At 40.6% G+C, this 144,179-nt stretch overlaps 6 protein-coding genes and 1 non-coding gene across 7 annotated transcripts in view; all 7 read right to left on the bottom strand.

The window, feature by feature from the left end:
* Positions 1–6,570: 6,570 nt before the first annotated feature.
* LOC146618894 (uncharacterized) lies at positions 6,571–23,431 on the bottom strand. Its single transcript, XM_085370131.1, has 9 exons — positions 23,419–23,431; positions 15,321–15,422; positions 14,945–15,145; positions 11,692–11,768; positions 10,967–11,193; positions 9,173–9,332; positions 7,112–7,274; positions 6,935–6,988; positions 6,571–6,824 (listed from the first exon to the last, which is right to left on the bottom strand). Exons 1-9 carry the CDS (start codon positions 23,429–23,431, stop codon positions 6,571–6,573), a joined length of 1,251 nt encoding a protein of 416 aa, XP_085226257.1.
* A 23,066-nt stretch (positions 23,432–46,497) lies between these two features.
* On the bottom strand, positions 46,498–51,884 carry mrpl28 (mitochondrial ribosomal protein L28). Its single transcript, XM_085370048.1, has 6 exons — positions 51,776–51,884; positions 51,029–51,334; positions 49,610–49,762; positions 49,394–49,528; positions 49,208–49,294; positions 46,498–46,881 (listed from the first exon to the last, which is right to left on the bottom strand). The coding sequence occupies exons 2-6, from the start codon at positions 51,311–51,313 to the stop codon at positions 46,786–46,788; spliced, it is 756 nt and encodes a 251-aa protein (XP_085226174.1). The 5' UTR covers positions 51,314–51,334; positions 51,776–51,884; the 3' UTR covers positions 46,498–46,785.
* A 912-nt stretch (positions 51,885–52,796) lies between these two features.
* trnastop-uca (transfer RNA opal suppressor (anticodon UCA)) lies at positions 52,797–52,883 on the bottom strand. The gene has a single exon. It is a non-coding gene; the product is annotated as a tRNA-Sec (tRNA).
* Positions 52,884–53,997: 1,114 nt separating this feature from the next.
* On the bottom strand, positions 53,998–58,644 carry LOC146618897 (uncharacterized). Its single transcript, XM_085370044.1, has 5 exons — positions 58,035–58,644; positions 56,883–57,164; positions 56,496–56,773; positions 54,638–54,825; positions 53,998–54,301 (listed from the first exon to the last, which is right to left on the bottom strand). The coding sequence occupies exons 1-5, from the start codon at positions 58,642–58,644 to the stop codon at positions 53,998–54,000; spliced, it is 1,662 nt and encodes a 553-aa protein (XP_085226170.1).
* A 5,033-nt stretch (positions 58,645–63,677) lies between these two features.
* ppp1r37 (protein phosphatase 1, regulatory subunit 37) lies at positions 63,678–112,825 on the bottom strand. The gene is made up of 13 exons (XM_085370043.1): positions 111,049–112,825; positions 90,953–91,050; positions 85,323–85,368; positions 85,042–85,142; positions 79,706–79,825; positions 76,116–76,266; positions 75,777–75,932; positions 74,166–74,278; positions 71,309–71,450; positions 71,038–71,204; positions 68,737–70,375; positions 68,535–68,612; positions 63,678–67,427 (listed from the first exon to the last, which is right to left on the bottom strand). Exons 1-12 carry the CDS (start codon positions 111,782–111,784, stop codon positions 68,536–68,538), a joined length of 3,546 nt encoding a protein of 1,181 aa, XP_085226169.1. The 5' UTR covers positions 111,785–112,825; the 3' UTR covers positions 63,678–67,427; position 68,535.
* Positions 112,826–113,729: 904 nt separating this feature from the next.
* On the bottom strand, positions 113,730–114,458 carry LOC146618899 (histone H2A-like). The gene is made up of 2 exons (XM_085370132.1): positions 114,029–114,458; positions 113,730–113,800 (listed from the first exon to the last, which is right to left on the bottom strand). The coding sequence occupies exons 1-2, from the start codon at positions 114,456–114,458 to the stop codon at positions 113,730–113,732; spliced, it is 501 nt and encodes a 166-aa protein (XP_085226258.1).
* A 27,330-nt stretch (positions 114,459–141,788) lies between these two features.
* Positions 141,789–144,179, bottom strand: part of bmp16 (bone morphogenetic protein 16) — a 7,686-nt gene continuing 5,295 nt past the window's right edge. Inside the window, exons 2-3 of the mRNA XM_085370047.1 lie at positions 143,914–144,179; positions 141,789–143,026 (exon numbers count right to left, since the gene is read on the bottom strand). The exon at positions 143,914–144,179 is cut by the window's right edge and continues 96 nt beyond it. Of these exons, the coding sequence (XP_085226173.1) occupies positions 141,963–143,026; positions 143,914–144,179 (1,330 nt within the window). The 3' untranslated portion in view covers positions 141,789–141,962. The remainder of the gene's footprint in view (positions 143,027–143,913) is intronic.

Here is a 144,179-nt window from a genome sequence, read left to right on the forward strand (position 1 = left end):
ATTACTGCTTCAGTCTTAAATATGATCAACCTGTCTCTAATAATTGGCTATGTACCACAGACCTTCAAGCTGGCAGTAGGTAAACTCTTGACCTAGCGGTCTTAGCTAATTATAGGCCAACCTTCCTTTCATCTCAAAAGTTTTTGAAAGAGTAGTTGTAAAACAGCTAACAGATCATCTACAGAGGAATGGCTTATATAATGTCACAGTTCTGGGTCAGTTTCCACCCAGTATTTTGAGTCTATTATGTTTTGGTTTAATTTTGCATCAGGGATTGTTTTCTTGTTCTCTTGTTGTGTTAATGATGATGATTATGATGGTTATTATTAGAGTTTCATGTTTCTGTTTGTGTTTAGGATTTGTTCTTCGGTTGTGTCTGCTTAGTATATGTCTAGTCCCATGTGTCATTTTCTGTCTGTCAATGTAGAGTCTGCATCTTAGTGTGATGGTTTCTTGTTCCTGTTTTATTGTGAAGGTCTGCGTCTCATGTGAGTGTGTTCAGTTTTACCTCTCGTCTCGTTAATGACTCCAAGCTGTGTCTCCCACCTGTGTGTAATCTCCCTGTGATTCTCTGAGTGTATTTAAGTCGTGTCTTCTGTGTTTGTAGTTGCTGGTCCGTCTGTGTATCCACCATGTCTCACCCGTGTGGTCTCCCTACTGTCCATCTCCTCTGCTCGTTCTCATTCTTGTCCAGGTTTGTGCTCTGTAGTTTAGTTGTTTCCAGTCTAGTTTAGTTCGTGCTCCATTTGCTGTTTGTCCATATTTATTTCGTGTTCAATAAACCACCTTCACTTCTCCACTACTGCCTGCGATTGGATCCTCATTTATTATTTTCACACGGCTCTCCTCACCCGCCGTGACATATAAGGAGTTTCTCTCAGGTTTTAGAGCTCATCACAGCACAGAAACAGCTTTAGTGAAGGTTGCACATTATCTTCTTATGGCCTCTGACAGTGGACTCATCTCTGTGCTTGTCCTGCCAGATCTCAGTACAGCATTCAATAGCCTACTGTTGACCGTAATATTAGCGCGATGAGCACATGCTGTAGGTATTACAGGTACTGGAGTCATTTTTTCTTACCAGGATATGTTCTTCTAGGCTGGACTACTGTAATTCATTATTATCAGGGTGTCTTTCTTTTTCATTCACATTTCTCACTCACTATGTGTTAATAGACCTCTATGCATTGATTCTTACTTGTTATTAATCTCTGTCTCTCTTCCACAGCATGTGGTCATGGCAGATGACTGCCCCTCCCTGAGCCTGTTTCTGCTGGAGGTTTCTTCCTGTTAAAATGGAGTTTTAAGGGTCTATCTTATGATATAAGGTTTGAACAAGTAATAAAAGGCTTTTATGTAAGTGGGTTAGCGCCATTAAAAATACATCAATGCATCTATGACTCCTGAATAGTCAATGCAACACTTTAAAAATCAAGGCTACAAGTCCACAATTTAATCATACCTTGATAGCTCAATTTAAAATACATTATGGTAGTGGAAGACTGTTTGATTTACTTTTCTGTGGTTTTAAAATCTCCAGTTATTTTTTAGTTATTATTTATCAGGAGTTTAACTTCATAAGACCAAGACCTCGTCCGCTATACATTAATTGGTGGTGTGCTAGCCAAACATTACTCGTTTCCCCAACAAATTATATATAGATTTGTACAAAATCTGTGCATTTGTGGTAAATATTATTAGGCACCCAGTCAATGTTTTAGTTGCGTATTATCACTCATTGTACTCATGCTTCCTTGAATTATAACTCGACCTTGATTAAGAAATGCCACAGCATAGGCAGGCCTTCCTCTGTCCTTCCTTTTGTTTGCCTTTAATGACTTAATGATGAGACTGCATTGGAATTTCTGTACTCCCATAGGGAAAGAATACATGTTGATGTTGGAGTCCTTTTAACCTTTTGTCCCACTGACTAACAGCTCTACAGCATCAATCAATTATACAGTTGGTACAATTTTTTTTTTTTTTAATGTAAGATGTGAAATGGATTTTGAACATATTGGTGCTGGTTTAACTCACTGGGCCTAAGGCTAATGTGTCCCTAAAAGCTGCCAATTTTTTCTGTAATATGTTTGGTATTTTCCCTCTTGTATAAAATCCATCTCATGTAAATACTGTAACATTTTCCATTGGAAAATCTGGGACTAACTGGAATGTAACAAAATGAGCATGAGTGCCAAAATTAAACATAAAAGGCGCCAGGGTAGAGTCATACCATTGGCTTGGAGCCTTCCTGAATTCTCTTCTACACAGTCACTTACTTGCACCAATAACAATAACCAGAAAAACACCCCCAAACAAACAGAATACAACAAGAGAGAGCAATTTTCATCTTATTCTTTTTAAAAAAAATTTATTTTAGTAATTACTTCATGTCTGTTTGTTCTTGCAAGGCATGCTTTTTTTAAACCCAGCAACAACTATCTTTATATTTTGAATTCTAATTTAAAAACCTTTCCATAAGTGACCCTGAATGCACAAAAATGAAAATATTTAAACCGTTATGCTGTTGTAGCTACTGCACATTTTGTACATCTACTGAGGACTGTTGGCTTCCTCCGACAGTTAAAACATGTGCATGTTAGGTAATTGGTGATGCACATTTTGTACCTCGAGTCTTAATTATTATTGATAATTAATACTGATAACAGTAAAGTTTAGTGATGAGGATTTTTTTTATGATATATTAGTGAATAATTATTGAATAAGCGGAAGAACATGAGTGGATGGCTGTTTGTTTTTGTCAAGGTCCTGGGTCGGTGACCCATTGTTTAATATTTTGAATTATTATATCTTTGAGTTCATTTATTATTTCTAGTCTCTCAGTTTGTTCCTGTGTTATGTGTTCCTGTTTATCCTGTTATCCTGTTTATCTTTGCCAACCTGTGTCCTACGTTAATCCATTTTGTTTTGCTTCCTCCCTGTCTCGTCAAGTCTATTATGTTCATCTGTGTCTCCCTCCTGTTGTGCATTTCCTTACCTTGTGTGTGTGTGTATATATAGTGTGTGCTTTCCTCTGTGCCTTGTCAGATTGTCCATTTGTCATCCCCGATGCTTCATCTGCGTACCTCTGCTCTTCATCACGTGCGTATCCTCTCTTGTTCATCATCCACTGCTGTACTTCTTGTGTTTCTCTGGGTTTCAGGTTTCTATAATGTGCTTTCTGTTTATCTCATATGCTTATGTTTAGCTGTCCCCAATTTAAGTTTTTGTTAGTTTTTTTTCTCAATTCCCTTCAACTACACATTCCAAACATTGCCTGTGACAGTTTTCATGTCTTAGGTGAAATGGGAGATGGTCTTATTTGATAATAGATGTATTTGTTCACAAACAAGTATTGTAAAACCTAAAAAAATCCCCTTCTTTGCTCTCTGAAACACTAATGAAGGATTAATCCTCCATTAATGTCATTTGTTGTTAAGAAGTCAACGTAAACAACATGGACAACATGCAACACCTTAAATGAGAGATTTAGGAACAAAGTTTTGATGAAACACGTCCTCCCCATGAACTAAAAAATACAATAAACTTTGACTTGTCAGTATTATAATGACTCTAACTTAAACAATCCACTGAGTCCACTCAAGTACCTGAAACAAGGGGAATACAGCATGTTCTGTCAGACAGCTGTTACCTGGGGACAAGAGGCCAAAGATTTACAAGAGCATTAATACAGTTATAGCGGGTGAGCACATCTCTGTCATTCAGAGAGGCGACAAATCCAGTGTTAGATTTTTAAGCTCACATACTTTGAAATCTATATTTCAGGGGATTTTTGGCACAAGAGTCACAACTTTGAAAAAGTAGCATATTTCTGTATTCATTTCATCTCCAGCTGGAACTATCTTTTGATCCATGAATAATCGCAAGACCAACCTTAAGACCATCAATTCAATAAGATAAAACACAACATGCTGTTATATTTATTTATTCAAAGCTTTATCCTTAAAAGAACAGTACCTCCTACAATTTCACTCAAACATGCAAAATGTAAAATTGTGTGCCTTCAACGTTTCCAGGGTTTCTCTGGGTTAAAGGTGTGTCTTATATATTGTGAAGAAACATACAGTGAAATACATGCCAAACATATTCCAAATAAAAGAAATGTAGCTTAAACCAAGGAGAACAAAAATTTGTAGTTACAAGTAAACAAACACAAGACATTTAAATGTGACCTCTGGGTGGTCTTTTGGGTCCTTAAAGCATATTTCATGATAAATGGCAAGTTGAGTACATCTAGTAGCTTAATCAATAAAAATAAAACAATGCCATTAATAGAACATGTATACATTCAGTTATATGGGTTAATGATGTGCAAACAGTCACCATTTATAATTTAGTTTAGTGCAAGAATCAGAAAATAAAAGCATAAAAATAATAATCCCCAATTTTTAAAAAGATAAACTATATTAGCTAATAGCTGCTTTGAGCACAGAGCTGCATGCTATTCTTGTGTGCTACCTGCTATAATGACTGCTAAGGTGTCAGCTACTGCTGATCACAGACTCGCACAAGCTTTGATATACTGTTTGCTTCTTTAGCTTCATGGGGTGGCTGTAGCTCAGGTGGCAGAGCAGGTCAGCCACTAATCAGAAGGTCGGTGGTTCGATCCCAGACTGCCTCCTGGCTGCATGCCAAATATCCTTGGGCAAGATACTAACCCCATGTTTGCCTACTGGTGGTGGTCAGAGGGACTAGAAAAGTGCTATACAAATACAGACCATTTACAGGCCATTTAGCTTTTTCTTTTTGTTTCAGACTTTGGCAGTTGGTGATCATATTTCATTATTGCATATATTACAGATTTAGATTTCAACAACACTGTGTACCAATTGGCTGTGTTACACTCAGTAATTACTTTAAGTTGTGTGACTGACTACAATATGAAGTTCAGTAAATATTACACTTTGAAGTACATTGTTCTTACTTAATGTACTCTAATACTGTAATGTTTTCGGAGATGCCTGTTACCAATTGGCTAATCCACCACCTTTTATTGTTTATACCGTTTTAAAAAAACAAACAAACATAAAAATGAAAAATCGCCATCGGCCCACCAGGCAAATGCCCGGTATGCCCAATGGCCAGTCCAGCTATGCGGTCAGCTGGTGGCTATCAGGAATCTCCAAAAACATTAGAGCACTTTTGTAAATATGTGATGTCTTGATGAATCGAGCAGATATTTGAAGTTTACACAGCACCATTCTCGCATGAAAATATCTTAAAAGTTTATTTTGTGACCCAGAAAGAGTAATATTTCAAACTCCGCCACTCTGTGTTCCTCCGCCACAGCCTCGTTTGAGTTTTGGACGAAATGGATTCTGGGATATTGCATTTCGACATTTCAAGCTGATTGGAGACCAAAACAGCCAATCAGATTTCGTTGCATCCAAGTCTGTGATTGGCTGGTTTTGTGGCACAAATATAACGGTGTACAGAAAGAGTTGAATGTGCACGGGCAGAAATGTTGAGAGCACAAGCAACACATTGAGAGCAAGCGCAAATGCAAAAACTGAGCGAGAGGGGCTGCTATAATAGCAAACACTGAAATGCATTTTTTGCATGCAGCAATTAAATTTTTTCACTCAAGTTTAGCTTTTCTCCACTCAAAATAAATTTCTCCTCAAAATGCAACACTTGCACCTGCATTTTTTTTTAACGTGCGCTCAGAATAGTGGCACAAAAATAACCCCATATTTTTGGGTCATCTTACACCAAAGAGGAACATGGTTTGGCTGAATACAGGCAGAGTAAAGTAAAAAGTGAAGCAATATTTGAAAAACAATGTATAATATATTGATAACAATGTATAACTAATATCACTAATAACTGATACTGCTGTTTTGGAAACACAATGTGATTTTCTTAATGAAATAAGTATGCAGTGTGGGTGTGATATAAAAAGTAATGCATTGTATACTTACATCACATTTGTCTGTATTGCAGTAATATTGTGCATCATAGTCTCTAAATAAGGTAAATGGTTGCCTGCTACTGGCAAATTAGCTTTGTTTTTCTTTTTACTCAAGTTACATAATCTGTATAATAGAAAATTTTAAAAGAAACAAACAAAAAACCTCCAACTGTTATTTGTGCAACAATAACTTATCTCACCTTGTAGAAAAAAAAGTGACTGGCCTAAAATTTTTGGCAGTGCAACACTGCTGCAAATGCAAACTCAAACCTATTCAAAAATCTGAAAAGGTAAAATAAAGATCAGTAAAGCTCATGAAGATCCGTGGGATCCAGAGCAATGTTCAAGGTGAGTGCATGCTAATCCAAGCAAACAGGTCATATTTTGAGCCTGAATGAGTAAGAAAAGCAATGATGAACTGAAAAGATCTCTTTGGGTTGGTTTTCACCAACTTTGCTGCTGGTATTGCTGGTAAAACGTCAGGTTTAATTTTTTTATGATGATGAGTACCTTTACGGTTGATTGTTTTAGAGGTAACAGACCGTTATGTGACAACGCATCTCTGTAATAGCTGTTGTGAAAAAATGTAAATCAGTGTGTGAGTAAGAAGTAATATGTATCCATCAGTGACTGGTGATCTAAGCTGAACACTTAGAAAAAATGAAGTGGAGTGACTGAAGAACAGTGTCATGGTTGGAATCGGTGAAAACATTAACTTTGTTAAAGAAGTAGGTCTTCCCAGGAATCAGTTTGGGTGAGCTGCAGTGATCATCTGTTTTCAAGATATAAGGGAAAGGCAACGCTTTCACTTTGGCCTTCTTTCCACGGATCTTCAGCACGCTCTTGAACACAATGCTATGCAGAGAGACACTTTCCACTGTCCCGATGCGCACTAAACAGAGACGCACACAAATACATTGCATTACAAACCCCCATAAATTCCTAAACAGCATTTGCTACAATGTTTTGTTTTTTAAATTTACATATAGACTGATGTCCTACTTTTTTTGCAAAGATCAGTTTTGTTCATATTATTCACTGATTGAAGTCTGGATTCTGTAAAAGAACATTATAGACACAGAACAGGTGAAATACATGATCTAAGCTGTGCTATTAAGTTCAAATGACACAAAATTTAGTTCTACTTTGTGAGAGGACTTTTAAGTAGAGATGACAGACCATTATTCATCTTTCTCCGATCCTGTCCTGGTTCATGGATTGATCTCAGCCGCTCAGCACAGCATGACCACAGGGTGGTGTTGAAGTAGAGGTGACCACAGCATCTGAATCCCGTCTTAGCAGAGTATAGCACTTCTCTGTCCTCACTTGAGCAGCAAATGTCCTGGATTTAAAAAGACAGTGTTCTTTATATACATAATTATACAATTATACATAAACATAATTGTTTGGAGTTTTTGAGGAATGTGTTAGTTAATGTCAAGTTCACCCAGTAATGTTGCTACATAAGCTAAAATCAGCTTTGTTTGTCTGTGTAGATTCACAATTCAGTCCATGTTAGTCTTAAGTGACTTCAATAACAGCAAATATGTGCAAATCTAGCAGTGTCATTATGGTAATTAAAGCCAAAGTGTGAATCTCTTATGAGACACTACCCCACCATGCAATCATGTGAGTTATTAAGATCACATGGTTCAAGGTGTGCTTCAAGTGTGGTTTGAAACACCAGGGAAGGGATTTCAAGACTGTCTGATAGTTGGTGTCATAGACCACCACCTCTATTCAGTGATCGTCATTGGACTGCTTTGCTCCTCTCTTAAACCAACTGTTTTTCTGGTGGGATTTTCAAATGAGTGTCTGTTCTCCTTTAGTTATAAATGTACAGCTGAGTCTTATCCTGATGACTTGGCTCTCCTGTGTTGTACCATGCATCTGGGGGATTTTTAGGTTTCTCCTATGTAACAATCTGAGCACTGTAATGCACAGCACATTTTTTAGCTTTTGTTTGGATGTTTTATCCCTAAACTATGGAGGAAATTCTTGTGAGGGAAGGAAGTCTGGTTGGCATAAAGACTATCACTGGTTTAAAGCCAACCAACGGCAGTGGAGTTGAAAGCAGTTTGGAGTGGGCCAATGAGCGAAGTCAATTTTTTTTTTTTACGTGTGACTCAATAACTCCTTTTCCATTAGTACCTATTCGGATCAACTCTCTACGAATCGAAACAACTTGACTCGGATTGACTGGTTTTCCATTACAACCCACTAGTTCCTTATTTGTGTGCTTGTTGTCATAGCAACATATCTGTGCATTGCACATTGCAATTGATATGCGACACGAATGCTCCAACAGGTGGACTTAGGTGAACTTCGAAGCAGACTATGGATTTTCGCAAACGAGATACTCTCATGACTCATTAAGTGTTGCTACCTACCACCCAATTCGTGGCAACCAGTCTGACGACGTCATATTTTAGTACCTGTTTGGATTGCTTGGAATCTGGGCTGAGCAGCTACTAAAAAAGCACCTGGACCCAATGGAAAATCCTGGAAACTGTGACAAACCATGCCAAGTCAATTAAAGTAGGTACTAATGGTAAAGGGGCTTATGGGTCCAGCTCACTGACACCATGAAACTTCTTGTTTGAAAGCTTTGGTTTATTATGGTCCATGTGTACTAGGAACATCTGCAGACAATGTACTGACTCATCATATACCCAGATGGGAGACATCAAGCGGACTTCAAAGATGTGTAAGAGGAATGACCACTATTAGGTCTCCAGGTATCCATGTCCATCTTTGTAACATATTATAATCAAGGCTTAAACCTGCAACAGCAACCACCCTTTCATCTCTCCCTCTCCTTCCTCACAGCAGCCAAGCCTCCTGTGAAAGTATTTTGCACATTTCCTCCCCCAAAGTGTCCTTGGATCATTGTCCACATGTCACAACATAGGAAAGACAGTACATCAGAACAAGACTCAGCGGTGCATTGGCACGCGCCTTCAAGGATGTTAATAGTTACATTTTTAGCTAAGAAGATAGATGGGTTGAGGACTGCATGGGAGCACATTTGCACTGGTTGGAAGCCCCTCTCCATATTTTGCATACCTCCTCCCACAGAGTGTGCTTGGATCATTGCATGTTGTAGGAGAGACAATAAAGTTGAATTCTATTCTATTCCATTCTCTTCTACTCTAAGATCTTATGACCTAATAAGGTGTAAGACATGATTACATAAACAAAGAGTAGATCTTGAGATAGCATCAGTAATATTAACTCTACCTGTTGCTTTTGCAGAAGGGATCCGCAACACTGTGCGTCCTGTCCATGCTCATCTAACAGTGTCAGATTGTACAGTGTTCCTGCACAGCACTTCATCTGTGGGTCTTTAATGTTGTAGGCTTTAATCCCACAGCAGTGAATATTTTCCAATCTGGAATGTCTGGGTGGAAAACAGAGGTAACCGTTATGATTCAATAAGGACAGTGATAAAGATGTATGCCAAAAAGATTCTGAATTAGATGACTCTTGTCTTATGTATTAACTGGATCTCACTCTGGAAGATACCTTCTTAACTTCTTCAACAGAGTGTTGGCAGGAAAAAAAAGATTTTCATCTATACTTAACTCAGATGAAAATACTGAAAATTTATAATGAATTATAATTTTATCTCCAACAATATTGATACCAAAAGTGCTGTCTGTGCCTCCTCCAGTGAACGTGCAACTTCAGACAGCACTGCTAAAGATAGGCTTACATAGATGCTCCCCTCATTAGCAGCTGAACATAAACTGTTGATAATGTTCACATCATGGAACATCAATTTATTTTGTGACATCAGTAATGCTTCCGTTTCATAAACATTAACATGCTATGGAGTTATCATATTAATGTCAGCCATTTAACTCTTAGCAGTTACCCTGCAGCTACATTAGCTGCTTGCTTAGTTATAATTAAGGTAGTGGCTGCTGGCTATGGCTATGTGTAATGCTGCCGCTGTTAGTAAGTAAAAGTAAAATGTACTTATTAAGCAATTTTACAGATGAAAATCAATTTATAATAAAACACAAAAAACAGACATAACAATGTAACAATCTAATGGATAATAGAATAAAACATAAAACCAGAAAATAACATAAAGGTGTTGTCACTTTGACAGCTACTCCAACTGGAAATAAGCTTGATTAGAGCAGCCAAGACTCAACCAGTTCATCTTGTAAAGAGCAAACTATAAAAAGAAAAAAACTGAAATCTTAATGCTATTTGCTGCTGAGTAGGGCGATAATTTAAATAATAACCTCTAAAAAGAAAGCCAAAGAACATAATTATGAAAAGACATGCACACATGAACATAGCCCTTAACAATAAACTTTAACTAAAACAGGGCCAAACCCAGTCAGAGACTACACAGACTGAGACAGAAATTCTCTGGCACAGTAGCTCAGTGCATTTTAAAGTCACCACACTGAAAACAAAGTGGGGATAGGGTTTGTGCACAGCTGGAGCATTTGCGTATCGCAGACACATATACATTCCATGAAAAGTAATTTTCCCATGCCACTCCTTTCTGAGTTTTCCTCCACCCTCTCTCAGAAAACATTAAATTAAGTGGTTCCCTTTAGCACAGCTGTCCTGAGAGACAAAATGCAATCCAGCGATACATACCAACTAAATTTAAAAAAAGAAAGAAGTTTGTTTCACCAGATTTCATCAGCAATACAATACAACTCGAAACAGATTTCTTCTTTCAGCTGATCCCTTTAGAAGTTCCCACACTGGATATTCCTTACCATCCTCTTTTTTTTTGCACCAAATCTTTGCATGTCCTCTTTAGTACATACATAAATCTTCATGTGAGAGTAATGTCTTTCTCTTGCCTGGCAGTTCCAGATTTAACATTCTTTGTCCAGTATATCGACAATCCCCCCTATGCACATGCCTAAACAGCCTCACCTCTCTAACTTTGTCTCAAAAATGCTTGACTTGAGCTGTCCCTCAGGACACACACACACACACACACACACACACACACACACACACACACACACACACACACACACACACACACACACTCACCTGTGTCCGTTACAGCAGATCTCAGCATCAGGCTGGTAAATTTCTGTCCCACAGCAGTGTTGTCCCGGGCTGCCATGAAACTGAGAGCAACATATGGTCCCTTTAGCTGGGTCATAAGGAATACCCGTCTCTGAACATTCCTCTCCATCATTTCTGTTCTCATACAAGGTGTTATTACAACAGAGAACTCCACGTTGTGCTGAGCCAAACGGTGTGTCCCCACAGCACTTGAAGAATCAGAAATAAAACAGTAATGTGTGCAGCAATGCAGAAACATCCTATATATCAGATAGAAAACACCCTGAGTAACCATGTAAAAGGAGCGGGGTGGAGCTCCGAGCTTTCTCATCAAAGTGGTACAAAAACAGCTCTTTTTTTTCACTGGGATCACTGGGTTCGACTGCCGTTAACTCTACATTGTATTGTTCTTTGCAGCAATTGAATCCTGCTCAAATTTACCTTTAATTCTGGACCTGTGCTATCCAGAATGCTTTCTAATCAATTATCTTATTAAAAATCTTGCCAGAATGGACTTATTATATTCTTCCTTTTTCTGTAAGCAAAAGAAAAAGAGCTGAAAGCTGAAAACAGTGCTTATAGCTCATAGCCTTCACTGGAAACAATTAGATTTTTCTAGAGATTAAGCATTTTGACTTGCATTAATAGAAAAAAGTCAGCCAGCTGGGCAGGCCTGGGAAAAGCAAACAATGTATTGAGTGCATTACTTGATTGATCCAAGGCTTCTGCACAGATGAACAGCCATCACAGCAGACTTGGTTTCCCACCTTGGAATTGCTTTGACCTAAGGAGGGGTGTGAGGGTGGAAAGGGTAGATGGGAACATTTGGGGATGAATTATCTATGGAAAAGATGACTCAGAGGATTTGCGGTCTTTTGTTCTGTTTTTAAATTTGTTTTTGCCAAAATAACATAATAAACACATCCATCTTTGCCATTCTTGTGCACTGCATGTAGGAATTCAGTATAAATGAATCTGAAACCAAACCCAGCAAGAAACCACTGTGACTTCCCATCCCTAGTTTACACTATACACCCTTTGGATGGGTACCAGAAATTTTGACTGGGCCTTGTAAGTTAATGTTGGAATGCTACTGCTTCTATTTAAGTGGCTACATGCACATTTATAAATTAAGAAAACAGTATATGCCATATTATTGTTTTTACTGTGGTTTGTGAGGCCCAGTAAAGCCTATAGTAATAAAGACTATAAAACAATCAAATAAATCACATAAATGCTGTTATTTGGATGATTACTGTCACATAGATGACAAGGAAAGAGAAAGACTCTTGGATGAGGAATAATGACTCTCATAAACAGAAAAAGAAAGAGGTGCACTACACAGTAAATTCATTAACTTATCTCGATATAAAAAAAAAACACCTGTGCTATCAAGAAGAAAACAAATAAAGCTGAATTTTTCAGCTCTAACTCCCATCTTGACTATTGATCTATAAGATTTTCTGAGATAATGTATTTGGACCATTAAGTGACTTCAGCCTTATTCACTCTGGTGGTAGGAATGTATTTTTTTTTTTTTTTAAACAGTTTTTTCAAACATTACATTTGCTACTAAAAAGTTGAGTAAGCACAATTTTTTGACAGAACTAATTTTTAAGTTTTTAAAATGCAAGACCCATTTAGCTTTAGGTCTAAAACAGATTTCAAAGATTTAACTTTGTAAAATGCCTTCTCATCTGGTTTGTAACATTTTTTTTTCTTTTCTCCTGAATGCAACTTTTGTTTTAAATGAAGTGAGGAATGTCTTTCATTGACATGACACCCACTCCATCCTGCCTAACATCTGTTTTCCAGGACATAACTCCAAGTCTCCAGCCTCTTTTCCTCACTCTCTCACTACAGAGCACATATTTCACAGCACTGCCTGAACTCAGGCTGACCTGTTGTCCTGTCTATAACCATGGCCAGCAAGAAGGAGCTAAGAGCGGATCCCTGCTTTTTTTGGCACGAAGCAATAACTGCAGCTCACTGATCATCACCTCTCCTCTTAACCTCTTTTCCACAGCTAGATGATATAGCTCATCAACTTTATCCTTCTGTAGTTGCTATTTAATGGTTGTGGTTTACCTTTGTTCTTGAAAATTAGTGCCTATCCACTTCTTATCCTTTCCTCAGGCCTCCAATCACTCTCTAGGATCATACTGTCAGTCTGTTTAAAAAAAAACGCTGCCCTCTACCCTAGACACCTCCATACAACTAAAGGAGTTATGGCTCTGGGATGGTGGCCCAGTGTTCTGTGTTTTGTATTATTCTTGTTAATCTTTGATTTCCTCATGATTTATCATTGCTAGTCTCTCAGTTTCTGTGTTTCTAGTTCCTTAAGTCTCCCTGTCTCACCACGTCTAATTAGGTTCAGCTGTGTCTCCTATCTGTTGTGCATTTCCCTCATTACCTTGTGTGTATATTTAGGGTGTGCTTCCTTCAGTTCCTTTTCAGACTATCTGCTTGTCATCCTTTGTTTTACCTGAGCTCCCCTTCTTCATCCTCTTCATAGCTATCTTCACTTCCTCCTTACCAGTCTGCATTCCCTGGTTCACTAACTGCCCTCCATTCATCTTTATCTCTCATTTTCCATTTTAATCCTTAATACACTACTACCATTTAATCATTAGTAATTATTAAACTCTGGCTTTCTCTCTTCTCTATCCCCTCACCCCAACCAGTTGTGGCGGATGGGTGCCTCCCATGAGTCTGGCTCTGCTACAGAGCTCTTCCTGGTAAAAGTACCACTGTTGCCAAGTGCTTGCTTATAGGATAATGTGTAATTGTTTGGGGTTCTTTCTAATATTATAGGTTCTTTACCTTGCAATATAGCAACCTGATAACCCCAACCGATTGGACAGGCAAACCGCGAGTGGACATGGTGGACCCAACGTCACATTTTGCCATGATGGTGGGTTAAACATAACATGCCTTGAAACAAAGGTTGATATGAATTGATGCTATATAGAACACTGAACTGAATTGATGACCAAACCATTTTTCTGGTCATTGTAGACTGGTGGCAGTGACCACATCAAGAACCTGGAAAGACTCATCCTTGATCAGCTCCATATATGAACCTCTTTCAATTCGCTTACCAGCCCCGTCTTGGAGCTGATAACGCCGTCATCTACCTGCTCAACCATGTCTATGCCCATCTGAATCAGCCAGCAAGGACTGTGAAGGTCATGTTTTTTTTTTACTTCCTCAGTGCATTCAGTACCATCAGGCTGACCATCCTGTGTGAGAAGCTGACAGCAATGCAGGTAGATGCCTCTCTTGTGTCCTGGATTGCTGATTACCTGGCTGAAGGTTCATGTGTGTCTTCAAAACTGTGTCTGACGAGATGATCAACAACACTGGGGCTATTCACCCTCTACACCACTGATGGGAGACACTGCACAGAGACCTTTAGAAGTTTTCTGATGAGTCTCCGGTGGTTGAATGCATCAGTGAAGGTGATACATTGACGTAGAGTACCAGGTACTCGACCACACATGGACTCCTTTGTTATGTGGTGCAAGCAGAATTATCTGGAGCTCAACATTACAAAGACCAATGAATTGATTGTGGACTTTAGGAGGATTATGAAACCTGTGACCCCTGTTTCAATCCAGGGACTCCATGTGGACATAGTATGTATAAATACGTTAGAGTACACATTGACAATAAACTAGACTGGGCTAAACACCACTGCACTCTTCAGGAAGAGACAGAGGTGGCTGAAGTCTGTTAATAATTGCTGAACAATGCTCAGGATTTTTTATTGTTCTGGTTACTAGTTAATGACTTGGATCAACTGTGACCACATCATTTCCTCGAGCCGTCATAAAGTATTGTGTAGCCTTTTTCCACCAACTAGAATTTTGCAAAGATACAAAATGCCAACTGAAATTCAGTTGAATATCAAATGTAATTTCTAAGATGTGCATGAAATTGTATTAGACAAGTTCTGACCTTCAAGCACAGCTGACTCCTCTGAACAGCAAGATGAATTCTTCAATTGTACTTCAGCACTTTCCTTTTTCCAACAGCAGCACTCGGTCTTTGTGTTGAACTGGTCATGATAACAGCACTGGTGATCTGTAGAGTTCCTTTCAAGGATCTTCTTATCATTAATTGGACCACAACACAGCTGCTTTTCCACATCATATGTCTCTGTGGAAAAAGAACCAGATACTAGAAAATGAAATGCATATAGTGTACTTTATGCATAATTAAGTTAATGTTAAACTTTTTTAAGGAAACGGGTTTTATATGTTCCTCATACAACAGATCATTTAAATACTTTTTTTTATAGTGAAATACTTGTATTTTGATTAGCTCTGCTTACCTTTATCACAACATCTGTGTTGTGGTGAAGATTTGGCAACAACAGTTGACTGACAACATAAATGCTTATGTATGTTGAAGGTTGTATTTCCACATAAAGGAGCTGTAGAGTCAAAGACCAGGTCAAAATACACACATCATTCATAGTAACCAGTATAAATTTCCTTTAGAAGAAGAACAATAGGAGGCAGAGCCTTCAGCTTTCAGGACCCTCATATGTGGGGGACAGATTTGGGAGACAGACACCCTCCCTGCTTTCAAAGATTAGGTTGAAAACTTCGTTTTTGATAAAGCATATAGTTAGGGCTGGATCAGTTGACCTTGAATCTTGCCTTGAGTAGTTCTTCTTCAGTCACATTTTCCACTACAGGGAGTGCAGAATTATTAGGCAAATGAGTATTTTGTCCACATCATCCTCTTCATGCATGTTGTCTTACTCCAAGCTGTATAGGCTCGAAAGCCTACTACCAATTAAGCATATTAGGTGATGTGCATCTCTGTAATGAGAAGGGGTGTGGTCTAATGACATCAACACCCTATATCAGGTGTGCATAATTATTAGGCAACGTCCTTTCCTTTGGCAAAATGGGTCAAAAGAAGGACTTGACAGGCTCAGAAAAGTCAAAAATAGTGAGATATCTTGGGGATGCAGCAGTCTCAAAATTGCAAAGCTTCTGAAGCGTGATCATCGAACAATCAAGCGTTTCATTCAAAATAGTCAACAGGGTCGCAAGAAGCGTGTGGAAAAACCAAGGCGCAAAATAACTGCCCATGAACTGAGAAAAGTCAAGCGTGCAGCTGCCAAGATGCCACTTGCCACCAGTTTGGCCATATTTCAGAGCTGCAACATCACTGGAGTGCCCAAAAGCACAAGGTGTGCAATACTCAGAGACATGGCCAAGGTAAGAAAGGCTGAAAGACGACCACCACTGAAGAAGACACACAAGCTGAAACGTCAAGACTGGGCCAAGAAATATCTCAAGACTGGTTTTTCTAAGGTTTTATGGACTGATGAAATGAGAGTGAGTCTTGATGGGCCAGATGGATGGGCCCGTGGCTGGATCGGTAAAGGGCAGAGAGCTCCAGTCCGACTCAGACGCCAGCAAGGTGGAGGTGGAGTACTGGTTTGGGCTGGTATCATCAAAGATGAGCTTGTGGGGCCTTTTCGGGTTCAGGATGGAGTCAAGCTCAACTCCCAGTCCTACTGCCAGTTTCTGGAAGACACCTTCTTCAAGCAGTGGTACAGGAAGAAGTCTGAATCCTTCAAGAAAAACATGATTTTCATGCAGGACAATGCTCCATCACACACGTCCAAGTACTCCACAGCGTGGCTGGCAAGAAAGGGTATAAAAGAAGAAAAACTAATGACATGGCCTCCTTGTTCACCTGATCTGAACCCCATTGAGAACCTGTGGTCCATCATCAAATGTGAGATTTACAAGGAAGGAAAACAGTACACCTCTCTGAACAGTGTCTGAGAGGCTGTGGTTGCTGCTGCACGCAATGTTGATGGTGAACAGATCAAAACACTGACAGAATCCATGGATGGCAGGCTTTTGAGTGTCCTTGCAAAGAAAGGTGGCTATATTGGTCGCTGATTTGTTTTTGTTTTGTTTTTGAATGTCAGAAATGTATTTGTGAATGTGGAGATGTTATATTGGTTTCACTAGTAAAAATAAATAATTGAAATGGGTATATATTTGTTTTTTGTTAAGTTGCCTAATAATTATGCACAGTAATAGTCACCTGCACACACAGATATCCCCCTAAAATAGCTAAAACTAAAAACAAACTAAAAACTACTTCCAAAAACATTCAGCTTTGATATTAATGAGTTTTTTGGGTTCACTGAGAACATGGTTGTTGTTCAATAATAAAATTATTCCTCAAAAATACAACTTGCCTAATAATTCTGCATTCCCTGTAATGTATTTATATTCTACTCTGCTTTCGTTATTATTAACGGCTCTTTTCCACATCATGTTGTTACGATTCGGTGTTGTCAGTGTTTTGTTTTAGACGTGACGGTTGTGTTTCCTGCTTTACTTTGAAAGTCTGTCTTATTTCAGTGTGTTCAATTTACGCTTCCTTGTCTCGTCAGTTCTGATTTGCCCCAGCTGTTTCCCCCTCCTGTTGTCCATTCCCTGATTGCTCCCTCTATGTATTTAAGCCCTGTGTTTCAGTTTGTCATGTTTGCGATCTCCCCCCCCCCCCCCGGTTGTAAATAGTTTGGTGGTTTGATGTAAATAAATGTCTTATTTTGCTTTGATGTAAGTAGTTGTTGATACTTTCGTTTTGGGACTTTTTTTGTGGAGACCCGTAGTAGTTTGTTTGTTTTGTTTTTTTTCCTTATTTTTATTTTTCGTGTGTTGCACGCCGGTTGCCTAGGCCGGGGTGTAACAATGTGTTTTGTCCTGTCTTCCTCTCCTCACCCCATATGGTCACGCCAGATGGCCACCCTTCCCTGAACCTGGCTCTTATGGACGTTTCTTCCTGTTAAAGCAAAGTTTTTAATTCCCAGTGTTGCCAAAGCACTTGCTCATAGGGGGTTATATGACTGTTAGGGTTCTCTCTGTTTTCTTTTAATTATTTTAGGGTTTCACCTAACAATTTAAGCACCTTGAGGAAACTGTTGTTGTGATTTAGTGCTAAATAAATAAAACCTAATTTAAAATTAAATCGAATGAGTCCGAATAGAATAAAACACAGACCCTCTAAAAATTTGGTTAAAAACTTTTCTTTTTAAATGAAGCATATAATTAGGGCTGGATCAGGTGACCTGAATTCTTTTGTTGTGCTGTTATCTGCCTCTTAAGTCTGATGTCATTAGCCATTTCCTTGTCCATCCATCCATCCATTTTCATCCGCTTTGTCCGGGGCCGGGTCGCGGGGGCAGCAGCCTAAGCAAAGAGGCCCAGACCTCCCTCTCCCCAGCCACCTCCTCCAGCTTATCCGGGGGAATACCAAGGCGTTCCCAGGCCAGCCGAGAGATATAATCTCTCCAGCGTGTCCTGGGTCTGCCCCGGGGCCTCCTCCCGGTGGGACATGCCTGGAACACCTCACCCAGGAGGCGCCCAGGGGGCATCCTTGTCAGATGCCCGAACCACCTCAGCTGGCTCCTTTCGATGTGGAGCAGCAGCGGCTCTACTCTGAGCCCCTCCCGGATGGCCGAACTTCTCACCCTATCTCTAAGGGAGAGGCCAGCCACCCTTCGGAGGAAGCTCATTTCTGCCGCTTGTATCCGCGATCTCGTTCTTTCGGTCACTACCCACAGCTCGTGGCCATAGGTGAGGGTAGGGACGTAGATCGACCGGTAAATTGAGAGCTTCGCTTTTACACTCAGCTCCCTCTTCACCACGACGGACCGGTGCAGCATCCGCATTACTGCAGCTGCAGCCCCAATCCGTCTGTCGATCTCCGGCTCCCTTCTCCCATCACTCGCGAACAAGACCCCGAGATACTTGAACTCCTCCACTTGGGGCAGGAACTCATCCCCGACCCGGAGTGGGCACTCCACCCTTTTCCGGCTGAGAACCATGGCCTCAGATTTGGAGGTGCTGATCCTCATTCCCGCTGCTTCACACTCGGCTGCGAACCGCTCCAGTGCGAGCTGGAGGCCCTCACCCGATGAAGCCAACAGAACCACATCATCAGCAAAAATCAGAGATGAGATTCTGAGGCCACCAAAGAGAAAGCCCTCCGCCACTTGGCTGTGCCTAGAAATCCTGTCCATAAAAATTATGAACAGAACCGGTGACAAAGGGCAGCCCTTGCGGAGCCCATCACCCACTGGGAACGAGTCCGACTTATTGCCGGCAATGCGAACCAAGCTCTTACAACGGTTGTATAGGGATCGAATGGCCCTTAGCAATGGGCCAGACACCCCATACTCCCGCAACACCTCCCACAAGACACCCCGAGGGACACGGTCGAATGCCTTCTCCAAGTCCACAAAACACATGTAGACTGGTTGAGCAAACTCCCATGCACCCTCAAGTATCCTCGAGAGGATAAAGAGCTGGTCCAGTGTTCCGCGACCAGGACGAAAACCGCATTGTTCCTCCCGTATCCGAGGTTCGACTACCGGACGAACTCTCCTTTCCAGCACCCTGGCATAGACTTTCCCAGGGAGGCTGAGGAGTGTGATCCCCCTGTAGTTGGAACACACCCTCCGGTCCCCCTTCTTAAAGATGGGGACCACCACCCCGGTCTGCCAGTCCACGGGTACTGCCCCTGATCTCCACGCAACATTGCAGAGGCGTGTCAACCAGGACAGCCCTACAACGTCCAGAGCCTTCAGGAACTCGGGGCGGACCTCATCAACACCAGGGGCTCTGCCACCAAGGAGTTGTTTAACTGCCTCAGTGACCTCGCCCCCGGAAATTGGCGGGTCATTCCCCTCATCCCCAGACTCTGCTTCCTCCTCGGAAGACGTGTCAGTGGGATTAAGGAGGTCCTCGAAGTATTCCTTCCACCGTCTGACAATTTTCTCAGTCGACGTCAGCAGCGCTCCGCCAGCACTATACACAGTGCAGGTAGAGCACCGCTTTCCCCTCCTGAGACGCCTGACGGTTTGCCAGAATCTCTTCGAGGCAGTCCGAAAGTCTTTTTCCATGGCCTCTCCGAACTCCTCCCACACCCGAGTTTTTGCTTCAGCCACTGCCCGAGCCGCATTCCGCTTGGCCTGTCGATATGTCGGCTGCCTCCGGAGTCCCACAGGCTAACCAAGCCCGATAGGACTCCTTCTTCAGCCTGGTGGCTCCCTTCACCTCTGGTGTCCACCATTTGGTTCGGGGATTACCACCACGGCAGGCACCAACCACCTTGCGGCCGCAGCTCAATGCAGCAGCTTCGGCAATGGAGACGCTGAACATGGTCCATTCGGACTCAATGTCCCCAGTCTCCCTCGGAATGCTGTTGAAGCTCTGCCGGAGGTGTGCGTTGAAGATCTCGCGGACTGGGGCCTCTGCTAGACGTTCCCAGCACACCCTCACTACGCGTTTAGGTGCACCAGGTCTGTCCAGCGTCCTCCCCCGCCACCTTGATCGATCAGTTGACAGCTCAGCCCCTCTCTTTACTTGAGTGTCCAGAACATATGGTCGCAGGTCTGGTGATACGATTACAAAATCGATCATCGACCTACGGCCTAGAGCGTCCTGGTGCCACGTGCACTTATGGACACTCTTATGTTCGAACAAGGTGTTTGTTATGGCCAAACTGTGATTAGCACAGAAGTCCAATAACAAAGCACCGCTCGGGTTCAGATCAGGGAGGCCGTTCCTCCCAATCACGCTCCTCCAGGTCTCGCTGTCGTTACCCACGTGAGCATTGAAGTTTCCCAGCAGGACAACAGAGCCTCCAGGTGGAGCACCCCCCCCCCCCCACCCCCCAGGGACTCTAAGAAGGCTGGGTACTCCAAACTGCCACTCGGCGCATAAGCGCAGATGACAGTCGGGGAACAAACCCTCTCATCCACCCGGAAAAACCCCAACGTACTGGCAGCAAGCCGAGGGGATATTAGAATACCCACCCCAGCCCGCCGCCTCTCACCAGGGGCAACTCCAGACTGAGACAGAGTCCAGCCCCTCTCCAGGAGACTGGTTCCAGAGCCCAAGCCATGCGTAGAGGTGAGCCCGACTATATCTAGCCGGTACCTGTCAACCTCACGCACTAACTCAGGCTCCTTCCCCACCAGAGAGGTGACATTCCATGTCCCTATTGCCAGTCTTGGCAGCCGGGGGTCAGTCCGCCAGGGCCTCCGCTCCTGGCCGCCACCCGGCACACAATGCACCCGACCCCTATGGCGCCTCCTGCGGGTGGTGGGCCTGCGGGAGGATGAGCCCATGTCTCCTCTTCGGACTGTGCCCGGCCGGGCCCCGTGGACTAAGGCCCGGCCACCAGACGCTCGCCCTCGGGCACCCTCCCCGGGCCTGGCTCCAGGGCGGGGCCCCGGTAACCCTATCCCGGGCAGGGTAAACTGTTCCCTCGATGTTCTTTTCATAAGGGTCTTCTGAATCGCTCTTTGTCTGGTCCCTCACCCAGGACCAATTTGCCATGGGAGACCCTACCAGGGGGCAAAAGCCCCCAGACAACATAGCCCCTGGGATCCCTGGGACACACAAACCCCTCCACCACGATAAGGTAGCGATTCAAGGAGGAGCTAAAGTCTTTCATCTTTAATAAAATGATCATAGAGCATAGAAATGTGCTATATAAATAAAATTTTACTTACTTACTTACTTACATTTGTAGGGTTACTGAAGTTTGGCTAACTGGTATGTAATGATGTACTACGTGACCGCTAGCGACACAGCTATGTTAGCATAATATAAACAAGCTAACTTTTTTTCCACTCGATAAAGGTTAACATGAGTTTTCTCGGTGGTCAGGAACAAATGTAATGTCGCATGGCAGGATGCTGTAAAAGGACCAAACTTCAGCCAGGAGAACAACTGACATAATCCATCCACAATACAAGGTTAGTCATTCATACACTGCTGCATGGGCTGGGCTGTAGTTACATCCTAAGGTTTTAAAAACTGAGCTTAAATAAATGATTAGCGGTAATAAAAGCCGAGGGAGGTCAACAGTGATCACTGACTGTTTTAGGAGCTTTTTGAGATTAAATAGAAGAAAATACAAAACATTAAACATGTTAACAACACAAAAGCCATATTAAACGCAGACTACTTTAGGCCCTGTTGAAATCTCCCAATTCTTTGAATCTTTGGGCTGAAGGAAGGACAATACTCGGTGTATAAATGCTCAATCAACAATCATTTATTTCCATACAATTCAACACAAAGAGCATTTGAACCATCATGATGGGGAGACATGCCTGAAGAGGGTCACAGCAAGTCTCAAAATGGTGACGGGTTTCTCAGCCTTTTATAGCTCCTAGCGGCCCCCACCTAGTCGTAAAAGACCAAACATTAACATTCTTTCTCTCTTACGGCGCCTAAGTTATGACCTCGGCAGTTGTTTCTCTGCTTTCTGTAAGGTGGGGGTGTGGAATGTGGTCTGTCTATCTCCCCTGTCTTAGACACAGAGTCTCCTGCTTGCAACCTTCTCTTCATGATTCAACAATTAAGCATGTAATACATTCCCAGCAGATCAAGGATACAGAGTGATGCACACTTATCTAATAAACTAATAAGTGAATATGTTCTTTTAACTCAAAAGTATAACGAGAACTAAACTACATACAGATCACACACTCTATATTAAAGGGTATAATATGATCTACAGCAGTATCATACTTCAACTACTTTGATTACATATATAAGGTAACATATGATAACAGAATAATATCACAGCCCGGAAGTAGGATTCCGACTGGATCACTTAACGACTGGATAGTTAGGACTGGATCTGTATCAGGTCACCCTGAATCCTCCCTTAATTATGCTGCAATAAGTTTAGGCTGCAGGGGGATTGCCACGATGCATTGAGTGTTTATTCTACACCTCTCTGCATTTAATCATTACTTATTCATCTCCGGCTCTCTCGCCCAACTAGTCACAGCAGATGGCCGCCCCTCCCTGAGCCTGGTTCTGCTAGAAGTTTCTTCCTGTTGAAAGGGAGTTTTTCCTTCCCACTCTCACCAAAGCGCTTGCTTATAGGGGTCATATGACTACTAGGGTTTTCTGTTTTCTTTGTATTAATGACTGAATGTAGTGTAAAGCGCTTTGGGGTCCTTAGGGACTAGTAAAGTGCTATACAAATGCAGGCCATTTACCATTTTACCATATTGAAGGAACTGAACTGAATTGAATAATTCAATATCAGCTTGGACTTGGGTGTACAACAGTCCTCAAATGCATTGCATTGGTGATGCCACGATCCTGAGCTCTGTTTTTGTCAGTCATATTTCTGAAGTTATTTGTCTTGTCTAAACAATTGGCCTTGTTCGTTCTTCTTACTTGTTTTTAGCTGCAATTACCATTTAGATGTGAACATTTCAAGCCAAAAACACAGAGTAAAATAATATTATATCTTTTCAGTTTGTACAGTTAAAAAAAAACCCAAACAACAAATGTTCTGTTTTGTGCTATTCTAGCTTTGCTTTAGTTCACCTTTGAGGTTTAATAATCTCCTACCTAATGCTTTCATGTCGCCTAGTTCTTATTATTTGTGATCTTTTTCTACTGGGAGAGTAACACAAGGGGTGGAGCCCAGGGCTTTAAACTTATCAGTTTGTTGGGAGCATTACTGATGCAGTGGCTTCATGTTCACTGCAGATATCATGGATAGTTAGGTACTCTGGTATCCGTCACAGTCCATGTACTGAAGATTTCACTTGGCGGTAAATTCCTTGTTGTTATGGTGCAGTTGTATAGAGCAGTATAGAGCAGTTGTCAGCCACCTCCTGTACATGGATGACATCAAGCTGTATGCCAAGAGTGAACGAGACATCGATTCACTGATCCACACTACCAGGCTATACAGCAATGACATTGGAATGTCGTTCGGACTGGAGAAGTGTAGTCGGATGGTATCAAAGAGAGGGAAGGTAGTCAGAACTGACGGGATTGAACTACCAGAAGGCAACATTGCAGACATAGAGGACAGTTACAAGTACCTGGGGATCCCGCAGGCAAATGGGAACCATGAAGAGGCCGCTAGAAAGGCTGCAACCACCAAGTACCTGCAGAGGGTCAGGCAAGTCCTGAGGAGTCAGCTGAATGGTAAGAACAAGATCCGGGCCATCAACACGTACGCCCTGCCCGTGATCAGGTACCCTGCTGGGGTAATAGGCTGGCCAAAGGAGGAGATAGAAGCCACTGACATAAAGACAAGAAAGCTCCTTACCATGCATGGAGGGTTTCACCCCAAGTCCAGCACCCTGAGGCTGTACGCTAAGCGGAAGGAAGGGGGCCGGGGACTGGTGAGTGTCAGCACCACAGTCCAGGATGAGACAAGGAACATCCAAGAATACATTGGGAAGATGGCCCCAACTGACCGAGTGCTCAGTGAATACCTCAGGCAGCAGAAACCCAAGAAAGAGGAGGGAGACGTGGAACCACCATGGAAGGACAGGCCCCTGCACGGTATGTACCACCGGCAGATAGAGGAGGTGGCTGATATCCAGAAATCCTACCAGTGGCTGGACAAAGCTGGACTGAAAGACAGCACAGAGGCACTAATCATGGCAGCACAAGAACAAGCTCTGAGTACAAGATCCATAGAGGCTGGGGTCTATCACACCAGGCAAGACCCCAGGTGCAGGCTGTGTAAAGATGCCCCAGAGACAATCCAGCACATAACAGCAGGGTGCAAGATGCTAGCAGGCAAGGCATACATGGAACGCCATAACCAAGTGGCCGGCATAGTGTACAGGAACATCTGTGCCGAGTATAACCTGGAAGTCCCGAGGTCAAAATGGGAGATGCCCCCAAGGGTGGTGGAGAATGACCGAGCTAAGATCCTGTGGGACTTCCAGATACAATCGGAGCACTAGGTGCGGTGACTCCCAAGCTAGGCGAGTGGCTCCAGCAGATCCCGGGAATAACATCGGAGATCTCTGTCCAGAAGAGCGCAGTCCTGGGAACAGCTAAGATACTGCGCAGGACCCTCAAGCTCCCAGGCCTCTGGTAGAGGACCCGAGCTTGAAGGATAAACCGCCCGCAGGGGCGTGCTGGGTGTTTTTATATATATATATTGTACATTTGTACCTTTCAAGGACTCTTCTGTTTTTGGAGTGTACTTTTTATGTATCTGTATTATATTATACTCTGGCCAAAAAATGCACTCAGTTTACTTTTTACTCACTATGAGCATCATTCATTATTCTCCGCCAGTAATCAAGGTTAGGATATGTATTTTTTTTATTCCAATCCATTCTTCTTTTGCAGCATTTAAATAACCTTTATCAGATTTGATGGTTTTGTTACAGACTTTTCAAAAAAGTGTTTTACTTTTCTTTCACAAATGTGGGGATTAAATTGTGTTAAAATGTACAAAACAGTGATGTCATGTTTTGTGATGAGAACCCAGGCACAGAGAGACTTGATGAATTTAAGAATCTTATGATTTAATAAAGAAATTTGCAGACTTGCACAGAGATGGTAAAATTATGATGACTGATAACGGAGACGAAGACAACAGACGACGAGGACAGGGAGGAACAGGGGTTTAAAGTCATGCCAAACTTTTACCAGCATGTCTCGTGTCCAACGAGAGGGGATCGGATTTTGGATCACTGCTACACGCCATACAAGCAGGGCTACAAAGCTGTCTCACACCCGGCTTTTGGGAAGTCTGACCACAACGCCATCTTCCTCATTCCCCAGTATAAACAAAGCATACGGAGGGAAGACGTGACCAAGAGGGAAGTAAAACGGTGGACTGCCCAATCAGAAGCTACGCTACAGGACGCACTCAACGACGTAGACTGGGACATGTCCAGAGCATGCGCAGTCGACATCAACGAGTTTACGGAAGTAGCAGTATGCTTCGTCAATATGCTAGCGGAGGAGATTATCCCCACTGCGAGAGTCACCACATTCCCAAACCAGAAACCGTGGATGGACAGATCGATCCGCACTGCAGTAAACGCCAGGACCGCCTCCTACAACGCGGGTCTCGCCACTGGCGATATGAGCGCCTACAAAGCGGCCTCATACGGCGTGCGGCGCGCGGTGAGAGATGCCAAACGCCGGTACCGGGAACGTGTGGAGTCCCGCTTCCACCAGGGCGACACACGGAGTATGTGGCACGGACTACGCACCATTACGGACTACAAAGCCAGGGACACTGCGCCGATCAACGCCGACTCTGCATTCACCAACGAGCTGAATCGGTTCTACGCCTGTTTCGAGGTTAGCCAGGTGGCTAATGCTATCTACCGCCTGACTACCGAGGACAGTGACGTCATCAGCGAGAGACCGGTGACCAGCATCGCGGAGCATGACGTCCGAGCGGCACTGAGGAGAGTGAACACAAGGAAAGCGGCGGGGCCAGACGGCATGACCGGCCGTCTGCTGCGCTGCTGTGCTGACCAGCTAGCAGGTGTGTTCACTTACATCTTCAACGAGTCCCTGGCGAAGTCTGTGGTCCCCACATGCTTCAAAAGATCCACCATCATCCCTGTGCCCAAGAACAGCAAACCCTCATCCCTGAACGATTACCGGCCAGTTGCACTGACCTCGGTAGTAATGAAGGTGTTTGAGAGGCTGCTGAAGAACATCATCTCCTCCTCCATCCCAGACACCACAGAGCCGCTGCAGTTCGCCTACAGATCCAACAGATCCACAGAGGATGCCATCGCCCACGTCCTACACACCACTCTCAGCCACGTGGACAAGAAACAGGGTAACTATGTGCGAATGCTGTTTGTTGATTACAGTTCAGCGTTTAACACAATAGTGCCCTGCAGACTGTTCACAAAGCTGAGGGATCTGGGACTTAACAGCCGTCTGTGTGCATGGGTGTTGGACTTCCTCACTGGCAGAACTCAGGTGGTGAGGGTGGGCAGGTGCTTCTCCAACAGCATCACCATCAACACAGGAGCACCTCAGGGATGTGTCCTCTCGCCACTGCTCTACTCCCTCTACACTTCAGACTGTGTGGCCACCCATGGCTCCAACACCATTGTGAAGTTTGCTGACGACACAGTGGTGTTGGGTGCCATCTCCAACAACGATGAGGCGGCCTACATGGATGAAGAATCTGGCATCGTGGTGCCAGGACAACCACCTCCAGCTGAACGTCAGCAAGACCAAGGAGCTGGTGGTGGACTTCAGAAGGGGTCAGCACAGAGACTACAAGCCCATTATCATCAATGGAGCTCCAGTGGAGAGGGTGCAGTCCTTCAAGTATCTTGGTGTCCACATCTCCTCAGACCTGACATGGGCTGCCCACATTCAGGTCCAGACCAAAAAGGCTAGGCAGCGCCTGTATCACCTACGACAACTGAGGAAGTTCAGGGTCTCTCCAAAGATCCTCAGGATTTTCTATACAGGCGCTGTGGAGAGCATCCTCACACAGAACATGACATCGTGGTTTGGGAACAGCTGTGTGAAGGACCAAAAAGCTCTCCAGAGAGTGATCCGTACAGCAGAACGCTGCTGCAGGATTGCTCTCCCCCCGCTTCAGGACACCTACACCAGGAGATGCCGGACTAGAGCAGCGCAGATACTGAAGGACCCGTCCCATCCTGGCAACAAACTGTTCCAACTTCTGCAATCTGGTAGAAGGTTCCGCATCTTCCGGGCAAGGACAGAGAGACTCAAGAGGAGCTTCTATCCCCAAGCCATCCGTGCCCTAAACACACACACCCGCCCTCTCACATCATCTATAATTGACTGAGACAGGACTCTCTTCCAGACACTCTAAACCAAGGCACAATGTACATTTCAATTCCTTTAATTTTAAATATGTTTATATTGTCTATCCTGTAAAATAGTCAGATGTCTATTCATATTAATGTACAGAATTCACCTGCTTGCTGCTACTACTGCACATTCACCCAGTGTATATACTATATGTATCTATATATATATATATAATGTTCTTATATATAGAAAGCGGAACCGGCTGTTCAAACCCCCACAAGGCTGCCCGCTGGATTCGAAGCGATGGGACGAGGTGCGACCTCTCACAACGAACGTAATATGGTCAACACCTTGGAGACGCTTACAGCTGCTGTGAAGGCTCAAAACAACACCATTGAGCGTATGAGGGGAAACATCAGAGAGAGGCCTGCTCAAAATGAGACCCTTGAGCGACAGTTGGAAAACATCGCGGAACGGATCACTGCAGTTGTGAGGTCTCAGAATCAAAAGACTGACAACACCACGGAACAGAAGTTTGATACCATCATGGGGAGGCTCGCAGCTCTTCAACGGGAGATCGAGAGACCAGCCTCGGAGTGCTAGAATTCGAGCTGCTCACAAAGGAGAAATCAACAATATTCAACATTTGGACACCACGGCCCCAGCTGCAGGCCCAAGGCTGGAGCCCACCAAAACAACTCCCTGATAACGACTGTGTGATGACTATTCTTCCCGCCCCATGAAGGACACCTGGATTGGCTGGAGGACTGTTTACTTAGCCTGATAGGCCGAAGGACACTGTCTCAGCTAAACTATGGACACGCACACACACACACTTACACTGATAAGCACTCACTCATCCCCCTCCCTTTCCAACGCCTTCGATGCTTGTGCCCTACCGGGGATGATAGCAGTCAACTGGACCAGCACAGATGCTGCAGGACCGGATGCGCTGTCTACGCCGGCTCTCTCTTACCCTTTACCCGCCCCTGTTGCTTGTCTCGTGTTTCTATGGTGTATTGATAGTCATGTGCTTTTGTGCTGAGGTGTTTTTTCTTTTATCAAACTGTTCTCCCACTAGGAGCTCAGTCTGAGTGGAGTTTTTTTTTCTCCTCCTCTTATCTCATGTAGTGTATTTTCGTTGTTTTTTTCCTATCAGCCTACCTTCTGACATGTCTGCCCAATGTGATGTTTGTGTAAAGTTGGTCAGAAGGTTCCTTTGTGAGTGCGCATGCGCCATTAGCGTGCTGCCTGCTGTAACCCCTAATTTCCCTCGGGATGAATAAAGTATTCTGATTCTGATTCTGATTCTTCCTCTACACCCCCCCCCCCCCCCATTTTTGCACATGTCGAGGAGCGTGTCAGGCTACATTTCACTGTGTGTTACACTTGTATAACTATGCATGTGACAAATAAAGATCCTTGAACCTTGAACCTTAAATGTACCAAGGAGACAGTCAGAGGGAACTCGGGACAACTGGAGGCATTTAGGAATGCAGGGAGTGACAGAGACAGGGAAGAAGTCTCATCTTGACGAGTAAAGTTTCTTGCCTGGCTGGTCAGCTTTCTCGGTGGTCAGCACCCCCAAAGCTCTGATCCTAGAATCGCCCCTGATAACAGATATGATTCAATGCAGAGAGGTCTATTAACACATAGTGAGTCAGAAAGTTGACTGGAATGGAAAATATCAATGCATCATCGGAATCCCCAGCAACCTACGTCTACTGTAGCATAACTAAGAGAGGATTCGGGGTCACCTGGTCCAGTCCTAACTATATGCTTTAGCAAAAAGGAAAGTTTTAAGCTTAATCTTAAAAGTAGAGATAGTGTCTGTTTCCCGAATCCAAACTGGAAGCTGGTTCCACAGAAGAGGGGCCTGAAAACTGAAGGCTCTCCCTCCCATTCTACTTTTAAATACTCTAGGAACAACAAGTAAGCCTGCAGAGCGAGAGCAAAGTGCTCTAATAGGGTGATATGGTACTACAAGGTCATTAAGATAAGATGGGACCTGATTATTTAAGACCTTGTATGTGAGGAGCAGGATTTTGAATTCAATTCTGGATTTAACAGGAAGCCAGTGAAGGGAAGCCAAAACAGGAGAAATATGCTCTCTCTTTCTAGTCCCTGTCAGTCTTGCTGCAGCATTTTGGATTAACTGAAGGATTTTCAGGGGGTTGTTAGGACATCCTGATAATAATGAATTGCAGTTGTCCAGCCTGGAAGTAATAAATGCATGAACTAGTTTTTCAGCGTCACTCTGAGACAGGATATTTCTAATTTTAGAGATGTTGCGTAAATGGAAACAAAATCTATTCGGACCAGCATCTACCACCATCAAGTTGACAGGCTGGTGGAGGGGCTGAATAACACAAGTTCATTCAGGAATGGAATTGGGATCTTCGGTTAGACTGTCTGGGTTTCGCAGTGCAGGAGATGCCCCAGGCCTCCACTTGATTTTCTTCTCTTTGAGTTACTGTTCAACAGCCTTCAGTTTATCCAAAATGCTGCAGCAAGAGTACTGACAGGGACTAGAATGAGCATAACTCTCTTTTATTTTGTTCTCTTCATTAGCTTCCTATTAAATCCAGAATCAAATTTAAAATCCTTCTCATCACATTTTCTCATCAGATTTAAATAATAAGGCCCTATCTTATCTTGCTGACCTTATAGTATCTTATCATCCCATTAGAGCACTTTACTCTTAGACTGTGAGCTTACTTGTGGTTCCTACAGTATTTAAAAGTAGAATGTGAGGCAGAGCCTCACAGTGGTGTTATACAGTGCTATTGTCCCATCAGCCAGCCACCAAGAAGACCAAAATTACAACATTCAGGAGAAATTACGTAAAAAAAAAACCCCCAAAAAACATGTGTTAAAACAGCGAAGTGTTGAGTCACTGCAGCCCCTATCTGTACTTGAAATACTTTCTTTTTTAATCAGTTATGGTTTTGTTCCTTGTTTTTGTTTTTTTAATGTCCTATTTATGGTAAGTCCTGTTACCATAGGGATGAGAATGCTTTTGTTTGTTTGTTTTTCATTTCAATCATTGCAGTGATTGTGGAAATGTGTCTGTTGTCAGTTCTTTGGGTCTTGGGTTCAGCTTGTGTGAAATTTGTAGGAAGTTGTCAGACCAGTTCCTTTCCTATTATTTAAGCTGCTCAGTGAACTGACTGGATATTGCCATACTTCTGCTTTTTGTTTGTTTGTTTGTTTTTTCTATGGTTACATTTTTTTAAATTTCTATTTCCACTACTGGATGGAGCCACAGAATTCATGGGACAAAAATTGTTCCAGTCAAGACCCGACTTACTGTGAGTAGTCAAAACACGTACATGAACTATTACGTTGGTATTAGTGCTTGTAGAGTAGGTGCGCAATAACCATAACCATTTCGACCAAGAAATTATATTGATCTCTCAGTCCACAAGTGTGTCAGCCCACTGAACTTGTCCAGCCCCTGAATGTAACATTGTCCAACAGAGCTCAAGACACCACCGTGTCTAATTGCTTTGTATTCTTATAAAGATATACTTTTTAGCTTACAAAATACATTAGTCTTATTAATGCCGGACCCTATAATCTGAAAAAAAAGTTTTTCTAGATGATTAGTGATCATTTTGGAGAAATGGACCGACTTTCTCATTTTATTTGCAGCACCACTGCTGTGTTATGCTGTTTTTTTTGTATTAATTACATATATTTTATCCTCTGATAATGTCTTTAATACTGTCTCTTAGTGTAGGTGATGCTCAACTGATCCATTTTCTGCAAAAGAAGAGTCATTTGATGAATCAAGTAATCATTTTGAACATACAAGGAGCCTATAGCAGAATTAACATTAACAAGGCAAGGCAAGTTTATTTATATAGCACAATTCAACAACAAGATGATTCAAAGTGCTTTACAGAGACATTAAAAAACAAAAACAAATAAAAAGCATGATTTAAAATTGATTAAAAAAAACAAAAAACAAAAAAACAGTAGATAAAATCAGAACAGTAGATAAAATCAGTAGTTAAAATATAAGTTTTGAAATTTAAGCTTAAAAGTGGATTTGGTGCTTTATTCAAATGCAGCTGAGAACAGGTGAGTCTTCAACCTGGATTTAAATAAACTGACTGTTTCAGCTGATCTGAGGCTTTCTGGGAGTTTGTTCCAGATATATGGACCATAAAAGCTGAATGCAGCTTCTCTGTGTCTGGTTCTGACTCTGGGAACTGATAAAAGACCGGATCCAGATGACCTGAGGGATCTGGAAGGTTCATACCGGGTCAGGAGGTCATTGATGTATTTTGGTCCTAAACCATTCAGAGCTTTATAGACCAGCATCAAAACTTTAAAGTCTATCCTCTGGCGGACAGGCAACCAGTGTAAAGACCTCAGAGCTGGACTGATGTGATCCACTTTTTTGGTCTTAGTGAGGACTCGAGCAGCAGAGTTCTGAATGAGCTGTAGTTGTCTGACTGACTTTTTAGGTAGACCTGCAAAGATGCTGTTACAGTAATCAAGCCTACTAAAGATGAATGCATGGACTAGTTTTTCCAGGTCCTGTTGAGACATCAGATCTTTTATCCTTGATATATTCTTGAGGTGATAGTAAGCTGCACTGTTCCAAAAAATAGTAATGTCAAATTATTTTACTGTGTATTTTACAGTTGTGTACTCTTTTTCTAGAATATCATTACATTTACATAAGTAACACTGTGATCTGACACGTCAAATGTAAAATAACATAACATCACTGTAAATGTAATAAAACACAATTTACTTGTTTTTTTAAATATATTTTTTGTACATATGCATATTTAGATTGTAAAAATACATCCAGAAATGTCTCCCATCATGCCTTAGGACATGTGCTGCTGTTTAGATGTTCTTGTTCTATTGTTTATGGTTACGTTACTTTTAACTGTTATCTTGAATGTTGTGTTTACGCCGTGGTGCAGAGTCACTGACAGTTGTTGTTTTGTAGAGAGAGTGCTGTACCATGAGTGACTTCTATTGTGCTGTTGTTGAACCTTGAGGCACATTGTAGCACCCGCAAGTGTTTTAATAAAGTGCTCCCCCTACCAGCTTGGGGTTAAATAACAAGCTCAATCTCTCTCTGTGAGCTTCTTTGTTAAGATTTCTCTGCATGCCACAATGTAAGACATTGCACGGACACGCTGTGCTAATTATATATTTTGAAAAAGAAATGAAGAGGTAGGAATTGCAATTAATATAAATAACATGATGCTAAGCATCGGCCAATGAATGTGAACTAACAACAACAAGCTTGCGGGTATGGCTGCGACAGTAGGAAAAACCCTAATATGAAGGTATTTTACTGTGCATTTTACAGTAATGTTCTGTTCTTCTAGAATATCATTAAAGTTACGTAAATAGACTTTGACTTCACATTTTGAATGTAAATTAACGTTAAATCACTGTAATGTAATACAACATAATTTTCATGATTATTAAATGTATCTGTCTGTACATATGCATATTTAGATTGTTAAAATACATTCACAAATATATCATGATTTCACAAATATCTGTCCGTTATTTGAAAGATTGAACTGTTGAATTCAAATGTAATGCTATGGAAAAGTATATAACATGATCCCATTTAAGCTTGTGTTACATCACATAAGTATTATTATCATTGCTATTTAGGGCAATCGTGGCTCAAGAGTTGGCAGTTTGCCTTGTGATCAGAAGATTGCCGGTTTGCGCCCCGGCTCGGACACTCTCCGTCGTTGTGTCCGTGGTCAAGACTCTTCACCTACCGCCTACTAGTGATGGTGCGATATGGAAGCCTTGCCTCTGTCAGTCTGTCCCAGGGCATGCAATCAATTATTATTTAAACCAACTGTTAACTGTATATTTCTGTACATTTACGTATTATGATTCATATTTCCACATTCAGTGACCTTGTTTATAGGTAATTTCATTGTTTGATCACGTAAAAATGTTCCTAATTTAATGTCTAAAAGCACTTGGAAAAGGCAGAATCCCATGTCAAATTAGCGCAACAAACTCTATTTTCATTACTGAAAATAACCGTATTTTTATGGGACAGTTATTTTCTGTTATTTTACGGTCGTATTTTGGCGCCCCAGCTGCCGGAATATTACCGTTTTTGTAAGATGTTTTTTTTTCCTATTTATAGATGATTTCATTGTTTAATCACATTAACATGTTCCTAATTTAATGTTTAGCGGCACTTGAAAAAGGCGAGATCCCATGTCAAATTAGCCCAACTAATTGTATTTTCATTACTGGAAATAACCATATTTTTATGGGGAGTTATTTTCTGTTATTTTACAGTCGTATTTTGGCGCCCCAGCTGCCGGAATATTACCGTTGTTTTAGGATGTTTTTTTTAACAGTGTGATTTTGTTATTGTCTTAATGTGTTTTTCTAAGTTTAGGTCTGCATCCATCACTACACCCAAATTTCTCGCCTGGTTTGTGGTTTTTAGGTGTATAGATGGAAGTTCTCTGGTGACCTGTAATCGTTTTTCTTTGGCACCAAAGACTATTACTTCAGTTTTGTTTTTGTTTAGCTGGAGAAAATTGTGGCACAACCAGTCATTAATTTCCTCAATGCATTTACCCAGAGCCTGTACAGGGCCTCGGTCTCCTGGTGACATTGTGATATATATTGACGAGCTCATTGACTGAACCTCTGGACAGGTCAGGTGTTAATGGGAAGACCTGGTTAAAGCCTTAGATCATAGGAAACCCCCAGGGCCAGACTTAATAGAGCCCTATTTTCTGAAAATAGCAGCATTACATTGCACAACCTCTTACGATCCTTTTTAATCTTTCAATCCAAAATAAAGAAATACTTGTTTGGAAGTCTGCTTTTGTTACGCCAATATTAAAAGGAGGCGACCCGGCCATTCTGACTAATTACAGGCCAATATCAAACTTGTGTGTCTTGGCAAAAGTCCTTGAGTCTCTCGTCAGTGAGCAATTAAAAGAGTTCTTGTACTCTAATGAAGTTCTCTCAAAAATGCAATCTGGGTTTAGAAAACAGCATAGTGCTGTTACGGCTGCCACAAAAGTGATAAATGACATACTTGTCAAAAGCTTTCAACACTGTGGATCACGCCATTGTGAAGCATAGGCTTCTTTCTTTGGGACTGTCTAGACATGCTATCTCCTGGTTCACTAACTATTTGAGTGACAGGACTCAATGCATTAAATGTGAAAAGCTGTGCTCAGAACTTTTGAATATTCACACTGGGGTGCCACAGGGTTCAATTTTAGGACCTCTGTTGTTCATCATGTATATAAATGATTTGGGACAAAATGTGTCAAATGCTAGTATGCATTTTTATGCTGATGACACAGTTATTTATTCCTTTGGCTCAAACCTTGAAAAGGCAATAGAATCTTTGCAGAAAGCTTTTGATGTGGTTCAGCACACACTTCTGGAGCTGAAATTGGTTCTTAATGCTGAAAAGACAAAGCTAATGTTGTTTTCAAACATGAAGAGATTTCCTCAAACTGTCCCTTTGGTGTCCACTCTTGAGGGAAACCTCATAGAAGTGGTGCATACGTATAAATATCTTGGCTTTTTAATTGATGATTCTCTGACCTTTAAATCTCACATAGACAATCTTGTGACAAAACTCAAACTAAAATTAGGATTTTTCTTTCGAAACAAATTTTTCTTTTCTTTTGAGACAAAAAAGCGTCTTGTAAATGCCACATTTTTATCTGTTTTAGATTATGGTGATCTGCTGTACATGAATGCTTCCGCCCAGTGTCTTCATAAGATTGACTCAGTATATCATGCCTCTTTACGGTTTATTACAAACTGTAGGGCTTTGACCCATTGTTGTGATCTGTATGCTCGAGTGGGATGGCCTTCGTTGTCCTCCAGGAGGTCTGATCACTGGTGCATCTTTATTTACAAGGCCCTGCTTGGACAAATGCCCACCTATATTTGCGATCTGCTCACATGGAGGAGTACTGTTTCTTATAGCCTGCGTTCAAGCGATCTTCTTCTGCTCAATGTTCCATTTGCCAGAACTGAACTGGGAAAGAGGGCTTTTACTTATGCTGCCCCTTTTACATGGAACATGATGCAAAAAGACTGGAAGATAGCAGATCTTATTTCATTAAATGCTTTTAAGTCCAAATTGAGAGAGCCAGAGAAAAATGTTTATAAAATGTAATTGTTACTTATAACATGTATGTAACATTGTAATTTTAACATGTTGTCGCCTCTTGGCCAGGACTCCCTTGAAAAAGAGGTTTTTAATCTCAATGGGACTTTTCCTGGTAAAATAAAGGTTAATAATAATAAATTTGTTAATTATGTACTTTTATAACAATATGAATTGACTGAAATTACTGACATGACAGAAGCCTGTGTATAAATGACGCCTGCGCTGAAAATGTTAAGCAAGAGGTGCATGGCTGAGAATATACTACATAGAAATAATTTGGAGCATAAAAATAACATAACAGGAGGGAATGTTAGAGTTAAATTGTTAAATGTTTGTCATTTTTATGTTTACCATTTGTACAGTGTTTTAACTCTGATGAAAGAAATTCCACTGTCCTTCCCCCCAGATTCTCGAGGTTCTGGTGGGGGGCTGTAATGTTTTATTGCAGATACATCCTATCTGGAAGATCTGCTTCTTTTGATGTAAGCTTCCTGCGTTTACGACCCTTTGGTCAACAGGAGGTCTGACAAAATGTTACTAAAATGTGGGTCTATACTCTTAAGTCAACAAGTGCTTACTTGCTCTCGAAGGCATAAACAAGAAAGAGGATTGCAGCGGATAACTACAGGAACACTTCAGCACATGTGAATCTGCTTATCCCAACTAACATGACTGACTTCCTGTTCTGGGTCAAAGTGCATGTCATATTAACAACAATTTACAAGGCCCAGTAGGGGGCACTAAATTCAAGGCAGAACAATAGTTGTATGAAATTTGAAAACCCTGATGTTTAGTACTTATATAAGATTATAAATGGTGACCTTCAGAACATGACTGAGATGTTTTGATTGGTAATATGCCATTTTTGTCGCAGCAGAACTGAACTCCGTGGGAAAAGTAATAAAGACACTCGCTCTTAAATTTCAAAGAATGCAATTCATTGGGATTATTAAGTTAGAGACTTTAGAGCACTCATTTTTGATTCTGTGCTCTTTAAAATTCCTTTTTATCTTAATTTAAAGTGACTTTGCACATCTGAGACTTATTGATACAAAAAGAAATACATCTGTCAAACAGTTTTTCATATTGTCCGAGTATAAAACTTGATAATTCTGTTAGCTGGGTAACTTTATGTCCCTGCTTGATTTTGCCTGCTGTAATGCATTTGTTAGTAGATTTCAAGAATAACAGCCATTTCTTGTAATGTGTAATGGTTGTTTTACAGGAAATGCCTTTTATCTGTTTATTGAATATTGTTTATTATGTATACTTCTATACATGTATAAAGTGTATTCATTTTCATCAAAACGGTTCCTTTTTCCTATCAGCTTTTTTAAATGTCCAGCTCCACCTACTTATGCCACAACCCTTGGTCTTGCTGATAACAGGTTTAACTTTAACATGTGAGTCACAGCATATTTCACTGAGTCGACTGTAGGCCTCCTTTCCACAGCAAGCCAGCACATGTTGTTATTGAGTAACCAAAGCAAAGGGACCCTTGAACACCTTGATATGAATGCTATTGCTTGTTACCTCAGAAACACAACACTGACAGAGACTGTATAAACACTGAAACACTGAGTAAAGAAATTTTAAGCAAGCCACATGACTCTCATTTGTAGTTTTAATATCTTAAGGAATTAGCAAACGATAGAGAAGCAACATGGAATATGGAAGCCTGTTTCAGCCACTAAAAAATAAATAGATAAATAAATAAATTATTAAACAAATAAATTATATATATACATACAGTACACAAATACATATATATATATATATATATATATATATATATATATATATATATATATATATATATATATATATATATATATATATATATATATATATATTGTTGTGTAAAGTTATTTTTACTTCCAGTAGTGTTAACATACTACACAGGTCATGAACAAGATAAATGTAAATGCTGTAATTTGATTATTTTAATTAACCATGTAACTTGGATGGATTCAGTGCTGGCGTGACCACAGTGCACACGTCTACTGTTGCTCACAGTGCTCCAAGGGTCCGCTCAGGGAGTTTGCGTGTTCGCTCAGACACATGAAACATTACAGGGAACATTGATTGTACCATGCATAGGTGAATTGCAAGTTGTCAGAATTTGTGGACTGAACCTTGTCTGACAGATCCAATCATTGTGAACTCTGCAAGCTGTCAGATGGTTTTAAGTGCAAAATCAGTGGTCCAGTGGCTCTCGTTTCGCAGTGTATCATTTTAGTGCATTTTAATGGGACTCAGACTTAGTGGTTCTTTTACTACACGTTGGAGCCCTAATCTGAAAAAAAGAGTCAGTTCTCAGGTATTCTGAATACTACTGAATCGTAATATTTTGCTTTACAACAGTAAACAGTTGCACAAGCATATGAACTTGTCCTTCGAGCTGTAGTATCTCTACATACACCTGAGGCCCTTTGGAAACACCTCAGCACTTCTCACCTGCCTTGAGGGATTGTTACCCTGGCAACTACAACTGCTCCAAGCTGCATTACAACATCTCTTCCAGCGTTGTAACACTATGGACCAACTGTGAGAGTTCTTTAAGTTGTTAGATTTTAATCTGTTGGTTAATGTTTCTCCTATTCTCTCCCTCTTCCTCCCCCTCAGGGTGCCTCAGCTCTCTTTGACATGATAGAGTACTATGAGTCGGCCACACATCTCAACATCTCCTTCAACAAGCACATTGGCACACGAGGATGGCAGGCCGCAGCTCACATGATGCGAAAGGTGAGAGATCATCCTCCCATACACCAACAACTACAGTGTGCAAAGGTCATGGTGTTGAGCAGAGTTGAACTCTTAACCCTTGAAAGACCAGGAGGGTTGTTTCTGCCCATACAGCTACCCTTCAGGAAAAAGTGGTCATCAGGCTCTTAGTAATGCAAACTGCAATAGTAGGAGCTAACCTGGCACCAAGGCTGGACTGGGACAAAAAATCGGCCCGGGCATTTTGACTAGAGACCGGCCCACCAGGATAAAGATTGAAAATGTGACGTCATTCAGGGGTAAAACCGCAAAGGATTCTGGGAACTTGTGGCAAGAGGTACTAGCGCACGCAGGCTTTCAATTGAACTCAGTTACACAGCGATAAAAAGAAACACAAAAAATGGCAAGAAGCTGTTGTATTATTAACTGCAATGGCCGGTCGCATGACAGCCACGATAAGCCGGTAAAGAGATCGTTTTTTTTTTTTTTTATCGGATTACGTTGTTGAAGAGAAATTTTTTAAGCCATGTTTCCGAAGTAAGAGCCGACGGATGGTCTGGATATACCAAATATAACGTCTCAGAACACTCCAGCTCACAGGTTAGTCTGCTCCAAGCATTCCCACAAAGGTCAGAGTTTTGTAGTAGTTAATACGTCATTTTTCATAACATAATTGATGATATAGGTTACAAGCAAGTCTGGCGCTGAACAGAAATTGTCGTGCTATGCTCCTTTATTTATTGTGCATAAATAGTAAATTGTCCTGACACAATATTGCGTTTCGCTTCTGTTATTACCATGGTACATTGACAAAAACATATACTTTTATTCACAGGATAAAACAGTTGTTTTGTATCACTAATTGTCCAGTGCGATTACAGCATACAGTGTTATTGTCACTGCTACATTTCTGTAATGCTACCAGAAATTATTTCCACTACTAATTAATTACCGTTGAGCTCAAAGGTTATATTAATAAACTGTTAAAGAATGTGTATTTATGACGACGATTTGTGAGACTGGTAAACTTACCTTTGTTCGTACGATGGTCTTTCGTTCTACACGGTGCGTTTCAAGGTCCTGTACCCATCCGTCAACTGTACCTGGGCTTGTTGCAGTGACCTGAAGTTACTAAACTTCATGAGTGTATGCACTCACTCCAAGAACCATATAATTATAAATATGAGCGTGGTGAAAGTTGGGCAGCACGCTAACGTCTTTTGTCTACTCTGTGTGCTCGTAAGGGTCTGACCCTTTCACTCCTTTGATTTTTTCCTCGTATCTTTTCTTTGTCTTTTCGTCGAGTCTGTCTTTGTACGGACCGGCATTGTTTTTCCTTTTGTTTTGTACATTCCTTTTTTGTGCGGCAAAGAAAAAACAAGAAGGTATTGGAACCGGAGAATGAACGTTTTGCGGTGCTGCAAATGCTTGCATTTGATGCGGTACTTGGATTGTTTTGCCACTAATTCCCGGCATGCAATGCGCGAAAATCACGTGATTGCTAAACAAGGGAGCGGGTGCATTCGGCCTCCTCGGCTGTAATTGGTCCAGCCCAGAGTCGATCATGACCAATTGGCCAATCCAACACCTTTCATTATATATACCCTTCCTAAAAAAAAATAAAAAAAATAAAAAATCCATCGGCCCATAAAAACAAAAAATCGCCAGCGGCCCACCGGGCAAATGCCCGGTATGCCCGATGGCCAGTCCAGCTATGCCTGGCACAATAACAACTAGTAAACAAATTAATTAAATAAATGAAAACGACTGTCACTAAATAAAAAAAAAATAAAGTCAGTTAAACATTCATCATTCTAAACTAACACATGATTTAAAAAAGAGAGATTATAAAAGTAAGCACACTAAATGAAGTGCATTGGGACATAGTGTCAAAGCAGTGTGTGAAAAATGAAGGACATTCTTGGTATTTAGTAAAAGAAATTGGGGTAAGTATCAGTTAGGGTCTGCAAAGCGAGGCTTGTTTTGCGGCCACATGACCTGGGAATCTTGCAGTTATTGAGTTGTTTGTCAACTCGTCTTTATACCAAAGTACCAAGGAGTCAAATGTGAGGCCATCTGTCTGACAGCTGAAGCGTGTCTGATATTGTGTCATGCAACAGGATCTCAAGCACAGCAGCAGGTCTACAACAGAAATGCTGAAAAAGAAAAGAATCAAGGTGAATGTCAACCCTGAATGAAACGCTGTCACTGGTCCTTAAAAGAGCTGTACATGAATAAATCCTTGCAAATCTCAATGAACTGAATAGAACAGAGTGTGCCAGAATTTCTTCAAAATGATGTGAGCAACTCCTTAGCGTGATGCTAACGAGGCTTTTGCAAGCTATTGAATCATTGTTTCTCTCCTTCTATATTTTTTTGGGGGTTTTTTCTTAAATAAATAATGACATTGTATATGTCATCTTTTGTTATTCATCTGAGTATGTGTGTGTATATATATATATATATACACGCTGTACGCTAAGCGGAAGGAAGGGGGCCGGGGACTGGTGAGTGTCAGCACCACAGTCCAGGATGAGACAACGAACATCCAAGAATACATTAGGAAGATGGCCCCAACTGACCGAGTGCTCAGTGAATACCTCAGGCAGCAGAAACCCAAGAAAGAGGAGGGAGACGAGGAACCATCATGGAAGGACAGGCCCCTGCACGGTATGTACCACCGGCAGATAGAGGAGGTGGCTGATATCCAGAAATCCTACCAGTGGCTGGACAAAGCTGGACTGAAAGACAGCACAGAGGCACTAATCATGGCAGCACAAGAACAAGCTCTGAGCACAAGATCCATAGAGGCTGGGGTCTATCACACCAGGCAAGACCCCAGGTGCAGGCTGTGTAAAGATGCCCCAGAGACAATCCAGCACATAACAGCAGGGTGCAAGATGCTAGCAGGCAAGGCATACATGGAACGCCATAACCAAGTGGCCGGCATAGTGTACAGGAACATCTGTGCCGAGTATAACCTGGAAGTCCCGAGGTCAAAATGGGAGATGCCCCCAAGGGTGGTGGAGAATGACCGAGCTAAGATCCTGTGGGACTTCCAGATACAGACGGACAAAATGGTGGTGGCTAACCAACCGGACATAGTGGTGGTAGACAAACAGAAGAAGACGGCCGTAGTGATCGATGTAGCGGTTCCGAATGACAGCAATATCAGGAAGAAGGAACACGAGAAGCTGGAGAAATACCAAGGGCTCAGAGAAGAGCTCGAGAGGATGTGGAGGGTGAAGGTAACGGTGGTCCCCGTGGTAATCGGAGCACTAGGTGCGGTGACTCCCAAGCTAGGCGAGTGGCTCCAGCAGATCCCGGGAACAACATCGGAGATCTCTGTCCAGAAGAGCGCAGTCCTGGGAACAGCTAAGATACTGCGCAGGACCCTCAAGCTCCGAGGCCTCTGGTAGAGGACCCGAGCTTGAAGGATAAACCGCCCGCAGGGGCGTGCTGGGTGTAAAAAAAGTATTTATTTATTTATTTTTTTTAATAGTCCCACTAGGACCAGTTTTCTGTTATGTGCTGATTTAGAAAACCTTAAAATCAAGAGGATGTGCTTTTGTTTTGCACATGAAAAAAAACAAGTAGTAAAACAATAGTTGAACTGTGACAGAAGATGATGGAATGACTGAAAGAAAGAAGATCACTGAGGACAATATACACAAGTGATTGAAAAATGTAAAAAGGCTTTGTTTTTAGTGAGAAAGTTCTTCAGGCTGAAGCTCAAACTGTTGCTTACTTGTGTTGTGTTAGTCATTGCTTTGTGTCTAGGGGGAAAAGACCAAGATTCTGTATTGTTTCTTATCTCTGACCTTTCATCGTCAGTGCTGCTGCAAACACATTTTTCTGCTCTTGCTCTTGACGAAGGCGGTCGCACTTTTCTCCTCTCCTCCTCCTCCTCTCCCTTAGCTTCCCTGCTTAGCCTCTTATGTCCCTGTCTAGTCTCGTGTTTTTTGTATTACTTTTCCCTGGAACATTCTCTCACAGTCTGTTCTCTAAAACCTAAAAGAGGAATTATGGATTGGATCAACTGGTCCCTAAATGCAATTGACACCCCTTTCTCAACGAGAAGTTTGGGCTTGGGTGAGCCTGAGTGCTGAAGATATCTACCTATTCGGAACCATGGTAACAGGGTTCTGGCTGATCGGAGCTGGCTTGGCCCTGACTTATCAGAGAATTAAGAAAGCGGAACCGGCTGTTCAAACCCCCACAAGGCTGCCCGCTGGGATTGGAACGATGGGAGAGGCGTGAGTTTCTCAAAATGGGCTCATTGAAAGCAGCATGGTTAAGACCTTGGAGACGCTTACAGCTGCCGTGAATACTCAGAATAACACCTCTGTACGTATATTGGTTTACATCAAGGAGAGGCCTGCTCAAAATAACACCTTTGAGTGAAAGTTGGATTACATCGTAGAACAGCTCACTGCAGTCGTGAGTTCTCAGAATCGGCTATCTGAGCAAAAGAATGACAACACCACAGAACGGAAGTTTGATACCATCATGGGGAAGCTCGTGGTTCTCCAAGGGGAGATTGAGAGACCAGTGTCGGAGTGTTAAAGAACAGCTTTGAAATTCTCATGAGTTGTTGCAAAAGAAAAATTACCATGGCACAACACAGAAGTGCTACCTCGTCAGGCCAGGACTCTGCAGTCTATTTACACCTACAGGCCAGTGGACACTCTCTCAATGATGAGGATGTACACATCCTGGACAGGGAAGAACGCTGGTTTGAACGCGGAGTCAAGGAGGCCATTTACATAAAAAGCGAAAGACCATCTCTGAATCGAGGAGGGGGCCTAAGGGTACATCTTTTGCCATCTTACAATGCTGTGATTGCAGCCATTCCCCAACTCTCTGTGAATGGTACTCATGGCCATTGATCAGTGGTTGTTGATCCATAGTCATGAGAATCTGCATAATTAAGATTAAGGAACTGACCTCCCAGCCCATTGTTCCTTCAGTGTGCTGGTTTCAGTCATTATGCAAATGTACTTTTTATAAGATCGGGGAAACCTGCAGTCAGCTGAGGCTGAAGAAGTCACTTGGATGAGTGACGAAACGTTTCTCCTACTGAAAACGCTACAACCAGATGAACAGAATCAACTTTTGGAGTTAGTAACATAAATACAAATTACAGCATGTTTTTTTTCTCCATTTGTGGGAGCATTACCTTAATTTGTGTTATGCTTATATAATAACAACAGTCTTGAATTTTGAAATCAACACACAAACTGATTTTTTTTGTCAGCTGGAAGAGTTGGGATTAAATCATTTTCAGTGCCTCAATTATGCTTTGCTTTTTATTAATAACAACAACAATCTTTATTTATAGAGCACATTAAAAGCCAGGGGCATGCCAAAGTGCTTTACATGAAACAATAAAACAATAAAATGATTTACACTAAAACATCAGAATCATATAGGTGTGGGATTATGTTCACAGGTAAAAACCACTAATAGGAACAGTCAATAGCACACAGCTGTAGCAAAGAGAACTGTACCATCATACACAGTGATAGAGGACATAGGCAACGCAACAATAAAATAATAAAATAATTAAGACTATAACGTCAGAGTCATATAAGTGTGAGATTATGTTCACAGGTAAAAAAAAACCACTAATAAGAATAAACTATAGCACAGAGCTATAGCAGAGTAAAGCTGTAAAGCTGAACCATCAAACACAGTGATGGAAAACATTGACAGCACAGAACAACGCAAAACAACCAGACACATTAGAACATTAGAACAACACACTAGAAGCAAGGCGAGAATTTAACTGGTAGAAAAAGCAAGTTCAAACAGATATGTTTTAAGCCGTGATTTAAAAGATTGAATAGAATCAGACGCCCGGATGCCAATCGGGAGACTGTTCCACAGCTCAGGTGCAGCTAGAGCGAACGCTCGATCACCTCTAGACTTCAAGCGAGATCTGGGCTGAACCAACAATGACTGTGAGGAAGATCTTAAGGCCCTCGTAGGAAGATATGAATTTAAGAGTTCCTTAAGATAACTTGGCCCTGTGTTATTAGTAATTTTAAAAGTAAACAACAGAATTTTAAATTGAATACGAAATTTCACAGGCAACCAGTGCAGATCAGCAAGGACGGGAGTGATGTGAGCAAACTTCCTAGTTTTAGTTAGAATGCGTGCAGCGGCATTCTGGACTGTCTGTAATCTATGTAAAAGGGTAGAGTGGAGACCATAATAAAGTGAATTACAGTAATCTAGTCGTGACGTAACAAAGGCATGGATAAGCTTTTCCAAGTCATTGTGCGGGATGTAATGTTTGGCCCTGGAAATAAGGCGAAGTTGGTAGAAACTAGATCTGACGACAGCAGATACTTGTTTGTCAAGTTTAAATGAGCTGTCAAGTAGCACACCCAGATTCCTAACAGTGTCAGGGAAGGAACTAGTGAGAAAACCAAAAGCATCATGAAGTTTGGCACGAAGAGCGTCACTGCCAAAGATCATAATTTCAGTTTTCTTATCGTTAAGGATAAGAAAATTTGCCAGAAGCCATTGCTTGACCTCACACATGCACTCTCGAAAGTTACTCACGGACATAGCTAGATCATCATTCAGCTCAAAATAGATCTGGATGTCATCGGCATAATAGTGAAAGGCAATGTGGTATTTCTCCAAAATGACACTTAAAGGAAGCATATACAGTGAGAACAGGGTAGGGCCTAGCACAGATCCCTGGGGAACACCACAGCAAACAGGTACAGCGGAGGAGGAGGAGGTAGCCAAGTGAACCGAAGAGAGCCGATCGGAGAGGTAAGATTTAAACCAATCCAAGGCAGTGCCCTTGATGCCTACAGTGTGCTCTAGTCTCGCCAATAGTATGTTATGGTCAACCATGTCAAATGCCGATGAAAGATCCAATAGCACTAGGACAGAGGGGCGTCCATTGTCAGCCATTAGTAAAAGGTCGTTAAAAACTCGAAGCAGTGCTGATTCAGTGCTATGGTGTTGTTTAAAGGCCGATTGATATTTATCATTAATGTTATTCTCATCCAGGTAGGTCTGAAGTTGAAGCAGAACTACCTTCTCAAGAATTTTAGCCACAAAGGGAAGTTTGGAAATCGGCCTATAATTGGCATAATCATGCCAATTAAGTGCTATAAAGTTATATAGTGTAGCATTAAGTGGACACAGCCCTGAAAATAAAGACATGAGACTATGCTTGCCTGGGAAAATATAGATAAGAGGGAACCAATTTCTGTGGAGTTACTGGAATGCTGTTGTTTAGACTATAATGAGAGATCTTCTGTAATAAAACTGTCAGGGGTTCGTCACCATTTTGAGATCCGCGGCAACGTGTCTTGCAGGACGCATCTCCCTTCTAGAAGTATTGTAAAAGAGAAATAAAGTGTTAAATGGTCTACTGAGCAGTGTTTTGTCTTCCATCGGATGCTTCTGAGGAATCAAAAGAACTCAGTAAAGTGATGATATTAACTCATTCACTGCCATTGACGTCTATAGCCGTCAATTGCAGTGAATGAGTCAATGGGTTTAACTCATTCACTGCCAATGGCTGGCAGTGAATGAGTTAACAAACGGGGAAAAAAATCGGTAAATTTCTCGATATCTTTGCATGCACGGTAATATTAATTAGCAGATAATTTTTTCACTCTGGGTTTTGCTACCAGTCTATGTGCTTCACTGCTGTAACACCTCTGCTGCGACACTGGTGGATATTGTTCTTTCGATAATATTCCGACTTACTCAAGACCCACTGTCACAGCCATGTCGATATCAGCACAGGTGGATGTATTTCAGTGTGGACAATGTACAGTGACATCTGTGGATAAGTAACACCTTAACACCATGTTAACTGAAGGAAAAGGTACATTTAAACATATATTATATGGTTTGATAATTGTGTTTTCAAATTGAAGTTATTTAAAAAATAAACTCATTAAATATTCTTTACAAAACAAACAAACAGAATCAAGTTTTAAGAGAAAAGGAATCTTTTATTTTCTATACATGTGCCTCATGTCAGAGCTGCTCAGGGAATATTTACACCATTGGAGGTTTTTCCCTTAATTCCTGAACTTCCTTATGCAAGGCTGTTAAATGCAAAGAGGAATAATCCATAAGTGAAATAGGATAAATAAGTATTAAACCAACATGGCTTAGTTTCTTCTGTCACTTTCACCTTTGCGCTCTTCTCGGTTGCATTCAGAAACAAGGATGTGGGGATTCAAACTCTCCACCAGATCCAGAGAAGCTTCACAGTTCAACCTAATAATTTTTTCCAGTTACACAAATGGTTCAAGATATCACTTCTTCTCTATGACGTGTGGCTCCAACAGTTTCTTCATGTGCAGCTCCTCCACCAGCTTATCCACACAGACCTTAAACAGAGGTTCAGGTTCCTGAAGGACAAGAATATAAAGACAACTAAACATGTTGGTCTCATGTGTAGGCCTTTCTTTTAATTTATTACTGCAACATAGATGAATAACTTAAAAATGTCAAAAAATGCTTCAAATGTAGCTTAAGAGAGATTTATCAAAAGATGTATCTCATGACCTTTAAATGTTACAGCTCATTTTAATATAAAACAAAGAATAACATTGTCAGCTTTCATCTCACATGGTCCTGGAAGCAACACTGTGGTTTTAATAGGAAAAACTAAGGGTTCAAATCCATCAGTAAAGAGGCCTGTGGATAAATAGGAAACAGTCTTCCTCCTGCAGGGTTTCCCTTTTCTCACAACCTTTTTCTGTAAAAGGTTCCCCCCCTTCGCTTCCCCCCCTTCCTGACACCATGACACCCCCCTCCTCCAATCCCTCTCTCAGCAGCAAGACATCTCCCCCCCTCCCCTCCTCCCAAACATCTCCCAGTGTCACAGTGGATCAGGTCAGGAGGCAACTGAGGAAGCTTCGCCCCAGAAAGGCAGCAGGCCCAGACAAGGTGTGTCCTAGGATGCTAAAGGCGTGTGCTGCTGAACTTGGGGAGCCGCTACAACGAGTCTTCAACCTCAGTCTGCGACTGGGGAGAGTGCCCACCCTATGGAAGACATCCTGCATCGTCCCGGTCCCCAAAAAGAACCGGCCCAATGAGCTGAATGACTTCCGACCGGTGGCACTGACGTCACATCTTATGAAGACTCTAGAGCGGCTCTTCCTCAACTTCCTCCGACCACAGGTACAACATGCCCAGGACCCACTACAGTTTGCATACAAGGCGGGTGTCGGAGTGGAGGATGCCATCCTGTACCTCCTACACAGAGCCCACTCACACCTGGATGGGGGAAAAGGCACGGTCAGGATCCTGTTTCTTGACTTTTCCAGTGCCTTTAATACCATCCGGCCCTGTATGCTTCAGGAAAAACTGAACAGGATGGAGGTGGACCCCTGCCTGGTGGCTTGGATCTCCGACTACCTCACCGACAGACCACAGTACGTCAGGCTGAAGGACATCACGTCTGACACTGTGGTCAGCAGCACAGGAGCACCACAGGGAACTGTGCTGTCCCCTCTTCTCTTCACCCTGTACACCTCTGACTTCTGCTACAACTCTGAATTATGCCACATTCAGAAGTTTGCAGATGACACGGCCATCATGGGGTGTATCTGGGATGATCAGGAAGAGGAGTACAGAAGTCTGGTGAGGAACTTTGTCGCATGGAGTCACACAAACCACCTGCAACTCAACACCTCAAAGACTAAGGAACTGGTTGTGGACTTCGGGAGGTCCAGAGAAGGTCCACTGCCGGTTCAGATAGAGGGGGAGGAGGTGGAGGTGGTCAACAAGTACAAGTACCTCGGGCTGTGGGTGGACAATAAACTGGACTGGTCATGCAACACAGAGCACCTGTATAAAAAAGCCCAAAGCCGACTGTACTTCCTCAGGAGGCTGAGGTCTTTTAACATCTGCAGGAAGCTCCTGAGGATGTTTTACCAGTCGGTGGTTGCTGGAGTACTTTTCTATGCTGTGGTGTGCTGGGGGAGCAGCACAGCAAAGAGGGACTCATCCAGGCTGGAGAAACTGATCAGGAGGGCTAGCTCTGTGGTCGGCATGAAGCTGGACACTCTGGTGACAGTGGCAGAGAAAAGGACATTAAAGAAACTGATGGACATTATGAACAATGCTGGGCATCCTCTGCACACGGCCATAAACAATCAGAAGAGTCTGTTCAGTGACAGGTTGCTTCTCCCCAAGACAAGAACTAACAGACTTAAAAACTCCTTTGTCCCACACGCCATCAAACTGTTTAACTCCTCTCTGGAGGGGAGAGGGAGGGGAAACAGGAGGACAAAGGAGGGGGGAACAACTAAGCTGTAGTGCCTCTTCACCTCACTGTACAATACCTTGTGCAATACTTTTTGTAAATAGTCAACAGTGCAATAGACTCAATACTTGAAATGTGCAATTCACTTGTATTTTTATTTTTTATTCCTATTTATTCTATTTATCCCCTTTGTATATTTTATTTATATTTGTCTCTGTATTTATATATGTGTGTGTGTGTGTGTGTGTGTGTGTATATATATATATATATATATATATATATATATAACAATTCTGTAACTGTAACTTCGGTCGTTGCTGTGCTTTTTGGAAGTCGAATTTCCCAGAGGAACCCACCCGAGGGATTAATAAAGTTCTATCTTATCTTATCTTATCTCTTAATGTCACATACCGACACATAACTCACTCTAGACACACCAACTTAAAACTTAAATGACTCATTACTTTGTGCTCCAGCTGCCGCTGTTTCTCCACAGCCTCCTCCAGACTTAGACCAGCCCACTCTACCACTTCTTCTGGGATCTCAAACTGCTGCTCACAGAGAAAAAAGTGGGAGTATTATTTATTTATTTTTTCCTTTGATGACTTTACTCACCGGGTCCTATGTTGACTCAGACATATTGGACATACCTTGTATTTCTCGTAAACTTTTTCTCGTTTAATGGGGTCATTAGGGTAAAGCTCTGTGTTTTTGCGTGCTAAACGAAGCAGCATTGCCCTCTTCAGGTCCATCCCCAGTTTGGAGTTGAGGTCCTCCTTTGGTGTCTACAACCAGTCATTAGTTAGAGACACATGGAAAACACAATAAGAAAAAGTTCGTGTTGAACCGGAGTAGTTTTCTCTTACTTTGAGGATATAATAGTCGAAGCCGTAAGCAGCATCGATGAGGTCCAGAGTGCGAGCTGTGACTGGGATGGTGAACATGTGGTCAAGGATCTCGCTGTAAAGTTCTCTCTTGAACACTTGTGGTTTCCAAGTTTTCCTCAGACGAGTGGACATCTAAACAAAGACAGTTTAGACAACTTTTAAACTATTTCAAAACACACACACGAAAAAATACATTTGAGTAAGTAAAACGAGCACTTTTTAAATTTTCTCAGGTTAAATAATAAATATATCACATAATATCACATGAGGTGGTTCACCACAAGTATTCTCATTGGCAATAGTCAAATATATCACTGAAAATAATCAGCTGCTTCTCCAATGAGTCTGTCATTATCAAATGACCTGTAGCTCCACTCTATTAAACTACTACTGCAAGACAGCAGCAGTCAGAGTTCATCCCACAGCTCGTGGAGAAAAACAAACTCCTCACAGACTTGCTCTTAAAGAAGAAATAGTGGTTCTGATCAAGACAAAAGCCTCGTGTGACCTGAAAGAGGAGCTGGCACATAAATCTGTCTCGGTATGATTCAAATAAGGAATTATTATCGTCATTATTATTATCATTATTTGTAAGGAGATGTTTCCTCTTTTGGTTCAGGTGGCGTTCTACTACAGAACTATGGTGAAGAGGCGCCTCACCTATTTTTCACATCATCTCTCACCTGTCAAACAGAGATATATGTGCAGGTGGAGGAGGTGGTTTGTAGGCTCACACGGGCCTGTGAGCGATTTAGTGATTTCCTTTTGAGGCAGAATTTTGAACTTTTTTCAGTTGTTTACACTTTCCCCAACCTTGCTTGGATCTGCTGGTTGTTGTATTTGTGGTGCTCCAAACCCATGTTGCCAACAAGGAAGCTGCAGAGTGTCCTCTATTGGACAAACTACAAAACATCAGCACTCATAATATAGCTGAAGGACATTTCTCCCATCATCTTTACTTTTCTGACTTTCATTTATCAGCTGTTATAAATCCTGATACTGATCATGTAGAATTTTTCTCTCAGATTAATAGATATAAACGCTGAACTTTCACAGCCAATAATACAGCAGGTGATGTTCTTCTTTAGCAATACAGCGCTTTGCCATTTTTACTAAGCAGCAGTAAAGCTTTTCATTTTCACCCAATTCATATTTTCAAGATCACTTTACTTTTGTGAATGGTTCTCTGTAAAGACACAATGGCTTGATGCAAATCAAATGGAGCAAACTCAGGAATACAACTTCTAATGCTCTGTTCTTCAGAAGCTGCCCCCTGCTTTCATACAAGCATTTTATATAATATAATATTCTTATAGGAAATTATCAAAAGAGGAAATCAAAAGAACACAACAGCAGCACGAAAAAGACAAAAAAAAACCTATTCTTCTACAGACTAACTTTGTCATTGTTGGCATATCTGTAGCCCGATATCCAGCCCTCTCCTCCCCACAGGCCGTCCTGGGACTCTGGAGGGTAGTAGATTGGGACTGGGACATCCTGCACCCGTTCCTTCAGCCCCGTGTTGGGGTTGGCTCGGTACTGGACTCCTAGAGGCCTCCAGTGGACAGGTGTGGGTTCCTTCTGTTCAAGTGACTTGAGGTAGTGCTTCGGGAGACGAGCATAGATGCCCTGTTTCATTTTAAGGGCCTCCCACACTTTAGGGGAGTACTTCAGAAGAGGCATTTTTGCTTTTGACAGTCAAATCTGCAACACAGAGGGATGAAAGAACAAAACTTAGTGTTGCTTGTATTGACCAATCAAAAAAATCAGTGTTCCAGTGTTTGCAGGTGTTACAGCTTTAATACATACAGAAAATATTCTGGTGCAGAAATAAAAGAGGAAAAACTTCCTGATTTTTCTGTGACAGGTTGCATTCTTAAAACAATGAAGCGAGAACTGCGATGAAGACTCAGAAAGTATTTTTTTTCAGTTCCCAGAAATGCCTTATGTAATTACAAGCTGAACATTTTTCTGAATCGTTTATTTCTTTTGATAAATAACTACTGGGATACAGAAACAGAATAAGTTTGATGATATTAGCTGATCGTTAACCAATGCAGGCCAACAACACAGGTACACACCGGCTTATTTAATGAAACAAGCCCTCCATAAAGTGTCTGTACCAGCACCATTAAAAGGTCTCACCGCGTAATTAGAAAAAGCAACGTCGTCAAACAACAATGGAGATTTTAATCCACGTTTTCTCAACATCAAGCCAGCAAGGGCACCGTGAATCCTCCGCTACTGGCCGCAACTTCCGCGAAGAGCAAACAGCGTCACATATGATTGGCCGAGAGAAGACGTCACTCTGTCGCTTTTTCCGGGCAAACCGGATGTGCACCCACGGGCAGAAAATAAAAATGTACTTTAGACCAGAACAAACGAAAGACGCGTTCTTGTAAAATACTCAACATATATATAAACGTGTTATGTTTGTGTTTCTTTCATCTTTTTGCATCAAAAGCTTCCTTTAAGAATCTAAGCGCTGTGTTTTGTTCATTATTCGGTAGAAGTATTCTTAAAATCCTTCATTACTTATAAGCAGCATTACACTTAATAAATGTACAAGAAATCTGTTTTTTAAACCCTAACGTCAAGGTGTTTTTGTCTTTTAGTCAGTTAATCAGACTTCATTGCACACTTAGCGTGCAGATAAATAGAATGAATTACTGGAGGGAGAAGCTTAAAGAAGAAAAGAAATCCTTAAAGAGAACCTAAATCAGTAGTAGAAGAGATTCAACAAGAGACGATAATCTCTCCATAGCAGGGATTGTAGTTCATTGAACTCTGCAGGAAGTTTACTTAAAAAGAAATAAAAATATATAAACAATCTTTTTCTTTTTTTTTACATATATGTGTTTTAACAGTTGCAGATGTGTCTATCTGTCACAAGACGGAGTGGAGACGGTGTACAGGTAGGGCTTTGTTTGTGAAACCCTTCTGTTTAAAGTGCTCATGGTTTGGAGGACCATTACCATCTCCTGCATTGAAGAGTTCAGATATTATTTTGATACTGATATATAAGAGTCCGTAAACGTGAACTTTTATTTTGGAGAGCAATGACGAAGGTTGACAGGAAGTGGCACAATGCGTTTTTAAGTGTTTATACAACACAAATCATTAATCGCTCAATTAATCATCATTTCAAAACTGTTCTTCGCCGTTACGCCCGAAAGGTGGAATTGAACCACTCTGCCGCTAAGCAGCTACAGGTTTGAAGCCTGCACCCCGGACCACCGAGGCTCATCCGGGCACTTACTGACATCCTCTTCACGCGTATAAATACCCCATACCTTTAATACTCATCTGACTCACGGTGCTACATACAGTGACTGTTTTAAGCGTGCTTTAATCAAAGATAGGTCACAAAAACGACCGTCTACTGTAAGACAGATAATCTAATCTTTCTTGTGCGAATAAATCACTGAAGAAAAGACATGTAATCAAGTCTGCGCTGTTATGCAAAGCAGACGTGCTTTGATTGGCTGTCTGAAAATATAAAGGAGGAGACACACGGATTTCTCAAAGGTAAGCTGCATCATCACCGCTACAACAGAATCCAAACAGCCGACCGCTGATTATGGCTGTATTGCCTTTGGGTGTGTTGTGCTGAATAGAAATATTATTATATAGCATTCAAATTATAAATAAAAGACTAAAAATGAGAAATGCATAAAGCCTATTGATCAGATGATGTAAAGCGGTTTTAACAGCTGTAAACGGTTTCTAGAGGCATCTCAGGCACATCTCACACATAGCTGAACTCACCTCCTGCTCTTCTCTTCTTGCTTCATGGGACTTTGACTTAAACACAAGATATTTTTCAAGATCACAAAGATGTTTAGCAGGGATAAGAAGGACTCACATGGTTTACACTTACAGGAAATTTACCCATAAATGTTTGTTATTGTATTTTAGATTAACTCCAACTTTTCCACACAGTATCAAACTCGTGTAATGTTGCAAATATAGCATTTCACGATGAGTTATAGCTGTAGCCAAATTTTAATCGTAGAATGATATTTGGAGTGAACAATCTGGAGCAGTGAATCATTTTTATTACTTCTTACTCCTGTTTTTAAAAAAAACAGAACATATTAGAATGAAGATTTGTTTTATTGTACAACTTGGAAACACTAACAGAGTTTTCAGGCACAAGTATGGCGACATAGGGGATTACAAAAAAAATCGAAACCATTTTACTACACACTGCATAAAATTTCTTGGAGTAGCACCACAAAACTCGAGACTGATATTGAGCTTATTCGGGTCATTTTATTTCCTCACATTTCACCATCTTCCCCTCTCCGTCATGAAATGAATGTGATGATTAATTTCTTTCCTCCGTGGTTATTCTTTGGTTATTGTCAGAGAAAAGTGTTCTCAATGATCAAAGTCTGAGGCTCTTCCTTTGTTTCTCCACTCGGTGGCGCCAGGAGGCTCTGGATCGCCTCCTCTGGAGGAGAACAGCACATACTCCTGGCACAGGCCTTTCCGCAGGAAAGACTGCACGCCAGGGGAGGTGGTGGTGAGGGGTCCTCTCTGTGGATAACAGGAGAAGCTCCGTCCTCGCTGCCTAACGAGGTGGAATCAAACTCTGGTTGAACAGTGCAGCAGCTCACACCTGCACTTCGCAGCACTTTAGTGACTCCAGACATCATTTCAGCACACCTGCATACATGTGAAATGAACCTGCATCAATAAAATGTCGCATTTTGAATTTAGACAGATCATATTTATGATAGCCACTCAGCAGTGACAGTTAAAGTGAGACTGGTGGTCACATTTTGACCACCATGTTATTATTCTTTGACTCTATTAGAGTAACCTTGCATTATGCAAAGTTAGAAAAGGATCCTTATTTAACATAGAATGGAAATTGAATGCTAGAATAAAAACGTTTAGTTAGATATGTGCACAACAGCTCCTCTTTAAGTACATTCCCAACTAAATACTCAGTGCTGACTGTCAGAACACCACCGAAGAACAGAAACCTATTCGTCTCACCTGTGTGCTGGAAATCCCGTGTAGCAGTGCAGATGAACAGAGGCCACAATGAGGGATTCAGTTAACTGCCAGACGTGGAGGTCGTGCACAGCCTGCACTCCAGGCAAGCATGCAATCCTCCGCCCAAGATCAGTAACGCAAATATGTGGTGGTGTGGCCTGTTGTAGCAGCAGCCCATACCTGTACAACTACAGAGGGAAGCAAGAGTGAAAACAGAGGCCTGTACTACGAAACACACTTTGGAAGTGCCAGAAAGTGATTGGCAGCATTTGAAGTGTTGTCAGAGAATATGGAAAAGGGAAATAGCTGCAAACCTATAATATTATTATATATATCATATATAACCTTATTGTAAATCCTGTGGACTGCCCTCTATCAAAATATATATACATACATGTATATATATTCATACATATACATGGATATGGCACATAAAGAAAATGGATACAAATGTCAATAATAGACATTCAGTCAGACTTTTGCACAGAGAACCAGGATGGTCTAAAGTTTGTTTTTGTTTATTTGTGTTTGTTTTTTCACAAAAAAAGCACCTAAAGTGGAGTTTTTTCTGATGAAAAGCAGTAAAGAAAAATCAGTAAAAATGAAAATCAATAAAGACTCTTAGATACAAATGTAGTTTTTTTCCCCTGTTGGCTGCAACCAATTTTATTGTTCTATAAACCAGAATATCTGACTCTCAAACAGAGCAACTATTTGCGTCTGCTGACCTTATATCGAATTTATTAAGCCTACATTTGAATTATGTTTTTATATCTATTCCTGACTTGCTTGCAGACATTTAAACCACCAATTTAATGTGAAAAACTGTATTTTACACATTAATTTATTCAAATACTTGATTTTAATCCACCAGAATCTCTTGTCCATAACTGCATTATTTCCTTCCTGACTTCAAATTGGCTAAAACTTACTAATGCACTAAGTCTATACCTGTCTTACTTACCAAAGTGCTTAAAGCACAAGCATATTCTAACTGTACTTTTAATAATAAACTACTGTACACTGCTTTTCCTCTCACACACTCTCATAGTGTGGATTTACAGTTGTGTTGTTTTCAGTCCGCATTACGTGTTTAACCTCTTCATAGTTTTCCTGCAATATAATTTTATTTGTAAAATCAGTTGCTCTGCTGCCAGTTAACTAAGTAGATTATAGAAAGATACTCTGCTTGAGATGAACTCATCTGTCATGCCAGCTCTGTTCTAGGATGCCCTCTGGACCCAGTGGAGGTGGTGAGTGACAGGAGAATGGCGGCTAAGCTGTCATCCCTGTTGGACAACGTCTCCCACCCCATGCAGCAGACTGTGACAGCACTGAGCAGCTCCTTCAGTGGGAGACTGCGGCACCCACGGTGTGGGACGGAGAGATTTCGCAGGTCTTTCCTCCCCACTGCTGTCAGACTCCACAACAAAGACTTTAACTGAACAAACACACACATCCACACATGTGCAATAACACTAAGTGCAATAATCTTTTCTGGCATCGTTGTATTTTTACTCAGTTGTATATAGCATTCGTATTCTATTTTTATCTTATTGTATATTTTTATTCTGTTTTATTCTACTGTATATAGTATATTATTGTATTCTATTCTGTACAGCTGTGTACTGTATTTATTCTTATTGTATTCTAATTTTTGCGTCATAACTTTTGCACTGTCCACTTCCTGCTGTGACAAAACAAATTTCCCACGTGTGGGACTAATAAAGGTTATCTTATCTTATCTTATCTTATCTTATCTATTCTGGATGCAGACTAGAGGCCTGTCTCCAGACCTTTCAAATGATTACAACTTTAAGTGTGTAGTTTAGCATGACATAAACACACAGAGCGTGACCTGCGGTGCAGAGGTGGCAATCAGCGTAATGACAGCCAGCAGAGAGAGGCCAGGATCCAGGTAAACCAGGAGGCAGCAGGCACCAGAGCTGTCGATGACCTCCGGGAGGATCAGTAGCATCACCAGACTGTTGATCAGGCCCAGAAGAGACGTAAAAACTCCCTGAGTGACAAAGATCAATGACAGGAGTCTGATGGGCCAGCGGTTGGTTGGAACCGGATTCTCAGTATGAGGTAATGACTTGCAGACGTCAGAGGTTTTAGACGCATTTTGACTCTCTGAAATAAGAGAAAAGAGCAAAACACATGCTTTGAAACTGTTGTTTGGGCTAAAACACAGGAACCTGAACAGAAAAAAAGTGGACAGTCTACAGAGCTGAAGTGTTACCATGATGTCCCGTGCAGGTGTTGTGTTCAGGATTCTCTGTGAAATCACTCTGACCCTTACAAGCCTTCGAATCTTCAGCACTGCTCGCTACTTTAAATCCAGGCGGGTGAACTTCTGGCTGTTGTTGCTGACTTTGGGCGTCAGTGTCAGGGATGCTGGAGGTTACCGGATTGCAGAGGACGAGCGCCTTGCTGTGGAGCATATCGTGCATAGCAGACTCAACTTTTGATACACTCGTGTCTTCGAATTCCTCTTGGCCCATGGATTGCTCCTCAGCCAGGACTGTGGGAGTGGAACACAGGAATGAAAAGCAAACATGGACACCATTTGATCTTCCTTACAGCTGAATATACACTGCATAGCTACATTAGAGTACATAGCTAATAATCCATTCCCAACGTCTACATGCACTTGGCCTAATCTAGCCATTAAAAAAAAGCTTTCTACTCTTCTATAAATTGATAATTATTTTTGAAAATCAACTATTGTGGCAGCCTTACCAAGATGTTACAAATACAACTAATTCTAGCAACCAAGGGTGCACCAATATATCTCTTTATCTGCTGAAGTAAAGTGAAATGTGTTGTAATCTACTGTGTCATTTGTAAGCAGCCACATTTAGTGTGAATGGGAACTTAGCCATGTCCAACCCCTTATTTCTTCATCATTTTAAGCCAATACATGCTGGCTGTAGCTTTATGTTTATTATACCGTCTAATCATTTCATTCCTCTTGTGTGATTCTCATTCTAGAAGTCTACTGAAGTATCTTTGCATGATTCACAGATCAAAATAATCTTTATTCCTCTTATATTGAAACTTGGCAGCAGCTCAGTTCATCTTCTGCATGAAACAAGCTGTTTTAGCTCTTTAATGCTTTAATACCTTTAAATCAGCAGCAAGTGGGCAGGGCGTCTGTGCTTGCAGCAGAGTACAGATATTAATATGTATGTGAGTGTAAAATATATAAGAAAAGAATATAAGAAAAAACAAGAGTGACTAAAAAAACAGATCTCAGGTCTGCGGTTTGAAGCTGTAAATCTGCAGGATTGGATCAATGCTTACCATCCCTGATGGTACAATGAGCCGAAGAGTTGTGTGCAGGTAAATAAATTAGCCCTTTACCTTCTTTCATTATTTTTTTGTGTGTTACCTTTTTGGTTAACTAGTAGGTGAGATCCAGTCTCTTCCTCGCCCACCCCGGTCTTCTTATGTCGCAGAAGATCACAGCTCAGCCCGAACACAAGCATCTTATAGAGCGTGCTGACTACTCCAACCACCACAAGCAGCTGGGGTTGATGCACTGGGTGTGGCTTCAGGAAAAAGTGGATAATTTCCATGGAGTATGAAATACATAAGGAGACCAGTAGGAGGGTAGAAATGAAAACCCTCACAACCTGAACCCTGCTGTTGTGGTAAGACAGACCGCAGTTTAGAGCTGCAGGGGAAATCTTTGGGGAGAAGGGCTGATGAGGGTTGACCACTGATGGTGTCTCATGGTTAGGCTGAGCAGTGACTGTCTGGCTACCAGCTGGAGGTTCAATGGAGGAAGCATGTGGAGAAGTAGAGGGCTCCAAAGCGGAGAGCGATGTTTTAATTGTGCTTGCAGTCTGAGGAAGAGGAAGAGCCAGGTGCATGAGGATGAAGAGCGTGTGGAAACCATCCACCAGGGTGATGAGAGACTTACACAGCTGACTGATGGCGATCTCGCACATCAGCAGCAGAATGGTCACTCCCAGCATGGACCAGTGTAACACCCGCATTCCTGCAATTAAGAGTACAGAAACATTCAAAACACTCAGAATCTGAGACCCCACTGTTTGCACTGAGGTCTAACATGAAGGGCGACAGTCACATAACACATGAACAGGTGACTATAACCACATGTTCTGGCATAATAATAAATAATAAGTGATGACCATTTATAGCTCAATCTAAGTGGAGATGTTTGTTGAAAAAACAGCATGTTAGCACTAACACCTGATACCAGCTACCAAGCACGGTGGTGGGAGTGTAAGGATTTGGATTTGTTTTGCAGCCACAGGGCCTGTGCACCTTGCAGCCATGCAACATGAACTCTTCTGTATGCAAAAATATCTTACAGTCAAATCTGAGGCCATCTGTCCGACAGCTAAAGCTCGGCTGAAATGGGATCATGCAACGGGACAGTGATCCTAAGCTAAGCAGGAAATCTACAACAGAATGCCAAAAGAGCCAAGGTGTTGTAATGACCAGGTCAAAGTCAGAACCTCATCTGACTGAAAGGCTGTGGTAAGACTTTCAAGGGAGCCCACAAATCTCAGCGAACTGAAGCAAATAATGTGAGAGGATAAAGTCACAGGGATGAGATGTATGTACTTTCTCACAGGCCTAGATAGTCTTTTGAAAAACTTATTTCTTAACAACATGTATGCAAACCATTTATGCATCCAATGGTTGAATGTGTTATTATTTTAAAGTCAAGAAAAAAAGGAGTGAGAGAGTGAAATTCATAAAAAAAATAATAACTTCAATAACTATTGAAATCCATCCATTCACTGATTTTCTCAGCTGCTGATCCAGTTGAGGGCCATGGGAGAGCTGGAGCATATTTTTCAGCTATCATAGAGCAACAGGCAGGTTACACCCTGGAGAGTTCATCATCCACCGCAGGAGCTACAAACGGGTCAAATGTTTCACAAAAATGAACATTTCAGAGTTAAGAGCTGAATTCTATCCCTGAAGTCAGATTAAGTTTTGTCCTTGCCTGAAGAAACAAACTCAAAGAGCTACACTTTGTGTTGTGATGTTGCAAAAGCATCTGTTACACTCAAGGTCAGGATGTCAGCTGCATGAGCCCATACAATTCACACAATTCACCACATGCCTCTGTGCCGTCTGGTGCACTCATGACTTCTCAGCATACGCGCACTGATGATTGAATAAGTAGAACTCTTATACATGAAATGAAGCATTGCACCTTTTGAGGGCTTTTTGTTTGGTACTTTAAAAGTCATTTAAAGCCTTTTATTACTCTCGCGATTAAAATCTTGAGCTAAAGACGACTTTTTTTTTTTTATAATTGCAGCAGTCTTGGTTTCAGAGAAACAACTTTTCAAACAAGAACACGTTTCAATCATGAAACCTACGACCAACTTTCCACAGCATGTCATATATTCTTAAGTTCATTTACCCCAGAAAAGTGGATGTCCCTCAGCCGGCACTAAAAGGTAAGTTGGACTCCTGGATGTGATCCGTGCAGCTGAAGCTGAAAAGTGTCATTCATGGTGCTCACCATCTCTCACTCTCTCTGTCCCACCACACTCCTCCTCTGCTGTAATCACAGTCATGTGAGCAGGGGAGGGTGTGGGTGGGATCATCCCTCGTTGGTGGGAGAAAATACGTTGAAAATACGTTCACACGGCCCACCCACTCTTCAGATACCCTCCAAGCAGATCAAGTGAAGCTTATTTGCACTAATTAAACCCTGATTGTGTTGTCAGGATTATATAATGCCATCATGAGGTGAGACCTTCTCAGCTCTGCCTTAAACTATTTAGGATACTGGCATCCAGTCAATATTATAGCTCCATTACCAATGGACTTGCTGCCTTCAGCTGGCCTGTCTAATTATAGTGGGAATCAGGGTATAACACTCTATTATAATTTGGAATAAACTAAATACTAAACACTCTCTAAGCCCCCTACTGGTAATAAAATGTTCATTCAGATATTCATTCAAGTATTTGCAGTATATGTACTGATTATTTCATCGTCTATTTCTTGAAATATTTATCAAAGGAGGCAGAAATATCATATTTACTGGGATTCGCATATTCTTATATTTATTCTATATATTCATACATACGATCTACAGCACATTTGTGGGGAGAAACGTTCATGCTTCGATGTCAAATCTAAGCTCATGTGAGGCTGTATGTTTGCCAGCTCAGTTTGTCAATGGGCCAAAATTTGATGAGTGAATTCCTAATGCTTTGTTCCACAGGCAGAAGGGTCAACAAAAAGTCAATGTTCAGATCACACATAAGAGTTTTCTCCATAAGAAGGCGAGTACTTTAGTGTATTTGCAGTAATTTAAGTTTAATCAAGAATCGTTTTAAAATCTTTCCTTTTTAAAAAAAAAAATTCCTTAGCCCCTGTGAGCTCGGTGGATGTGCTGCACCCTCTCTGTCCCCCTCTCATGATCCTACTATGACGCTGCAGTCCCATCGGCCCCTGCTCCTTAGTGTCAGCGTGAGGGGGGTTGTTTCAGTCCACTGGACTGTGGATCAACAGGCCAGATAGGGGCTGACACCACAGATAAATCCCTACTGTTTCACCAGCATGCCAGCACATTCCTGAGGCACAGCTAAACCCAAGGAAAGACCCAGCGAGGAAGCATTTGATCACTTGTCGCTGTCCCGAAACAGAAAGAGGGAGCCATAAAGTTTGAAATATGGCCTGTTATACCAATTTCCCCCACCTCTGTTTTTTTTTTATTCTGGGACTGTGAATCAGTGAATCAAAGCTTAAAATCTTTACACTGACCCTGCAGCCCCTCTAGAGGTTTTATCTCTTCCAGCAATCTAAAAATAAAACTCTGACACATATTTGTATATAATTGCTTAAACATCAAAGAGTCATCAAGCAACCCCAAAGGACATGCCGTTCTTTAAAACACCTGTGCCTGTCTGGGTCTAAATGATTAATTATTCATTTCTGGTTGAGTTCATGTTAGTGGTGGGGAAACATGGTTAGGTTGTATTTTTTCTTCTTCACAGAGGGTTGGCATCCTACTTAAGAAAGGATAAGGCACCCTTGTTAACTATCTCACATTAACAGTTAATCGAGATCACATTAGTCATTTTAAATATGCTCAATAGCATTTCTGCACTCTGTGACTTTCTTTTGGCCCTCCTTCTCGGGCCTGTTGCCTGAGAAAATCCAAGGCTGTCCCATAAGTCTTTTGATTTTTCGAGATAGTTGTACATAACTAAATGTGATGGCTAAAAAGACAACAACAAAAAAAGCCACCTTTAGCCTATGTGCAGCAATTACATGCTCACTAAATAAAATAGTCTGGATGGCAACTAAAATGCTTCAGTTGGGAATGTTAAAGGAAATGTTTTAGTATTAGATCCAGTTCAGCTAGTTTTGGTTTAGCTTTAGCTCAAAGCTCACAACAAACTCCATAGATGCCAGCTAAAACAATAAGCTTGTTCAAACATACAGATTCAAGAATTAATACATTTCAGTGGTGAACTTGGTATAATTATCAGATCAAACTGCATCTTATTTATTGATGAAAAATAAATATTTAGGTATCATTGGTATCATAGCCAGTACAATATGTTGTTTTTAGAGGTGTTTAGGTGATATCTGAGAGTTCATTGGATATAATACAAATACTGTGCTAGTATAAACATATATCCATGAAAACTACATCCAGCTTTTTCTGAGGTGGTCTTGACCAAAGAAATTCCTCTCATCTGCCAACTTAGACTAAATAAACAAATCAAATCCTGGATGGATGCCAACAGGAGGAAACCAAAAACGGAGATGCACTCTTGAAATCACACTTCATTTTAATATTGATTAAGAGAACACTGAAAGAAAGGGGAGGCTCACTGATCTGGCCCACTTAATATTAAAGTGAGCCATATGAGGCCCTCGATGTAAAAAGAATTTGACAACAAGACTAAGCACAGTAAGAATCCAAATAACACAGATGAGCTCTGTGTGATAGACAAATTTTGATCAAAGAATTACATAAAGAATTTTAACATCACGACCCTACGATATATAGCTGACACTCAGAAAATTATTCATGCTTTTATTTCCTCTTAGTTCGATTTCGGTAAAGGCCTTGTATGTCAGAAAAAAAGTCATAGCTTCCAAGTGAGCAGCTGCTGTCTCAAGAATTTAGCTCTGTTTAATCCAGCGTCCCTGTGTGCACATGAAAAGCAATTTCCTTTGAATCGTTCTTCACTAGAAGAAAATCTGTGTCCAGTTAATATTTATTAAACCACATACCTGGTCCTGCTCCTTGCTGTGGGCAGTTATCAGCTTTTTCTACTTGAGGAAATTAAACGTCGGTGGAGAGATTCAAGAAAACTTCACACTGATGAACTTTTCAGCCATCTGCCCCGAGGTCCACAATCACATGCCTCGTACCAGCGTGGAGATAAACAAGCCTCAGGTGCTTTTCGAGCCATATGATAAGTCACAAAAGAAGAAAACGCAGGAGGCCAACAGAACATTAGGAATGTTTTATTTCAACGAGAATTTCCCCACGGATGCAACAAAACCAAAACTCTGTGCAGCAACAGTGTCACACAGTTTGTGTCCCGAGATGTAAGAGTCCAGACTGAGAAGAAAATCCTCCAAATCTACACCGAACGTGATTACACTACACTGACTGCAGGGCAGGTTTGGGTGGGTGATTACAGGCACTGATGACAGGAAGGACGTTTTGTGGCATCACAGATAACTGTTGCAATCGGTGAACACAGAAGAAAACTGAAGATTGAATGAATGTAGGCCTGTGGTTCCAAACTTGAGGGCTAACATTAAAATATATTTCTTTTCTTCTTAAATAATCGAGTAGTTTGGTGTCTGGCCTCTGGAAAATGACATAATTAAAAATGAATTAATAATAACAAACCAGCTGAGTGGTCAGAGCATCGCCCCTTACAGCAGTTGAAGTAAAGGAAAGATCACAGTTTCTGTTTACAACTGTAAAAGTTTACAAACATGAAAAACAAAAAAATAGTGATTCAAAATGCAAAGATGAGCCATTTCTGGTACTTTCTTCAGCATTTCAGGATTCATAATGTAACTTTGAAAACAAAAAACAAAGAAACTCTGTGACATTTACTTGAAACTTGCACCACTTTGGGGCCTCTTCTCAATTTTCTCTCATTCTTATATAATTGGGCGGGGTGGATTTGTGTGGTCAAGAATTTGTATAGTAAAACATACAGAGCAGAGCTCCCATCGTTCTCCACACCTTCACTCCAGGACTCCTACTACACCCTAGAGGGATGAGTCGGTTCACACTGGGGAATAGTTTCAGGAGAGGGAAGTGTTTCTCCTGGAATCTCTGTGGTGTTCTAATAATAACGCCATGACTTCTTTTTGTTTTATACTTAATTTCAAAGGCATGAAATAGAAATGACCATAGGACAGGAGGGAGAGAGAAACAAGGATCTTAAGGAACAAAAGAAGGTAGCTAAAACATGCTTTTCTCCTTTTTCTGAAGCCAACTTTAAATTTAAAGGCTGTGAAACCCTGGTGCAGAGAAATGGGACACTTGTTTATTTTCCATCAGCCTGCTATGAAATTTGACTGACGATAAATCCAAACGAGTCCCCTGGTGCCAGTTGGTAAATGCTAGGAAACAGCCTCATTATTCACAAAATGAAACATGCAAATATTTAGCAAAGAATAAAAATAAATGAATAAATGTTGAACAGGTGGACAGAGTATAAAGATTTTCACACTTATTGATGTCTTCATGGAGTTTTTGTAATGCTACTTTTAGCAACTTCCTTATTGACAATCGGTCACCACAGCAGGCAGCACGTTTGATTTGATAGATTTATTTATGTAGGTGCCAGGTGCACTTCTTGACATCACCACAGAGGGATTTGTATCTCCTCCCCAGGATCCTTCTCCATTGTGAAGCGAATGAATAAACCACTGCAGTATTGAGCCACCAGAAATACAACGATAAAGTCAGCTTTCAAAAAACACCTTAATTTCAAATCTTTTCTTACGATTGAGATAATATGTGAAGACCTGAAACTAACAGTATACTCTCATTACATCAGCCAAACATGTCCTATAAAGAGTAAAATGCATGGATGTGTCAGTGCGTTTGGTCACACAGTATTTTAGTCCTGGTCAAGTTCTTAACATGGGGATCTTTGCTCAATAAGTTGCTATGGTCTACTGTAAAATTGTCTTATCTGAAAACAAATAAATTAAGCATCCAAAGCAAAAAGCAGAGGACTGTCTTAAGATCTTTCATTTTTGGAGCGTCTTCAGGTTGGGTATCATTGGTCTAAAGTGACTCAAATGTAGAGATGTCTCATGTATAAGTCCGGTTTCTGTTAGTTGGAGCAAAAGAGGTGTGTGTGTGTGTGTGTGTGTGTGTGTGTGTGTGTGTGTGTGTGTGTGTGTGTGTGTGTTAGTGTTAATCAGAATTTGAGAACAGCCTGACAAGCTTGAAAAGTGTGCATGCAACTTGAAACTATGTGTAAAAAACAAAAACAAAAACCACATTAATGACACAGCATCCGACGTTCAAGTAACATCGTTATCAGTGACAGGCTTTGGTTTAACGTGCCTGCGAGGAGCCGCTCAGCAGTGCAGAAAACAAGCCAAAAAGAACAAAAGAGCAACAGCACATTTCTTTCCTTTCAGAGGAGCCGTAATCATGTCAGTGCTGCTTGCTGCACTTCTTAACACCATTTTAATTGCCGTTACTGCAACATATTGAGCCTGGTCTGTTATTACATTATTTGTAACCCAAAACTTCATCAAATCATTCTTGCTGTCATTCATGCATTCGTGTGCAGCTCCAAGTGGAGTATTTTCCATTGAAACATACATTCAGTCATATTATTAGTTATTACATGCATTTATTTGAGGAACAAATTTTGCCATACATAACTTTGTGATTACCAGCACAGTTTAATTAAGTTAACAAATTATTCTTTAAAAAAAAGAAAAATCTAAAATTAAAGCATTACAAACAGTGGGAGCAAACTATCGTTTGGGTGTAGAAGAGCAGGAAGGTTGAATGCTGCTCCGTCGGCAGGAAAAGAAATCCAACCTGCCGGTATCTGCTTCAGGGAGGAATTATCAAAGTAGAGATACCGTCTAACTGCCCTGCTCTGAAAAACTATGGTCAGGAGTTGGATTTTTACAGACATCAGCACGTGATTCTGCTCAGACTGTGATCTCCTTTGGGCCTGTGGGGAAACAGCCATCACTGCCCCCTTGTGGCCACAGATTCACACAGCAGCGCAGCTTTAAAATATGTTGCCTCTTATGCCCACCGCTTCTTTGTTTTGCTGTTACCGTTTCTAATCATTCAATCTTATTTACCCTTCCTCTCATTTTTATTAGAGCCCCTCCCCCCTCAAAAAACAAAAGAAAAACTAAATATTTCCCCTAGTGTGATATGATATATACATCAAAAACTTTAAAGCAAACCCCTAATCAGAAGAAAGGAAAGGAAAATGGGGGGGGGGTGGGGGTCAAATAAATCAGAGGGCTCATAAAATAAATATAAAGTAATTGATTTCTCAAAACAGCCAAACAAAAAACCTGGACACCTGCCCCCTTAGGAAAAAAATCAAAACAACACTGAATCTGAAGTGGTGAGACTGAAGGCAACATGATGAGGAGCGAGAACATAGGGGAGAGATGGCACGAAGTGCCAGTGGAAGACTGAGGGACCGGAGGAAAAGAGCGGGGAGATGACGACTGAGACCAGGCTGTTTTTCCTTACACTTTCACACAACAAAGATCAATCGAATAAAGCAATCACTGAGCTGCAGAGAATCAAAGGAAAAACTGATTTTTGCCCCGTATCGCCCAGAAATAAATCAACCAAAATCAGACGTATACATTTCTGATATTCACTAAAGTTTTCTTTTCTTTTCAGCGGGGAACAAATCACCGACTCGGTGAACTCTAAAAAGCATTTTTATTGTAGCAGAAGCGAGCGGGAGACGGTTGCAGCTCCTCCGCGTCAGATCTGAAAGGTCTGAGCGGTGGTGGGAACGCCGATTCCTGAGGGGCCAAAGTGAGTACAGGAGGAGAAAACAAACAGGAGAGGTCACTTTGGCAGAAGTCCCTTAGAGTTTAAAGGAGGGAGTGGGAGACACGCACACAGAAAATGTTGACACTTAAACAGACACGTTAACAACTTCAGCTTCTGTGGATATAAAAGCCTTAAAGAGCGACCTACTCCAACCTCAAGTGTTTAAGCCAGCAGGTCTGATGGGCAGGGTCTACCACTGTTCTTTTGTCTTCTGTCACTTCACATCATCTGTTATTGTCTTTGTGTATGTATGTTACAAAAAATCCTTTTAATTACTTTTTTTTTTTTTTAATCATTGTGGAGACCTACAGAAGAGCGCAAGGAGCTGTGAGGAAGGTCCGTCTTTGGTTAGTGTTTCATCCTCTCTCTTTTGTCCCCACACTTCTCTTCATGTAAAGATTGCGGCTGACAAAATGTAGTGACAACAGGTTGAACTTTATTTCTCTCCCCCTCATTTCGCATATTCAATGTGCATGTGTGTTTCAGTGGTTGGGTGTAGTGTGGATGTGGAGGGTCTCCTTATGTCACAACTGAGCTCCACAGGCAAATCTTGCCCTTCAAGTCTTTTCCATTATTTGTTTGTATCTTCCTGTACAGAGCTGCGAGTTTAACACTGGGTCTTCTGTCCTTTATGAGAATGCTGTGTTGGAGGTTATGACAAAAACTTGAAGGGCAACCAGTCACGTAGCAAAGCCAGACAACTTATGCTGTTTTCACCTGTCCCGACAGTCCCTGTGGAAGCAGGAGAGAGGAGATAAACGTTTTAGAAACTGAACTTTGATCCGAACCACGTTTAAATATTTCATTAACCACACCATGAAGCTGTATTCATGTACACACCAGAAAATGGTCCATTTCACAATCATTTGCACTACAGAATATACTCTTTGTGGTTCAGTGGAGGAAATGTGAGCAAGATATACTTGTATATAAATCCACTTGGCCTTCACATATCAGCACAATCCAGCACCCCACACACACACACACTCTTATTACCAGTGAGCTGGCAGGCTAATGTCCGACTACAGAGCTGCCCCTCTGTTACACAAGTGTTTGAAAAGCTGCAGAGCATGTATGAAAACATCTTAACACTTCTCTTTGATACAAGCATTGCAACTAGTATGTATCATTTGTTTCTAGGCTACATGGATGATGACATTTAACACCTATTGTTTGCCCTATATAAGATCTGATTTATGACTGGATGTTATTGGTCATATGAGATTTAAGATTGTGCTGTTTCATTGTCTGATGAAGAGCAGACACTTGTGTTTTGCATCATTAATGTCATTATCTGCACATTTGGTCATTTTATTGCGTTTTAAGTTGTGAGAAATAAACTGTAAACTGAAATATTAAAAGAGCAGAAGCAGAAAACACAAAGTGCCTTTTCTGTCATTTTCGTGCTGTTTTTCTACCAGAAGGAGAATGTGCATAGAACGTGCTACATATTAGCACCAGCTTAACACTTTCCAGAAGCAGGTTCTGTAGCATTTTCTGCAAAGGGTTCTCACGTTATGGTTGGTCTTCATCAGTTGCATACTTTAGAGAATAAGGCTCGAACAAGTACACAAATATTTGTTTTCTAGCCACTAGAGCCGGATGAAGTCTCATGAAGGGCAGCTTTGAAATCCGGCCAATCAGAACTGACTGGGCTCTTTAGGTTTAAAGTAACTGAGGCTGACATGAGGGGCTGTTAGAGGGCAGGCAGAGACTCGTGTTTATTTGCTGATTAGCACAAACAGGAATTATGTTTTTTTTATAAGTTATAATGCAACAAAGTAGTATTGCTTCAAGCACACTCTGCAGCAGATTAATAGTGTGATAAATGCTCTATACCTCACGGTGCATCTCTCCCAGTCTCCAAACTGGCTTCCAGCAGCAGTTCCTCCAGGTCCTGTCCACAGCTGACACTCACTACACGAGTGACACATAAGAGACTTTAAAACAACCTTTCCACAACAACAACAACAACAAAAAAAAAATCTACTGAATGCGACCTGATTTAAAAAACATGACATCAGTGTTCACACATTCTCACCGTGCTCCATCACACAGCTGCCAGGCTTGGGGCTTTCAGTGTCGAGAAGATGGAGGGAGAACTCAGGTTTCAGGCCATTGGGCAGAGCAGCACCGAGCACCTCCCCTTCTAGAGCCTCAGCAAAACTCTCTCCCTCGTCTGCAGAGCTCTCGTCAGCCGATTCCTCCCTTTCAACCGGTGGATTTATTTGAGTGATGGCTTCAGGCCAAGATGAGGTGGGGTTAGGACTTTGTGTTGCATCTCCTGTTTGAGGATTTGACTCCTGTGCTCCACCCTGAGTGAGAGCTGGTGCCTGCAGATCAGTGTGGACAGAGGGGAAAGACTCTGCTTCCTGTTCATGTGCCTCTGGTTGTTGCTTTGGCCTTGGCTCCTCTTGGTTTGGCTGTTCTGTCTCTGCTAAACTGAGTTTTTCATTTTCTGGTAAGCTGACTAATATTTCCTGCTTCTCTTTCTGTAGAAGCGTCTCCTGTGTTTGGTGTGGTAAGCAGGCCTCCTCTGCCGCAGTTACTACATCATTTGGTAGCTGTTGCAGTCCAGATGTTAACAGTTCCTGCTGTGTAGGTAAACTAGTCTGGGGTGGATTCAGTTCCTCTGACTGTTCACGCTCTCGGGGTATCACCTGCCAATCATTTCCTACAGGACCTTTCGCCTCCTCTTCCTTTTTGTTTCCTTCTACACAAAGAGGCTCAGGTTGGGGGCTTTTAGGGCTCTCTGTTACCTGGTCTGATGAGGAATTTAAAGGCGGAGCTGGTGACTGTAGACTTGGATCTGTGTTTTCAGTTGTAGACTGTGGCTCTAGTTTGCAGGTCTGTGGAGTATTTAGTGCTAAAGGACTCTGCTCTGTCATTTTAGAGTCTGTCAAAAGAGCAGGTGAGTTCTCCTTCATTTCCTCCTGTGTCAGTTGGGTTTGTGTAGGTGTCTGAATTGTACACAGGGGTTGTGTCTGCTGTGTTGTGTCTGCAGGAGTCTTTGAGGGCTCTTTAGACTGGCTGGGAACAGCAGGCACACTTAACTGGAGCTGATGCTGTTCAGGGGGGCTCTCCACCCGGGTCACCATGAAAATCTTATGACCCCTCCCAGGGCTTGAGACGGATATGCAACGTCCAGGAGATGGAGGTGTGCCCGGAGGAGCTGTAGATTCTGTGACGGTGACAGAAATTACGCTTGACCCTTTGGACGGTGAGGCTGAGGATGTATGTGAGGCACTGAGTTGAGACTGTGCAACCCCTGGATGGGTATGAGTAGCAGTCTGGTTTGAGAGAGTGGAGGAGTTTGAAGTGGAAGATTTTGTTACCACCTCGCTTTCCTCCTCGTCCTCAGTGTCAGAGTCAGACTCCAGATGAGTCTGGGGAACATCTGAGTCAGAGCTCGCTCCTGACTGCCTGCTTGTCTGCGTTTCATTTCCTGCCGTTTCATCGTCTTTATCCTCTACGTCACCTCTCTCCTCTGATGCTGATTCGTGCTCCTCCTCTTCCTCCTCCTCTTCTTGCTCTTGCTCTGTGGCAATTTCAGCCATAGAGGCAGACTGCTTCATCTTCTGCTCATTATCCTCTTTTTCTTTAGCAAGGATGAAATTCCTCTTACAACCATTCTGGATCTCAGCCAGCAGGGCACGCTGTGTCTCAATAAAGCTCTTTACCTAAGAGACAAAAAAATCAAAAAATACAAAAAACACATTTCTAATATGCAAAACAGTCACTGTAACAGGGCCTTACTTCTTTCATTTGTTTTAGCAAGAAGTATGTTCTTTCACAACACAATCTTTTTTCTTTTTTTTTTAAAGGATGGCATCGTGCTGGCATAACAGATGGAGAAGATCATAAGTACCTCTCCCCAGAAAAAAGACGATTGTACTTTTGTTGGGGATTAACTAACAACTGAGATCTGTTGCCTATTGGGTATTTATCAGAGCAGTGCACATATCATATCATAATATCAGCATGGCTCATCAATTTCTTTTACAGTTTTTGGACAGGAGAAGTATTTGGCACCGTCCAACAAGCCACACTAAGCTATACCTAAACTGTAAATACCTGTATTAGGTTTTGGTCTTCTCACTGGAATTGCTGAAAATGAGTCATTTTATATACACTGAAAACATCACCTCCTCTCCTTATGAAGTTAAGGGGGCTTCGAAATCCAGGGAAAATATTGGCAAAGTACAAAGGCACCTAATTTCAACCCAACAAACACATTTGTACACAGCTGAAATGGGATAATGCTGCAGAAATATTTGGACTATGTTCAACCATCTCCTTCCTGTCCTCTCTACCCTTTACCATTTCTTATTCACATACTCACAGTTTCTTTCTTGGGCTCCCGGTCAAGGTCGAGACGCAGCAGAGAGGTGTTAACCTTCAGGGCAAGAGACAGGGCCATGAGGCCACCTGTTTTAATCTCATTCTCTCGAAGGTCCAGGCGCAGCAGTCTGGGGCTCTCAGCAATGAATTCAGCCACAGCCACAGCTCCTAGAGCACACAACAACAGGAGGCCAGTCAAAAATGCCAAAATCCAACACACACGCACACACCAGAAAAAACTACAGCTGAGGAACAAATACATCATTTCCTACCTTCACAGGACAGCTTGGTGGAAGCAAGGCCCAGCCTGAGCACAGAGCGGTTGGCGATCAGCCCGTCTTTCAGCTTGTGGACTCCTTCGTTACCCACCGAATTATGGCCGAGGTTCAGAGTCTCCAGACTCTGTGTGCATGGCTGAGAGGAACAATATTTAAATTACAAGTGGAAATAATAATGAATAACATAATCACAGTGTTTTGCTGTGTTTTTTAACAGTACAGGAATAAGTACAGAAGTACAGTACAGAATGTCTATTCTTATTTAATACACTTAATGTACAGAATTCACCTGCTTGCTGCATACATGCTACATACATGCACATTCACATAATGTACATAATATATAATGTTCTTCCTCTCTCCCCCCTTTTGCACAAGTTTAGGAGCGTGTCAGGTTACATTTCACAGTGTGTTATACTTGTATAACTACGCATGTGATGAATAAAGAACCTTGAACTTGAATAAGCTTTGTACATCTAGTGTAATTTTAGAAATGTCAAAAAATAAGCAACGTTGTACTTTATGCAGGATTCAATGCCTACATGAAGTGTTTACAGAAAGTCATTCTCTTTAAGTATCATTGAGATTTGTTTTAAAGGTCTCATCCCCAAGTAGGCAGTTTTGATATTACTTACTATTTACTCATCCATTAAGAGTATTTATTAAGATCATTCCTGTTAGCTAGTGCTAAAACGTCAAATGCCCATTTAAATGAGTGAGCACCAAGCCGTGCTGCTTTTACATTTTTGGGCAACATTATCATTTCATAACATTTTAGCAGCCAAGTAAACTGTGGTCAAATCCAGGGCTGTGAATGATTAGCCAAAACAATCAAAGGTTCTTTTTTATCTGTGAGAATTGAAATTTTAGGACATTTTGTTTGAACAAAACAAACAAACAAAAACAAAAACCAACAGACACATTTATTGGAAAAATCTCAGAAATACTGGTTTAAGTAATCGAAAGGCAAAGACCACCACAGGTTATAAAAATAAGTGAATCCCTCTTATAATTATTAACATGTGTGGTTTAAGCATAGTTATCTGCCACATTAGGTTTGATGATAAATTTTTAACCCATTTTACATTATTGCATTTCCTTTTCATGTAGCTTAAAGTAAATCCTGTTTTTATCTAAAAAAGTTTGCTTACAATAACAATTTGTTGAAAAGTTGTATCACAATGCAATCACACTGAACCTAAGAATCAAATAAAACCGATGGCTTTATGTACAAGATACAGGTATGGCTCTATGTAACAAATACAGTAACTGTGATATATACAAATCAGGGCCATTGCACCTCCTGTGGGCCCAAGTTCCAAAATTCCAGGCTTCAGAAAATGTAGCCAGTTGGCCAATGACACCACTGGTGCAAGAAGCTTTAAACAGAGCTGCACACTCTACTGTATGCAATGGAAAACAGCACTTGTCTCCAATAAGATATCCTTATTTTGGACTTATCAAACAGTGTCATGTAATGCAAGTTGCCTTTTTGTCCACATAACAAACACGTCCACTTTAAAGACCATTAACATTGAACCTCAGTTTGATAAAGCATGAAACCTGGATGTTGTCATTCTGATGCTGCCAGTTACGTGGGTCCAGAAGGAAGCGTCTCTATGGCTACGGTAGCTTTTATGTATCACATGATGGGAGCTGGCTATTAAAATGAAATTCAAAAACTACATCATAGGTTAAAAATGACAAACAGTGAAGCGTAACTGCAGCCCTGCCCATAATGAACATAACTACACCAAGTCAACAAAATTAACCAAATCTCATTAATCACCATCAATAAACTGGAAGTAATGAGATCAACAAATGTACTGCAGTGGATTCATGCAGTCATTTATGTTATGTTAGTTTTTTCTTTTTTAATATACCCAATGGTTTGCAACAAGACCTCTGACCACTACATACAAACAGAAAAAAGGCAGTTATCTGTCCTTGACAAGGCTGAAGATGGAATGACTCATCAGAGTCTGTAGTACTAACACAATAAAAAGATGGAAGGAAAGGACACTGAGAGGAACAGATAATGACATTCAATCCCTCAATGACAGATGTGCGACTTCAGCAATGGATTATCTGTAACTAACCACTATGAATTTATTCCAGGTTGAACTGGAAATGGCACGACCAGGACATGAGATCACATTATTCACTTAGTGAAATACGTCAACACAAAATGTCAGGTGTATTAATGACAAGTTTATGCGGAAATGTCCAGTCAAATCAGACGTCATAGCACCTGTTTGCACAGCACACTAACACACCAGCTACACACCTGTCTAAAGTAATTGAACAGCAGTTTCCAAAAGGATATGCAAGTATGAATGCCCATGAGGAAAATAAACAGAGTTCTAAGTCTTATTTGTCCAGACATTAAGGAGTGTGAAACATAGCCTGTGCAACCTGAGGAGAAACTGGAAACCCCCAACCTTGCTACGTCTGCTTCAAGCAGGGTCCTGGATGTGACTCACCATTATTCCAGTAAAGATGACATGCTTTATGGGTAAAATGTATTACAATAATTAAATTACAGTCATAAACATTGACTGAGGTAGAATTAAAATGTGCACATGTGCAGGAAAGTGAGCCCTAGCTGGGGGTGGAATATCCTAGCAGGATATTAAGAAACGAAGAAATAAATAGCAGACTTCTATTCGGATCACTTATCTGACAGAGTTTATAAAAAAATAAATAAATAAATAAAAAAAAAAAATTGCCTTCCAGGTGCTTTTTTCTTTTCTTCTTTTTCTAAGTTTACACACATGGGCTGTTAAAACCTTCAATCAATGTGCCTGACTTCACTGTGACCAAGTGTGTGTATCTGTTTGTGTGTGTATACCAGTGCAGCAGCAAGGTAGCCCATGCCATTATGCGTGAGCTGGTTGTTCCATAGCACCAACGTGACGAGGCCTTTCCTCTGTTCTTTTAGTCCCTCACACACATAGGCCAGACCTGCACAGAAACACACACAGACCGAGTTCTGATGAGCATCTAGAAGATTACTGTAATGTTGATGAAGTGCAGTGGAAAAAACTTTAGCAACTGTAAACTGTAAAGCCCATATTAATATCCCTATGCATTGTCACAACTTCTATTGATATAAAGAAGACACATTTGAGGATTTTTAGGACCCCTTTAATGTCACTTTAAATGAAATCTAAAAGTGAACATGCAACAGAAATACAAAATATATTTCTTCTGCATAAATACATTTGCTTTAGCTTAAAACGAACAGTAAGGAAAATGGTTAAGTAAAAAACAAGCCAAAAAAAAAAACCCCACACCATTTAGCCAGAAAATGAAATCGGCAGCATCAACATGGTATGATTTTTAATTTGAGAAGTAGATAAAAATGAAATGGTTATGAAAAATAATATTCCAGTGTTTCCTCAATCTGTGGGCCAGTGCCAGGACAAAGTAACAGGAATTATTATTAACAGTAAACAGTAATAACAACATATTATTATTATTATCACTACTACTACTATTGTTGTTCCTATCGTTAATATTATAATTCCTTTTTTTTTCTAAAGACAGAAGTGACAACATATCTAATTAGCCTATTGTTACCATTAACCACTAAGATACATGTAATTATTGCCTTGAAGGCCTGAAGTGTTAGTCAGACTACAAGGGAAAAATAGAGTTCATTATGTTATGACTAACGAGTGGTTCAGCTAATATCTGCCCCCTTAAGTTATTATTATAGTAGACTTAATCATCAATCGCTGTATGTACACCAACTGCAACAACAGTGATTCAGTGCTCCCCAAAATACTGCAGTCTTAAAGTATGCAGTAGCATTATGGTGCCTAAATGTGTAGCAGGAGTAAAAATAACATTTTTGCACAGTGCTGTAACTAAAACATTTCAATTAACTGAAGATCCTTAGGCCACCCTGTGTGTGAGACCATGTACTTCTTATAGCTTTCATGGCAAGGTTTTTCCTTAATAAAATCAATCTCGCCAGCCACTAAAGCCATTTTGTCTTATCCGAAAGGACACTCACCAGGATTGTTTCTTTAAGTGGAGTTTCATTTAATTTTCATTTAATCAGGCTAAAATCAGTATATGTATGTTAAAGCTCGCAGCTGCCTTAATATGAAGATACTTCTGTTCAATACCTAATGTTATTTTACTGGTTTGTGTATTAGCTTTCACTTGTTTGCACTGCTTTAATTTTGTATTATTTAGCATTTTGTGTTTGCCTGCTTTTGGTTTTACTGCTCGTTATACAAATTTTTAATATCTGAATATGATCTACTTCTTTTATGTTGCCCCTTTGCTGAGACTGAAGGATTTTTAAAAAAGTTTCAGTGAAACAATATTATGGTACATAGAGCAAACAAATCTAACAACAAATACCACCCCGATGAAACAAAACTGTAAATAAATAAATAAATAATGATGGTACTTGTTACTGTGTCAGAGCACTATTACTGCTTCTTACCAGAGTCCAGGATGTGATTATTACGTAGGTCCAGGATCTGAATGTTGTAGTTAAACTTGAGCAAATTGCCAAGTTGGGCTGAGTCCTGCAGGCCATTGAGCTTGTTGTCAGCAAGGTACAACTCCCGGAGGTTCATATTCATCTTCAGAGCTGTAGCTGTATCAGTGAGATGAAAAACAAAAGAAAAGTGAGGGAAGAAAAGGTGAAGAGGTTAAAGAAAACGGTAAAAGGAATAATAATTTTATGTTTAATCAGATAAAAAGCTTCTCTGAAGGTGAAATAAAGCTCCACTTGCTATTGTACATCCTCTGTCACGCCCTAGTACTTTGGCTGACTTACCCAATAACATGAGTGGTCTGCCAGAGAGGCCAGCGTTCTCCAGATGGAGGACTGCCAGGCTGCCACTGATCCTGAGCGCTCGTGCTACAAAGGGAGCCGAGTGGTCCAGTAGGGGAGTGTTACGGGCATCAAGATACTGCAGAGAGCTCGTCTGAGGGGGAAACACCAACAGAGGTGCAAATTATTGGCTATACAACATAAACATCCCCAAGCCCAAAACAATCCACATTACTGTGATGAAAACAATCACAGCATGCCTCTTGGAATGAAATAAAATCCTAGTGCAAAGGCCAAGCAGGATAAATATGTAAGTGACTGAGTAAAATAGCCAAAACACACAGAAACATGCAAACTTTTAGTGGAACTGCTTTGATTTTAATTGAAGCCAACATAAAGGCAATGAGAAGTAGTGTTGTTATTTATGTAACCCGAGGCAGATCTCAGGGATTGAAGGACATGCACTTGCCGAAGCATTTGTTAATTCGATTCCATTTACTTCATTGAAATGAGTTATGAGTTTTCATTGATAATGTTCAAGCTGTGCAGCATTGCTTCATAAATCAGACGGTCATTGCTCGGAGACAGGGAATGCCTTTTGGTCCAAGCACTGATCAAATGCCAAAGAAGTTTCCCACACATAGTTTTGATTACAGTAAGACCGTTGTACACAGTTACCACATAATCACTGACTGTGATTAAGAATGTGGTGTTTTTCCCTCTAGGATTAAATTAATGACCCAAATGGAAAATAAAAACAAATGAGTAGGCCACAATAATAATAAAGAGTGCAAAGTAATTTGTTACTCTGCAGACAGTTTGCATACAGAACAGATCCACAGAAGATAGCCCTCCACTCTGTGATGAGCCACCTGGAGCAGCAGCAACGCTACATCCGAATGCTCTTAGTGGATTACAGCTCAGCTTTTAATACAATCATTCTGGATATTCTCATCACAAAACTGGTCACTCTTGGCCTCCTCCCTCTCACGTGTGCCTGGATAAAGAACTTTCTCACTAACTGGCCCCAGACTGTAAGACTCGGCCCTCATCTCTCCTCCACTCGCATGCTGGGCACTGGCTCCCACAGGGCTGTGTGCTGAGCCCCCTCCTGTATTGCCTCTGGACCCAGGACTGCAGTTCGACCCACAACAGAAACCTCATCATCAAGTTTGTTGATGACACCACGGCAGTTGGACTCATCTCAAAGGGAGACGAGGCAGCCTACAGAGAGGAAGTCCTGAAGTTGGCAGCATGGTGTTCAGAGAACAACCTGGCAGTGATCACCAAGAAAACCAAAGAGGTCACTGTCGACTTCAGGAGGCACAGCACTGACTTAGCTCCCCTATACATCAAAGGTGAGTGTGGGGGGGGTCCACACCTTATGGTTTTCAGAGTCCTCATCTCCACTGACATCTCCTGAACAGACAACATCACAGCGGCTGTCAAGAAGGCATCAGCTGCACTTCCTGATGGTCCTCGGGAAGTACAAACTGGACTGCAAACTGCTGCTGACCTACCGCTCGTCCATTGAGAGTCTGCTGACATACTGCATCACAGTATGATACGGTAGCTGCACTAAGGTGAATAGAGTGAGGTTTCAGAGTGTAGTCAAGGCAGCACAGAAGATCACAGGATGCCCTCTCCCCTCCCTGATGGACATTTATTTCTCACGCTTCCTCAGCAGAGCAACAAACATCATCAAGGGCAGTTCCCACCCTGGTTTTGACCTGTTCAACCTGGTTCCCTCAGGGAAGCGCTACAGGTGCATAAGCACAAAGACTATCAGACTCAAGAATACTTTCTTCCCAAAACTCCTTCAACTCACACATGCACTGACAACACAGTTCCACCACCCAATCCAAGGACTTCCCTCTATACACAGACTACATAACTACCATTACCAATACTTAATTTTTGTGCAATACCCCAGACTGTAAATATATCACACTATTTTCCCCCCCGATTCGTATATTTTATATTTTTGAATACTGCTCATATGTATACAGTGCTGCAGAACCCCCCTTTCTTTTCCCACATGTCTGCACTGAGTGGGAGATGCTCAGTATCTTATTGTACATGTGCACAGTGACAATAAATTGCATTCTATTCTATCCTATTAGTGCTGTTCACCGCAGTACACCGAGCCAACCTAACACACAAAAATCTCTGCTTTTTCATAAAAGTTTGAATAGTTTGGGAGGTTTTTTTGGGTTATGAGTCACACTTACGACAAAAAACAAACCAACAAACAAACGAAAGAACAGTAACCAGTAACTCCACATAGTTTGCTTTGATTAAACAACAGCTGTTCACATCAATGTGTTTTCTCTCATGTGCTGCTGTCGTCCTTATATATCAGTGTGTTTAGCCGTTAGTGATTTGAATTCTTAATAGTAATAAGTGATGACTGACGTCAAAGGGTGACTTATGTTTGCAGCAGCACTGACGATGAAAGGTCAGAGATAAGAAACAATACAGAATCTTGGTCTTTTCCCCCTAGACACAAAGCAATGACTAACACAACACAAGTAAGCAACAGTTTGAGCTTCAGCCTGAAGAGCTTTCTCACTAAAAACAAAGCCTTTTTACATTTTTCAATCACTTGTGTAAATTGTCTTCAGTGACTTTTCTGAGGACAGATCTTATTTCTTTCAGTCATTCCATCATCTTCTGTCACAGTTCAACTATTGTTTTACTACTTGTTTTTTTCATGTGCAAAACAAAAGCACATCCTCTTGATTTTAAGGTTTTCTAAATCAGCACATAACAGAAAACTGGTCCTAGTGGGACTATTAGAAGGAAAAAAAAAACGCTAAGGAGTTGCTCACATCATTGTAAAGAAATTCTGGCACACTCTGTTCTATTCAGTTCATTGAGATTTGCAAGGATTTATTCATGTACAGCTCTTTTAAGGACCAGTGACAGCGTTTCATTCAGGGTTGACATTCACCTTGATTCTTTTCTTTTTCAGCATTTCTGTTGTAGACCTGCTGCTGTGCTTGAGATCCTGTTGCATGACACAATATCAGACACGCTTCAGCTGTCAGACAGATGGCCTCACATTCGACTCCTTGGTACTTTGGTATAAAGACGAGTTGACAAACAACTCAATAACTGCAAGATTCCCAGGTCATGTGGCCGCAAAACAAGCCTCGCTTTGCAGACCCTAACTGATACTTACCCCAATTTCTTTTACTAAATACCAAGAATGTCCTTCATTTTTCACACACTGCTTTGACACTATGTCCCAATGCACTTCATTTAGTGTGCTTACTTTTATAATCTCTCTTTTTTAAATCATGTGTTATTTTAGAATGATGAATGTTTAACTGACTTTCTTTTTTTAAATTTAGTGACAGTCGTTTTCATTTATTTAACTTTAAATTTGTTTACTAGTTGTTATTGTGCCAGGTTAGCTCCTACTATTGCAGTTTGCATTACTAAGAGCCTGATGACCACTTTTTCCTGAAGGGTAGCTGTATGGGCAGAAACAACCCTCCTGGTCTTTCAAGGGTTAAGAGTTCAACTCTGCTCAACACCATGACCTTTGCACACTGTAGTTGTTGGTGTATGGGAGGATGATCTCTCACCTTTCGCATCATGTGAGCTGCGGCCTGCCATCCTCGTGTGCCAATGTGCTTGTTGAAGGAGATGTTGAGATGTGTGGCCGACTCATAGTACTCTATCATGTCAAAGAGAGCTGAGGCACCCTGAGGGGGAGGAAGAGGGAGAGAATAGGAGAAACATTAACCAACAGATTAAAATCTAACAACTTAAAGAACTCTCACAGTTGGTCCATAGTGTTACAACGCTGGAAGAGATGTTGTAATGCAGCTTGGAGCAGTTGTAGTTGCCAGGGTAACAATCCCTCAAGGCAGGTGAGAAGTGCTGAGGTTCAGACAAGGTTCAGTCCACAAATTCTGACAACTTGCAATTCACCTATGCATGGTACAATCAATGTTCCCTCTAATGTTTCATGTGTCTGAGCGAACACGCAAACTCCCTGAGCGGACCCTTGGAGCACTGTGAGCAACAGTAGACGTGTGCACTGTGGTCACGCCAGCACTGAATCCATCCAAGTTACATGGTTTATTGAAATAATCAAATTACAGCATTTACATTTATGTTAGACTACTTACAATGAAAATTTAAAAAAAGAAATCTTGTTCATGACCTGTGTAGTATGTTAACACTACTGGAAGTAAAAATAACTTAAACTCCAATTTTGAAAACACAAGAATATATATATAAAGCTCTGACTTGCATTATGAGTATGAGCCTGTGGTCTGGGAGAGAGTCCTGTAACTCTGTCTGCAAAATACAGTATATAATGATTGTTGGGCAATTAAATATATAGTTACTTCTTCAAAAAAGTAACTGAGTTATGCAAACAACAAAGTTTTTTGCAGCTGTTTACCTAAAAATGCAGCCAAGGCATTTTTTTTAAATAAACAGTTAAAACTATTTTAAGAATAATCAGCTGTTCTGCATCAAATCTGATGCCACACAAATCATTTGTGCCACTCCAAAAAATAATTTCTGTCCACTATGAGATAAAGGAGAACAACAGCCTGATACCTGCAGGCCTGACGACAGGAGATGTATCACTCCTGTAACACCTGTAACATTCAGTAGTCGCATCATTGTTCTGGCAGACGCAACAAAACTATTGACAACACTACACACTAACTACGCAAGATTTGCGCTAAATGTGGCAAATCTCTCACATCTCAAAACACCGCCACAACTCCTAAAACTTCCCCCCTTCCTAAACAACTAAATGCCATGTTACCATATAATTTTTTGATTGGTCGACATGGTACATTTTTCCACCAATAGGAAAGGGCAGGCTTTTTTGGTCTTGTCTTTGCTCACAGGCAGAGAGTGTTTTCGAGCGCTTTCCTTATAAAACGCCGTTTTTACTGTTTCTTCCCGCAGTAAATATAAACAACGATAGCATTCAGGAAGAAAACCAAACATTGCATATATTTTATCATAACTCCGGTTTTACGTGGCCTATCAACACAATTTAAAAACAGGTATAAAGTCCACACTTTTCCCGTCAATTGTTCCGTCTGTCCTGCTCACATCTCCAATGGTTGTACACGTTGTCCTTAACGTGGCTTCACTCCACATCAGCCACGCCGCTTTGCTAGCTAAAACAATTTAATTTCAATTCAGGTTAGATTTTTTTTTTTGTGCGCAACGCAGATTTTCTGTGCACAGAGACCGTGCCAGCAGTGCGCAATTGCGCACGCGAGCAGCTTAGAGAGAACATTGGGTACAATCATCACCTTCACAGGCTTCCTAAATAAAACCAGCCTCACCAACAGCTGTCATCACTGGTGACATGGTCATGCACTGTGAAATCATCCCTAACAGTGAGACTGTGAATAATGAGCTCGATTTTAACTCCCTGAGCTGTCAGAGTTTGTGTTTGGGGTGAGTACCTGAACTGTGGTTAAACTACTGTTCTTCTACACCCAGCACACTTAAACACTGAGGATTTTGGCACTGACCTCTCATTCTACTTAGCGGATTTGGCTTCCTGCAACTTTATCCTTTTAAACAACACGAAGTTCATGTAGAAGAGTCACTGTTTTGACACATTGGAGGAGGTCTGGTGCACTTTGTGATCACACATGAAACTGTGAAAAAGAAGCTGAAAAGGTTCACGCTTTGAATGGAACTGTGTAAAGGCTCTTTTGGTTGAAAAGTAAAGTACAAAATGCTTGATTAACTTGACGTCCATCAAGCAACATCATCATGTTGTTTCTGAAATATTCCAGAGTACTGCAAAAACCAAAGTGCTGTGTGATTGTAAGACTCCAAATGTGCGTGGTAAGAATCAGAGGCAGGACTAAAATTAAATATCAGGTGATCAAGGATGACATAAGTGCACTCATGATCAGTGTTTTAATCTGGCTTTAATAATGATGTCAGAGGGGCAACTCAGTATATCAGTAATTCCTGAAAAACTACATAAAGATGATGGCACCGTAGTGAGGATGGATGTCTGGTTCTTTTGCTTTTCCTATTTTCCAAATATAACTCATAGCTGAGCATATCAGCTTGCTGCTGCAACACTAGATCTCATGACTGGATTCTGTGTTTCTCATCTGTTTCAATGGAAAAAATAAATAAATAAACATACAATAATATCGAAATAAATAAATAAACTGACCCCACAACTGATCAACCAACTGCAGGAGGTGATCCAGATTAAATGTGAGATTATCCTTTTCTGATGCTGATAAAAACTAACAAAGTCAGACAGGCTATGCTACTGCATAGTATCTCCTAACCTTTCCACTTTGCATTCGTTTATACTGGAAGACATTACCGAGTATACAGCAATGTGTGTTTATCTACAGGGTGGAGGAAGATGAGTCATTCAGTCCAATAAAAGCCATCCTGTAACTCTGCTTCCCGTGCTTGCGCCTTCACAGGCTTCTTAAAACATCTCTTTCTAACCATTTTTCTCCTTTCATCTTCCCATTTCATTCCCAACAAGACGCCACTGCTGCACAGTCGAGTCAAGTACGAGCCAAATCAAGCCATCTACTGTATACCTCTCACACCCACTCAAAAATGAACCCATCCTCTTCCCGAGTCGATTTATTTTCTATGCCAGCTTCCTCTAATCCCAGCTCATCCGGCAACACTACTTCAGTATTTTCTCCTTTCAGAGCTTCATTTCATCTCAGCCCAAGGCGAGACACTTGCCTGAGACTGAAAAACTGCTCTCTGGTGACTCAGTCGATGACTCATTCTGCCACTTTATTCACATTTCTGGGGTAATGTTGCATGTTGGGTGAAATTAAAAAAAAGAAACAAAAAACAACAACAACAAAAACCATCACTCTACACTGTTACTTAATTATATATATTTTTTAGATTGTATGGTTTTTTGGACTGAAATAAAATGACACATAATGTCTCTCCAATTTAATTAGTAGAAGAACTTGTGAGATGGAATGCGGTGATACAATTTTTGCGGTATCGGTGCTCCGGAGCTGATAATGCACTCTTTAAGCCCTACACAAAACATCTGCCAATATTTGCGCAGAAGCCCTTCAGCACTGGTAGAAAAATGTTATCCATTTGGTTGTCTGGATATGTTTATCTAGTGCATGAAAACTGATCCATGGCTCACTGCATTTACACCTGGTATTAAAATGTATTTTTTCCATCTGGACTGTGCGAACATTGTGACTGGATCACAATAGGCAAATTAGTTAGAGCCGGCAGACTTGTTACTGGTTAACTGAAGCAGGTCCGTAAATGGATGTATAAACTTTTGTTAGGTTTGAAACTGTGACACAAGACCCACTGGTGGGGTCAGTGCCATTACAGGTAGGGCATGGATGACCAGGGGAAACTATGAAGTGAAACTACTTTGAATGAATGGGATTTTTGTTGGGGACTTCCCCAACAAAAATCCCATTCATTCAAACAAGAATTTGCTGGTGCTTTTATGGTGACCTCTATTTATCTAAAAATAACTTTTGTTATCTGTGGTCTATAAATATTCTGGCATGTATGTTTTTTTACTCTGAAGAGGTACTTTTACAAACACCAGGAAAGAACCACTGTTTACATCTGCTGAGATCACTACTCATCTGTCCTTCACATGCATAGTCTCTAAATCAGGGGTCAACGGCAACGAAATGCAGTTTTTATCCATCCAGAAGTGCTTTAGCAATTATATTAATATTATGTTAATTGTATACTGATTGAAGAAATATAATGCAATTTGGTCCTCGAAATTACTTTTTTTTCTTAGAGAGATTTTGTTTGTTGTTGAGTGCAATGTTAAAATAAGTTCTTTAAAACCAAAAAATTATTTAATATGAAGGTAATATGAGCAGAGAGTACAAATATGTTGAGCTATTGGCTGTGTTAGTTCAGTGAGAGAGTTCTTCATAAAGAAAACATTTTTCACTAGAAGTCAAAAACTAATGGGTACACTTATGTCTGCATTTTTATTTTGTGCACAAAATTATAGCAGAAGTCCTGCCACGTGTCTGGCCAGAAATAAAGTTTGTTTGTTTATTTGGTAGTTCAATGAAAGGCTTCAGTTAGTTAAGAGTGAGAAAAAAATGCATTCACATTTGCAGTTTGGTTTTCACATACAATATTTGAAATAAAAACAAACAAACAAACAAACAAACAAAACACTACATTTTAGGAAATACTGGTAGGTTTTTTTCTTGTTTGTTTGTACTACTTGAACACTGAAGTCGCCTTCCAATCAGATAACAGTGCCTGCAGGGGCTCACAGCTCACTTAGGTTTGAGACCCTTGCTCTAAATAATAACATAAAACACTGATGCATATTTTAATATTTAAAGACATCGAGTTACTTTGTCTTTAAGGTCACTGAAGAAAATATTTCGGCATTATTAACTAACCATGATTAAATAAAGTGAAAGCTGCCCAGAACCATCAGGTTTCCAAGACCTCAAGGACTGCAAGTTAACAGACTCTGCAAACGTGCCGTTAACAGCAGGTGACAGGGAGCTAAATTAATTCTGCAGTTAAAGAGTGAAAGTACTGACACAGTTTTGACAGACAGGAATTACGTAATGAGCAGTAATTAAACTTTCTGGTCCAAAGCAAACTTCTTCCTGTATGACTCTGGCAACAGAGTATGTGTGTTCTGGAGGGTGTGTGACAGGAAGTGGTCAGTGTCCATGTGTTCCACACTACGACACTGTCTATCTGTGCATGTCTGCAGCCCAAACATTTTAATGGTGTTTACACAAGTAGACATCTGGGGTAATCAGAAAACTCGTGACCACATACTTCATGTCCTGCTAGTCCTGTAATCGTGGAAAAGTTAATGAGAGTGTAACTGAAAGCATGAATCAAACATGAAAGAAGATGAGAAAAGGGGGAGAAGCAGATATTTAAAGCATCTTACATCTTCATCCAGGTTGGTTTGCTCCAGGTCCACCAATTTAAACTGGACCCTCTTCAAAATCTCTTCCAGAGACTCGCATGCCTTGTAGTCCAGCTTTTCACCTAAAATATATCCACATACACTTGATCAATTAACCATTCAGCCATGCAGTATTAGATGCTGTTTATAAATTAAAGTTAGAAAAACTGCAATTACTATTTTCCACATGTTACACTGTTAATTGTACTGTATCGTTTGTGACTGTTGTAGTGGGGGTTTTGTTTTTTTGGTCTGGTACTTACCTTTTAAATCTAAGCACTCATTTCGTTGTGTCAGGTCTTTCAGTTCCTACAGAAACAAAAACAAGTAGTGTCAGGAAGGGTTTCCCCATTGAAGCAATCTTTTCTTTTCACATGTTCAAGCCTTCACGTGATTCAGCAGGCAGTTCACGAAATGGTAGATATCACATAAATCAAGACAAACAATTGCTGCTAAAAAAAAAAAAAAAAAAAAAAGCATCTGCAGCATACATTAGCTCCAGGCTCCAGGCTCCCTTAGAGTATTTATCTTCTGGTTTTGTTTTAGGATGCACTGAAAGGGAATGCTCAGTCACCCCCAATGATGACAATTTTGGCTGTATGGGATAGTGTGTTACAGAAAGTGTTACAGTTAATACAAAGTCTTGCAACATGGATGGGAACTGAGTCCCAAAGTAAAAACCTAAAGGCATGTAAAAGTGAAACTAAACTCTAAACCCAAATGCTTCATTTGGAAACTACAAATCACTGAGAAACTGACACATACACCCACAAAATGTAGAAACAAGCAATATTTCCTGTATCAGTGCCAGTTAGCGGCCTGTTTGAGGGCACAAGACGATCATGAGTTTGTCTGTGTGAGTTGGTAGAAACGTTTGTATTCACAGTTAACCGGCCCCAGCATCAAATGATCTTTTAAAACCAAACATGCTAGTGACTTAACGGTGAAAACTTTTACCTCTTGTGCCAGTAGAAGACCTAACCACCCACAGAAACATTAAAAACATACAGGGTGCTGCCCTCAACACTATGTACAGGTAAATCCCCCCTCTCCGGTTGACTGCCCAACCAATTCAGCATGAACTTCATAACCCCGGCCCTCCTGTCTCACTGTCATTACTAATGTGTATTGCTGAAGGTGATCACACTGGTTTATTTGTATACGGAATTCATTGCCTAACATATAAATTATGAGTTCCCTAACACACACACACAAATATCACATGACAATTGCTCAAAATATTGCACTATTAATACAAGCAGCAGGAAATGCAGTGAAATTAAATAATGCTGGAGAGCTGAGAGTCACTGAGCTGTGACATAAAAGTAAATGTACTGATAAACGTCACATTATCATTAGTTTTAATATCTTTTAGCACCCATAAGATGTTGACTATATAAACACAGACAGGCAAACATTTCTGGCAGTTTAACAGCAAGCACATTTTCACTAACAATTAACATGAGAACCTGTCAGAGAGTGTGATTTCAGCAGTGCAAATTCCTTTCAGGCAGAATTGCCAGAACCAAAAATAGTGCATGACGCAGAGTGTGCCTCTGCACGAGTGGTTGCATGGGTGTGCATCTTTGTGTCGTGGGAAGACTATATCACGCCATGTTTCAGTTTAACATCTTGTTCGTTAAATGCTTTTACTCTTGCTTTACAGTCCCCACAAGTAATCTATTCCGTAGTTCACACAGTCATCTAGTATAAGGATTTTCTGCCCAATATCAAGACAGATATATAGCATCCAAGTACTCATAGCCAAAAGACCGAGGTGATGTATGACAAAATCCTCCACTTTTTTCTATTAAATGTGACTGTTACAAGGTCCTTTTTTGTGTAGTACACACTGGCAACATCATTCCACAAAAACAATCAAATAAACAGTAATACGTGTCAGTCAAGTTTTGCCAATTAAAGTAAGGACAAACAATTAAACTGAACATTTAGCATGTAGTCTAACAGTGAAGAATTTATTTTAATGACTAATCTTAACACAATTTCTCTTCACTGAGGTTAAATGTATGTTTAAAGATATACTAACATTTTATTAGTTTATGTAAGGTGTCCATTATTTGCACCTTGCAACTATTTTAATTAACCACAGAGAGTAGTCTATAAACTTATTAAATTATAAAAGAAATTACCCATATATGCCCCATCATGTGATATTTTCAGAGTTTATATCACTCCAGTTTACAGTTATATGGTCAGAAAGATGATGTGATACCAAAGTGGCCGGATCCATTCCCTGATTTGGGATAAAGCTGCTTCCACAGCGCATGCAGATGTACAAGCGGTGCAGAACATTTTGCAAAGAATTTCCTGGAGTTCTTGTGGATTGTGAGATCCTCATTTCAGACACCTATGCATACATAAGAAGCAAGCGTGCATGCTGGCTACATGTAAGACACTGTGCTCTTCAAGGAACTGCAGCAGCAGAAATGTGACACAAGGCTACCAAGTATCCAGGTTTCAACACTGTGGTCAGAGTTAATGCAGTAACAGGCATTCAGCATATAGCTGCTTAATGGTAAACCCCCCCCCCCCAAAAAAAAAAAGAAACCCCTCAAATCTACACAAACAACTAGCCAGAAAAGTGCCACGTGTACTTAAACTTAATAAAGAAAGCCTTAAGAGTGAATGAGGAAAAACAGTAAACGGTTATTCATCTCTTGCTAACTCCCTCCTCTTACTGGCCAAACATCTGGTATGTTTATGGGCGGCTAAGGGTGACTAAGCAGAAATGAGAAGGGTAGAAGTGGACTAACAGCAGTGGAGAAGTACAGTGGGAGGGCAGACATGAGCAATCAAAATACGAGTGAGGGAAGGAGGGAGATGAGGCACTTCTGTGATGACGAGACATCCCCGTACTGTCAACCAGTCAGCCAGTGGAAATGTACCCAGACTAAAAGACTAAGTGGAGCTCACAGAGGCAGCTTAGCACATTGACGTGCAGTTCTACAAGTAACTGTAATGTTAGCCTGGCCTCTTTCAGCTGACCAGACATGTGATGAGCCCCTTGAATCACAAATGTGTTTCCATCTTGAGACCAACTTTCCTTCAACTTCATCACTCTCACAAACCAGCAGGTACAAATGTGCAAATAGTTGAGAGGCCCACTGAAGGGTTTACAGTTTATGTTCTACAGTAACTGAACAAACAGAAGTAAGTGCTAATTCACTGCTGCTGCCAACTCCCATCTCCTGTTAGCCTGATAATAAAGGAGTTGGCTTGGTGATGAGATGCTCCTACAGAAATAAAAACCGGGAGACAGCTACTCACATGTTAATAATATAAACACAGTTCTAAAGTATTACAATTATCAGACCAACTATTAAACTATTCCACTGATGACTGGGGCATTTATCTAAACAGAAGAAAGTCAATATAAGAGACAGGCCATTACTTGTACAAACAATTATCCCTTCTGACGCATTTGCATGAGAAATACTGAACTGTCACTTATTGGTAGAAAACATTTTAGAACAGTAGTATAAGTTTTCCTCCTGTAATACAATAGAAACAATTAAATGCACGGCTTTCTCTCTTGATGCAGGACAATTCAACCTCACCTCATTACTCATTAAATTACACCAAAATAATATATACTTAAAGTGTAAAGATCCTTAAGTATAACAAATATGTGTCCTTTTTTCAATATCAGGTTTCCAGCATAATCATCATTAATACTGATTTACCAACGTAAAGCTATGAGTTTCTTCTTAACAAAGAGGTTTGTAAAAAATGTATTTTCTTTTTGATTTTCTCTGCATGCGTGTGTACTAACTCACATACAAAGGCACAAGGTTGGCAAACTATAAAAACTAACAGCCTCGAGGCTTCCCCACTGGATCTGAAGAACTGCTTATATTAGAGGGATTATGAGACACATGACTGAGCAGGCTAACCCACAGGAGAAGGCCAAAAAACACCCGCGTGCCTGACGGGAGTAACAACCACTCTTACGGAAAAACCCTGTATCTACAGGATACCATCACAGCGCTTGTCCAAAGTCATGCAATGAAGGATCACACCATGCCCTCAAACCACATTAACAGGCCTTTGAAGTGTTTTCATGACAAAAACAAAAACCTTCAGGATGTAATTTTTGGAAAAAAAATTTGTTTGACCTCACAAAAGGATTTTTGGGTGCCGTCCAAATGTTTAACTGTTGGATGTTTGTCCACCTCTTGGTTGTTGAGTGGAGCCCAGAGCTGCCATAATTTGAACAGTTTCAGTTGTTGTATAGTATACATGTCCTGTATCCGTATTGAACAATCATTTGGCTAATGGTTTCACAGTGTTTCTCAAAGAATTAGTTCCAAGGGAAACCTGAGCTGGGTCAGCAACTGACCTTTCAAAATAAGAGTACTGGGATTGTTCATTATATCTGGATGGTTTGGTTCTCTTTCATAAACAATGAAAAGAAAAATCAACACTGCAGCTTGACAAGGCAAAATGCATAAAAAAATTAATATTGTATACCAAGGCAATAGCTAAAAATAATAGTGATTAAAAGTTTCATAAATCTGTGAATAAAAATATCATACATTAAACTAAAGTTCTCGACATCTAAGCTTTAAATAAGACAAAATACCTGAGCAGCTTGAATTAAAGATGATATGAAAAACAAGGATAACAGAAGTAAGGAAAAAATGTATACAAACCCCCCAAAATTCACATTATCAGTATTAAAAATAAACAAACAATAAAAACAACAATTCTGATTGAATCTATGCTTTGTTGTACATGACACCAACAGGATTTTGTATTTTTGGGTGGGTTTCTTTTAGGTGGCAACAACTTTTTTTTCTCCACATATTTATGCAGAGACCTTTCATGGTTAGCACTAACATTGAACCATTGGTCATAAAGCAATTACCATCTAAAAGCAGCAATATCTACAGTAACAGTGAGAGGGAGGATTGGCCACATTAAACTGAGCTTAAAAAGGACGGAGAAAGCAGCGGGTCTGTGGTTGCAATGGTTTTGTTGCGTGCCAAGACATTTAGGACCAAGGTCCACAGGAGGCCAATATGGTTGTTATTAACAATAAATAAATAAATAAATGAATATAACAAAATAAAACATTCATTATGTTATTATGTGCAGTTGAAAACCGGAAGAATTATTAAGTGTTTTTCCTCCTCTAGGTAAATTAACATTTGTGGGAAGCTCATCCTGTTTTTTGCCCACAACACATTATATGGATCAAAATAATGAGCCAAGACAATTTGTTGCTGCTTAAAATGAGACACCAGTTCATACCCACAGTGTTTGTATTTAACGTTTCAGTTAAAAATATTGCTCTTGTTTCTTCATACTAAACTGGATTGTTAGCTAGTAATATTAAGTATTAAAACCACCTCTATGAAAAATGAATAGATACACAGCTAAATAAGCAGAGAGCTTGAAAGTTCCTAATGTTGCATAGACAGTAGACCGCATCTGGTTAGCTGATACACTGCAACTATATCTTTATGTAGAGACACCATAGTAAACAAAGGACCTGCGTCACACACAGGTTAGTCACATTGCCGTTATCCCTATGGGCATAGGCTCAGTCGGTTACAACACTCTCAGTCGATCTACTGAAATCGACTGAGACTGAAATGGGGATGTTCAACCTCTAAGCCCTAAAAGTCTCAAGGTGGACAGGGCTTTGTAATTTATCACCCTTCCTGTGGCATTATTTTTATAACTTTGTCACTAAAAAATAACTTTTTTTCCCCCAACAACAGACAAAAATCCAAAGCTTGTGCAATACAGTCTTTAAAACAAACAAAAAAAAAAAAAAAAAGACTTTATCACTAGTGGGCTGGCAACATCACTGACTTAATCTGTCAGTTGTGTGTCAACTGTGTGTTTGTATTATGTTGAGCCTTACCTGTATCTGTTTCAGCACTTTGGGTATAGGTTTACAGTTGAGTTTTTGACAGGCTTGTTTATAGGATGAGAGGATCTCCTCCACCGTCACATTCTGAGCTGCAAAACAGAATACAGTCAAAAAGGTTAGGGTCGCTTTTATTGGTATGTTTCTTCATACATAGTTCTTGAAAATGAAAACTCACTGCACTGAATGTGGCTCATGTTTGTGGGGCGAAAAAAAAAAAAAAAAAAGATTCTCCAGACATAGTGTCAGCATTTATATTAGAAGGCTTAAAAAAAAGTCCAACATTGAATTTCATGCACACAGCTTTCTGGGCAAAAATGCCATTTTGATGTCATAGGAGATTGGCCAGACTGCTTTGTTGAGTTGAGAGGAATGTCACAGTGACTCAAATAACAACTTGTTACAAGCACGGTATGCAGAAAAGTATCTCTGAATGCACAACATATCAAAGAAAAACTGCGCTACAGCTGCAGAAGACCTCACTGGCGACCTAGTTAAGATTCTGCTTTGTATTAATTAACAATTCAGGCTGCTGCTGGTGGCAGTAGCAAAGGAACATTGTTTAAATTCAACAGTCTGAGTTAGAGCAGGGCGATATGGCCAAAAATATTTATCACGATATATATTTGAAAATTTGCGATAACGATATAACTGACAATATAATTGATGCGAGACAAAATACAACTCCACAACATTACTAGCGCAAAAAGACAACCTTCCATTTATTTTCACTTAAACAAGAAGCTGGTTTTTATGTACATTAAAGCTTTATAAAAATTTAACAGTGCAAATGCAAATTCCTTGCTAAAAGTTTAACCAAAAGGCATTTCCAGTAGAAATGGGCTGACATATCCTGAGCATAACCATGTATAATATCCACTGAAGTTAAAAAGAGGTGCTTTGCAACATTAAACTGCAGTGTGCAGTACGTATTTTTCAGACCATAAGGTGCACAGGATTATAAGGCACATTAAGCGAAACAAAGCAGTCAGATAAATCAAACTTTATTAAACTCATTCTTCTTGCTTCCTCCACTTTTGTACCATTGATTCATTAATGTTGAATTCTCTGGCAGCTGCTCTATTCCCATGTTGTTGCAGTATATTAATGACTAACCTCGTATTGTGGATGGATTATCTCAGTTGTTCTCCTGACTGAAGTTTGGTCCGTTTACAGCATCCTGCCATGCAATTGCATTTGTCTCTAACCATGAGGAACCTTCACGTTAACTTTTATAAGTGGAAAAGTGTTAGTGTTCGTCCTCCAGCTTCACTGTTTATGTTATGCTAACATAGCTGTGTAGCTAGCGATCACGTAGCACATCATTATATACCAGCTAGCCCAACTTCAGTAACCCTACAAACGTCACTGCTGTTTAGTTTCCTGTCTTCATTTATGTTGGAAGTGATAGCAGAGCTGTACATTTGAATTTTTTCAGAAATCTCTCAGTCAGAACATGCAATATCATGCTTAAGTAACTAGTGAAACTAGCGAGCTAACTTCCGCTAGCTTCTTGCTAACTTCTAACTCCGTTAAATGTAATACATTTTGTTTTCATGGATGCCTGGAAGTTAAACTTCATAGTTACACCTGGTAAGGCAGCAATGCTGATCGTTTTATTAAAGATGAAAGAATTTAGACAGTTTTTAACTCTCAGTGATGCTGCAGTGTTCGTTTGACCTGAAGTATACGGAGTTTAGGACCCAGATTACTCCCAGATTTAAGAGCATCTTAGTCCGACAAATACGACAATAACGACGGCCGCTTGCATGTTCTGCAAAAAAATGTGCTTTGTCGTGTATCTGACGGACAAACACCAAACCAGTTCCACATCACTGAAGTTGCACCATTTTTACAAACCAATTCTGGTTCATTTGTTTCACTCAACAATCGGCCATGTGCGTATGAAAACAAAGGCACTGCGCATGCGCGTTTTACTCATATTCTATCGCGATATTTCATTTTCCTATCGTTGCCTAACATTATACCGGTATTACCGTGAACGGTATAATATGGCCCAGCCTAGGGCTGGGCCATATTATACCTAAACTCCGTATATACCTGAAGTATACCTAAACTCCGTATACTTCAGGTCAAACGAACACTGCAGCATCACTGAGAGTTAAAAACTGTCTAAATTCTTTCATCTTTAATAAAACGATCAGCATTGCTGCCTTACCAGGTGTAACTATGAAGTTTAACTTCCAGGCATCCATGAAAACAAAATGTATTACATTTAACGGAGTTAGAAGTTAGCAAGAAGCTAGCGGAAGTTAGCTCGCTAGTTTCGCTAGTTACCTAAGCATGATATTGCATGTTCTGACTGAGAGATTTCTGAAAAAAATCAAACGTACAGCTCTGCTATCACTTCCAACATAAATGAAGACAGGAAACTAAACAGCAGTGACGTTTGTAGGGTTACTGAAGTTGGGCTAGCTGGTATATAATGATGTGCTACGTGATCGCTAGCGACACAGCTATGTTAGCATAACATAAACAGTGAAGCTGGAGGACGAACACTAACACTTTTCCACTTATAAAAGTTAACGTGAAGGTTCTTCATGGTTAGAGACAAATGCAATCGCATGACAGGATGCTGTAAATGGACCAAACTTCAGTCAGGAGAACAACTGAGATAATCCATCCACAATACGAGGTTAGTCATTAATATACTGCAACAACATGGGAATAGAGCAGCTGCCAGAGAATTCAACATTAATGAATCAATGGTACAGAAGTGGAGGAAGCAAGAAGAATGAGTTTAATAAAGTTTGATTTATCTGACTGCTTTGTTTCGCTTAATGTGCCTTATAATCCTGTGCACCTTATGGTCCGAAAAATACGTACTGCACACTGCAGTTTAATGTTGCAAAGCACCTCTTTTTAACTTCAGTGGATATTATACATGGTTATGCTCAGGATGTGTCAGCCCATTTCTACTGGAAATGCCTTTTGGTTAAACTTTCAGCAAGGAATTTGCATTTGCACTGTTACATTTTTATAAAGCTTTAATGTACATAAAAACCAGCTTCTTGTTTAAGTGAAAATAAATGGAAGGTTGTCTTTTTGCGCTAGTAATGTTGTGGAGTTGTATTTTGTCTCGCATCAATTATATCGTCGGTTATATCGTTATCGCAAATTTTCAAATATATATCGTGATAAATATTTTTGGCCATATCGCCCTGCTCTAGCCCAGCCCTAGTCTTTTTTTTTTTTTTTCTCTCTTTTTTTTTTTTCTCACCTTGAGCCAAAAAGGGTGTAGTTTGTGGGTGTGATCACCCGTGTGTACACCTGTGAGCATGGACGCGTTTGTTTTTTGTTTTTTAAAAGGTTCCTTCATGTAATGATCTGCTAGAGGGTGTGGGGGGGCCACAGCCCCGTCCTCCAGGGCATGAAGCAGGTATGGAGGGCCCAGCCCTAGTCTGAGTTTTGTTGCTGACCATGTCATTCATTTCTAATCATAGTGTACCCATCTTCTAATATTTGCTTTCACCAGGATAATGCACCATGTTACAAAGTTCAAACCATCTCAAACTCTTGTCTTGAAAATGGCAACGTTGTGCTCAAATGACCTCTGCAGACCCCATTTCTCAGTCCAATAGAGCACCTTTGAAATGTGGTTGAATGGGAGATTCACATCATGGATTTGCAGATGACAAATTTGCAGCAAGTGTAATGCTTTCATGTCAATCTGGAACAAAATCTTTGTGGAATGTTTTTAGCCTCCTTTTGATCTATGCCACAAGAATTAACCCAGTACTAGCAAGCTGTAACTACTGGTCAGTAAGTGCAAAACACTAACAAATGGCTGAATCTGCTTTGATCCATCAGAACAACTCAAGACTTTCCATGACTCAAAAAAAAATGAACATAATAAAGTCTAAGACACGGAGACTTAGAAAATATTCTTTTTTCATGTGAGCTGTTAGTGTTTCTGCCTTAGGGAGCACTCTCTTGAAAGAGAGAATCAGAGATTGCAACCCCTTTAAGTACTCCCCTACTTAAGTCAGCAAAAAGGAGGTATTGTTCTTGGTCTGCGTGTGGGTCAGCCACCGTTGCCATCCTAGACGGTTGTGGGGGCTAACTCCAGTCAGATGACTGGGCAGCATTCAAACCCGCTGTTCCGCCTGAGAGACTCAGCAGAGAAATGAAGTGAAGCACTTATGCGCCAAAAAAAAAAAAAAAAAAAAAAGACAGAAGAATACAGAAAATTACTAATAGAACGTGAGATGAAAAACAGAGTGTATAGAAGGAGGTTTGAAAGATCACAACAGTAAATTACATTGGCAGAAAAACAATGACATCCATTCTCTTTCCAACCAGTGTATCTACCCTGCAGAAAGCAAAGCTGTAACACACTGGCTGTTCTGTCTGTCTCTGTGTGTGTTATTGACTTTTGCTGCCGTCAGCATTTTGATTTGTCTTGCCAAGGTGAGAACTTGTCCACTTCACTGTTGGCTCCATTTCTAATCTCCTTCATCTCACACAATGTCCCCCATCACTTTAACTTACACCCTCTCAAATGTATTAATCACACCTGACGGAAAGGCTTCAAGCACCAGGAGTATTTAACAATAGAAACCACACGTCCCACACGCCAACACAAATCCCTAGCCTAATGAGGACACACACATGATCTTTCTCTTCATATTTAGCTAAAACACAAAGCCAAAAACACAAAGATGAAATCCAGCACAAAGAGTCTTCAGCCATCGCCACAGTGATTTGACTTTAGAAACATGAAGCAGTAGAAACGAACTGCTCATCACTCTCTTTGTTACCTGTTAAAGATCAGAGTCCGGATGCTGCGCTGAGGTTGGCATTCATTCAGCTTTAACATCACTCTGGGTTCTTGGCTAGCTTAGTGTTAACATGCTGTCTATGTAGGTGTAAGTATAAACTGGTTGTTTCTGTCCTCAATATAGTTTGCACTTTATCACTGTGCCCTTTTGTGTAAAAAAAATAAAACTAATGTCCATATGGACGATGTGGGCTGTGCCACTATTTACCTTCTCCAACACATACAGAAATCAGCTGATTGTCATGTAAGTGGAACCGATAAACAGGTTTGATAGGCAAGCAGACTAACAATTCCAAGGAATTGAACTACTGGGAACTGTGAAAGGCCAGTGACAGGTGACGTGAGATTTGTGTAATTTTAATGCAGAATTACTTGCACAACATTTCCAATAGGACACATTAATCAGTTTGTTTGTCATCCAAGAGCTATTATAATTTTCAGACTACTTAGTATTTATATTTTTAGATATTATTTTACACATCTCATAATTATATTTACTGGGTATATGAACTGTCTTTTCAGCAGTATTTCAGCATCCATTCTATATACTTTTAGCACCTGCAACTTGAATGCAAAAGCAGACATACAATCCAATCCAAATGACAGAAGTTGAATTGTCAGTGCGTTATTATTTTTAGTAATTCCTAAGTAAATCAAATGGCGTAATTATAAATAATTTGCGTCAAAGATGCAATGAAAGCAGTGTAAGTAGTTAAATGATTCTTGGTCCACTAAAGCACAAATCTGCTCAAGTACTCTGTGTCAGACGATAAAAAAACAAAACAAAAAAACAACCAAACAAAAAAAACATAAATCACGTAAATTGTTAACATTATTTTGTTTTATAATCATTGGCCACTGGCAAACGGTTGAACGGTTAACCATAAAGGTCAAAAACTAGCAATTTCTTTGACTATGTAGTCTCTTCAGTCACGTTAAAAGAAAACAAACACAAAAAAAAAAAAGAAGTAAACAACAAAAAGCTGAACTGCCAGTGTTCACCAGCATTATCACAAGTCATGTAGCTATGGATGCACATGATTCGCCGACTAAACAATTGAAGCTTATTAAGTTATCCTGGTTATCCTAGCTGGTTACAATAAACATTATTTTACTCCGATTTACAACAGCTGTTAACTCTGGAGTTATGTGGGAACCTTCATTAGCTTTGGTTCCAGCCTGGACAGCTCATGAAGAACTGCAGCCCCAACAGACAATAGCCCCTTCTCTGCTCTCAGGGGTCCAACAAATATGAATCACTGTTGAAGCAGCAAGGAAAAGAGCCCTCATCTGGCTTCAGAAGTGCAAGTTTGTTGACAAGTTGGCCATCTTAAATGTCGGCCTTTAAGATGGGGGTGGGAGCTTCAGTCCTGCTGAAGTCATGTGCCCTCAAAAAAAGAATTAATTCTAATTACTGCTGTAAAATATAGCCACCAACCACACTCTCCACTAGACTGCTGTTAAAAACTGACTAGAGCCCATGACTGGATGAGGATGCCCTTTCATTACAGTCCTGTCTTCACTTCAGTCATAATAGTACTCCATCTAAATTTTGATACTTCTGTAAAGCTGTATCTGGATATTCGACGAATCTATTTTTCATCTCATTCAACATTTTTTACTTAAATTTAGCAATTATTTTATTTCAGCTCAAAACATTCAGTTATCAGCATTCACACTGCAGTTTCTTCAGAAAATGCATTTTCTAGTTTACATTTGTGCTTCACCTACGGAAAGTATCTGGATCTGAATTTGTTAAGTCCTCCTGGATGTCACTTCCACCACTGTGTAAGAAAGCAGTCTTGTAAAGTTCTACAGTACATTATGTGCACTCCAATGAACACTGTGTCCTTGGAAAAGAGTTATTGTGCAGAGTCGCAGTGGAGCAAGTGTGTGTAAACATTTCCTGAGGGAAGGTGGGGTCTGAGGGTAGAGAGGGTCTCATGCTCACTACATAGTATTTTTACACATTTATTAGAGACAGAGAAGGGATGAGAGAGATTGAGATATTTTAGCACTAGTGTACAAAATAAAAAAGAAAGTTGTGCAAGGAGATTTACATCAAACACCTCAAAAACAAGCAAACAGACAAGAAAAGTACACAAAAACTTAAAAGGAAATACATAAGCAATAACACAAAGAGACAAATGCAGAAGAGACATCAGTATCAGAGCTACAGCTGTTGCCTGTGTTTCTGCATGCCTTGGTCTTTTCTTCTATTTTATAGCACTCCCTCCAGTGCTGCTGGTACTTGTATGGAGGGAGTGGTGATGAGGAGGTGCACAGGAATAAGAAGTAGGGAGGGGAAGGACTGCTCCAAACAACATAGTCAGAAACCAAATTAAAAGTTACTGGTATGCAGAAGTTAATGGTGGGCAAAGAACAAAACACACACACGAGAGGAAAAGCACACAAACAATAAGAGAAATGCTCTCCGTGTCTAGAAACACAGCAAAAACAAAAATGCAGACAAATAAGGAAAAACATGTGAAAACAAGTGCTCCCCGATACTGTGTGGGAGCAATGGACTTCATTAGATAAGCAAGAACATTACAGATAGACAAGCACAAACTTGTTTTGACCCTTAAAAAAAACATTTTGTTAAATGTGCATACTGTATCAAGTATGCGCAGTCGTGTGTTGATTTCCCAGTTCAACGCCCGACTGGCTGGACCTTTGCTGCATGTCATTGCTCCGTTTCCTAATATTTCCAATCCATTTCCACCTTGAATACAAATTAAAAAATTACTATGCAGCATTTATCTAGATCCTGGGAATTCTAATATTCTGTTTAAACCCTTGCTGAAATGGTGGTTATCTCAGCAGCTAACAGCTCCAAAGATGATAGATGAGGGGCAAAGACATTTAGCTACCTTGATATTTCAGGTTTCAAGACAAGACAGAGAAATGATCTCTGCTCTGACTTAGCAAATCTGCTCAACCAAGCAATCAAGCAGCACGTCCCTCACACTTAATCACTGATTGCTGCCATAGATAAGGTTGTGAGCAAAATCAAAGGGAAAAAAAGCACCCAGGTTACTAACTAATATCAACAGAGGTGAATTAAAAGCTGCAGGATTTATGATTAAAAAGATGTTGTGCTATAAAAGACAAGACTGTGGGTAGAGATTTACTCCTTATTAAACATGGTGAACACCATCATCAACATCAAGTGGGAGCAAAGAAAAGCCAAATATATCCTCTACAGAATTTGGTCACTTATGTTTACAAGATGACATGTAAGCCATCACTCTCAAATTATTTTCTTTATTTCTAATCGTCACACGGATGCTTATCCCAAGACCTTTTTTGTTAAATAAGTTCATGATAATGTGGCTTCTTAAGGCATACCACTGTTAAAGCCAAGTGCAACACCAGTACGCCAAAAATATACAGGGAATTCAGCTTTATCTTTACCAAGTCTTTCAATAAACTGTCTGTTTTGACAAAGCAATACAGCTGAATGCTTAAGCTAGTGTGGAAGAGCAGAGTACAACATCCCTATCCCCCCACTCGCCTAACCAATAAGTCATTATAGTCTCAATCACTAAATTCAGGCCCTCTGTTAAGTGTCATGGTTGGCATTTTGGAGATTAGGACACTGTCAACAAGACCTGAAGGCTTAAAAAAAAGCTTTTTGCTGCTAATTGACAGCTGAGGTTGACAGTTTAGTCTGCTCCTGCTTTCTCTTGGTGCTAGACTTGCCCTGTCTCAGGCTTCCAACACATTTGTTTGAGTAAACAGGGATTTCTGTGATCCAGACAAGCCGTTCTACTGTGCTTGTCAGTAATTAAAAAAAAAAAAAACTGACAGGAAAATGTCACAGTATTTAGGTAAGGTTAATGTTTGCATTTGATTACAACAACTGCCTTTTTTTTAGTACAAAGTAACCAGAATAAGTTCTGCTCTGTTACTTCTATTCTACAGTGCACAGCCAGCAGGGTATCTTGGAATAAGAAAAACTGCAGGAAATTATAAATCAATTGCTTAACCTGAACAACTGGAAGAATTGCAACAGGTACAGGCACAGAACTCTCTAGAGGGAGAGTTCACCACTTAGAAGAATTCAAAGCCTTCTTCACTCAGGCACTGAATGTGAGGACTATTCAATAACAAAAACCTGCTACTTCACTTCCACACCTCAACTGTCTTGGAGCTACAAAGAACAAAGGAAGAGCAGACAATTTCCAGAGCCGGCACTTCAAATAACATACTTGAGGCACAAGGAATTATTTTGCCCTCAGTATACTGCAATTTAATGCAACTACAAAAAATCCATTACTTTTAAACTCAGTTTAAAAAAAATCTAGCAACTTTCGTTTCAAGCTTCAGGCAACGGAAACCTCAACCAGCATGTGATTGGAAGGGTTTCCTTGGTACAGGTTATCAGTCAATATGCTAGTACATTCAAAGCACAAAGTTTAGCTGCCTTTGAACTGATGAGAGAGACTCACAAGCCCTTTTCACAAGTCTTGGCAATATCTTTTTTGTATTTTTTTTTAAACTACATGTGCAACACCATGAAAGTCTCCCAGAAATAAAGAGAATTTTATTGATACTACCCCAGTACTCTTTTTGTGATTGCTTATAAAGGTTTTTAGCATGAAGTCAAACATTTTCCTAATTTCTAAGTCTGAAAACATTTCTTTACAATCTAGACTTGCACAACTCCAAAACTTGCAAAACTTATTAATTACTTTAACTGATTTCCATGAGAGTTATGAAGTGGAAAATATGAGTGTCTCGACAAAATGTTTACATAATCTGCCTTTTTCTCTGCTGGCTTCAATCTAAACTATAATTTATTCTTTTGTATATTTACCCAAGTTTCAAAGTAGCAAAGCATTAAACTACTTTGATATTGTCTGGGTAGGTATTCAGCTTTTAATTTTAGCTTTCTGATATGTCTGCTTTTCTTCTTTATTTTTAATGTGGAAATGTGTAGTAACTGTTAATGTCACTCACTATACTAATCAGCTCATTTCAGCTCATGTTATTGTTGCTAACTTAGTGTATTTTTGTGGCCCTTAAGCAACTTTTTTTCTGAAAACAAAGAACCTACTGACTACTGTTTTTGAGACGTGTGTACAAGATGGCCTTCGGTGTCTGAAAAGTTAAGTCAAGGCAAAAGTGCCTTAAGCTTGAATTTTTGTCTAATGGCCAGCAAGGCATGACTGAACTGGTTGCAAAAGGAAGTCCAGTTGTATGTAGGCCTACCGGAAAATGACCTCCCTTCTTCTGGAAACTTAAAACTCAGGAATCAAGGACAACCCAGGTTAATCTTTAAGGCAGGCCTACATATGAATGGTTTTACTATATTTAAACTCAAATGAGGGCCTGAAGAACAGGTACACATAACAGACCCTGTATAAAAGAGCACGACCAAAAAAAAAAAAAAAAAGAGCTGTTTGCACAAGCGCAGTTTGGTGGTTTGTTACCGACCACACTGTGCAACATGTGAAACAAAAAATAAAGGCATCCTGCTGCTTCGGTTTCCCGCCAGTCTCCTTAACTTGTACAACTCAAACCAGACACATTTTTCTTCACCAAGTCACATCTAGTGCACATCCAATTTCTGTTACTTGTCAGTTTCCTGCAACTTAAGTATGAAAACAGAAATTACATCATTATTAATAAATGCAGCATCTAAAAATACAGGAGATCTATTCTCATTTGTAGCTGCACAACATAACATTGCTGCAGTCAAAGCCTCTACCACCACCCACAAAAGGTCAGAACGGATCGACCCACAGAGAGCCCACAATATGAGCGTGGGCTTTAGTACCAGACTTAGTTTGAGCTACTCTTACTGGGACAAATGAACAACCTGAATAACTATCATGAACATGGCATGCTATTATATAAGACGTAAAGCAAGAATTTTTAATTTAGCTGTGTTTCTAAGGCAAGGTGAGAAGCTATTTGTTACACCAGATAAAGGAATAGTTCACTTATTTAAGGAACATCCAATACAATAAATGATGTTATCAATTACAGCTACCTCTGGTCGAGAGAGAAATCAGCCAGATTTAAGAACTCTCATTTTTTTGCAGTTTATTTTCTGTCTGATCAACAAATCTCTGATAAATTGTTCATGTTTCTTACTGGCCATCTCGCAATTACAAGAAGAGTCTACTTCACTCTTACAGCTGTATGCATCTCGTCTGCTGCATAGGACTGTGATGAGTGTGAGACTTAGAGCTCTGATAATTTCTTTCCCATGTATTCACACCTGGACAGCCACTGTACAAGCCCTACAGACATTTGGTGTTGTAAAATGAGCTGGGTAATTAATGGCCGTCCCATTCTTCAAGCTTTTGGACAGACCTTACTAATTTCATGCGAAGCTGTGTAAAATCACTTGATGTTGAAGCCAAGCCTCGAGTGCCTGCACACACATGTAATTATCATCTTTTAATACAATTAAAAGGCTTTCTCACCTACTTAGAAGCAGCTGTCGTATGAAAGTCCTGACTAACATAATGCAACAATCATACAAAGTAATCCAATTATTGACTTTACTGCACATTCTTTAACAAAATGTTGGTTCAGAGCCAATGCAACATGCACATAATCTGTAACTTTTGAGTAGGCCTGCAAATTTTTTAGAAGATACTTAAGTCCAGCCCAATATCATACACATCAAAATCCATCAATTCTCAGCCTTCCCAACAATCTGACGTAAAACAAAGTACAAACAAATTGGCTACAGACACTGTGCTTTCTCGCCTAACTCCAGCAGCAAAGAGGAAACAGGAAAAGACAATTGTTTGCGTGTGTGCAGAAGAAGAAACAACACTGTTTGCAGAGACAGAGACACAGCAGATTTGGCACACAGAGAGGATTCCACTGAAACTCCTTTGACCCACATAGTGTGTTGAATTTCACCTGTCTAACTTGTTTACACATACTGGCTTTGCTTGCAAAGACTGACACAGCAACTTCAGCACAACAGCAGCATAAAGAAATGCTTTAGGTTTGATATGGAAAAAAGCAAAAACTGTATAAGACAAGCTACTGAAGATAAACCTACCACCTATATGCATATCTGGTTTCTACAGAGAATGTTTGTAACAAAGAAAATATGACTAATCAAAAAACAAAGGTTATTCTGTTTTTTGCTGACTTGTTGTTATATTGTGGACATTGCTACCCTACAACAACCTAGAACTACCTCTCTTGGTGGAAGGCTAAATAAAAAATCTTTGGAAAAGATCTAGAGTTGATTACTTAGCCAGCATTTATTAAGCTAAATTCGAAAGGTAAAAACCGGGAAACCAGTGTTGACAGGTTACATGCGTTAGAGGAAATTATTCCCAGCTAGCAGCTAAAAATAAAGCTGTGCCAGTAAAGAAGATTGGACAGAGAGTGGAACACATGGAAGCCAGATGTCCAACAGGCGGTGCAGAGAATTAAATCCATATTATTTCAGGTGTAAGCCCAACACCTTCACTAGTCTTTGGATAATTTATTTTCTGATTGGCCAAATCAATTCAAGCCTGAGAGTTCTTTATAGTTAGTCAGTTATGTTGCTGTTTGCATATTTCTGCACCACATAAAAATGGATAGGTGCAAATGTTAAGGAACACAGACATACTGCCAGTTCCTACTTAACGTCCAAGTGCCAATGTTCAAAATAGCACCCCCAAATTCTCCAGGTCCATTGGTTGCAATTTCACAGTGCTGTGTTGTAGACAGTGGTAGTAGCGTCATTCACACATGACAACTGGCTGCCTTGTACGTCAGAGGTGCGGCAAAAAGGCACGGCCTGAGGCACTCCTCCAGTTTGCTTGCACAAGTCTGCATGACGAGACCGTGATCATGCATGCACAAAAGAGATACAAGTCTGACACTCACACCTGAGCCTGTGTCTTAAATTACAAAAAAAACCACAAAAAAAACAAAAAACAGACAAGCCCAAAGGTTTAAAATTCCACCCAAACCCTTTTTAGGCAAACTAAAGGTCCAGTACAAGATCAGATAGAAAAAGTGAGTGAGTTATAATCTGTGTACTCACTTTGGAACTGAGATTAGTATGCAATACAAGCATACCTGGTCTTAGCCCACAACTGATGTGCCATCATATACATACGGTGCAATGAAAGTGGACATAGTTGAAAGTGGCCACTGCAACAAGGCCTGAGCAAGTAATCCAAGATAACCAAAACCAATCAGGACCTATAATCTGTCGATTATTCTTTTTTTGTCGTTGTTGGTTTGCTTTTTCTGTTAATACTTCCTTTAGTCTGTGTTCATGTACTATCCCCATTAAAAAAAAAAAAACAAAAAAAAAACATAGTAAGTGTGTAATGCGACTGCCCTGTCCAGCCTGCAACATAGAAGCATTACAGAAGACAACCCAGACACCAAGAAGACTGCACAAATGCTGTACCAAAGAAAAATACTGTGCTGTTTGTCACAATCATCACAATCTGATACCCTACAACTTCTTCTTCTTGCCCAAATAAATGTTTATTTCATAGGCTGCTGTTTTGACATAGTCAAGGAGACTCACCATGCATTGCAAATGTGCATCAGCAGGAATGGTCAGAACAGCCCTTTAGGGAGTGACCTAAAAACTGCAGGAATGTTGTGCACGGTTTGTTTTTTAAGTAAGTATGTGTTCTTACTTTTTGATTGTGCCACATACTTGAATCTCTAGAGGCCTGATATACATGTTCACCTATTCTGGAAATTATCACATTATATAACCGTTTCTTTACCAGCTCTCTCTGTGAACTTGTCATTTGGAGTTCTGCTCTGTCCCAGGTTCTAACTTCACCTGGCCAAAGACTTTTCTGTGGAAAATCTGCAATGGATTCCTAAAAAGAAAAACACAAATAACCCACACAATACCTGAGCTCACATTTCACATCACTGCAGAACAAAGACATTGAGTGTGTTAGGATTTCTTGAACATTACTACAGACTATGCAACTCTGTAACTGCTGCTAGAATACAGCAGAATATAAAAAAATCTTATAGAATTATATTGTTCAACACTGAGATCCAAATGGAAAAATTAAAAAATTAAAAAAACGTATATTAAACTAAATCTGCCAGACTTTTTTGGAGAGAGCAGCATGTGCTGAAAGGCAAAACAAAGGGATTAGAATGAAACACAATGATCATTTTATGTTTGTTATCCTCTTTTAATACTAGACAACAAATTTGGAATTCATTTTTGACCTTTCACTACATGCAGATTCCATGCCTTTAGCAATACATGCCCATCAACAGCCCTTCTCTTAATCTTTTCGGTATGACACCAGAAAAACAAAACAACAACAAAACAGTGAAGCCATTCTAAACTCACACCCAGATGACAAAGGATTGAGCCTGCCAGAGAGAAAGCTGCTGAACCAGATGGACAGTTATGAGGGAATGACAGTTGTATGATCCAGTTTTCTATGAGGCAGCATTTTGTGCATTTGCGTACAGACAGAGAAAGCAATACTTCAATTCCAGCCTCCTCGTGTGTTAAGAGAAACGACATTAGGGAGGGAAGGGCAAGGAATTCCTGTTTGATGAGGACGGAAAGTGAGGATCAGAAAACAACAGCATTCGAACCAGTATGCCATTTCTGCCATTTATAAGCATTCATCTGTTGTTTTTTTCTTTAAGACACAGTGCAGATTGGCAGAGTGTCAAAGGCCAGGATTTAGCACAAAACAAACACAGACAAGCACACTTACATAGCATAGACAGAGTAAATGCATAATAGATGAATGTACAAACTAAAGACAGCCTAAAGGGCTGACTTTATCAGGTGTTGTCTTATCACATCACACATAAAGATCTGTGTAATGGGAGCTGAAAAAAAAAACCACTGCAGAAAAAAAGCATTAATTTTGAACCAATGTGGTTGTTACATAGATTTATTAAGGTGTCCGTTCTGCTGATATGTAAACGTACCAAATTCTTATGTGAATAGCAAATTCTGCATCCATGTTGTCATTCTAACATCGCAAATGTCCAAGATGTGCATTCACATGCACAAGCTTCAAGGATAGAATTGGTAGAATTTGATAGAATTTAAATGGTTTCAAACAATTTATGCAATGATGCTGTTCATTTTTCATTTATTGAATTTGCATCTTAAAATAACTGCAATGACTTTTCATGCATGCTAAAAAGCTAAACCAGTATTTTCAGCTTTAAATCTGTTCCTTGTTGTTTTTTTAATTAATATTTATTCTTTCTCCAAATAATAGTCCTGAATTCACTATGTATCTTACGATTTTATGAGAAACTGGATGTTAATGACACCTAATAAACCAGATTTAATGATGTCAACTCGACTGATTTAACACCTAAATTTTCACAGCTATTTGCTTCCAACAGAATGAAAAAGTACATCTGCACACCTAACTAAACAAATTTGGCACATCACAAGATATAAAAACACTGTTATCACACAGTCCAATTATTACAAAGTGTTACGTTTGGATCAGAAAAAGAATTTAGTTGTTAAAACTTCAGCTCTGCTGCTCATGTAAACTGAACTAACTTGCAGGTTTCCAGAGCCTTTGTTCATGCTCTACACTGAAAGCTCTGCTTATTAGTTTGTAACTTGGTCTAGAGCCACAACAAATAACATTTCATGGGTCACAGAGCCTCTAATAATATGGTGCCAAGTGGGCCTTAGGTCTGACACCGAACAACACGTAGGCTAAAGAGTTTAATTGCTTCCAGGATAATCAATTGTACATTACCTGCATTGTTTATTGACTGTATTGCAATTAGCAAACTTTAACTTAATTTCACAGCTGAATTATAATAAGGCTGTTACAAATTTCCCTTGTGGTAGCCAGTCTAGAACTGTACCTCTACAGTTGTGCTGTAATAGTAAGAGTTAAAATTTAGAACTTGTTTAGTAATATCGCAAGTCACAGCGACTGAACCATCTTAGACCATATGCTTCCAATGTGACCTAGTGCTTTGTGTTCACAATGCATTGCTGAAAAGGCCGCCTGCACTTAAGCTAATCTAGCTAGTCAAAAAAGAGAATAGAGAATAGACAGGCAGAAATGGAGGAAGGTGGGGAAGCTATGCATCATGCTGGGAAGTTCAGAAATCTCAAGATATGATGTAGTATTTGCTCAGGCCTTAATGGAGAGTACAAACATCCCTCGGGTCTTAACTGAGCAAGACAAAAAGGGGGGGGGAAAAAAACAGTTCTAGGAATATTACTCAACTCAGAACAAAATGATAATTATATATTTTACAACTTCCTTTATTTTGTTTCAGACACTGTCAACAAAATGAAGTTTCTGAGTAGACATGTTTACATTAAAACTCATAATGACTATATTTTACTTTTAAAACATCACGGCTTTGCTGTCCCTCAGCAAACTCCTTGAAATCAAAGTGTTTCCAAGAAGCTCATTTAGTTTTATTCTCCTGTCTTGGCTTGAAATAGACCAGTCACAGCCTGGCGGGAAGTGACTTTGGGCTTTGAGGGAAGGATGGAGGTGTGTCGCCATAATGGAAAGAGGTGGCAAAATAAGAGAATCATCGCACACACAAAAATAAAAAATAAAATAAAAAAATACTGAAGACATGGAAGCCTTCATTGAAAATATGAGTCACACACAGCCCTATTTTAGCACTCTATCACAGCATTAGCTCTAAATGGTGAATGTCGATACTTTTGGGTTAATTCTTTTTTTTTTCCTTATTTTTCTCCTTTTGGGTTAATTCTAAAAGCTGAAGTGCCACAAGAAAGTGAAAAGTGACATCAGCCCCTGAGAACCCCAAGAGCACATTTCACATTGACTGCATGATGTTCACTCCTTTCACAAGTTTACTTTCTGGCAGTAGTAAACCAGATATCAGTTCCTTTTGTAATATTCAACACCAACCTCAAATGTCCTTCCCTCTGCTTTTACAGCTGTAACTCTCACTGCTTACAGATGAAGCTCCAGGCTCTGTGAGCTCATTTCACTTTTATCTTTATGACAGATGAAATAAGACAGGAACCCAGTGAACCTGACACTAGATCTGTAGAAGGGTCCGGGCGGACAGTGGCTCTATTGTGACACTGTGCACGCTACTAACAGTGCCTGAGGAGCCTTTGTTGACATTCAGATAAGATACCTCAGGAAGATATGAGAAGCAGGACTAACGCTTAAAAAAATATTAATTAAACTGAATACTGGCAGGCTTTTTGGCAATAACGAAGAAAAATAGTGTGAAAATATTTAAAGAGGGTGCCTTTCTGGTAATTTACTTGTATTTGCTCCCAGCTTCAGTTCAATGAGTAAAAGGAGATCATTTAGTCTGGCTGGGCATATTTCACTACCTGCCTTTTCTGAAACAACGATACATTTCAAAGTCTATCTTTTAGTTTTTATGTCCTTCATGCACTTTATGTTATTACATTCTGCAAATTTTTTCCTTTAGAATTTGCTTTCCTAACTCTTGTTATTTCCTGCTGTCACACAGTAAGAGCTCCATACGTATACACTGTTGTGTAAATAAAATTAGGGGGGTTGTCAGGTTACTTGTAGTGTGGGAACACCACAAGTATGTAGACCATTCAGCAGTAAACCACAAGTCGCTCCTGCTGCTGCCTCATACACATAATCTCAGCCTTTACATGTGGGGAGTAGCTAGGAGGTTATTACATGGTCAATTCTCATTAGTTTTGGAAGAATGAACAGAAATCTCCTCCATGAAATCAGAGTGTGTTACAGCACCCTCTTCATAACACTAAAATACAGAAGGCCAACGGTTACACAGAATATATTTCTGGGGTGCACTAACACCATATGGCAGATAAATGAAAAAGCACATAAGTGCAACCAATGTAAAAGTTAGTCCAGCACCCTTCTGAGTGCTCATCACGGTAACTCTTCAAAATCACCAGGTGTTCACTATCACTACCAGCATCAACATTACTATGCAGTAGTGTCTGTCACGTCAACCAAAGAAAATGGGCAGATCTAAAAGCTTGTCATCTTGTGAGTTGACTTACAACCACAATCCTCAAAGTGTGCCCTGTGGGTCTTGAGCAGGATAATGCATCCACAGTTCATATCACACTGGGACAGCAGAACGTGTCTAAGGGAGCATTTTCATAAATTTAAACTGCTCTTTATATTAACTAAACTACTGCAACATTGACAAATTTATGTGCTGGCATGAAATAATACCCCCTATGGCTAAAACAACAGGACAAAATTAACAAAAACAAACCATTTCTGTACAGAAACTTCACAAAAACTAAAAGCACAAAAATTTGGTTTATATCTACGAAAGCCACTGAGAATTGATTCATTTTTAATTATTTTTTTGCTGAGTGCTTTCTCAATCCTGCTCAAATGTCCTTCAAATGTCATAAAACGTGACACTAAAATTTAAACTTCCCAAAAGTGCGGGTTGATGCGTGCTGTTGTATATGGCATGTATGAAAAATGAAAATAATAAAATCCACATGTGACAGTCTTAAACAATTTTTCAGTCTTTTTCAACAGCAATTATATACAAGATAATTATCATTATCACTGATTATCACATTTTGTTTAAGAGTCCACTGCTCCAACTCTTCAGTCCAATCACTTCCAACAGGTCTTCACTAACCTCGAGTGCTTGTCCATGTCTAAATCAAAAGCACAATCAGCTGGACCTTTGGAACCTACCTAAAGTACATGATAACTGTCTTTGATAAAAAGTCAACCCCACACTAGAGTGATCTAGATACTTTACTGTGCATTGTATCTTTCATCAAGGTACAAAAAACTTGGCTAACTGGGTGAGACCTTGCCCTGATGGAGTCCAGCATAAGATATCCATGACCAGTTAACAATCAGCACGATTGCCTGGCAAAAAGGAGGAAAAAGAAAGAAATTATCTTAAAAAAAATATCAACACATCTAAATTAAACCTGTCATGGAAATGGGTGCAAGAAATCTGCAAATTGTTTTAAACTGATCAAATCAATGGTAACACTGGGACATGAATGTTGTGATAGAAAACTGACTTTCTGGGTGGCTTCCTGATAAATTGCAACCGGGGTGTTAATAAAACAATTAAAATACAGCTGAATACGAGACAGTAATGTTTGTGCTCAGTAAGCTTCCTGTTTTTCTGCTTTTGTTACCCCCCCCCCCCCCCTCCCTTCTCGGATCACCAACCGTTGCTTGGTCTGGCCTACATTTTTGCAGGGAAAAATAAATAGGATAGTCACCAGCTTAGCCTTTAAGTGTATGTGAATATGGCACAAACAAACTGAGATCGTAAGGCTAGTAGTAAGCTTAACACAATTTGTCATCTTCTCAGGAGGCAGTCACCTGTGTAACTATGCCAAATGCCATCAGTGCTGGGAGCAAACACCAGCTTGTAGGTCTGTTTATTAAACGGCATCCTTTGTCCACAGCAGATGAAAAAGTGTGTGAGTCATGGTTAGTTCATGATAGAATTTTTTTTAAATGAAAAGAGGAAAAAAAAAACCTGCACTGTACAAATATGTATAAAAAGAACTAGACTGCAAATTAGACCTGGTAATACTGGAATAGTTAACAGCAATAAATTGAAACGAGTACTTCAGTTAAAATAAATGAGCATAACATTACAATTATTGTATATTACATTGTATATCCATATCACATATGGACAATAAAAAGCGAAAACATATTTCCTTGTAACTTTCAACACTAAAATATTTAAAGGTGGTGCAATAGGTGGCGTCGTGTCCTTCATTAGCTTCCCTAAACATGTTTTCACTGGGTAAACAGGAACCTGCTGTGGTAAAAATGGCACACCTCAAGGTGTGGTGGGACTCCGTCACAATAGTGCATACAGTACATACCCTTGTCTATACTGTATATGGTACGCCTCTGTGGGGGTAAAGCCAGATAAAGCCGTTTAGTTATACAAGTAATTAAAGTACTGATCTTCTAGTTTGAAAATGGGGCGGGATTGCAGGTGTTGCCTAAGCATTAAACAGACAGCAGTGTGAACCTGCAAGAGTTGTCAGGCTTTGAAGAAAGGAACAAAACAAACATTCCTCTCTAAGACCGGTGCTCTGGCACGCCTTCCATACATCAGTGTCAACATCTACTCGATAATGTTGAAGAATATGTGGGAAATTTAGCAGCATGACAGGACATGTGGACAGAGTCAACTGCTCCATATGGAGCTGAGGGACAAATTCTGTTAAAAAGCCTTCTAAGAATAAATTCCAGCAAACCACAGTATGCTGACATGTTCATGCAGGCGCAACAGACACACAGAACTAACTCAATCACACATTCAAACATGTAGAAAAAAAAAATAAATAAATTACCATGTCTCCAGGGGTCCTTTGGCTCCACTGCTCCAGAGATGATATCCTCATCAGAGGGAAATGTCACCCTTTTGCCACTTTTGTGTTTAGTGTCCCCCTCTTGCACTGAGGGATACAATCCAGCTGGATCTGTGGCAGAAGCTTCTATGCTGCATGTCTGGCTTGCATCAGCCTGGCTTTCTGTCGTGCTGCCAGCTGGGACATCCTGAGGAGTGGACACTGAGTCTAAATTACTGTCTGACAGTGATCTAACATTTACAGATTCAGCCTCCAGCACCCCACTCTCATCGAGACTCAGATCCACACCTATGTCCATGTCCCCACCATAATCCCCTTCTTCAAGAACAAGCTTTGCAGGATTATTGTCCTTATCTTCCTTCATTTTCTCCTCGTGCTGCTCACTAGTAGAAAAGATAAAATCAGTCGGGTTCACGACCGCTGGTGGGTCCTGGGCACTATTCTTTCCATTTCCATTGACCTCATCAATTTCCACTGTGTTTTGTGCCTGCTGGTTGTTCTCCTCTGCTGTCTGAAGGTTGTCAGTGAGCTGAGGCATCAGGTAAGTTTCAGAGGCCTCCGTAGGAACAATGCTTTGTTTTTCTGTGTTGCTGTCAGTCATCAATTCGGAGATCCGAGGGATAACCCCTTCTGTATTGTTAGTAGTGTTGTGATCATCGTCCACGTTGTTTTTCATCTTGACATTGCACAAATCTAGACACTGCTCTTCGATATTCATGCTTTCATTTCCAGTAAAACTCAGCCTTTAACTGTGCCGAACAGCTGGGATCTCGGGTTAAACAGTGACTAGGAACCAAATGACATGGATAAGGCTGCCTTTGCCCTGGCTCATAACAATACACGCAGATAAATACCTATCTTGACGTTTTATTTACCAACTTCTATACAAGTGCTGATTTTTTTTACATCAGGGGGTGATTGAATAGATGTCGATAAACCCCAATTCAAAGGTGGCTGCAGTGCATACTTAAAAATCGGCCAAATAAAGTGCAATTTCACACAACTATCAATAATAGAAATATGCTATACCTGCGTGAAATAGATACTGTTACAGTAATAATTCATAGTCGTAGAGAACTTCGCTCAACTATGACTCGGGCAGGTATACAATTCAATAATTCTTACCAACCGTGTCCTATTATTCGACGAAAGGCTCCCCGGTCTTCAACACATTGCCAGTAGTATTTAAGAAGAGCAGGACAATCAATTGAAACAAACAAGTCACTCAGGGTGCCTCCATTACGCTAGCAAAGTGAGATTACTGCCCGACAACAAACCCAATTCATCTGCATGAATTAAAGCAAGCTAACGTTCGCTAGCGGGCTAAAGTTGTTGACCAACAATGACATCCAGGCCCGTGTGCGGTCGCATGCCCGCTTTTTTGCGTGACCCCGTCTGTTTCTCCCCGAGAAAGTCCATTTTCCGTGTCAAGACGAATATAATCCGACTGTAGCTCCGTCTCACCCTCTGCCGTGCAGCAACTCTGCTCGCATCACAGCCCTCGACCAGCGGCAGCCAGGAAAAAAACAGGCGTCACACTCCGAGCAGCAATGAGCGTGTTTGTGTTGCTAACATTAGCACGAGGGAACTGTGCCGGGTTACACGTGCCGGTACCTACGCTGTTAGTTATTAGGAGTTAATGTATAAAATATTCCGACCGCCCGGATTTCGTAAGCGCCTCTCTCTCCGTGAAAAGGCAGGCTCAACCTGTTCTCCTCTAGCGTTATCCTTCGCTAGCTTGTTGAAGTCCAACAACTGTTTGTTGTTCACACGTCTTACGTCAGCACGTCGTTAGGGTACGTCCAACAGACGCAACGTTACAAGAGCAGCACGTGTATAACGTCTGTGTCTATAAAGGGCTGCAAAACGACAATATTTTAAAGTTTGAGTGGAAAATCCTCACGTCTTGTTAACGAGTGTTTTGCTTAAAAATTCCCATCCAAATAGAATGTTTGATTTTTTTTAATAGTGCATATATTGTTTTCCCTTCCATTTCAAACTATACAAATGCAAGGATTCCTTGAAGTTAGTAGACAGGAAAAACTCAAGGATACTGAGAATCTTGATTCAAGGGAACGTGGGAGTACTTTGTTTTATGTCAGCCAGCCCAACATACTATCTGCAATCAACAGGGATGTCGACAGGCAGTCAGTTTTTTGTATTTTTTAAGGAGAGTTTAGTTTCTGGGGCAAGAATTTAGCCCACAACATGTACAGCACAAACACACCAAACTACACCAGGAAACAGTCATTTAGGAATACCATCGTCCAGCAGATGCACTAATGACTTAGTCTAATCACCATTCTGGTTATTTCTAGGTTAACTATAATGAACTGTGAAGTGAACGGTGAGTGAGCCTTGAACCCCAGATCTTAGCAGGAAGCAATTATGAAATAATTCATCCACACTCACTTCATGTGTAGTCATCAAGGCTAATTTTACACACCAGGTTTCTAATTTAGATGATTTATTCCAACCTTCACCTGGACTTGTAAACTAGGTAGGTGTCCCTTTTGACATACCCCACCATGAAAAGATGCTGGGTAAAACTGTCACGGTTGTCTGAGTATTTCACAAAACCTGAGTAGTGTTAAGCTAAAAGACATCCAAGAATGTAGTGTTGAAACTTATTTTGCAAGACTTCCAGAGGTCCTGTGGAGGAGCTAAATCAGTACGCTGTACACGGCAGAGTACGAGTAAGGTCCCTTTTGTTCAGAGGATGAACCCTTCTTGGCTACGGGAAGTAGGAAATGAAGCACACTTCCTTAGCATTCAGAGAAATTTGCACTACTCTATCCAGCTGCCATCAAGACATCTGGTTCCCTGGCTGTCAAGGTTTTAACAAACAAAAACACCCCACACAATCAGTACTACTTCCAGTTGGATAGCTCAAAAAGTTTGAAGACAAGCATAATTTAGAAACTCACTTTATTATCATTAAAACCCTTTCTGAAAGTGGTACCATTTATAATTAAAACTCTTGTGACTCTTGTGACATCTTTAGCAGATTTGTCATCCTTTGGTGTTTTTGTCTTCTTCGGCAGGAGGCTTGCCTGGATATTTGGGATCACACCACCATCTGAGATTGTGACCCCTGCCAGCAGCTTGTTGATTTCATCATCATTTTTCACTGCCAGCAAGATGTGCCGGGGAGCAATGCGTGACTTCTTGTTGTCACGGCTGGCGTTTCCCGCCAGCTCCAGGAGTTCAGCACAGAGATACTCCAGGACAGAACACATGTACACAGAGGCGCCAACTCCAATCCGCTGAGCGTAGTTGCCTTTCCTGAGCAACCTGTGAATGCGGCCCACTGGGAAACTAGTTCCAGCTCTGGAAGACCGGGAAACTGCAGATTTTGGTTTGGGTGCAGCCTTCTTTCCCCGGCCAGACATCTTGAACCCAAGTTTGAAGAAGACCAGTAACTAAAATGACCAAGAAGAGAATTCAGTGAGTTTTAAGTCAAATTAATATTCAGCAGTGGTGCATGAGATGCTGTTTGAAACAAAGGTAGCAACATGTGTGGACACTAGAGTTACTATAATCTTCAAATGCACAGTTTATCAAATTAGATTATGCCACTTGAGAGGGGGCGAGGAGGAGCCCAAACACCAACATTTAATTCACAGCTAAACACTCACCAGTACTTGTAAAACAGCAGCTGTCCACTGAATAGACAGGATACTCCTTTTATAGGAGCAGGGAAGGGCTTGTTGATTAATGGCACCTGGGTACTCTTTTTCACCTGTGTGAGCTGATTGTTAGGGTCAAATGATGGCAACATAAAAATACTGCTTAATCTACAGTTAAGGCATAGGACTGGTGGTGAAGTTAGCAGAACATGTTGATATATAACATTTAAATTGGTAGTAGTGAGTGAGTGGGGGAAAGAGGCCTTGCAAAAAAAAAAAAAAAAAATTAAGCTTCAGGTGCAATGAATGAGCATACCTCCAACCAAAAGTTGTATAAAACAGGCAGTGCTGGTGTGCTGGTAAAACAACAACAACAAAACATTATGCAGTTTCACCAAACAGACCATGAGCTTGAAGCATTTAGATATTTACGAAACTTGTGTGATTGCTACATTATAATTCATCCAGTATTTCAGTACTGAGGACTATTAATCATGAACAGAAGTATTCAATATGCCTAACATTTTCTGACTTACTAATGCACAAAACTATTCCCTGAACAAAATGCTCATGAACCACTCTCACTCTTGCTGATTTTATTTATTCATTTTTGTAGAGCACTTACATTTTGCACAGTAGGGTGCTTGTGCTTGATGCACAATGGAAGTCACATGTGCCAGAAGTTAAAAACAGTTACAGTATACTGTATACACACCCACTGGTCACTTTGTTAGGTACAGTTGGCTAATACTGGTTTAGACTCCCTTTTTCCTTTAGATATGCCTTAATTCTTCATGGCATAGTTTATCAGTGTGCTGCAAACATGATAGCATTGCACAGTTGCTCAAGAATGTTTAGCTGTGAATATTCCATTCCTTCACATCCCAAAGGTGCTAAACTGGACTGGGATCTGATGACTGTGGAGGTTATTTGAGTGCAGTAAACTCATTATCATGTTCACAAAACCAGTTTAAGATGATGTGACACGGTGGACAAAGCCAGCAAAAGATACACCTTCATCACAAAACCATGGACCTGGTACTAAGGGGCCCCAAGTGTAACAAGAAAATATCCCCAACACCATTAACATACAGTGGGGCAAAAAAGTATTTAGTCAGCCACCGATTGTGCAAGTTCCCCCACCTAAAATGATGACAGAGGTCAGTAATTTGCACCAGAGGTACACTTCAACTGTGAGAGACAGAATGTGAAAAAAAAAAATCCATGAATCCACATGGTAGGATTTGTAAAGAATTTATTCGTAAATCAGGGTGGAAAATAAGTATTTGGTCAATAACAAAAATACAACTCAATACTTTGTAACATAACCTTTGTTGGCAATAACAGAGGTCAAACGTTTACTATAGGTCTTTACCAGGTTTGCACACACAGTAGCTGGTATTTTGGCCCATTCCTCCATGCAGATCTTCTCGAGAGCAGTGATGTTTTGGGGCTGTCGCCGAGCAACACGGACTTTCAACTCCCGCCACAGATTTTCTATGGGGTTGAGGTCTGGAGACTGGCTAGGCCACTCCAGGACTTTCAAATGCTTCTTACGGAGCCACTCCTTTGTTGCCCGGGCGGTGTGTTTTGGATCATTGTCATGTTGGAAGACCCAGCCTCGTTTCATCTTCAAAGTTCTCACTGATGGAAGGAGGTTTTGGCTCGAAATCTCACGATACATGGCCCCATTCATTCTGTCCTTAACACGGATCAGTCGTCCTGTCCCCTTGGCAGAAAAACAGCCCCATAGCATGATGTTTCCACCCCCATGCTTCACAGTAGGTATGGTGTTCTTGGGATGCAACTCAGTATTCTTCTTCCTCCAAACACGACGAGTTGAGTTTATACCAAAAAGTTCTACTTTGGTTTCATCTGACCACATGACATTCTCCCAATCCTCTGCTGTATCATCCATGTGCTCTCTGGCAAACTTCAGACGGGCCTGGACATGCACTGGCTTCAGCAGCGGAACACGTCTGGCACTGCGGGATTTGATTCCCTGCCGTTGTAGTGTGTTACTGATGGTGACCTTTGTTACTTTGGTCCCAGCTCTCTGCAGGTCATTCACCAGGTCCCCCCGTGTGGTTCTGGGATCTTTGCTCACCGTTCTCATGATCATTTTGACCCCACGGGATGAGATCTTGCGTGGAGCCCCAGATCGTGGGATATTATCAGTGGTCTTGTATGTCTTCCATTTTCTGATGATTGCTCCCACAGTTGATTTTTTCACACCAGGCTGCTTGCCTATTGTAGATTCACTCTTCCCAGTCTGGTGCAGGTCTACAATACTTTTCCTGGTGTCCTTCGAAAGCTCTTTGGTCTTGGCCATGGCGGCATTTGGAGTCTGACTGTTTGAGGCTGTGGACAGGTGTCTTTTATACAGATGATGAGTTCAAACAGGTGCCATTCATACAGGTAACGAGTGGGGGACAGAAAAGCTTCTTACAGAAGACGTTACAGGTCTGTGAGAGCCAGAGATTTTCCTTGTTTGAGGTGACCAAATACTTATTTTCCACCCTAATTTACGAATAAATTCTTTACAAATCCTACCATGTGGATTCATGGATTTTTTTTTTCACATTCTGTCTCTCACATTTGAAGTGTACCTCTGGTGCAAATTACTGACCTATGTCATCATTTTAAGTGGGGGAACTTGCACAATCGGTGGCTGACTAAATACTTTTTTGCCCCACTGTATACCTACCACTTTAAACTATTAATACAGGTTATGATGAATCCATGCTTTCACATTTTTTATGCCATATTCTGACCCTACCATACAAAGTTTGCAGCAGAAAAGATTGAGACCAGGCAATGTTTTTCCAACTTCCTATTTTCCAATCTTGGTGAGCCTTTGTGAACTGCAACCTCAGTTTCCTGTTTTAAGGAGTGACATCCAGTGTGGTCCTCAAGGTTCAACGTGCTGTGTGTTCAGAGACGATCTTCTCCATACCTTGGTTGTAGCAAATAATTATTTGAGCTACTGGCATTCTGGCCATTCTCATCTGACCTCTGACATCAGCAAGGCATGTTCCCAGAGAACTTCTGTTCACTGGATATTTTCTCTTTTTTGGACCAGTCTCTGTAAACCCTAGAGATGGCTGTATGGGAAAATCCCAGCAGAATGTGAGTTTCTGAAGTACTCAGACCTATCTGGCATCAGCAAACATATCAAAGTGACTTAAATCATCTTTAGTCCCTATTATGATGCTCAGTTGGAATTTCATCAGGTTGAGTTGCTGACAAGTGACTAGTTGACTAGATATTTGTGCTAACAAGCAGTTAAACAGGTGTACCTTCCAAAGTGGTCAGTAAACGCAGGTCATATTCATTTTGTAACCCCTGCGTTTTTGTAGACTTGCCAGAAATGGTGACATGAGGGTGGCAGGACTGATTTTGTTTGCTTTGAATTTCTGGAGTTAAATGTCCTGAACGTTGTTTTATGTTGCTCAATATGCTGTTAAATTCATTGGCTGTGTGTTTGAACAGGAAAGGTTTGATTCTAATCGTTTGGTGCTTCAGGAGAATCCGTTTTTTTAGAATGTGGTGTGAAAATTAAGTTTTGCGGTTCCATTTTTCAGCTGTAATTAATAAACTGACTGACTTGAGAAAAAGATTATTCTGCATGTGTCATCAATAGGACTCAAGAGCTTAGGAAGAAATCAACAGCAGATGGCAGCACAGACTTCATTTAACTTGGAGCCTCTGATAGAACACCGTGAGGCTTTGTCAGTGAGGGAACACTTATAAATTCACACTTATTGGTGTCATGAGCCTCCAATTTATGATTAGGTGCTTGGTGTATCTGATTCCCAGAGTGCCTGATGTACTTATTAACTGCTTGTGAAGCAGCGATGACTCATCTTGTATCTAAAATACAAGGATTTCATTACAGCGTTCTCGGAAACCAAGATAAAGTTTAAGGTTTGAAGAAGTCAACTCATTGCTGGTCACTCAGCTTTAAAGGCCAATGTTTTATATCAGTATTTATGATGACATCTCGTTTTGTAGTTGGAAGAAACATATGATTCATTCCTTTTATAAGATTTTCCAACAATATTCCACGGTCCTGTAGCTTCTTACATTACATTATAGTTTTTTTTTTTAGCATATCAATTCTTTATAGCTATTCAGATGCATTTAAGGCGATCACTTTTTATGTTTTAGTTTTTATGGCTGCAAAGTTTCGTTTGTAAAAGAGAGTTTGAGCTCAGTTTTACTTCAGAGAAAAATAAAGTGCAAACTGAAAAACATATATACATAAACTGTTTCATCAGAATGGAAGAGTTCTTCATCTGTGATATGGCCAAAAGCTCAAGAAAATTCATACACACTTTGTTAATGTGACTGTGATGCTAATTTATTGTTTTCTTTTTTCTTATCTGATAAAGAACTACAGATCAGTTGTTAAAATGATTGTTTACCTCACCAAATAAGCTTTTTATTTGCCTGCTGCACACATTTAGCAAAATGGAAAAAGCAAACTTTGTCATGTTAATTAAAAGTATTTAAATGCATGAGAAATTTCCTTTGATTGAATAATGGGCTGCTTTGTCATTGTCAGCATTTTCACTGCCAAATTGGAAGGCAACACGCTTCATCCTTTCTACTGTTTACCTTCTACTCAGTGTAGAAGGAGTGAGGGTGAAAGAGAGAGAGACATTTTGACTGTTAGAATTAACTTTAAAGTATGGCAAAGGGCCAATCAGCAGAGCAGTGGAAAGACAAATTAAGCAGGGACCTTCCCAGCAGGTCGTCCTTGGACAGATTGGATGCGATTCTGTTTAACCTCTCAACATCCTTCCGACACGAGGAGGACAGAACACAACTCACAGGCCGTCACAGAGCAGTTCACAATACATACCTCTGCAGCCCGACTTTCAAGTGAAGTATGTTGACAGCACACACATTGAGCTGTTTCTTACCACAATTCATTTGCGTTCAGTCGAGACCTAAGCACTGTATAAGACTGTAAACTTTAGTGTTTTATCATGCGAGTTGTCATCATTGAGAGTAGCCATTTGTTTTTGTGAGGTTCTCCTGAGGATCTTTGTCTGGATGAAGGCTACAGGCCCTCTGTATTTATTAGCAACAGTAGCTACTAACACTGAAGTTTGCAGTCTGCTGCCGGGAGAAGAGGAGAGATGAAAAAAAGAGCAGAGGGAGCCGAGAAATGATCCAAACATACCATTAAACTCAGAGATTGACGGCAAAACCAGACACCAAAGCTCCTAACAAGATTCCTTTTGTGTTTGCTAACTGCCAGTAATTTAAATAACACAGCTTATCATTCCCTTGTATGCCATTTTTCAAAAACCTTATTTTACCGTTATGTCTTAGCCTCTCCCTTTGCACAAGGGGCAGGTGGATAGGTAAATAGTTAAGACAGCCTAACTCTTTTTAGCTGACACACAGAAGCCTGTTTCTCTTTTCCTGGAGCTGCAATAACTCTGTAGATGTGGCTTTTAGGAGGATTGTGCTGTTACCCCTACTTTTTCCTCAGCTTTATGGAGATGTCAGTGGAGCCTGTGCCTCATCTTTGTACAGCAATCAATCTTCTACAACAAACTCAAAGGGTCAGTGACTTCTTTTGTACGTGCAGACACGCTCATATGATTATACCCACGAATGAGTGGTGTGATGTCTGAATCACTGCCGATTTTGAAAGGGCAATAACCCACAGAAAATGACCAAATGCTGGAAATTTTTCATTGTGACTGCTCACCTCTTTCAGCAGATAATAGCCTATTTATCATTAACTACTTTTCTCTGATTTATATAGTCCCACATGACAGCGACATTAGCAACATACTCTGTCTTGACAGCAGAAAAAAAGGTGGTGGATCCATCTGGCCCTTCCAGTAATTTGAAGTTAATAATGGGACAATTAATGTGAGGTTTCCACAGTAACCGGACAGTGAGTCACCCTCTGGATCCACGTTAATTATGAAACCTTTTGAACACACACAGTGCAGCCGGGTGCTCAGAGGTCCCAGGATCCTCGGGCTCTTAAAGTCTGTCGCTTCTTGAAAAAAAAACTTGCCTACAAGGCTTTGATCGTTTTTCCATAACTGTTTCAGCAACAGTCTGGGCTCACTCCTGTTAAATAAAAGAGAAACCGCTGCAGGAGACAGTTATTTCCTGAGTTAAATCCTGGCATTCTGTGTTCATGTGTTTTATGTGTATTATTTATGTGATGATTATTACCCATACTGTTTCGAAGTGCAAGTGGGGGGGCGTAGTTTATTGTACAAGAATGACGAGAAACTGGGGGCAAGAGGCTTATCTGAACATGCATAAATGAGCAGGTATGAGTGGGGGACCACAGGCTTGCTGTTTCCTGCTATTTTCAGTTTTTATATACAGCTAAGATCTTAATATTTACATCACAATTGAGAGCAGTTTTGATCTTCTCATGTAAATCTCACAAGAAAATCATTATTTGTCGTTTACTTATTTTAAATATAATAGAAGTAGAGTGATGCAGCAGTAAATGCTGTTTAAGAAACAGGAGAAGACATGCTGGAGCTGACCTTTATATACATGATGTAATATAAACAGCTGTGAACAAGAAAAGACCACAAAGTTATGTTCACACTGTCCACTGAAACAACAGCCTGGTTTAAAGCTTTTAAGAATTCTTACATTATTAAGGCACACTATGAATCTGTAGGGTTTCGTAGATGAAGCATTACAGTAATGCTAAATGTGTTTAATTGTGTTTAATTTGCAAGATTCTGCATTTTCCTATTAATGTCTAATCAATACATCAGTGTTTATTCATTTGTTTATTTGTTTGCGATCAGGTTAATCTGTAGTCTGTGTGTGTTCTTAATATAAAGCATGATAAAGCAAGTGTGTGTGTGTGTGTGTGTGTGTGTGTGCGCGCGGGCATATATGTCTTACTGAATTTTCTGTATAACCTTTTAACAAATATATTTGCTATGATAATAACCACTAATAGTCACTAATTGAACAACGTCTTTGTTTCATTTGGCAGGTAGAAAAAACAAGATCTGTAAAAAGGTTAAAATAAACAAAAATCTTCCTGTATTTTTGCTCTTAATGAGCAAATTTGATGTTTAATGACGAGGTCTGATATCCTTTAGTAAATGCATACACATGCTGACTAACCTTGACTTTCTTGTAGTGGGATAAGCTGTTCTAGCTTTTTTTTTCACATGCAAAACAAATGTTGAACTTCCACTTCACTGCATACAGTTTTTTGGGGGGTGATTTCAGACAAAAATAATAAACAAAAAAGTTGACTGTAGAACATTAATTTGTTCATCTCCATACATGAGCAACAGCAGTTGTGTGTGAAATCAAAGCCATCAGCTTTGGAATAAAAAAGACTTCATGTGTTACTGGCCCTGCAGTAGTAGCAGAGCCAACAAGAAGCCCTCCTGTACCATCCTCTCCTCTGCCCTCCACCTTCTCATTGCTTGCATAATTTTACATCCTCCTCATGCTGTGATGGCTACCATATGTCCACACTGGTTTCCCAATAAAAAAAAAAACATTTCCCTTTTTAAACATTATAAAAACACAGGATGGACCTCGGGAGATATAAAATCGGGGTAGGATTTGGCACTGAACACCCATGTGTGGGGACTGACCAGCAGAAGACAGGCAGCGCAAATCCACTGCCACGTCATTAGAAGATGGGGGAAGAACGAAGGACAAAGAGATTTTTCATCATCTACCCAACCACCCATCCATCCATCCCACCTGTGCAAAACTCCCATTCCTCCCCACTTTAATTCCTCCATCTGTTTTCTCTCTTTCCTTTCTGCCTTTTTTTCTTTTCAGCCATAACTTGTTTTGGCTCTCTGTCGCAATATTCTCCACAGTATTGCTATTTTTTTAATGCAGTTCTCTTCCTGTTCTCTCTCTCTCTCCTCCATACACCCTTGGTACCTCATCATCCAACACACACACACACACACACACACACACACACACACACACACACACACACACACACACACACACACACACACACACAGGCATTCACACACTTCATTTCTTTAAATATTCATTTCCGTCTGTCTGTGATGTGTTTAATGGAGTTTCCTGTTCCCAGCCCTCCCACTTCCCTGAGAACCGCCATGTAGGAAGTGGCAGTCCTGGCAATGGTTCCTCCTGCCCCCTCTGACTGGTCACATTCCCACCTTATAGAAACAGACATCGATGGGGAATTCAATTCAATTCAATTCTTTATTTATTTGTCACATGTAGTTATAGCTGGTACAACATACAGTGAAATGTTTTTTCTGGCTAAAAAAGTACTCCCCCCGACTGTGCAAACATGCTAAAAAGGATTTTACAGAGAGATGGACCTATGCCATAAAGGTTACTGTCCATTTAATATTAGTGCTTTCTGGATTCCATCACAAAAAATAATGTTTGCAATAGCATTTTCCCACACAATATACAATCTTTTCTGGACAACCTGCATAACTCTGGTCTCTAATAAACTTAGCATATTACTCTGTTTCACAGCTGGTGGTTTCCCAGAATTTCTCTAATTCTTTTGACAGAAACAATTCCCAGGTTGTCACTGAGGAAGTTATGGCATGTTTTTCCTGAACATAAACACATGAACTTGAATCTGTAAAGTTTGTTTCACACTGTAAAGTATGATCCTTCATCTGGCAAGGAAAAGAATAATTACCTGTGACAGATGAGTAACATTTCCAGAGTCCCTTCGGGTGGTCTGGAGTAATGTGCTACTGAGAGGTGAAAGGGAAAAATGATTAGTGTTATAAGGTTTGGTTACACTGAAAAGTCACAAGCTAAATTAATTTTTATCTTTGGGAAAAATCTGGGGAAATGTTCTGGGAAATGGGCACTAGTTAGGGACTGGTTTTGTCTGTCACAGTTGCTGTGAGCCAATGGCTGTGATGGGGTTGGATTAATTGGCAGGTGTATTTGATTGCAATGAGACTCAGGTCTATTTAAAGCCCACGCTACAAACAGGCCTGGGCTTACTATATGCCGCAGCACAAAGGCAGAGTTGGTTTGCTGAGATCGGGGTGACTGCCGGCCTTCTATTTACAGCGTGATGCTTCTTGGAGGACAATTGCTGTTCCCTGTTGAAGCTGTCAGCATGTAAAGTGTAACAGACTCACAGTATAGCTGGCTCTGGCCTTGGACTGTGTGTTTTATCCACTTTTACAAGTGGGACACTAGACTGTTTTAACCCTTCATTTTTATGGTCATTGCACTAATTACCTTTTAGAATTTTATTGGTTGTCATCTTTTGCCCATGGCTGAGACAGCTGCTCAGACCTAGAATCTGTGTGTTGCATTGCTTCCATACAGTATAAAAGACATGAATGTAAGAGTGGAGTGCTCATTTATCATTTAAAACTTGGAGTGGAACCCATGGACTTGTATAAGAGCTACATAGTCTTAAGTAATGGAGTCACAAAGTGGACACTTGAGGCTTCAAGTGACAGCTGTGGTTGCTGGCATAACATAGCTTCTTGTTCAGAACAATAAAGGGATGTGGAAGTCCCTTAAACTTGCATTTTATCTGAAGGCTTTCCTGATGAGTTTATGGGCTCAGTCGCTCATTTTGGGTCATACTAAATCTTGGTCATAATAGGTTTCACAATGGATGATTGTCTTCGTTCATGTATGTGACCCCATGCTCACTGTCCCTAGCCAATCAGCATGGGTTTTACAGTCAGATCTGGCCAACCTCATCAGATCTGGCGACAGAAGAAGTGCTCATGTCAGGTTTCAAAGCGGGGCTTCAGAAACCAGTGAAAGATGCATCCATTATTATTGTTATACTACCTGTGCTCTGGAGCTTGTCATTGGGCTGTTCTCTGTTGCTACCACAGCATTGTGCAGTGCCATGCAGTTCCCACTGGTATACGTCTAGTTGGTCAGGGGTTCATCCTACAGCGAGATAATGACCCAAAACATAAGTCCAAGCTATGCTAGAACTACCTCAGGAAAAAAACACACGAGATGGTAAGCTTGAAAACATGGAGTAGCCAGCACAGGCTCCAGACTTAAAGCTCGTGTAGCTATTTTGGGATGACCTGGACCGAAGAGTGAAAGAAAAGCAACCTACAGTGGGGCAAAAAAGTATTTAGTCAGCCACCGATTGTGCAAGTTCCCCCACTTAAAATGATGACAGAGGTCGGTAATTTGCACCAGAGGTACACTTCAACTGTGAGAGACAGAATGTGAAAAAAAAATCCATGAATCCACATGGTAGGATTTGTAAAGAATTTATTCGTAAATTAGGGTGGAAAATAAGTATTTGGTCACCTCAAACAAGGAAAATCTCTGGCTCTCACAGACCTGTAACGTCTTCTGTAAGAAGCTTTTCTGTCCCCCACTCGTTACCTGTATGAATGGCACCTGTTTGAACTCATCATCTGTATAAAAGACACCTGTCCACAGCCTCAAACAGTCAGACTCCAAACTCCGCCATGGCCAAGACCAAAGAGCTTTCGAAGGACACCAGGAAAAGTATTGTAGACCTGCACCAGACTGGGAAGAGTGAATCTACAATAGGCAAGCAGCTTGGTGTGAAAAAATCAACTGTGGGAGCAATCATCAGAAAATGGAAGACATACAAGACCACTGATAATCTCCCTCGATCTGGGGCTCCACGCAAGATCTCATCCCGTGGGGTCAAAATGATCATGAGAACGGTGAGCAAAGATCCCAGAACCACACGGGGGGACCTGGTGAATGACCTGCAGAGAGCTGGGACCAAAGTAACAAAGGTCACCATCAGTAACACACTACAACGGCAGGGAATCAAATCCCGCAGTGCCAGACGTGTTCCGCTGCTGAAGCCAGTGCATGTCCAGGCCCGTCTGAAGTTTGCCAGAGAGCACATGGATGATACAGCAGAGGATTGGGAGAATGTCATGTGGTCAGATGAAACCAAAGTAGAACTTTTTGGTATAAACTCAACTCGTCGTGTTTGGAGGAAGAAGAATACTGAGTTGCATCCCAAGAACACCATACCTACTGTGAAGCATGGGGGTGGAAACATCATGCTATGGGGCTGTTTTTCTGCCAAGGGGACAGGACGACTGATCCGTGTTAAGGACAGAATGAATGGGGCCATGTATCGTGAGATTTTGAGCCAAAACCTCCTTCCATCAGTGAGAACTTTGAAGATGAAACGAGGCTGGGTCTTCCAACATGACAATGATCCAAAACACACCGCCCGGGCAACAAAGGAGTGGCTCCGTAAGAAGCATTTGAAAGTCCTGGAGTGGCCTAGCCAGTCTCCAGACCTCAACCCCATAGAAAATCTGTGGCGGGAGTTGAAAGTCCGTGTTGCTCGGCGACAGCCCCAAAACATCACTGCTCTCGAGAAGATCTGCATGGATGAATGGGCCAAAATACCAGCTACTGTGTGTGCAAACCTGGTAAAGACCTATAGTAAACGTTTGACCTCTGTTATTGCCAACAAAGGTTATGTTACAAAGTATTGAGTTGTATTTTTGTTATTGACCAAATACTTATTTTCCACCCTGATTTACGAATAAATTCTTTACAAATCCTACCATGTGGATTCATGGATTTTTTTTTTTCACATTCTGTCTCTCACAGTTGAAGTGTACCTCTGGTGCAAATTACTGACCTCTGTCATCATTTTAGGTGGGGGAACTTGCACAATCGGTGGCTGACTAAATACTTTTTTGCCCCACTGTACAAGTGCCACAAATTTATGGGTTATATCTGTTATATCTGCTAAAGGTGGCTACTTTGATGAGTCAAAAGTTTAGTTTAGTCTATAAATTGATTCCATGATTTCTTTTTTTCACTCCAATGGCTTATTTGTAATATGCTTTCATTTCATAGTGCAATGAGACATCAAACTGCATAACTTTCAGTAAAAAATTGAAAATTGGTTTGTTCTAAAACTTTTGACTGGTATTGTATATGGGAGCTATCACCAAGGTTAAAAGAAACAAGAAAAATCTTGTATTTTTGATCTAAATAAGCAAATTCTGTAGATTCTGACATTTTATATGGTGTATGTCTGTGATATGGTTAACTCTGCTACACGATTATGCAAGAAGCTGTATTTTGGAATGTTTTTTATTAATTTTTTTTGTGTGTGTGTTTTTCTATCTTTCCTGTTCTTGGTCAGATTTGGTTCTGTCTTTTACTGCTTTACCACAATCTCATTCTTTCCTCCCATCTGAACCACGCAACGCCTCAGGGTCCCTCCCTGTCTGATACAAAAATAATCTGCTGTATGTTTCAAGTCTCTGTGATGACAGCTCAAGGACGTTCTCACATTTGTGTTTATTTGTGTACATGTCTGTGTATGTTTGTGTGTTTTTGAGGGAAGACGCAATGCTCTTGTACAGCTCCAGGCTTGGTTTTCTCATTCTGGCTCCAAACAGACCTGTTATTCAGGATATGGTGTAAGACTGGAAGAGGGTTAGGGAGACGGATCCCAATATCAAGACCCCAGGACAGAAGAAAGCGATTGCTTAATTGTGGCTTGTCATGAACTTGATGTTGATCTTTGGTTTACACTTGATCATTGCTGATCAATAAGCCAATATAAATCTAGTATTAGAGTACAGTGGGGCAAAAAAGTATTTAGTCAGCCACCGATTGTGCAAGTTCCCCCACCTAAAATGATGACAGAGGTCAGTAATTTGCACCAGAGGTACACTTCAACTGTGAGAGACAGAATGTGAAAAAAAAATCCATGAATTCACATGGTAGGATTTGTAAAGAATTTATTCGTAAATCAGGGTGGAAAATAAGTATTTGGTCAATAACAAAAATACAACTCAATACTTTGTAACATAACCTTTGTTGGCAATAACAGAGGTCAAACGTTTACTATAGGTCTTTACCAGGTTTGCACACACAGTAGCTGGTATTTTGGCCCATTCCTCCATGCAGATCTTCTCGAGAGCAGTGATGTTTTGGGGCTGTCGCCGAGCAACACGGACTTTCAACTCCCGCCACAGATTTTCTATGGGGTTGAGGTCTGGAGACTGGCTAGGCCACTCCAGGACTTTCAAATGCTTCTTACGGAGCCACTCCTTTGTTGCCCGGGCGGTGTGTTTTGGATCATTGTCATGTTGGAAGACCCAGCCTCGTTTCATCTTCAAAGTTCTCACTGATGGAAGGAGGTTTTGGCTCAAAATCTCACGATACATGGCCCCATTCATTCTGTCCTTAACACGGATCAGTCGTCCTGTCCCCTTGGCAGAAAAACAGCCCCATAGCATGATGTTTCCACCCCCATGCTTCACAGTAGGTATGGTGTTCTTGGGATGCAACTCAGTATTCTTCTTCCTCCAAACACGACGAGTTGAGTTTATACCAAAAAGTTCTACTTTGGTTTCATCTGACCACATGACATTCTCCCAATCCTCTGCTGTATCATCCATGTGCTCTCTGGCAAACTTCAGACGGGCCTGGACATGCACTGGCTTCAGCAGCGGAACACGTCTGGCACTGCGGGATTTGATTCCCTGCTGTTGTAAGTGTGTTACTGATGGTGACCTTTGTTACTTTGGTCCCAGCTCTCTGCAGGTCATTCACCAGGTCCCCCCGTGTGGTTCTGGGATCTTTGCTCACCGTTCTCATGATCATTTTGACCCCACGGGATGAGATCTTGCGTGGAGCCCCAGATCGAGGGAGATTATCAGTGGTCTTGTATGTCTTCCATTTTCTGATGATTGCTCCCACAGTTGATTTTTTCACACCAAGCTGCTTGCCTATTGTAGATTCACTCTTCCCAGTCTGGTGCAGGTCTACAATACTTTTCCTGGTGTCCTTCGAAAGCTCTTTGGTCTTGGCCATGGCGGAGTTTGGAGTCTGACTGTTTGAGGCTGTGGACAGGTGTCTTTTATACAGATGATGAGTTCAAACAGGTGCCATTCATACAGGTAACGAGTGGGGGACAGAAAAGCTTCTTACAGAAGACGTTACAGGTCTGTGAGAGCCAGAGATTTTCCTTGTTTGAGGTGACCAAATACTTATTTTCCACCCTAATTTACGAATAAATTCTTTACAAATCCTACCATGTGAATTCATGGATTTTTTTTTCACATTCTGTCTCTCACAGTTGAAGTGTACCTCTGGTGCAAATTACTGACCTCTGTCATCATTTTAAGTGGGGGAACTTGCACAATCGGTGGCTGACTAAATACTTTTTTGCCCCACTGTATATTTATGTTTATTAATAAATGCACAATGCTTTCAGTTCAGCCAGATTTAAGAGTTTTCAAGCATGAATCATGCTAACGAGTGTGGTCTAGGGCACTCCAAAAGCTTTATTTTGTCTTATTTAGGCATTCAGAGATGGACTTGCTGTTTTGTTTTGGATCATTATCATGCTGCATAATTCAAGTATGCTTCAGCATCAGACCAAAAACTGATGGCCGGACAGTTTGGTAGAGAGCAGAATTCATTGTTCCATCAATTATGGCAAGTCATCCATCACACTACTACTGCCATATTTGATTGATTGTATGATGTTCTTTTTTATGAAACGCTGTTAGTTTTACACCAGATCTAGCGACACTCAGACCTTCCAAAAAGTTCAGCTTTTGTCTAGTCAGTCCACAGAATATTTTCCCCAAATTCTCACATCTAGGGGTACATCTAGTTGTTTTTTGCTAAATGTTAGATGAGTCTTTTTGCTTGTTTTGGTCAGCAATAGTTTTCTCCTGGGAACTCTCTAATTTTTTCCCAGTCTCTTTCTTATTGTTGAATCATGAACTCTGACTTAACTCAGCCAAACGAGGCCCGCAGTTCTTTAGATGGGTTCCTCTGTGACCTGCTGGATGAGTCATCGACATGCACATTTTGGTAGGCTGGCCACTCCCGGGAAGCTTCACCACTGTTTTAAGTCTCCAGGGTCTCGGGTGTCTATCCCAGCTGTTTCAGGCAGGTGGGAGACAGTTCACACCTGGGACATATCACTAGTAGATGACACATATTTATGTTGGTGAAAGATAACTGCAGTGTATTAGTTATTTAAAACTAAATGCAAGCAAAGATATGCTCCAGTAAGAGCAAAAGATTTACGACTTACTCTGTAAGGCCCTCATTAATAAGGTACCAGTGGCACAGACATCCGAGGCATGTATATGCATGAGAACATCTACCAAGCAGCAAACAGAAAGGATTCAGGAATCACTGTGAATCAGATCTATACTGATTTAGAAAATGAAATAGCCACCAAGATGCTGCTGTTATGAAATATATAGTTATTTAAAATAATATGCCCAGGTTGGGCGGTAATGACTGAACGTATGGGTTTACTGACCTTGAAGTTATACTCATAGCAGTAAAACTCGGATTTCTCCTGAGGAATGAGGAGCATTAAATGATGATTTTAATTATTTATTGTACCCTACAGACTCTGGCTGTTTCAAACATTTTATTTGCTTTAAATTGTCTTATTTTCAAAATCGTAACATTGATCTTTTGCAGCTGAACAGCAGTTTTGTCAGGTTGTGAGTGATGCATGGTTTTCTTAACATTCTTGCTTTTTTGCCTATATGTTGATATAATGGATATACTCACACTTCCTCCAGCTTTTGTTACCATTGTGGGTGATGTTATAGAGTCAGCCCTCCCAGCCTTCAGTTCCTGAACAGCTTCCTAAATAAATGAATTCAAATGGAGTGTGAAGGATGTTTATAAGATGTGTTTTTAGCGTTTCCATTCCATGACCACACCACAATCAGGATGTCTCTTTCTCTTCCTCCAAATGAAACCTAATACCATTTCATATTAGCTAAAAATTTTGAAGTGATTTTCACTCAGTTCTATTGTCGGTGATCTTCAGAATAATATGGACACCTGTTATAGTGCTCACTGGTATTACAACAGGCTTTGTTGATGTCCCGTAAGCACTCAGATGGAGCTGCTCCATGGCCTCTTGGCTGGCTTCTCCTTTCTTCCTTCCTACTAGCTTTTGTTGCAATCTGCCAAGCACACACATGCACACATACACACACCTGATCTTGACTCAGACCAGGTTTTTCGGAATCTGCAGGACCATGTGGCGGCTTGTTTTTATTTAAAGAGGGTACATGTTTCCAGTAATCTCAGCTGGACATCTGGTCAATGGTGAAAAGCTGGATTTTAAATTAAAATAAAGTTTGTGTTTTACTAGAGCCAGAAAAAGATAAAAACAGAGAAGGGGACATACAACTGCTAAATAAATAAGAGGAGCTTATAGCAGGCCATGAAGAATATTGTGTTTCAGTGAAAACATTATTTTTAGAGTATCCAGCCACAAACAGATGGTCATACCTGGCAAATGTAGATATAATAAGTAGGGCAGGATTCCACATGTAAATATGCTCACTTTGACACATAAGCCTAGCTTTGGAGAGCCTGTTCACATCCCCCCAAATTTAAATATATACAGAATTCTGTTAATGAACCTTGATTGGTCAGTCCAGGATTCACAACAGGACCGGTCCGTGGCGGAAAAAAGGTTGGGGACTGCTGATCTACTGTACCACTGTAGCACTGTGCTTCCTGATTTGTGTTACATGTTACATTCAGGTCCGTCAGAAACATTAACAAATGTTTTAACAATGTAACTACAGCTATTGCCTTGACCACTTTTACAAAAAACATATCTTCTTGCTGTGAAAATGATCAGGAAACCCATGGATGTTACTTTTTTGAAGCACACAGCCATCCAGCCATCCGTGTCAGTTTCTAACACAAACAACTGATTTGTGCTTTGTCAGTTACACAGATGTTCTTGTTTTCCACAGATGACAGGATAATAACAACTCAAATGTCCTATGTCTTTAAAAAATACTCCAAATTGACTATGGGATCTGGTCAGATCTGTAATGGATATATTCTTTTCGTAGATACTTATGTTCAAAGGGCTGGGCATTGCTTGTTATTTAGTGGCAGATTAGACTTTTCAAAGTCGTTGGGTGTGTCAGTGAGCTTTTCTAGAGATATCATGCAGTTTATTTAAGAGTACATGAAATCCAAATATGTGGTTTTGGATTAGCATTCCTGTGGTCCCTCAAGAGTCTCGGCTCATCTCTTCATTATCTGACAAAATAATTGAGTCTCCACCAGCCCACCAATGAAGATTAGAGGATATCAGTCTTTCCATCGCTTTGCCTTGATACTGTTCCCACCCTTCCTCCCTTTGGAGTTGCAGCTTATGCAGCTGGAAGCAAACTCTCAGCTACAGGGGAAAGGAATGGAGGAAACCCTTTTCCTCCATACCCGGCCAACGCTTTCTTCCCAAAGGGTACATAATGGCGATGTGAACAGTGGAGGCATGCTGTCCCTGGCCTTCACTTGCAGGGCTGGACGAGGGTGTTTAATGTAACACACATTATCAAGCCTTAAAACCTCAATCCTCTGGGTAGGTGGAAATGTTGACGCTAAATTGGTCATATAGCAAATTTCTATATTATGTATACTAAGTGTAACATAGTTAAATTGCAAAAACTGGAGCTTTAATGAAGCAGTCACATCACTCTGGATTTACTACCATAATTGGCTTTTGCACTTCCTACATTGTAACAAAGAGAAGAAAGAAAGAATACAGACGCTCCAGTGCTATAGGTGGGGAAGCCAGCCGCCCACTGATGAAGCACTGGGAGTAGTCTGTGAAAAGTATTATAAAACGTTAATAACACTACTAAAATAAAACACCGCTGTAGAAAATGTGGAAACAGAAACTATGTGACCATCCAAAGTGAGTGAACTCCCTGCACCAAACCTGCAAGTGTAGGCTGACACCAGCCACTGGGACAGGATTAAACCCTTAGACCAAAACAACTCCAGTTTGATACCAAAGTAAAATCTGACTAAAATAAAGTGCAGTCAGTGCTCTTCCTCAGTGTAGCAAACTGTTACAAGTCAGCTTCGAGGTAACATAATTTTTAGTGTCTATAACACCTTAAAATGAACACATCACAAACAGTTATTGAGTTCTTTGTTTTCCATTTAAAGAAAAAGTTATGAGGAACCCACAAATGATTTTAGTAGCACCGTATTCAAATATGAAGACACAATAAATGATGAAGAATTTAGGTTTTGCTACATATTCATTCTTTACGAAGCATTATTTCATGTCTCATTCCACACTCAAAAGAGAAATTCTAAATACGTCAGTAGGGTGCCAGGACATGATCTGTTAGAGATGCAGCAAACCGCATGATTACTAAACTTGCCACTCTATAACGTCAATTCAAGGAGGATTTACTTGCTTTTCCTTTTCATCATATCGCAAAACAGAATGTCAAATTTCCATGATTCTGAAGACCTTTAAGATTTTCTCTTCAGGTTTGGGTTAAAAGCTTAGCTTTACAGGTTCATTCTTGACTTATTATTTATTAATTGTTTATGCTCATAGATCATGGAAAGGTCAATCTAAAAACAACCAAAGAATAAAAAAGCACCCAGTATTGATGGAGTGAAGAGGAAGGGGACCAGGTATAGGACCAAAAAGTGTGTTAATGCAAAGCCCACAATATGTGGGCACAGACAGTTTTTTGTAGGTTAAGCATGACCATGCCATGACAACAAAAGACATTTAAATCTTCATTTTAAAAAAAGTACCATGGAAGTCTTTGATTTTAACCTTACACCTCTGGTAACCACTGGTCATAAGGGAAAAATGTAAATAAAGTTTAACACATGGGCCCTTGGTTGTACTGTTTTAAATGGTATTACCTCATTTATAAGCCATAAATTAAACTGCTGTTATCGTTATAATGGATTAGTGACAGACAAAAAGATTGTGTGAAGAGTAATGAGAAGTGGAGAGCAAGGGTGGGAAGGTGGAGGGAAAGAAAATGTGAAATCTGGCTCCTATATGTGGGGGAGCGGTAGCTAGAGCCGGACGAGTTAACAGATGTTTTAAAGTGCTAATCTAATCTTTATGCCAGGCCTCCCCCCTCCTCTCTCTCTCTTTTTTTTCTCTTTCCCCTCTCGCGTCTCATTTTTTTCTTCTTTACTCCTTCTACTTATTCTAGAGGGATGCTGGAAAGACTCCAGTCTGTGTTAATGCATCTCAGGAGCATCATGTACTGCCGCTGTGCTGAGCCATGGTTATTCATGCATCTGTTATCAACCCTGATTTCAGACTAAGACACATGTGCAATAGCAATGAGGGAGTCCGCAGTAGAGAAAAAGTACGCTGAAAAATAAACTTGCTTTGTGAAGATGCCTAAGAGTGAAAGGAAGGATTAAAGCAAGGTAAAGATGAGGGTATGTCTTTACAAGTCTCACTCTGGCACCTTTTTGTTTTGTTGACTTTGCCGTTTATTTACGCGCCACCAAAAAGTGTGTTGCGATGGTATTATATGGCTCTGATGCAGGATGAAGGGGGAATACACTGACCTTTTATGTTAGTGGACCTAATAAATTTAAGGCTTAGTCTGAGTTTTAACTCATTTCCTCCTCTTGTCACTCTGTTCCTTGAATTTCTCTGTTGCTTTTCCTGCCTTCCTCCCCCTTGCTGCCTGATAGGAGGGAGGCTTTGTGTCAGACAGTACCTGCATTGAAATATACTGACAGCTCCCTCAGATTTAGCGGATGTACTTGCACAGGAGTTAATGTGACTCCACACAATTTAGCAGCTAACCCAAATCCACGCTAGACAAGAAACAAAGAGGCATTGCCAGCAAAATCCACAGGTCACAAAACCTGGAAACCAAGCCAGAGATTAGAGGTACATGCTGAAGCCTGGGAAGAAATAAAGCCCTAATATTTATGGTGACATAAGCTGTTAATCACTTATAGGTCCACAGATCATTTCAACGGTTTGATTTTCACATTATTTATTTTGCCTTCATGGTTTTTGTCATTATATATTTTCTTGCATCTCAGGTAAATTTAAGGGAATCAGTGAATGTGGTTTAATGCTGGTTGTTTCTTCTCCTATGACATGTCCTAATGCCGATTCCTGTTTTGCTACCCATGCAGCACGTTGAATGTGCAAGTCATAAAATACACTATGATGAGTTCACCCTGGCAACAAGTACCGGAGCTCCGGCAACTCACATCCTTCTGCTGTGCTCGCTCCCTTTTCCTCTGTGTACTACTAACCATCTGGAGAAGAGTGATATCGTCAAGGTAAACACACCAACAGCTGTCAGCCAGGCTTCGCTCTCTCCTGTTGCCATCTCTCGCTTCCTTCATTGCTTGATTCCACCTTATATGTCCTGTTTCAGTCATTCTGCCCCTTCCTTTCTGTTTGTTTCTTGTCTGTTGGCTCATCAGTGGGTAAGCACAGTTGATGGATACATTCGTGCTGCTTTTCCCTTCTGGTGTGGGCCCTGTGAAGTGAGTGATGGAGGACACCAAGGACACAGACTGAGCGATGGGTTCGGTTAATGGCAGATACGTCTGACTTCATTAAAACAACAAAAGATGCAACTTGAGTCTTAATTTTGCATTTTTGGCTTTGCTTTAAATATGTACTAACATTGCACTCTAAACCTTAGAGCGCAAGCTTGGAATATGGCAATGTTGTGTAAGTCTGAAGGGTGTGAAAACATAATGAGTAAGGTTTTAAACGAGGATTTATGAGGTATAACCTCACAGAGTGGTTGAGCACTGTTACATGCAGTAGCGCAGAGTGCAGGGTCATGTTTTGCATCCATTGATAGCTTGTTCTGATTAGTGAAACATGCCAAAACAAGTTCAAGGAAATCATTTTATGACACAATTTAACTGGTTCTACGTAACCAAGTACAATTACAAGGAATACCCAAGGCATACTACATGACAATTTTCACGGAGACTTTCTGGTTCTACTTTAAATGGAAGTCCTGTATGAACTGTATACCAGGTTTTTATGTTTATAAAGCTATTATGGCCAGATTTTCAGGCTCACCTTTAGTTTTCCTTCAACTGTGAAGTGGTTTTAATATTAAGTCTGGACAGTTGGCTTATTTGCAGCCTTTTTCAAGGGGGAATTAAGAATAAGAAATAAGAACATCTCCTTCCTTCTCTCTACTTCAGTGGTGCAGTACATTTCCCTGAACACATGCCTTGAGTGTTAAAAACAAATCAGTGGTGGTGAGAGAAAGAAGGAATAGCAAAAAGGATGGAAAGAATGAATGCAATTTCCATTTGAGCAAGGTCAGCATCTGCATTGCAAGACACCTGTAAAAACATAATTTTTCATCCTTCAGCTGTAAGGGAATTGGAAGAGGTAAGGTGGAGGTGGAGTGGAGAAGGCCTGGAGAGATGGACACGGGGTCAAAGAAGAGGGAAAAAATGTTTGATTAACACATCATGCCTACAGATATTTTCACTCAGGAAGGACTGACAAAGAGGAATTTTTGAACAACAGCTGGAGCTCATGTACCTCTGCGTCTCCACATCAAGCCCGCAAGGTTGGAGAACGGCTGGCGAATGCAGCGGCCCTTCCTGACTTCAGGGGTCAGTGTTCTGGCTCGTGGCTCGCCTGCTTCCGGCCAGCCCACCTGGTGTTTTGACTTGCTGCACCTGCCTTACTCTGTGATCCAGAGGTCTAGTTCTTCTCATTCATTTTCAGCATGAGTCTTGCCTTTGAAGCTCAGAGGTGAAACCTAAAACCTTCGCTATCTGTTTTATGTGTTCCAGACTGAAACCACCAACAGCACCACCACCAGCAGCAGCAGCAGAAGCACACAACTGGTATATACATCCACATCTGCTATAGTAATTTCAGACACTATGATTTTATTGTATGACACACTAAATGCAATTTAGTGTACTTAAGGGGTTAGCATGATTGAAAACTGTTTCTGATGTCCAAAAGGGATTTTTTGTGGCCATTAAGGGTCGTTGACCCCAGCAGTATAAAGCAATGCCCTGAATCTCCTCTTGCTGGTATATCACTGTCATCTTGGCTTTTATTTATTACAGCTGTTCGAAAAACCTGCAGGCCCAGAATATATGTTGCTGGGTCTTCTTGGTCTTTCATAGGCTTTAACAAATACAGCTGATATTACTTTAGAAATATGTGAAATCAAAAGAGCACATTTATAGCCATCAGAGTTATTAAATTCCTAAGATTTATTGTCTCACTGTGGCTTATTATTTGTTTACACAGACTAATTTATTCAGGCATTATAATAAAGTTTAAAAATGTAAACTCTTACACCGTCATAGTCATTCAAACTATGCCTTAGACAGATATTCATACAGGTTTCATATGTACGGTGGGTGGGCTGTACAGTTGACTTAGCAGTGGTTTTTGTGGACCAGGTTAGGGAACAGGGGACACCAGGGATTAACCAGGTTTTCTCCATCTGTGTCTCCCCTTGGCTCTGTTGGTGTGAGTGGAAATAAGCCAGTCATCATGAACTCAGCCTGCACTGTAGTAAACCAGGAAGCAATCCCCACGCCTCAATGACATTGCTTATATTTGACGGCTGGTATATGATACAGAAGAACTCTGATGTGGTCCGAAGTTCAGCTGCAGCACTGATTACTGACACATTTCACATTTACATTTCTAATGACACTGACTAGGAGTAGATTTTTCAAAGGTGATGTTTTATATATAATGTATAATATTTTGTTTTTGTTCCCGTAAAAAATGGTAAATGGCCTGTATTTGTATAGCGCTTTACTAGTCCCTACATTGTAGCCACAGCAAAATAGAGGATCACATTAAACATTCTCTAAGTATGGATGGGAAGTAAAAAGTGAGTGGTTGATATGTATCCCATGTTAGACTTGTAGCCTGTCTGCGCCAGGGTGCTCCTCGCCTCGATCTCATGGTCAGCTGGGATAGTCACCAGCCTCCTCCTGCAACCCTGAACTGGAAACAGAGATAAGAAAATGGATGGATGTTCCTGATAGGTCATAATTTAAAGTATCAAAAACTATCAGTGGCACTTTTATCTACATCTACAGCTACCTTTAACCTGATGTCTTTATACTTCTGTGCAAAATCTGAGTTGAATTGCATGGGGACTTGTGAACATGAAGGGTTGCCTGTCTCGCTGTATGACCTGGTGACCTGACTGGGGTGTACCCCACATCTCATGCTACGACAGCTAGGATAGCTTCGAGCACTCTCTGTGACTCTTGGATGAATGGATAAGGAAATGAATAGCTGGATTAGCTATATAACTAATAAGGATTTGAATATAAATAACGATTTTTTTGTGGTGATTTCAAAAACTATAGTCAGTATCTTGATTCATACTCAATCACCCAGGTAAGTAAACAGCAGGTACAGCCTCTTGTTCATTCAGGGGGCAGGTTTCAGTCATTGTGCAAATGTACTGTTTATAAGGTTGGGGAAATTTGCAGTCAGCTGACACTGAACAAGTCACTTGGATGAGTGACGAATCATTTCTCCCACTGAAAACTCTACGTCCATATGAACAGAATCAACCTTTTGGGACGAGGAAAAAATACATCAATCTTTTGAGAAAGATATTTTGACTATATAAGCTATACTATTAAATTATTACAACGTATTTCTCTGAGGCAGACTTTTATATGTGACTCATCGATGAGCGTTGAGGATGTCATCAAAAGAAAATTGTCGTCTGGTTTTAATAATCTTGAGAGACCAGTGCCCCACATTATGAAATAACATGGGTCATTTCTACCCTCTTCTACTGACCTCTGATCTGTCTGGAATATATTTAAAAAAATCCAGACAACTGCTCACAAGTGTGGCAATGCTGCCCTCAGTGCCCTGTAACTGGGAGTAATCCTCCACCGCACCTCTCGAGTCCTCAAGCATTGATTTATGGAGAAGATGATCCTCTGGTGTGACTGGGTCAAGGCTGCTGCTGCTACCTAGCTTTAAACTGCACACACCTGACAAGATAAGAGTCATCATATCCTGTCTTTATCCTCTACAATTTCACCCTTACAGATTTGTAATCAGAACAACTATGATAGAAAGGAAAAGAAAAGATGTTACCTGGCTTTTGGCCTCACTGCAAAATTATTAACACATAATGAGGACAGTTGAGTATGCTGCATTTAAAGCAATCACATTTTTTATGTTCTTAGTTATTATACAACATTTTCCAGCTTGTTCTTATGAAGACTTATTTCAGTCCTTTAGTTGTGAGGAACAAATGTACGATTTAACAACGAGTTTGAGTCAAGTACTTGGAGAAGTTTAGGGGTCAGGCTGGCAAGCAAAAACTGTGGCAGCTTGGGCAGCTGACTGAAAAAAGTCAGGTGAGGAAAAAGTGAACTTGATTAATGTGTAATTTTCAAAGGGGATGCTGAAGGATCAGAGTGATAAATGAGGCAGTGGGAGGGGTTGTAGGTGAAAGAGTGAGTAAGGGTCATGAAATAAAAGAGGCCAGAGGTTATCGTCCAACCACTGCATGAGTGATGACGTGTTACAGCACATGCTGAAATGCACTGGCAGTAACCCAGAGTGTTATTCGGTACAATGCACATGTGAACATGAGATCATAAAACACATGTGAGGTGCACATCTTCAGCTGCTTATTTTCATGGCCCTATTTATCTCATCTCTCTCTCTCTCTCTCTCTCTCTCTCTCTCATGCGCACACACACACACACACACACACACACACACACACACACACACACACACACACACACACACACCTACCTGTGCACTCCTGACAGGTGTTGAAAGATGAAATATACAGGGGAAATGGGTTTATAGAGTTCCGGCTGTATGCTCTGGACAGTTACCACCAATGCACTGCTTCACACCCAGTACGCATGTGCAAAATTGGTAAGGTAGGGTTAGGTCCAGATATCTGTGACTTCTTTTTGACGCCTCAACACACTTATTTAATACACATATTGCCATGCCTGCACACATATCTACTTCTAAAGATGTAATGCATACATCGGTAGTGGTATTTGGTAATGGAATGTTTTAAATGCATAGGAAATCAGCACAATCTGAAATCTCATCCTGTTCTCTTCTGTGGAGGCAGGACTGTGAAAATTAAAGATATTACATCTGAGAGCCTGGATTGCTGTAGGAGATATTGACAGGAGTAGGCACAGATTTTTATATTTCTGTTATCAAGAAATGGATCAAAGAGGAAATACTTATATCAAGGCAATGAAAACATGAAAAGAGATCTAAAAACAAATGATAAAGATTCAACTAGCTTAAGGGGGATGCGTTGTTTTAAGGCAGGGTCCTCCAGTTAAAAACGCAACAATGCTGTTCAGTTAGTCTGACCCCCTCCATTCAATCCTTCTCGCGACCTCCATTGATACATGTGATCAAAAGCATGTGTGTGGTGTTCTTGTTTTCCTGAAACAGTCAGAAGAAATTTCCTCTTTTGTTTAAATTTGAAACCAGTCACAGTGTCATATCGTGCTCTCTGTGGGTTTCCTCTTTCTGCTCCAAGTGACTGAAGAAGAATATATATATTAAAGATATTTCATGCATTTGGGCTCCCGAAAAGGAAAAAATAAAAGTCTCCCAACAGTTGTGCTGTTTGCTCTGTTTATTAGAGGTATATTGTCAAACATTTTACAAGCTCTTGCTTAAATGTTTCCATTTAGAGAGAAGAATGCAACACTGAAACATTTACCAAGCTCAGCAGAGAACACACTTATAGCCCCTGTTTGAAAGGCACTAAAGTCCCTGTTTTAATATCAGTCATCCTTTTTTTAAAAAAACATCTTGACACATGCAGACACAACTAGCTAAGACACCTGTTGTTACACACGTCAGTAGCTACAATACACAGAGCTTACAATTGGCTTGTTAGTTGAGCTTTTGTAGGCCACACCACTTACGTCTGCTATTGTGTGTTGTACACTTAAAAGTGTTCAATGATAACATGAGAAGTAACACAGACTGTTAATTCAATACACTGAACATTTGCATGGATGTAAAGCTACCTTAAGTCACTTCATTTGGATTGCAGACTTTTAATATGCTGTATGCTCTATTGAGTGCAGGTATCTTAAATATGTTAAAGATTAAATACACCATATTGCAGCTATTTAAATAGATAACGTGTCTTTTAAGTTAGAATCAGGATTCAGTGGATTTATATATAATCACAAGACAACTATCACTGGATTTCCTCAGTCTGCAAAATAAATTTACAAAAAAAGTCTCTTTTATTTAAATAATAATGTTAATAGTACATTCAAATAATAGCATAATAGTTCCTCAGCATTATTGTTGTGGTTTTTAAATAGCTTGACGAAGGAGTGTTTGTGAAGGGGTGTATTATTTTATTACCTTTCATAAAAACATATGAACCCTTCTTCCCAGTTCAAATACTGCAGAAACAACGCCATCTCAAAGTCTGGATGCCACACTGGTGCCATCGTCATATTGCTAATGCTGCCGATCATCAGTAAGTCCATCAGAACAGTAAAGAACTGTGTAAACCCTGCTCTAAAAAAAGCTAAGCACATATGCATGTGCCTGTCAGACAGTTTTTGTCAAAGCTAGATGTGTAGCAAACATGAATATACACTTCTGCTGTAATAGCAACCAGTTGGTCGATGATGTGCACTGTTGCATTGTAGCTAAATGGGAGAAATTAAATGACAGAGCACTTGTTCCTCTCCTGTTTTGTAATTACTTTTTAGTCATGTGTGGTGTGTGTGTGTGTGTGTATATATATATATATATATACATATACATATACATATACATATACATATATATATACATATACATATATATATGTATATATATATACATATATATATACATATATATATATATATACATATATATATACACACATATATATATACATATATATATACATATATATATATACATATATATATACATATATATACATACATATATATACATATATATACATACATATATATACATACACATATATATACACATATATATACATATATATATACACATATATATATATATATACATATATATATACATACATATATATACATACACATATATATACACATATATATACACATATATATATATATACATATATATATACATATATATATATACATATATATACATACATATATATACATACATATATATACATACATATATATACATACACATATATATACACATATATATATACATATATATATATATATATATATATTTATTTATTTATTGTTGGTCTCTCTCTCATCCCTTTCCCAATCTCTCACTCATCCTTGGTATGTTGCTACATTTGTCTCTGTCACTCAGTCTGAAATTAGTTGACTTATAGAGTCTCTTCTTGCCTTCTCTCATCTCTTTTCATGCTTCTGTTGCTTCTGTATTCCCACCGACCACGTGAGTTTGTCACTTGGAGCTCACTACCGACAGCCGCAGCCCTCCACAACCATGTCCTGATAATTTTTCAGCACAACTCGGTCTTGAGAGTCCAGGTAGAGCAGGGCGATGGGACTGAGAGAGGTTGGGACGCAGCAGGCCCGGGGCACTGCTCCATTCACAGAGTTTACCAGAGTTTGCACCATGGCGTGGCTTGAGGAGTTCATGTGGTCAGCCAAAGGAAAGCGACACTCACCCAGGCAGAAGAAGGCGTCGTAGCCACTGGGTGCAATGATCCACTTTTCCCAGCCCACGTCATTGAAATCTACATATAGTGGATGGCGGCGGCACCTGTTGCGGGAAAGGCGCTTCAGTTTTGCAGAACGACCACCGTTTCTTTTCACCCTTCCACGTTCGCTCCAATTGATTCCTCCTTTGTCATCCGCCCAGCTCGGCACAGTATACCCCATTTTTTTGTCCCTTCCCCAGATTTGGTTTCTATTGAGATCCTTGTTTTTATTCTTGACCCTCGCCTTTGCTCCTTTTCTCCTCTGGCCATTACCAGGGTTTCTTCTGCCATGTTTGACTAAAGCCTGTCCACGGCCATCATGACTGTAAGTAACCAAGAGGGGTCTCTCTTGGGCCCAGCTGTGATCGTCTTGTCCCACAGATCTGCATACCCTCAGGTGTGCCTCTTTTGATTTCTCTGTCCCCTCACTTGCAGCAGAAGAGAGGGTCTGCTCAGGAAGTGAGGTGGTGTTGTTTTCAGGTCTGACCTCCAGGAGGAATCCTAGGCTGCCAGTCCCAGCATGGGCCTTATGTAGGAGTTCTGCACTAAGACTAAAAGCCTCCCAGAAACCACTTGTTTTATAACTACGGAGGCCATTGGTGAGTAACCTTGTTTCCAGCAGAGTGGGCTCAGGGTCCTCATGGTGCTCAGTGAGGTATAGGTTTAGTCTGTGGGGTCCAGGACCCAGAGCTGCTTCGTCACTGCGACGGAGGCGGAGCTCAGCAGAGAGCACACTCTCATCTTGAGGGATGGAAGAGATATTGAAGGAAATGTGCACTCTGGTATGATCCTCTGCACCAAGACTGTTTCCAAGGGGCTCTAAGTGGAAGAGTGACAAAGCAATATAACACTTTAGTAAGACTTTATTTAAGCAATAGCAGGAAAATTGTCAGACTATATAGCGTAGTCAGCAAATAATTTAACATTGTTGTTTTTTTAAAGAAACTTAATTTAAAAAAAATGAAATCTATATCAGATAGATTTTTTTAAAAGAAATTTACATTACATTTACATTATACATTAACCTATAACACTAAAAGCCTTATAGTTACAGCACGTGGGTTAGTTCCTTTATGGATTTTCCTCACAAAAATGCAACATTAACTAATGTCATCCTCTGTATTATCAAATAATTGTACTGGCAAAAGTTGGGAATTCCTTCAGTGGTGCTACAGGATTACCTGAGCCTTCAGATTAGATTAAATGACTGTGTGTGCTCCTCCTTTGTCATTTTCTTAGTTTGGAGCAAACATGTCTGACAGGAATATGCAGTGTTAACTCACTGATGGTTCACTGATAATGAACCATTATCGCAGGTCTGCATTTATTCTAGCTTGTTTGTGCTGAAATAAGGGCAACTGGGAGGCAAATATGATGGCCAGGATAGGCCCAAAAGCAAATGTTTCCCTGGTGAACAGGTTAATCCAACTATGATGAGAAGAGTCCCGAGTCTATATTTTATCTTAGTCTAAATCTGATCTCATACATGTTTTGAAAAAAACTTACTACACTTATCTCGTTTGATAGTGTAGTATCTTATTTTGACTGTTCAAAACTGACATACAAAGACTTGCAAAGGTGTGTTACTGCCATAAAGGTTCAAAGCTAGAATCAGCTCAAACAGATAATTCATATATCATGAATCTAGTTTGACATCAAGAGGAATCACCTGACTACGTGCCATCTAATTGTGTAAGTAAGCTTACCATTGTGGTGGAAGCTGCGTATAGTGTTGGCCTCCTGGATGTGCTGACTGGGGAAATTAAATGAAGGGTCCTCTACTAGATGGTACTGCTGCTGGTGGAAGTGGTAAAGATCCACGAGGTACCGTGGCACTGGCACTCCAGGCCTTGGGTCAGGCTGAGACTGCAGCCCCAGTCGGCTCAAAAGGAGACTCTGGATGGTCTGAGCCAGACCGGGATCCCGGAGTGACGGTGACAAAGCGGAAGGTGTGGGGTGCACCCTGCCATGA

This window comes from Diplotaxodon limnothrissa, linkage group LG14 (genome assembly GCF_057381915.1).
Source record: "Diplotaxodon limnothrissa isolate DT_005_m linkage group LG14, D_limnothrissa_male_GT1.1, whole genome shotgun sequence".
In the NCBI taxonomy this organism is placed as follows: Eukaryota; Metazoa; Chordata; class Actinopteri; order Cichliformes; family Cichlidae; genus Diplotaxodon; species Diplotaxodon limnothrissa.

Coding starts and splice junctions, on each gene's coding strand:
- LOC146618899 (XM_085370132.1), bottom strand. CDS start 114,458: ATGTCTGGCCGGGGAAAGAAGGCTGCACCCAAACCAAAATCTGCAGTT. Junction 113,801..114,028: donor AAGAGTTTTAATTATAAATG/GTACCACTTTCA, acceptor TACTTCCCGTAG/CCAAGAAGGGTTCATCCTCT.
- ppp1r37 (XM_085370043.1), bottom strand. CDS start 111,784: ATGAATATCGAAGAGCAGTGTCTAGATTTGTGCAATGTCAAGATGAAA. Junction 70,376..71,037: donor GGGAGCCCAAGAAAGAAACT/GTGAGTATGTGA, acceptor TTTGTCTCTTAG/GTAAAGAGCTTTATTGAGAC. Junction 68,613..68,736: donor CAGCTGTGTGATGGAGCACG/GTGAGAATGTGT, acceptor TCACTCGTGTAG/TGAGTGTCAGCTGTGGACAG.
- LOC146618894 (XM_085370131.1), bottom strand. Junction 11,194..11,691: donor AGAAGCCTTGGATCAATCAA/GTAATGCACTCA, acceptor TGATTCTTCAAG/TGCTGTGGGGACACACCGTT. Junction 7,275..9,172: donor CCCTTCTGCAAAAGCAACAG/GTAGAGTTAATA, acceptor TTTTAAATCCAG/GACATTTGCTGCTCAAGTGA.
- mrpl28 (XM_085370048.1), bottom strand. CDS start 51,313: ATGCCTCTTCTGAAGTACTCCCCTAAAGTGTGGGAGGCCCTTAAAATG. Junction 49,763..51,028: donor GATATGCCAACAATGACAAA/GTTAGTCTGTAG, acceptor GTCTTTGTTTAG/ATGTCCACTCGTCTGAGGAA. Junction 49,295..49,393: donor AAGTTTACGAGAAATACAAG/GTATGTCCAATA, acceptor CTCTGTGAGCAG/CAGTTTGAGATCCCAGAAGA.
- LOC146618897 (XM_085370044.1), bottom strand. CDS start 58,644: ATGCGGGTGTTACACTGGTCCATGCTGGGAGTGACCATTCTGCTGCTG. Junction 57,165..58,034: donor CCTACTAGTTAACCAAAAAG/GTAACACACAAA, acceptor CCACTCCCACAG/TCCTGGCTGAGGAGCAATCC. Junction 54,826..56,495: donor TTGCCACCTCTGCACCGCAG/GTCACGCTCTGT, acceptor TTCCCTCTGTAG/TTGTACAGGTATGGGCTGCT.